The sequence below is a fragment of the Pinus tabuliformis genome, chromosome 4_2 (assembly GCF_031772625.1).
Source record: "Pinus tabuliformis cultivar Carrire ecotype Pingquan chromosome 4_2, CPIR1, whole genome shotgun sequence".
In the NCBI taxonomy this organism is placed as follows: domain Eukaryota; kingdom Viridiplantae; phylum Streptophyta; class Pinopsida; order Pinales; family Pinaceae; genus Pinus; species Pinus tabuliformis.
The window spans coordinates 496,614,826-496,759,004 of record NC_142304.1 but is presented as its reverse complement, the minus strand read 5'-3'; positions in this window follow the sequence as shown (position 1 = coordinate 496,759,004).

The following is a 144,179-nucleotide window of genomic DNA, read 5'->3' as shown; positions in this document are numbered from 1 at the left end:
ATTTACCTGATATAACTAAATTCTAGGAATAATAATGGTTTAACAATTTGTTTGGATTTATTAATTATTAAGAAGATATAGATTATTTAATAAACATATATTAATTTATATAACTTATTATTTTAATGGACCATTATATTTAAATAATAAATATGATATATTATAAGAACAAAATAGTAAAGATCTAACTTACCAAAGACCATTAAATAATTATTACACAATTACCTAGTATAACTAAATTCTAAAAATAATAGTGATTGATTACCTGCACTTGTATTTTATGTTGGAATAATAATTAAATATAGATTAATTAATATATATTATGAGATATAATGACCATTATAATTAAAATATGTATTCTCTTAATATTTGGGATAATAATAATAATATACCTATATTTTTTAAATTAACAAATGAATTCCTTTATTTACCTATTTTAGCTTTTTCGAGAAATATTAATTAACTAATTTAGTGGTTTGACCAAGATCATTAGGTCAAAATTAGTCGTTAGCATTATAGCTGTTGGAATCTCTGCACACTCTATTTAATCACGCTAAGCCGGATTGGTTCTTCAACTTGTCCTGACGATGAACCACACTGGTTGGTTCGAAACGCGTCGACAAAAGATTGGTTATGTGAATTTGCTGAAGATTATCTAAACAATTTTATGGATCACAGAAGTCTAAATTCCTTAATATTTATAAGCTTTGAAAATGCAAATTTTTTTCAAAACTTGATTTTGTTTGGTCTCATGTAACTTTTAACTTGGGAGCTTGGAATGTCGAGAATGGTTTGATTTTCAAGACATTTTGGACGTTTTTTGACAGCTTCGAGTCGGTTCCATGACTGCTGACCCGTCATGGCAGGTATCATTTTCTCACTGACATATAGGGTAGGGAAGCCATTTTTCCGTTGCATTATGCACACTAGCCTCCATTTGTCGATACACTTGCCATAGGGTCTATCCCATCATGTTATGGTTCGTAAACCACTTTCACTCGTCGTTTTTTTTTAATCATGACACAATGGTAGAGCCATCCTTTTCATGGGCATCATAGTTAGCACCTCACTAACATTTTTTGCCCATGCTACTCCGATCTGAGTAGGCTTGGGAGTCCTCTGTAGTCCCGCCATGACTTATGTGATGAAGACTCATTCCTCTTTGCTTCTTCACTGCATTTTGGACTTATACCCTAGAGGCTCCTTTGTGTTGAGTTGTACTACTGCATTGCATTTTGACCATTTGCACCCTTTTGCCTTAAGCCGACTTCACTTGGACTCGTGTTTAAGCCAACTTTTGACCATGACTACTGCGAAATCAAACTTGCATGCCCTTGCCTTCTGCAACTTGACACACCTTGATCCGTGGAAGGAACACACATTTGAGTGTCTTTGACCAAGTTTTCACCTCCCTGCATTGAGCATAGGAAAGTTTCAATCCCAGGAACTAGATCATCTGTTTCACTGACACTCATTCCTTCCACTGTACTATAGCATTATTTTATTCTTTTTCCAGCTTAAAGAAAAATACAAAAAAATATATATTCCAAAAAGAGCGGGAAAGGGACAATATTTCCACTTATTATTGGCAGCTAGAGTCAGTCGTGTCGCCCTTGAACAAAGCACTCAAAGCAAAGTCTCCTCCATTTGGGTGGGATTTAGTTTGACCTAGGCATGCCTTAACCTTGTTATTGAGTCAGTTCTCCCTCGATTGGTTATCTCTTCCAATCATATGGAGGGTTCATTCGTGCCTCCTGCATGACGAACTTATACAGAGTCATCATATGTTGCCACATAGTCACATTGAGTCGTGCTTTTGTTCAAGGGAAGTTAGCTTGAGTCGGCCTCTCTGCAGTGTCCCTTGACTCATTTTTCAGTCGACCATCCCCGGTTGTTAGTATCATGTCTATCATCACATTAGCTATATTGGTCCTTTACTCGTGCCGGTTTGAGAAGGTCCCCATTGACTTCTTGCTAGCGGGTCTTGTCCTTATCGACGATGACATCTTGCTCTGAGGACAGGCCTAGAGCTGCACCCTAGCCCTATTTTCATTATTGATAGGTCACCTTGTGCTCAACATTGATTAGTATCATGGGTCTTTGACTGAGTGGTTTCCCTTGTGTTCGACATCAACTTACATTATCACACATTGGGATTCATGCAGTACCTTGGTTTCCATTTGACCCTATTGGTGGATACCTCGCCTCTGTGTCAGCTTTCATTATTGGTTGGTTCAAAGGGTTTTTGTCGTGCGTTAGCTACATCTTGTGTACGCCAGAAACGTGCTTTGGTCGGGTTTCTACATCTTTTTCGTCTGATTCCTTCCACATTATTGGCCTACGGGTTACACTCGTGCTAGATTGATGAAGGATGCCATAATGCCTTCCTTCCAACGGATCTTTCCCTATTGACGACGACTCATTACTCTGGGGCAAAGATCTAGAGTCCATTTGGTAGTACCTTGGGGTTTGCAGTCATTAGTGACAGATCCTTCACTATCGGCAGTGGAAAACCATCATTGTCTCCTGATTGATAGATTCTTACAGGTGTTCGACTCCAGCTCATCTATTCACACTTGTTAGATTGTACTGGGTACCTTGACGCTCATTATCATTATTGGTGAGTAGTCTCGTGTTTGTTAACGGTATACATCAATGACCGGTAATCAAATGATTTCTCACATGGTCGACTCCAGATCATTTATTCCCATGGTGTAGAAATGTACCACAGCGGTTGGTGAAGACCTCAGGTTGCATCAGCATTCATTAGGTCACTTGACAGTTGTTCCTATTGCTGCTAGTTGATACCACTCTACCTTATATGTTGCGGTCATTCATGGCAACATTCTATATGCTGGCACCTGAGTTTGCAGTGTAGTACCATCCTACTCCATCATGTTCATTTGGTACCTTGTGATCAGTCTTTGATATCAGTGGTCCAGTTCATTCTTCAGCATCATTGACATTCTTATATGTGATATTCAGACATGTACTTGTTCGATCGTGACCAGATGATCCATTATGTATTTTCCAATTCTTTATACTTGTATACTTAGTGGATCCACTTGTACTTGATATGCGGACATGCTTTACTTTCTCTGAGCATGGGTATGCCCGCCTCAGACAGTGTTTCTTTCTGATCTCTTTTTGTGGCTTGGTAGGCTGAACTTTGGTGAAGTCCTTCTCAGTTTTTGGCAGATTTCATTTCCATGTACTTGCTTAATACATTTCGGCCATCATGTACCCCTTCTAACCTCATATATTAGGGGGCATCTGTTATAGCTCCAAACCTCACTCTTGATGTTTGTGATGCTGCACTCATGGCCTAGGGAAACCCCTCCTTCCAGACCTAGTCCAAATATTCAAAAAACAGTGTTTTACTCCCTATACGTGACATTGCCCTGAGCTAAACGCGTGTGTACGCGGGTCTGTGTATACCCAACCTGCGTATATGTCTTAAAAAACTTAAAAAAATTAAAACTCCTTAATTTCGGGCGAAGATCGCGAGTTTTACCTATTGATTACCTATTAGTGCCCATGGCCCAACTGTTCCCAACGAATTCCCAACTAAAAAACTACTTTGGGAGAAGTATAAAAAGGCTTCAATTGGAAGGCCTAAGGGAGGAGAGAAGAGAGAGAAAGATCACTCTGCTGAGATTTTCCTTGACCAGGCCTGAAGATCCTTGTGCTTCCAGCACTTCCCCCATTTGCAGGAAACCCTTGTTTCCTTGTGTTATGATGTCTTTCTACTATTTGAGATATCTTGGAGTGAGTCATGGAAGGAGTTTGTTGAAGGCTTGAGACTGGACAAATCCGGAGGACGGTTCCGCTTGGAGCCTGCGAAAGGAAGACTCAGATGAAATTGTTCCTTTCTATACTTTAGTTATTTATAATAAAAGGAACGCTTGTCTTTGTTCCTGATATAAATCTGTTTCATGCCACTCCTTCCTATCAATGGCCAAATCATTGAAAAATACTTTTGTTAGATGCCTCATAGAGATTGACATGTACATAGTAGGTGTTGTTTTGTTAACTTTTCTTTATGATCCTTAATTTATTAAATCTTATTCCTTTTGATAGATTTCACTAATACTATTGCATTTAGCATTTTATTTCAATCATTAATTTGTCTCTCGAGTGTGAATAGCATTTATTTAGTTTTGTTAATAATTCATTTGCATGACTTGCCTACTTAATGATCATTTACAATCGCTGTGATGTGTAATTTTGGGGTCTTACAAAGAAAAACAAGAACTTTTTCTAATCTTTGTAATTGACCATGTTTCTTGAAGAAATTAAGAATGGTGAAATTAGGTTTTCTTCAAATAACTAAGTCCTAAAAAATCTTGAAAATTTAATTAAGTGGTAATTCAACCAACTTGAAGATATCACCCTTTCACATTAATCATGAGTGCACAATGTGAAAGGCTTTCAATTAGATATCTAAGATTAAGTATGTTGAGGTATATTGTTAGCACTCTAACATGGCTAATATTTCCATAAAAACAAGCATCATCCCCACTTGGTTATAAATACTTGATGCTTCCTGCATCCACCATTGATTTAATAACAAAATAAATTGGTTAAAGGATTTAGAAAGGAAATTCAATCATTTGTGGGGGAACGCAGATATCTCAATCAGGGCTATGGATGCTCGCTAGCAAAGGAAAAAGATATATGATTTTGTGGTGACTCAATCATGGATATGGACACTTGTAGGTGGTAGAGAAGCATTGCAGAGAAGTTAAACAACATGTCTACTTTAAAAAAAACAACAACAAATTTAACCTCAAGAAATACATTATGTGTATGATTGTTAATTGAACCATTAAGGTATTAAAGAAAAATAAATCCATATTTTCTATCTTCAAGGAAAGTTACTAAGTTACTAAGGCTATATGATTAAGATACTTGGCTCCATGTCACAAATGGAGTACCCAAATAACTCATTTGTTTGACATCCATATGTTTTATTTTTTATTTTTTTATAATTTATGGATTTTTGTTAAAATATATGATTGAATAAATAATTGTTCAAAGATTCACATATTTTTCTAGTGTTTCATCATTAATTGAGCCTTCAATGTGACCTAAAATTTTGAGCAAAACCTGAGGGGCCTTGTTTTTCGTTTATTGTCTAAAAATGATTCCTTTTAAAAATTATATTGACCTTTATTCCCCATTTCCTTGCACCTTAATCATCCTTTTGAAAGGTTAATTTAAAAGAGCCTCCATGTTTCACTTACTTGATTTTAACTTCTTTTGTTTATTCCTTAAGTTGTATTCCTCAATAGAGTTTTGCTTTCATCCCTTTAAACTATGTTTATTTGGTTTTAATGATTTACATTGAGCCCTTCCCTAATATTTTGATCCTTCCCTTCACTGCATCCTTCCCTGGTCTTCTCATAAGGTTAAATGTTCAAGTTGATCCCTTCTTTTGACTCTTCAAAATCTTCAAAGATATTTCCTCAACTTGAACTCTTTTTTTAAGGATTTTACCCTTTGTTCAAATATCCTTCACTTTGTGTGGTTATTTCTTCTAGAGTCATCGCATTACTATTTTTTGTATCGACGTTTCGAACCAACCTCTATGGTTCATCATCAAGATTAGATATGTGAAAAAGTCAGAGATTGATGTGTAATAAATATGCTATGAATCGGCATTGGTTTAATTAAATTAATTTTATTAATAAAATTTTTATTATTAAATTTTTAATTTATGAACTACAGAGGTTGGTTCGAAACGTCGATACAAAAAACAGTAATGCGATGACTCTGGAAGACATAACCACACAAAATGTAGATCGTAGAAGCCTCAAATATATTCTCATTCACTTTCTTGGAAAAATTTGAACTCAATGATATTTTTGTTGTTCTGATTTGGAAATTATCCCCAATGGATCAATCAAATCCTCTCTCCACTAATTCACTACTCAATTTTCAAATAAAACATGGTTACCAACAATCAAATTTGAGATGTTGAGTTAAGAATTTATCTCCTCTTATTTTTCTTTTAAGTTTCTATATTTGAGGTTCAAGTTATTTACCTTCATTGGACTTTGAACTTCATTATCCTCTCCCCTTCGTCCCGATACTGAGATCAGGCCTAATCTCCAAAATATGTCACTTTCAATATTTTCTGTTTGGTCATGCTACTCCATTTTGCCTTCAATCCCAATCCTAAAAATTGGTATCTTTCCTTACTTTCCTAAGTGATCCCTTCCCTAATTGGATATCAAGCCATATAATTAAATGAATCCCTCCTATCACATCTTTGGCTTCCTATCGAATTTTCCTTTGGTTCAAATTTTGAAACCTCTATTTGAATTTTGAACCCTCCTTCCAATTTGCTAACTTCACTAATTTCCAAATCAAGACCTCCTTTAAAATATTTATTCCAAACTTTTCTCCCTCTTCAAATGCTTTATAACAATCCTACCATCTAGCTCATAGTTCAAAAATATTTTCCTAACTCTTGAACTTCGTAGACAATCAAAAGCTCCTTATAAGCTAATTTTATATTTGAAATACCATAAGTGATTAATTAGATATGATAGTTGGTTTATTCTAGATACGCCCATGCATCTTATTATGGAATTATTAACCTATAGGTAACTTTACACATGGAACATCCCTATAGACAAAGGGATCTTCAAACAAGAAATGAGATCAAGTAGTAATGAAAGAATTTTGATAAAATAAGAAAAAGGCTCCATAATTGCAAAGGAATTCCCCACATGGCACCAAAAAAAAAAAATTTGAACCGATAACAGCAATAAAACCGTCTATGTCACACAAAAGTATAAGTCAATAGTGAAACTAAACAACCAAGAAGAAATTTAAAATAATCAAGAAAGGAGTTTGAAATGGAAAAATGAATATAACCATCAACTAGAAAAAATGTATAACTCAATAAATAAATTGAAGAGCCAAGAAAGATAATAACCAAAGAGAAAGAATTAACCTCCCTCTCACTCTTTTTTATAAATAAAATAATTGCAATAATGAATCATATTTTTTCTTGAAATTGCAAATTACTTTCAATATTAACTATGAAACCAATTGGCCACTATTTGGAGATTCATTGTAGTGCATTCATGGTGCAGGACTCTTTTCCTTGCTTGCTACACTGCAATGCTTACGAGATTATTTAGTTTTGTTGTAGATTGTTCTCATCTAATAGAGATAACTTATTAATATTATGTTTCAATTAGTTTCTAGCTATGAATATGGAATAGTTTCTTGTTATTAAAATAAGGCTAACTTAGTTTTATGATTATTTAGTTTTTTACTATTTTAACCATTATTTCTATAGTAAACTATTTTTTGTTCTAATGGTTGGAACGATTAGTTATTTCATGTTCATTTTCTATTTTCAAATCAAGTTCTAAGATGACATTTTATGACTTAATCAACCAAGCCTGAATTTCACTCATCCATTTGGTAGTTGGGATAACATACTGGAGGAGGGTTCTATACCAAACACATAAAAGGATAATTCAAGCTTAGATTTAGGAAAACTCCCATATTTTGGCACAAGACCCTTGTCCACGTCAATAGAAGTGTGGACTGATCTATTCAAACTCACTTCAATGCGTTATTAGGACTAAGCACCACCTTTTGGATATGCGAAAATATTTATCCATATTTAATGTTTATGGAGTTATGCCAATAAAAAAAAGAGTACGAGTGGATTTTAAAATCAAGATTGTGTAAAAAGAAAGGATATGACTATTATGGGCGGATGTTGAAATTTTCCCTAAAGGGAAATATTGCAAAGGAGGTAATCTTACTGATTTTATTTTGCACAAGATAAGAGAGGTAAAATACGAGTGATGTTTTGTTAGGTAAACTCGACATTGGGAAAGAGTCAAAATTGACTAGGTCAAATTTAGTGGTTTTGGGAATGTGGCCATGGTTTCTACCCATGGGGTTAATGTAACAAAGCCTTTGAAAGGTTTGGAAGACTTCATTGTAATGGGGGGCAGGGATGTCAGCGGTGAAGGCTCACTTGGCCAGCTTGGATAGGGATTTGACCAAGCAGACTAATGGAATTCTGTTAGGCTACATTTTTCCTTGGAGTTGGATTTTTCCTAGGGTGAATATTGCGTTGTTATGTTTGCAGGATGTGTTTTTATTATTATTGTTCATTAATTTTATTTTTAATTCTCTTAGTAAATTTTTAGTTTCTCTCTAATAATTTCTACATGTTGAACATTTGAAAACCTCATTTCCTTAAAAGAAGAATAGACCTAGGGATGAGAGTGCATCTATGGAATTTTGATAGATTTTGTTGGAAGTGGGTCATACTTGAATCATTTTCCCATATTTTTCACTTAAAGAAATTATGTAAATATGTTAAGGCCTTTTAGGTTTAATAAGTATTGTTGTAACCTATGCTATAACCTAAGATTATGTTGTTTCATTGCACCTTTGCTATAAATATTGAATTGATTTAAATAGATAAGCATTTGACGAGATGATCATATTCAATAAGTCAACTCAAGGACTAGTCAACTAAGTGGTCAAAAATTTGTTTGACTAGATGGTTAAGTAGACTTGGACAACTAACTAGCTAATGAGACATTGTAGACTTTCAAAAATTAGTTACAATCATGGATCATTACTTATCAACCAAATATTTCCTAATTCAAGGAAATTTGTTAGATGTAGAGATTATAAATAAAGGACCTTATGGATTGATCAATCATGTTGAATTTATATGAAAACAATAATTCTTATCATGCATTTTGATGATTTGATAATACTAATCTATACCTAAATTCTCTAGTGGTGCCATTAGACACCACCAATCATCTTGGAGTGAGATTTCCCTTCTTCTTTTTCTTTCTTTTACAAATTATATTGTTTTATAGGTGACACACCTTTCACAACATGTTATTAGAACTAATGGGATCTATCCCTATTGTCCAAAAATACTGTTAAGTCTAATCTGTAGTGGTTGAATCCAGGTTATTGATTTTTCAACTATAACCCGATTAAGACCAAATATGTAAAACCTTAAAAGATGGCTTCCAAGATCAATATTGTTATTTCAACAGAATTAATTATGCTATAATGACACCAAATATGGATATTTTGTTGAAACTAAAAGGGCTTTAGCAAGACACCAATGCCACAATTACATATATGAAGGATGACCAAATGAAATGTTTCATCGAAGAGAAAAAATATGAGGTTGTTGGGGTGATTATGACCTACATTTCTCAAGAGATTTTCTTTCATACAACTAGGATCAACTGCTCTAATGAAATTTGGAAGAAGTTAAAGTTATTTTTTGATAAATTCAATCAAAGAAACTTATATAGATGAAGAAATAGTTGATTTCTCTTAATCCATTTTCCTTTGATAGGATTGAAGGCTATTTTTCTTATGTTAAATAAATATAGTTGAAATTGTGGGAATGTGTGAAGAATTTTCTAAAGAAATATGGATAACTCATTGAACCAATCTTGATGAATCTAAAAAGACCTTATAATGTGTTATGTTCCACATTTCATACCAATTGGAAGTCACACAAGGAAGATGGTCAAGACTATACCTTTGATACCCTCTATGTTGAAAAAAATTAGCAAGAAAGGATCAATTTGACTTTAGCCTTAGTCAAATTGAGTAAATCGAATTTCCACGTCAGCAGGACAATATGGAGGCAGTTAACTAGTGTGACAAGGCCCTTGTCACTTAGTTATCTCAGTAAATTCGAGTTACAGGGCTTGGAGTTTAGTTATGCATGTGTGATTCCTAAATTTTAGTAATCTGGTTCATTTATTGTCAATTGTATTCAGTTAAATGACCTCTAACTATTGATAGAGTTAGTTGACGGTTAGTGGTTCAGTGGGACACCCATATAACTCAGAGATCTATCAGTTAACTAAGCAATCAACCCAAAAGAGCTAGTGCATGCAAGGAATTTGAATTCATCAACTGCAGTGGAGATGACAAGGCAGTGTAACATCAATTGTAAAATAGTTTGAGTGTACAAGTGTTGCATGAGGTCAGGTGATCCATCCTAGGGAATTCCACAATCAATTTGGAGGAAATTCCTATCTTTTAGGGGATAAATTCCTCTGAATTTACACAAGGAAATAGGAGGCTTGGTGGGAAAATAACTGGCTAAGTGTTGGCCAACGTTTCTCATTGAGTAGAGATAAAAATTATTCTTGTGTAGGTTGAGCTCAGAGTTGGAGCTAGAAATTGTAATAGTTTATCTATTCAACTAATTAATGCAAAAAAGGCTTGAGGGGATTTTCCCAGTTGGGTTCCCCTAGAAATCACTGTGTACTTGTGATTTTCTTATTACATGTTTATGTATGTTGTTCTAAATTGTGATTTTAATTCCACAAGTAGTAAAGTAGAATTGTGTCTCTTGTTTTTAGGTTGAAATCTTAAGCGGATGAAATTTCTATCAAATTTATACACGGTATCAAAGCCCTGAAATCACATTAGAACTAGTATTTCAAACTTGTCTCTCAAGAATTTCAAAGTAGCAAATTCAGTGCAACAATTTTTCTTCAAGATCCAGAAAATTTTTTTCAATGGTCTAAGATTAGAGTATGCCCTGGAGGGCAGCTTGAATTTCATAGCTTAGAAGGATTGAATGGAAGTAGTGCTTAATGAAAATGGTGTGTTAGAATATGTGAAAATTAATATTGCAAAACCTCCACAGTCGGATGCACATCAATTAACCCAGTGGAAAAAGGATGTTGCAAAGGAAAAAATAATTATTCTGGAAGGTGTGAGAGACCATGTGGTCTCAAATGTCCATGGAAAAGAAACCCCATATGCTATGTGGAAGGCACTGACTGAGCTATTCAAAAATAATTGTCACCATAGAAAATTGGATCTAAAATACAAACTTTGAAACATCAAGATGCAAAAAAATGACATTATTTCACAAGATCTCTCCAGGTTTACACAAGTTCAAGATGAGCTAGGAGGGTTCGAGGTGAATGTAGCATAAGATGACCTAGTGAGCCTAACTCTTCTAGGCCTTCCAACATCCTAGCACAACTACCAAGACTCTGTGAATGGAAGGGAAAAATTTCTGAATTAGGAAAGTTTGTGATGTGATTTGGTTCAAGAAGAGTTCAGGAGAAATAACAAAGATGGAACATCATCAAATCTGAGGATGAAGCGAATTTTGCATTAGTTGGAAAATGGAAGAAGAGAAAAGGAAATATTACTAAGAGAAAACTTGAATCTAATGAAAATAATGGAAAGAATAAAGACTTGAGAAACATAAAATGCTTCCACTACAACGAATACAAGGACTATGCAACAAAATTTCCACACAATAAGTCTACCCATATGCCTTTAGGAGGACCAATAGGTAATGAACTAGCTTCACAATTTGAATTAGACTTCACCTTGAAAACATGTATGGCCAACATTATTATGACAAGTGTGTGGTACCTTGATTTCGGTGCCTTGTTCCATATGACAGGGTGCAAGGATTTTTTCAGTATCCTAGAGGAGAAGGATCTCCAGATGCATATCGAAATGGGGGATGATGGGAGGTACAATGCTACAAGAATTGGCATTGTCATCTTTGAGAGGGAGAACACCTCTTCTCTTCCCCTTAAAGATGTTATGTTTGGACCTGGGCTGAATAAGAACCTGATATATATAGTAGTATTAGAGGATAATGGCTATGATGTTATTTGCAATAAATGAAAATACTTTCTGAGACACATAGCTACCAAGAAAGTGAAGCAGAATGGGGTTCGAGTGAAGAACATATAAAAAATTGAGGTGGAGATTAGACTGCATTTAGTAGTAAGGCTGAAAAATTGTAGAGTTGAGATGAAGGAGAACTCTGGCATAGGATATTAGGTCAACTACACCATGGTGCCTTAAAACTCATGCACCAAATTACCATTGGTCTCCATAAAGGCTCCCTTGACCAACAGGATGTCTGCAAGGGTTTCAAATTGGGGAAATATGTCAAATCCACTTTCAATGGCTGAGATAACAGAGAAGATGCAATCTTGGAGTGAGTCCACTTTGATGTTTGTGGACCCTTGTTTACAGCCCCCACAAAAAAACATAAGTACTATGTTATTTTCATTAATGATTTCTCTAGAAAATGCAGGATGTTCATCATGCGGAAGAAGGATGAAGTTTTCTCAAAATTTGTTGAATTCAAGGCATTGGTTGAGAAGGACACTGGGAAGAAGGTGAAGTCTCTCAGGAGTGACAATGGAGTTGAATTTTTTTCACATGCCTTCAAGAATTTATGTGCCAAAGAAGGTATTTGAAGAGAGGTGACATCAACCTATAACCCACAATAAAATGGGATGGATGAGAGTAAGAATAGGATAATAGTGGGAGAAACAAGGGTCATGTTACATGATCAGTGTCCTCCATTACATCTGAGGGTAGAAGCATGTAACACCGCAGTATACTTGCAAAACCAAACTGCTCATAGAATATTTAGTATGATCACATCAGAGGAAGATTTATCTAGGAGAAATCTTGATGTGTCTCATTTCAGAATTTTTGGAGCTTCAGTTTATTGTCATGTATCCAAGGATTCGAGGTATAAACTTGAGCCTACAACAAAGTTGGGAGTTTTTGTTGGATACACAAAAACTCCACACAATTACCGGGTGTATTTACCTTTACTAAGGATGACAGTTGCGAGGAGAGATGTCAAATTCGATGAAGGTAAGGATATGAGATTCTCTCTAGAATTATATATGAGTATCCCACTGGAGAAAGAGATTCTAGCTCCAAAAGAGGAGCCTTGAGATGAGCTTCAGGAGGTTATGGAGTAGCCACATGCATAGGATAAGTTAGCAGGTCGAGTGGAGATACCCATTCGATCATAATCCTCCAGAGAGTGGAGAAGGATAATGAGAGAAGTTTATAGATTTTTACATGATAGGGAAAATGTGGGAGCCCCCTGCATCCCAATGCAGGAAGAGGAGGTCACTTGATAGGTACACTGGTTACATGGATCTCATGAAATAGTTCATTGAGATAGAGCCTTCTTCATTTTAGGAAGAAATTTCACTACCTATTTGGTTAAATGCCATGGTGGAAGAATACAAATACATCATGAAGAAATATGCATGGAAGGTGGTGTCAAGAATAGAAGGGAAATCAGTGGTTGGTTCGAGATGGATCTACAACGAGAAGCATGCAGTTGACAGGAGCATTGAAAAGTACAAGGCCAAATTTGTAGCCAAAGAATTCTCTCATATAGAGGGAGGGCACTATGAGGAAAATTTTGCACCAATTTCCAGATACTCCTTAATAGGATCTATTCTATAATTGGCTATGAAGATGGGGTGGAAAATCCACTAGATGAATGTGAAGACCGCCTTTCTCATTGGTGTTGCTGAGGAGGAAATTTACATAAAGCATCCATAAGGATTTGATACATATGATCGAGAGTCACATGTGCACAGACTCAAGAGAGCATTGTATGGTCTCAAATAAGCGCCTTGAGAAGGTGCACTCGAATCGACAATTATCTCATTGGATTGGGCTTCACCAAAAGTGAAGCAGATGCATACCTCTATCACATTGTGGTATATGGTAAGTTGCTTATTATTATTTTATATGTCAATTATTTAATATTGACATGTGATGAGCAGCTGATCCACTCTTGCAAAGAGGATTTTACAAGGGAATTCAAGATGAAAGACACAGGCCTCATGCATTACTTCCTCGGGCTAGAAGTATGGCAAGGTGATGGTGAATTGTTTGTGTCTCAAGGTATGTATGCCTATGAAATACTTTAGAGATTTCACATGGAGAATTGTAAGCCTATGGACACACCTTAAGCTACAAAATAGAATAAGGAATATGTTTCTTCAAGTGAGGAAGTTGATGCTACCATTTATAGGCAACATGCGGGTTCACTGATATTTCTTGTGAACACATGACCCTACATGTGCTATGCAGTCAGCCAACTTAGCCAAGATATGGTGAGGCCTACAAAATTATATTTGAAGGTAGCAAATCATGTGTTGCGATACCTCAAAGGCACTACCGAGTATGGATTATGGTATAAACATACAGAGGGAGTGAAGTTGCAAGGCTTCACCGATGCAAATTGGGTAGGGAGTCCATCCGATAGGAAATGTACATCAGGTGTTGTCTTCAGTGTTGGGTCTAAAGCTATTTCTTGGTACAATAGGAAGTAGAGGTTTGTGGCACTCAACTCAATAGAGGTTAAATAGATGGTTGCAAGTCAGGAAACATATGAAGCAATCTAGATGAGGAAAATACTTGTGGGACAATTCAGTCAGGAGATGGATATGACAATGATATATTGTGATAATCGTAGTTTCATTAACATCTCTGAGAATCTGGTATTTCATGGCAGGTCCAAGCACATTGATATCTAGTACCATCATTTGTGGGACTGTGTGCAGAGGATAATTATGTTGCTAAAATATAGTCCAACGGAGAAGAAATATGATGACATCTTGATAAAGGAATTGTCAAGAGATAAATTCGAATTCCACAGGTGTAGGATAGGGGTGTTGAAAAATCCCTTTCTTTCTAAGAGGGAGTGTTGAAAAAATGTAGCAAGAAAGGCTCAATTTGACCTTAGCCTTAGTCAAATTGAGTAAATCGAATTTCCACATTAGTAGGACAACTTGGAGGCAATTAACTTGTGTGACATGGCTCTTGTCACTTAGTTATCTTAGTAAATTCAAGTTAGATGGTTTGGAATTCATTTATGCATGTGTGATTGCTAAATTTTAGTAATCTAGTTCAATTATTGCTAGTTGTATTCAGTTAACTGACCTCTAAATATTGATGGAGTCAATTAAAGATCAGTTGTGTAGTGGGACAACAGACTAACTCAGATATCTGTCAGTTAAAATAGCTAGTGCATGAAAGGAATTCGAATTTCGTGACTGAAGTAGAGATGACAAGGCAGTGTAAAATCAATTGTAACCTAGTTTGAGTATGCAAGTGTTGCATGAGGTTAGGCAATCCATCCTTGGGAATTGGAGAATCAATTTGGAGGAAATTGTCACACAGAATGAGTCGATCTTGCGGACAAGATTCACCTCCCTAGTATCTAACGATATCTAGTGACAAGCAAGCCAATCAAAAACTATCTTTCTCTAAATATGCAATTTATAAACAAAGGCAAACAAGTGTTTTAGGCCTACCTTGGGTCCAATGCAAGTTTGTGGAAGCCGCGATCCTTTGATCCAAATGAGCTCCCTTGTAGCGAATCTGCAAACACAAACAAGCAAACAAATTAAATAGCACCTTAAAATCCAATATCATAAAGCATACTTATCATGATGATCAAGGAATTCATGAAACAAATGACATAAGACAATTTGTTGAGAAAAATGAATCTGAATGTATTAATTCAAATCAAAGAAGAACTTTACAACCTGTGCCTTGATGCTGTACAAGCTCCTCCCAGGGTCCAACAAGAAGTCTCCTCTACTTTGACAAGTTTCACTCTCTTTCCAATGAAGCCAAAAGGTATGTGATCTCTCCTCTCAAGCTTAACTAGGAAGTCTCAATTCCACAAGCATTTACCCTCAAAAATGTTCAGCTTCTAACCTCCCTAGCAACCAGCCCAATGCCTTAATTTATAGTGCAATGGAGAGAAGTTACTAGGTCCTCCTTCAAGGGGATAAAGCCCTCCTTCAAAGAGATAGCTCTTGTCATCAAGGGATTAGCTCCTTCACTTTTGGGATGCATGAACCACCTAGGAGCGAACCATCCACGTCAAGATTCCTTCTAGAATCATCGATAATTAACCCAAAGTGAGTTTTTTTAGAATAAACTTATGCCTTTTTGACTTTCATAGGGGTCTGCACCCACTTCTTTAGGGACAGAGCGGGCAGGTCCGCAGGTAATGTGAACAGGGGGTGCGGGACAACAGGCAACAGTGAGAGAAAGTGCAGAACCAGAGCTTTGTTGATTTTTAATGTCTTTCTCTCATTTTCAAAGCTTGACATGAAGAGTTGAGGTCTGAGACTTGCTTAGGAGGATAGTATAAGTGATGATAGACCCATACTGACTGCAAATAGTCATGGTGACGATATTTTTGTGTAACAGATTTCCCCCTAAAGTGCAAAGTCTGTAGTAGATGAGGATTTCATTTATCATCTAGGAAGAGTGAAGTACTTTATCATTTCGAGGATCATCTTGTGGAGAGCCTGGTTGGAACCTGTAAAAACATTCAATGCAAAATATATATATGAGATCATATCATCATTGAGGTAGGCATTCCCATACCCAGATCAAAACTGACTAGAAAACTAACTACTGCTCTGATATAGGAATGATCTTGTAATACATCACAAGTATAGACACATGTAGACACAGTATGGACGCAGCCATCTGTTTACGAATAGTCCACAGTATAATGAATACAAAATTCCTCGCAGCCTGGATGGCGGAAACTAGATCCAGGGTCTTCATTTCTACTTCCCGAAATAGTACGATTTTATCCATGTGAATGAATGTGTTGAAGTCGAACATGGTAGAAACCACTTGATTACCAATCAATGATGTAAACTGTTAACAAGCGTGAGAGAAACCACCAGTAATGTCAATGGCTCTCAAAGTACTCAGTACAATCCATGAGATGTGAATAGATGTGTTGATGTCGAACATGTCACGGAGTCCTTTGATCAAAGGTCAATGATGCAACCTATCGTCGAAGGCGAGAAACCTGCCATTGAGGCATGCAGATCCCAAGGTACTGACGATTTCTAGATCATCTTTCTAGATAATGAGCTGAAGTCGATAGAAAGCGATCCGTCGTAGGCAAGTCCACAACACGAAATCATAGATCAAGTTTGAAGAAATTTAGTTGCAAGGACTGACTCAGGGATGGTCAAGATGGATGACAGATATTTTGCAGATGAATGGCTTATTTGCACTGACCTCTTGAACACATAACGACACGGTAGATGGTTTGGTGACAATTGACCCAAAGTTAATAGCCAGAACCCGATTGAAGACTTTCAATGTGGTTTGATCAAATTTTAGGAAAAGGATTTCCCAACCCAGGTCAATAAAAAGTGTCGTGTTCAAGAGTGGTTACAAAGTATGACAAACAGGCTCATTTTTCTCTCTTTTCCCCCACCATTTTTGGCAAGTACCTCTTTATTTTTGACAAGCTTGAGGAGGATAACATTTGCTTGATTATAAGCTCATCCTTCGAATGAGTCCAACTTAGTTTAAATTCGAACCCTAAGAAGGAGTGGTCCATTCCTGTTTGTAATTGAACAGGTCCTTTATTGTTAAATTTTAACGAGTCCAGTATAGGAGAAACTCGATGTTTTTCATTTTTAGAGAGTCTGAAAAAACTTAAGAAAACTCCAGGGTTGACCTTTTTCGTAAATTTGTGTCTCCCAAGCCCGAAAAAGTATAAAATAATACTTGAGAGAACCATTTGATCATTACGAACAAGGAGTATTTTTCATAATTAGTGCCTCTGATCCGAAAAAGTAAAAAAGTGACCAATGACATGTCATTTTATAACCAATATCGAACTTGAAACGACAAAAGTGCGGCAATCTTTTCATGTTTATACGGTCAGAAAAGAGCTGTAAGTGGACCATATTTTTAATTCCATTTTAACGAGTTTAAAAAGAAAAACTCAGCGATCTTTTCATATTTTGAGAGTCTGAAAAGGGCTTAAAAGAGAACTCCAAGGTTTCACTTTTTCGTAAGTTTTAACGAGTTCGAAAAAATGATAAAAATATACTCACGGTTTTCACTTTTTCATAAGTTTTAATGAGTTCGAAAAAATGATAAAAATGTACTCATATGGCCGACTTTCAATGTAATTTACAAGCAGGAAAAGATGGAAAGAACTCGACATTTTCATTTGTTTTACGAGAATGAAAGATAGCAAAATAATCTCGGGATTTTCATGAGTTTAACGAGTCTTGAAAATAACTATAATTGACTCGAGATAGGTTTCATTTTTACAAAGGCTTGAAACAGAGAAAAACTATGCTTCAAAGTAGTTTCATTTTTACACAAGCTTGAAACAGAGAGAAAACTGTGCTTGATGCCCCCTAAGTGTAACTGCTAGAGCGCATGCCCCCCCCCAGCTTCATTTCATTCAACTAAGTACACTGCTGGTAATTAATATCTGGATGGAATGAAGGTTCATTTACGAGATCATTTGAAAGACTCAACCTAAAACTGTAAGAAAATTATGCAAAAACTGAAATAACTAACCTAAATATACAAGTTAACATTTATGAGATCTAGTCAAACTCTCGACTCAATTAGAGGAGGATTTGTTTCATTTTTTAATGAGCTTGACACAGGAAAAGAACTATGCTTGGATCCGGTTTCATGTTTACGCAAGCTTGAAATGAAAAACTATGCTTGTTATAAGTTCGCATGCCCCGAGCATAATGACGCAAATCGAGTTACATGCCCCCCAAGCTTCATTGCATTCAACCAGGTGGATGAAATGAAGGTTTACTTTCGAAATATTGGAAAGACTCGTAGGAGTTGTTTCATTTTTTAGTGAGGTTGACACAGGAAAAGAACTATCCTTAAAACCCTCGTTTCATTTTTTAAATGAGCTTGACACAAGATAAGGAACTATGCTCATAACTACTTTCTACAATCTACCTAACAAGGAACTATACTCTAAAAATCCTTGATTCATTTTTTAACGAGCTTGACACAAGATAAGGAACTATGCTCATGACCCCTTGTTTTATTTTTTAACGAGCTTGACACAAGACAAGGAACTATGCTCAAGTCTACTCTCTACAATCTACCTATATAACCTACAATCTACCTGATTCATTTTTTAATGAGGTTGACTCAGTAACAGGAACTATCCTCTAAAATCCTTGATTCATTTTTTAACGAGCTTGACACAAGACAAGGAACTATGCTCTAAAATCCTTGATTTATTTTTTAACGAGCTTGACACAAGACAAGGAACTATGCTCAAGTCTACTCTCTACAATCTACCTATATAACCTATGACTCCTTGCTTCATTTTTTAAGGAGCTTGACACAAGACAAGGAACTATGCTCATGACTCCTAGTTTCATTTTTTTTAACGAGGTTGAGACAGGAAAAAACTATCCTCGTATCTACTCTCTTCTACCTATATAACCTATGACTCCTTGTTTCATTTTTAACGAGCTTGACACAAGACAAGGAACTATGCTCATAACAACTTATTCATTTTTTAACGAGGTTGACACAGTAAAAGGAACTTTCCTCGAACTCACTGATTCATTTTTTAACGAGGTCGACACAGTAAAAGGAACTTTCCTCGAACCAAACTGATTCATTTTTTAACGAGGTTGACACAGGAAAAGAACTGTCCTCATACTCACTGATTCATTTTTTAAGAAGGTTGACATAGGAAAAGAACTATCCTCTGACCAACTGATTAATTTTTTAACGAGGCTGACACAGGAAAAGAACTGTCCTCATACTTGATTCATTTTTTAACGAGGTTGACTAAGTAACAGAACTATCCTTTGACTCACTGATTCACTTTTTAACGAGGTTGACACAGTAAAAGGAACTTTCCTCGAAACAGCCTGTTTCATTTTTTAACGAGGTTGATACAGGAAAAAACTATCCTCGCAACACCCTGTTTCATTTTTTAATGAGGTTGATACAGGAAAAAGAACTATGCTCATAACTACTCTCTACAATCTACCTATATAACCTACTGATTCATTTTTTTTTAATGAGGTTGACACAGGAAAAGAACTGTCCTCATACCTAATTCATTTTTGAACGAGGTTGACTCAGTAATAGGAACTATCCTCTAACCAACTGATTCATTTTTTAATGAGGTTGACACAGGAAAAGAACTGTCCTCATACTCACTGATTCATTTTTTAAGGAGGTTGACACAGGAAAAGAACTTTCCTCATACCTGATTCATTTTTTAATGAGGTTGACTCAGTAACAGGAACTATCCTCTAACACCCTGTTTCATTTTTTAACGAGGTTGACACAGGAACAAAACTATCCTCGTACTCAATGATTCATTTTTTAAGGAGGTTGACACAGGAAAAGAACTTTCCTCATACCTGATTCATTTTTTAACGAGGTTGACTCAGTAACAGGAACTATCCTCTAACACCCTATTTCATTTTTTAATGAGGTTGGCATAGGAAAAGGAACTATCCTCGCTTCTCACTGATCATGGCTTCTAACTGGAAGAAAGACATGTCAATGGACACACCTTGATCATGGCTTCCAAGAGGTATTTATCAAAAGGAAGAATAGTTCTCTGGAAGGAACACATGTCAAGGGACTCAAAAGGGATAAGAACATCATGTTCAAGTAATCCCATAGAGTTTTCCATGTCAATTACTAAATCTAAATCAAAGGAATATGAGCAAACAGTGAGAGGCTCACGTACATTGGTAACTAAAAACATGGGATCAGTTGCCACATAATTAACCAGTGGCGGGGTAGATACCACTTTAGAATCAGGAACACTTAGGGGTGTCATATTATTGGTAGTTGAAACAAGACTAGGGAACGAAAACTGGTCTACAGTCAAAATATTTCCATTGTGAGGGAAAGACATCACGCGAAAGAGCGTTAATACGACAACTTTCACTGCATAAACATAGTCTCGCCCAAGGAGTAAATTGAAATCCAAGGGACCTCGAACTACCATAAGATCAATACAGACAGTTTTACCTTCCAAGGTAATAGAAAACTTAGGAAGGATCCCTAAAGGTTCACTAATGGTTTTGTTAAAAGCTTTCAGATTCTGCATAATAGGCGCAAGCTAAGGGGAACCCAAAGCTTTCCAAGCAGTTGAGGATAAAATACTAACAAAAGCACCTTCATCTACCTGTGTGCGGTGTATGTCCCTACCATCAACCTTGACAATGATTTGTAAAGGGATGGAGGAGGGAAGACGAGGTTCTGTCAGTCTATTCCAATCACAGGAAAAGACCTCAGTACTTGGAGGGGGTTCTGTAGAAATAGGGGAAATGCCCCCCGGCGTAGAAGAATCTGATGTAACAAGAAGAACCTAAGCATTATGAAGTTCACTCTCTAAAGGGACAGTGGGATCGACCGAATGTGAAATTGAATTGACCACTTGATCAACTAATGGATCATCAACCTGAGTGATATGAGTTTCACTCTCCAATGGAAGAGTGGGATCGACTGTACTTGAAATTATATCAATCACTCCGTCAGTTGACGGTAGGTTGGGAGAAATTTTACGGTAACCAATTGGAAATTCTTGTTGTGGAATAGTAAGGTTTTCCAACAATTTTGAGGCTTCATCCATGTGAGGGGAAATGTGAGTTTGATGACTCCCTTTGCATAACTTACAAGGAAACCTAACTTTACCCTTTTTCCCAGGAACCTAACTATCACTGGTTGATGGATCAATGGAAAGTTGATGAGATTTTTCTGACCATACTTCCAAGACCTTTGGAATACCAAGAAAATTAATAAGGAATTGGTCACCCTTACAAAGCCTGCAAGGGTATTTGGGTTTTCGATGCATGTTGGAGGTTTCCTCAACACAACTAACACTTATAGTCATGGTTGGTTGGTTGACTTCTTTCTTATCTTGCTTCTTCTTCTTCTTCTTCTTCCCTTTCTTCTTCTTCTTAGACACCTGGTTACTAGCGTTAAGGCTTTTACCAAGCGAAGAGGAAGAAATGGAGGAAGAAAAATTAGGTGAAGAAGGTAAAGGGTCAACAAAAGGTTGGTGATGTTGAGATGGTGAACTCTGTTGAGGCGAAGCATTCAGTTGAGGTGGAACAATTGGAGTATTTGGGGCCAACGAAGTTGAAAATAACCATATCGGTAAACCTATTGTAAATCCAGGTAATGACAAAGTAGCCATATAAGGAGGACCAACATTTCTAAAGAAAAGAAAAGTACTAGGATTCTCATTAAGAGGGGTTCCTTGGTTGGTAAATTCCGGAACATTTGCCATTATATTCAACTTCAGTGAATTTTATTAACAATTTAAAACTAAAATTAACAATTCACAATTCACACCTATGGTCTATAAAAGTAAAAACAAACAAATTAACACGCACTATCATATCTAGGAGTCAAACCACACACAAACAGTAACTTTCCGTACCAAAAACACTAGTTGGTGATGAAATCCAACGTCGCAGAATTCAACACAGAAATGGCGGTTGGAACAGTTACCCCGACAACCTACTTAATGAATAGAATGGCACAAGTTTCTCCACTAAACCGTCTCGAGTGAAGAGAACCCCCCAGAAAATCCAAGTGAGTCTAGCCGATATCTGCTCCAGGTACAGTGGGATCTTCCCTCCACCGTCACCTTAGGAAAGAATCCTATAGAATATGGTCACTATGGTTACCAATGGAAACAAATATACCTGGGGGAACAGTCTACGATCCGATACGCACGCAAGGGCAGAGTAACAAGCTCAATCCCCTTGAAGGCTCCTTGACATAATCTAAGGTTTACCAACAAGTGACCCCAGGCTTCTCGACAATGGTTAATCCGAGGTTTACCGTTTTTAATACGTGAATATCTTCTATCGTTCCCAATGAGGAAGGATTTATTCTCACACTGGTTCAGATATGATCTCATGCTTCTCCTTTAAGAGGAGCTTTCCCAGAGCATAGATGTAACAATTGGAATTTATCTCCTACCACAAGATACAGCTACTTGTTTGTTTTACTATCTTGGAGAGTTAATTACTCCCTACTCCAACATACTAGCCTAAGCTAGATTGGTGGAAAGAGCCCTAAAAATGTAAAAATTACTAGATGAATTTTAATTAAGCGTTGTGTTATTTAGGTTGTTATTACTCAAAAGGATAAATGGATATGAAACCAATGGTGTTATGACCCGACCCAAAACTGAATGCAATCGAATATGATAATGTAATCTTTTCAATTCGATGAATCCTAACTAAAGTAAGGAGATAGTTTCCATTCACTTCCAACAATGCAAGAAATTGATCACTAAGAGAAAATATAACAAATTCTCTAATGCACTAATTTCATCAAGAAAAACTAATGCAAATCAATTCCAAAAAGTTTTTTATTTTTATTTTTGTGTGTTAAAAACAAGCATAAAAATATGTAAATTCAATTCAAAGAAAGTTGATCTAAATCTATAATTGATTTTTCAGAATGTAAACTATGCAATTGTAATCTATGCACAATTCGATCGAAAAGTATGCAAATGTAATCTATGCACATTTTTCATTCATATTCTGAAAATGAGAATTCTAATTATGCAAATGTGATCTATGCAAGAGAATTCTCAAACACAAGATGATTCTAATGTAATCTAAGAACCAATCAAGTGCAAGTCAAGAAAATTGGGTGAGAGTTCCAAAGATCAAAAAATAAAAACACTCAAAGGCGATTAACACTCATACACAATTTAGCCCCAACAAAAGCAAAAACATGCAAAATTGTGAAAAGATTGAGACAAACCTTCAAGTAATGACCAAAGGAAATCAAATTAAGAATTTCTCAAAAAACAGACTCAAAACACCCAATTGATAAAAGCTTAAAACAGGAATGCCAATGGAATTAACCTAAGAAAAGTTCCTGACAAGTCACATGCAGGTCTGGGCAGGGGATAACAACACCTAAACAAATCCTAAGCTGACTGAAAGAGAAAACCTTAAGTTTTTCAAAATTTTGACAGGGTTCGCAAGCCCGCAGTCCACATAGGTGCGGTACCACTCTGTGTGTAAAACAAAAGTGCGGATAGGTCCGCACTGTGCTACAAGCCGAGGGTGCGGTCCTATCCCAAAGTTATGAAAAACAAAAAATAATCCAAGATCTACTAAATCTACCCAATTCCACACACAACAAGCCAAAAACAGAAACAAAAACACAGTTTCTCAAACCAAAGTAAAGCAAATCAAGAAATCAAGTCCCTAGCGGAGTCGTCATTTTGTCACACATAATGAGTCGATCTTGCAGAAAAGATTGACCTCCCTAGTATCTAACGATATCTAGTGACAAGCAAGCCAATCAAAAACTATCTTTTTCTAAATATGCAATTTATAAACAAAGGCAAACAAGTGTTTTAGGCCTACCTTGGGTTCAATGCAAGTTTGTGGAAGCCTCGCTCCTTTGATCCAAATGAGCTCCCTTGTAGCGAATCTGCAAACACAAACAAGCAAACAAATTAAATAGCACCTGAAAAGCCAATATCATAAAGCATACTTATCATGATGATCAAGGAATTCATGAAACAAATGACATAAGACAATTTGTTGAGAAAAATGAATCTGATTGTATTAATTCAAATCAAAGAAGAACTTTACAACCTGTGCCTTGATGCTGTACAAGCTCCTCCCAGGGTCCAACAAGAAGTCTCCTCTACTTTGACAAGTTTCACTCTCTTCCCAATGAAGCCAAAAGGTATGTGATCTCTCCTCTCAAGCTTAACTAGGAAGTCTCAATTCCACAAGCATTTACCCTCAAAAATGTTCAGCTTCTAACCTCCCTAGCAACCAGCCCAATGCCTTAATTTATAGTGCAATGGAGGGAAGTTACTAGGTCCTCCTTCAAAGGGATAAAGCCCTCCTTCAAAGAGATAGCTCCTCTCATCAAGGGATTAGCTCCTTCACTTTTGGGATGCATGAACCACCTAGGAGCGAACCATCCACGTCAAGATTCCTTCTAGAATCATCGATAATTAACCCAAAGTGAGTTTTTTTAGAATAAACTTATGCCTTTTTGACTTTCATAGGGGTCCGCACCCACTTCTTTAGGGACAGAGCGGGCAGGTCCGCAGGTAATGTGAACAGGGGGTGCGGGACAATAGGCAACAGTGAGAGAAAGTGCGGAACCAGAGCTTTGTTGATTTTTAATGTCTTTCTCTCATTTTCAAAGCTTGACATGAAGAGCTGAGGTCTGAGACTTGCTTAGGAGGACAGTATAAGTGATGATAGACCCATACTGACTGCAAATAGTCATGGTGAAGATATTTTTGTGTAACAGAAATTCCTATCTTTTAGCGGTTGATTTACTTAGGATTTGTGCAAGGAAATAGGAGGCTTAGTGGGAAAATAATTGGATAAATGTTTCCCAGTGTTTCTCATTGACCAGAGAGAACAATTATTCTTTTGAGGGTTGAGCTCAGAGTTGGAGCTAGCATGTTAGGCCCCTATACTACTAGTGTAACCCCTTATTGTTATTAGTACAACCCCCTTATTATATTGTTGTACCCATGTAGTCCCCATATTGTTACTATTGTGCCCCATAGAAGCCCACTATCGTTATTATTATACCCCTACATTATTATTGTTATGTCGGCTCTGATTATATTATGACCCCTTAGACTCCTATATATAGAAAGGAGGTTTTGTCATTTGTATCATCGAAGAATTTTTCATTTGTGTAATGTTAAGGAGGTTTCCCCCTCGAAGTGGCTGAATTCTAAGGCGTTGATCTATCTTTTCTATCTTTTTGTGAGTTGGTTTCATAACATTTGGTATCATAGCTTTGGATTCTAGGGTTTCGTTGCTCCAAACAAGTCATCCTAAGATTTTCACTATAGCTATTTCACTATGAAGTTTCAGAAGCTAAGAAAAAAACCCATTTGAGACGAAATCAGTATGAACCTCGGCTCCAAATTTTAGATCCTGTCTCGCTACATTTTCAGATATATAGTCTGAGGAAGTTAGGGTTTTTGTAGAACCTCGAATTACATTCCAAACAGGTGACCTAGGGAAAATCGTCATAACTTTCTCTCTGAGGATCGGATTGAAATTTTGTCAAAAGTTACAGAAAGAGGATGGACTATAGTTTCTTGTGTACATATTTTAGATCCAAAGGTTGAAACGGTGACATGTGTCACGTCGTACAAGTTCGCTCTACTGAACTAGTCTATAATCAGGTCACTGCGGGAAATTTGGCATAACTTTTCCTTGGAGAATCCACTTTGGATCAAACATGTGGAATTGGAAAGAGGACGCAAAGGGATACTGCAGATCGTGATTTTAGAACTGGAAGATCCAAAATTACAGAGCTATATTCTTTTCAAGATCGAGCTCCTAAAATCAAGAAAAAGCGAGATGAGGAAGTTTGATGGCAAGGATTCAGTAAATTGGATACTAGAGATGGAGAAATATTTTGATCTACATGGTGTACCACTGTTACAAAAGGTATGTATTACATCTAATTATTTAGAAAAGAATCAATTTTTATGGTATAAAGGGCTTTGTTCTCGTAAACCACTTGTCACGTGGTCAACTTTCATTGAGGAAATGATAGCACATTATGAGGATAAAAACAGAAACTCCTTCTTTAGCCAATTGATAAATCTCAAAAAAAAGGGTTCAATGGAAGAGCACATTGAAGAATTTCAAAAATTGAATAAAAGAGTAAATTATATTCTAGAGAAGCAAAGGATTGATGTCTTCGTAGGGACTTTAAAGGATAACGTTCAACATGAGGTTCGTTTTTGGGAACCTGATTCATTGGAGGAGGCATTCGAGTTGGCAAGAAAAATTGAAAGTGAAATTATGAAAACAAGGAATCTCACCACTCATGAATATAATTATGGAAGTGTTTCTTCTCCTAGACTTCCACAACCTACAAGGCTTACACCACAACAATTGGAAGAAAAAACAGAAAAAGGGCTTTGTTATAATTATGATAGAAAATGCACTAAAGGTCATAAGTGTGCTGAGAAGAAATTATTTTACATAGAGTATGAAGAGGAGGAAGAAAAGGATCAAGAAACATCAAAAGAATAGGATATACACCAAGACCCAACCCCAGAGAAAGAAGATATGAATCCAACCATATCTTGTAAAGCATTGGCAAGAATTACCACTCCTCAAACTATCAAGATAGAAGGACATATCAAGAAGAAAAATGTTCAAGAAGTGAATGATCACATCGAGAAAGAAGAATTGAATCCAACCATATCTTGTAATGCATTGGCCAGAATTACCACTCCTCAAACTATCAACATAGAAGGACATATCAAGAAGAAAAATGTTCAAGAAGTGAAAGATCACATCGAGCATCAAGAAATGAATCCGACCATATCTTGTAAAGCATTGGAAGAAATTACCACTCCCCAAACTCTCAAGATAGAAGGACATATCAAGAAGAAGAAGGTTCAAACAGTGAAATATCAGGAAGAAAAGTATAAAGAAGCATTAAAAGAAAAGGATACTCACCAGGAACCAACCCCAGAGAAAGAAGAAATGAATCCGACCATATCTTGTAATGAATTCGTCGGAATTACCACTCCTCAAACTGTAAAGATAGAAGGATATATCAAGAAGAAAAAGGTAATAATGTTGATTGATTCGGGTAGTACCCATAATTTTATTAATTGTAATATAGCCAAGGGCTTGAATTGCTTCCTAGATCCAGCACCAGAGTGTCAAGTGATGGTTGTAAGTGGAGGAACCATAAATTACTCTGGAAAGTGCCATAATATAAAGCTATCCATGGGAGAATATGTATTTAATAGCCCAATGTTTTCCGTTCCAATGGGTGGTGTTGATGTTGTACTAGAAGTCCAATGGCTACAATCCTTGGGTACAATAGCTTTTAATTTTCAACAAATTTTTACGAAATTTTCTTCGGAAGGAAAGGAAGTTGAATTAAGGGGTATCACAGGGAAATCAGGAAAGATAATCAACTCTGACGGAATGACAAAGCTTCTAAAGAAAGAACAATGCGGCGTAATTGCACAATTATGTTCACTAACTGTTCGCACATCGAAATTGTGTGTTTCTCCAGATCTCCAAAAAGTCCTAGACAATCATTCCAAGGTATTTGAGACTCCCAAAGGTCTCCCACGTATTCGTGATCATGATCATGCTATTCATTTTATTCCAGGATGTGTTCCTCCAAACATCAAGCCTTATAGATATCCATATGCCCAAAGGAGTGAAATTGAACATGTGGTTGTAGAAATAGTAGAGGTTGGTACAATTATCCAACCAAATTTGATAAACAAAGGAAGGTATGAATGGAAGAATGGTGAAGGAGGGTGGGAAATCATTCAAAAGTTGTCGAATATCCCAATTCCAACAATATTTCCAGATCTTGACAAGGAAGGAAAACCATATTGGAACCTGAAGCATTTACAGAACCGAGAAGTCGACAACTACGAAATCAATCAATTCCAAAGCATCTCATCAAGTGGAAGAACTTAACTGTTGAAGATTTTACATGGAAGGACAAGAATTTTATACAGAAGCATCAAGAACTACTCAAGCGTTGAGGACAACACTTTTTGAAGGAGAGGGGCATGTTAGGCCCCTATACTACTAGTGTAACCCCTTATTGTTATTAATACAACCCCCTTATTATATTGTTGTACCCATGTAGTCCCCATATTGTTACTATTGTGCCCCATAGAAGCTAACTATTGTTATTATTGTGCCCCTACATTATTATTGTTATGTCAGCTCTGATTATATTATGACCCCTTAGACTCCTATATATAGAAAGGAGGTTTTTTCATTTGTATCATCGAAGAATTGTTCATTTGTGTAATGTAAAGGAGGTTGCCCCCTCAAAGAGGCTAAGTTCTAAGGCGTTGATCTATCTTTTCTATCTTTTTGTGAGCTAGTTTCGTAACATAGCAATTGTAATAGTTTATTTATTCAACTACTTAATGCAAAAAGGCTCCAGGGGTTTTTATCAGTTGGGTTCCACTAGAAATCAATGTCTACTAGTGGTTTTTCTTATTGCATATCTATGCATGTTGTTCTAAATTGTGATTCTCATTCCACATAGCAGTAGCGTAGAATTATGCCTCTTGTTTTTAGGTTGAAAGCTTGAGCAGTTGCAATTTCTATGAAATTTCTACACTCTATCGCTTGATGATCAAGGACCAACAAATTTTTCTTAACATAGGTAACCTTGGTGGTAAGCATCAAGATCACTTGCTGGAGAGAAAAGATAAGCAAAATTACAAGGAAAGAGGTCCTTTCAATACTAATGGAAACAAAAAAACATGTTTTGACCAAAAAGCTAAAGGGAATACTAATGAGTCAACATCCACAAGGAAGAACCAAAATAAGAATGCATGCCACTATTATGGAAAAGTAGGGCATCCTGAGAAAAACTATTGGAATAAAAAAAATGACTTGAAAGAGAAAGTTAAGCAACTTGAAGGAAATTTGTTAGTTACATGTTTGACCAATCTTTCGAATAACAACTTTACCTTAAACGTTGGAACATAACAAGAATTTCATCCTCAAACTTTTCATAATGAGTGGGTAGTCAATTCTATATGCACTCATCATATGGTTAGGGATGCTTCTTTATTCTCCTCCCTAGACAAGTATGTTGAGTGGAATATTTATGCCACTAATTATTTTTCTCTCAACATTGTTGTTCATGGTCATATACCTTGGTGACATTATAGGATTGTTAATGTTTATCATGTTCCTAGTCTAAATGCAAAATTATTGTTGCATTTCGAATTGATACAAAATAATAAGATTGTTGAGTTCTAGAAAGATGAATTCTTTTTTAAGGATTTAAAGAATGATGGGTCGATTATACTTGAATGTTTTTTTTACTCAAAGGGTGGACTATACAAGCTTCATGATATACCTTGACTAGATCGTGTACCAACTACTATCATTTCATGGGTCGATGAATGAATCATACTTTGGCATGCACTAATAAACTCGAATTTTCAAAGTTTTAAACTAATGTTAACACAAAACATGGTTGTTTGTTTTACCCAAAATTCTTCCACCTAATGGAGTCATAGAGTATGTGTGTTAGGAAAGCATCATTAGTCCCCTTTTTACTCTGGCAAATAATGGTGTGCACAAAGAATGATGGAGCTTGTCATAATGATATATGTTGCATCAATAAATTTTCATTATATTTTAACCTTTATCAATGACTATAGTTTTACCTATTTCTTAAAGAAGAGTCGAGTATTTCAAAATTTCAAGAAAATTGTGGCATTGGCTTAAATCAATGTGATTGTCTTATCAAGTGTTTTAGATTTAATAATAGTGGAGAGTATTTGAACCAATAGTTTTAAGAATATGTCGTTCAATTAGATGTCCATTGGCATACATCTATCACTCATACTCCTCAAAAAAATGGTTTAGCCAAAAGAAATAATAGGACTTCATTTGAAATGGCTTGATGCCTATTGCATACCAAATATATATCCAATTTGTTTTGGGATGAAGCCATTTATTATTCCAACTATCCCCTGAATATATTTCTAACTAAAACCATCAATTCTATGACTCTAGTCTGTAGAGTGTGTGAAGAATCCCTCATTCAATCACCTTAAAACATTCATATGCATTACTTAGGTGTATATTTCAAATGATTGTAGGAAGAAACTAGATGCAAAGTTATTTGTAAATTATTGTGGATATTCCACTGGACAGTTTGTCACAATAGGTATGATAAAATTATGCTTAGAATATGAAATCTACATTGTGAGGGTTTATTTTTCCTTAGATTTTCCGATATATAAATTACTATTTATTGCATATGCATGCAAGTTATAATTATACAGAAAATAGATAAAAGAGAAATAAAACTCACTAACCATAAATTAACACAAGATAAAACCTAGGAAACCCTTTTAGGAGAAAACCTAGCTAGAAGGTGAGGCCACTTCGCTGTCTTTCTCTGAATGGAAAATGGATGCAAGTACAAAGAAATGATTCATGTGGCCCATGTGATGCTACAATGCAAAAATCCTCTCTATTTTCTTTGTCCATATCCACTTATGGCTACTCTTTACATCTATCAAACAAATTTCCCTCAAATCGAACGACAACCGTTTTCCTCCTAGCGCCCTAATTATAATGCAACCCGATAATCTACTAGTGGTTAAGTTTAACTCTTTCAACTCTTAACTAAAGTTACAATATGGAATCTTCTATACTTTTATTCACCATGATCATGTGTCTAATCCCTTTTCCATGAATAATTGGGGTTGACATGGCATCCACTCAAACTGTGGTGGTCAAAATAGGAAGGTCCAATTCCGAGTGGCATAACTTTTGCATACAAACTATGATTGAGGAAATTTTTGCATCGTTTGAAAAGGTATTTATATATAGAATAGATAAAAGAGGTTTTGTGCTTAAGCATAAAATTTTACCCCAAAAAAACATCATTTTATACCTCAAACTGCCTCTAGAAGTAAAAGGACCCCAATTTTCCAAACTGGGTCCTACCAGTCAAAATGGTCCTATGAGCTTATTCCTCCAATTTTTCCACTCTAAAATAATTGAGATGGATGAAAAACAATATAATTATCCAATATGGATCACATAGAGCCATGATTGCATCACGATGGACTATTCAAAAGAATCTAAATCCTATTAATTATTTGATCATGTCAAACAACATATCATTATTAGAAGAAATGTCATATTTTATGGGAAGTATTTAGGTCTTATGTTGTTGAACTCCTATTCTAGTTACATTTGTTCCTTTGATATTATTGCAAACAATGGAACAACTACCATCATTTTGGAATTTCAATCGATTAATCTAACTCTATTCCTGAGCCAATTAGTAATCGATCTACATCGACTGAAATTGTTACATCTCCTAATTGACCTTTTAAAAGGAATGTTATTTCACCTACTCCTTATTTACCTCAATTGGCTACTAATATGATTGAAGCTATTGAACCTAATGTTGGTGATATTTCTTAAAGTTGACGAACTTGCTAAAGAAGCAATTGGCTAGTCTTGCTTTGATGCCTCATGTACTTGAGATTTATGATCCCATATCATATGATGACGTATAACAACAACCTAAGTGGGAAGATGAAATGATAGCTAAGATGTATTCTCTCTTGAATAATCACACTTGGGATTTATTTCCTCAACCTCAAAGGAAGAACATTGTAAAATGTCAATGTTTAAGAAGACCAAATTTAACTTTGAAGATGTTGTTGAGTGTCATTAAGCTTCTTTGTTCACGAAAGGATTTTATTTTAAAGAAGGAATCAACTAACTAAAAACCTTTTCTATATTAGTAAAAATGAAAATGTTCAACTATTATTTCCCTTGTTGGTCACTTCAAATGATGAATCCACCAAATAAATGTGCATTTATTCTTGGAGACTTATCAAAAGAAATTTATATAACATGAACCCTTGGATGTTTTATGGATTCCAATCTTGTTTGTTGACTACAAAAGTATATTTATGGTTTGAGGTAGGCCCCCATGGTATCGTATGAAAATATTGATCACTTCTTTCTTAATATTAGATTCAAACATTGTGAATATGATCATATAATTTATGTATTTCATGTTAGGGAAAATACTTTTGATTGTTGTTGTATACATTGATGGTTTAATCATAATGATTAATGACCTTTGGCCTCATTATTAGATTGAACAAAGAACTTTTTGACATATTTGCAATGACAGATCTTGGTCTTTTGCATTACTTTCTCTGTTTTCAAGTTTTACATCTATCTAATGTTCCTTTTTATTGAATAGTGTTGTCACTGATGACAACATAGGTTCTTGAATACTCTTCATATTTGTTTTGATTGCATCAATTGGAAGCTCCAATAGACAAGAAGCCTAGAAGGAAGGAAGGAAATCCTAGAAGCCCTTCACTTGTTGAAGTTTTTTGAGGATGAATATCAATGGATTTTCTTTGGATACCTTCATCACTTGATGCTTCTCATCATGCAAATTCTAATGGTATATGGCACGCCTCATAGCTCCTCATGGTTCAAAACCCCCATATTGTGGTCAATATCCCTAAAAGGAGATGATGTGGAAGTTTATCATTGTTCAGGGTCATGAGGGTGAAAGGTATTTTATTAAAAGTTAAATAAAATACTATTATGGAACAAATTTACCGTATGAAGGGTTTTTAAATTTAAATTAAAATTTAAGTGCAAGTTGGCAAAGGGGTTTTGGCTCCAAAAATTCTGAAACTTCAAAATATATCTTTCCCTCCAAGGAAAGTTGGCTTCCCTTCCTAAATATTCTCAAATTCTATAAACAGAGGCATACTAACCCTCTAAAGAGACACATCTTCTGCAAAAATAAAAAAGGGATTATCCCTGAAATACCTCGGCGCTATGGAGCAATGTATCATCTTAAGGAGGCTTAAATTACTAATGTTTTGGCATATGTTTCTTATTCACTGGAGATTAAGGAGGTTGATCATGATGTATTCTTGTTTTCTTTGGGATTTAGGGCTTCTCTCTTGAAGGGCCATTTGTGCGATAATTTTGTTTTATGTGGGATACAAACCTTGTTACATATGTGATCAATCTGAGTTCAATCAAAGGCTTTTCGAAACTATTTGGTGATCAATTTTGGTGCCATATCCAAGAAAATTTCCATTGAAGAAAATATGCATCTCTATAAGATATTGTTTTTCTTCCTTTCAACCCCGAGGAGTGTGAGTGTTTCTAAATTCTTAGCTCTATATTAGGGGAAATCCTGAAGAAACTTTTAAAAGTGATGTTAGTCCCATTTGAGCCCTTTATTGACACACTTTTATTGAAGCTGAGAACTACTAGGGCTTGTAATCTATGCACTAGTGACATATCTTGAAGGGCCTTCTTTCATAAGAACTGGAGCAATGCTTGTTTCCTAGATCATGTATGGTTGAGATATGCTTGAAGCATTCTACATGCATAGAAGAGTTCATTAATTTGTAATTTGTCATTATTTTGGGATAAGGGATTTACTGAGACTTTAAGTCATATCCTATGAAGGGGAATTCATGTTAATATGCATCTAAAACATTGACATTGTGACCAATGAAGGAGAAGGTGATTCAATTTGGTTATGAAGAACTATTCTCTGGAAACATTGACATTGTGACCAATGAAGGAGAATGTGATTCAATTTGGTTATGAAGAACTATTATCTGGTATTTTGGACTAATTACCAAGTGATTCTAAGTAGAAGTATATGTCCAGAAGGTATCATTTTGGATTGATCATTCATTTGTAGATCATCCTTGAAGTTTCTTGTGCACAATTCCTTTCATCCCCATGGAAATATGAGTACTTCGGTAGCTTAATGATTCTATTACCTCAGGCCTCTTAAGTCACAAAATATTAAGTAAGTTCTAAGTACTTTCATAGTCAAATCCAAGTGGATATATTTAGCCTTTTAAGGAGCCTTCTATTGACAAGGATTCAAACATGAACAAACCTAATCTAAAGTTGTTTTGACACCTTATTCTATACTACTACATTTCAGACAATTAATGACAATTTCGTGGCCTATAATTGTACCCTTTCTGGCCATGTGGTAGGGAATTCCTTGGTACACATATGAACCAAGTTTACTATCATATTAGGGCTAATAGCATAAGGTTATTCAAACTTCATTAATCATTCAAGACTCGGTTGTAGAGATAATTCAGCTCGCATTTTTCAGATGCATGTTCAACATCTTCAAGGAACTATTCCAGGAGTCTTTTGCATTTTAAGGTAACTTGCATGTGGTGGAAATTTGAGGGTCAGTTATGAAATTTCGTGTGGGAACAATTCACCTTGATCTTTCATTTCTTTCAAAGTCATATATCTACCTAAATTCTCCCTATATATATATATATATATATATATATATATATATATATATATATGGATATATATATACATATGTATATATATATATATATATATATCCATATATATATATATGTGTGTGTGTGTGTATGTGTATACATACATACATATATATACATATATATATTATATAGATGTATATATACATACATACATATATATATGTATATATGTATATATATACATACATACATACATATATACATACATATATATACATACATATATATATAGATATAGATATATATATATATCTATGTATACATACATACATACATATATATCTATATATATATATATATATATATATATATATATATATATAGATATATATATATCAAACACAAAGGGAACAAAGGATAATTTGTGTTGTAGAAGGCACCCTAGAAATTTCTTTGCAATAACATAAATTTAGATATCTTTTAGAGACTCCATGTGATTGACATCACCTACAAGCATATTGATGACAGTGATATAAAGTTGTGATACATCTCCAGGGTGTAGTCATCAATAGATGGAAGCAGTAGAATTGAGTCATGTTTTGTTTCCTGGGAGCAACAATTTAATTGGTCTGAAGCTGGCATTATTGTTTATTCTTCAGTAGTTCTAATATCGATAGTTTTGATTGGTTCGTGGACTATCATTAAATATCCTTGAAAGTGGGTCATTATCCTCGGTACGAGAGCTCGTAGTTCATTTTCATCCTTCTATTATTTTCAGGGTGGTAGGGTGGTGCAAGGCAGAAGAAGGGAGTCTCCTTCAGGTTGGAACCTGAGAACACTTTAGGGAGGTGAGGTGGTTCTAGGGAAAGTTGGAGCCTGCATAGGGCGTTGGGGCATCCTTCTAGTAGAAATTGGTAAAATCCAGGGTGTTGGAGCATCCTTCTAGTTGGAGATGGTAAATACGGTTTTGGAGCATCCTTCAGGTTGGAGCCTATAAACCAGGGCATTGGAGCGTCCTTCCAGTTGGAGCTAGTAAACAGAGTGTTGGAGAATCCTTCTAGTTGGAGCTAGTAAACAGCGTGTTGGAGCATCCTTTCAGTTGTAGCTAACAAATTTGGAAGTTGGACCTTCCTAATTAATGTAAATTATTGAAGACCTATATTAAGAAGCGTTTGGTGGTTTTTATCCTATAAGGGTTTCCACCTAAAAACCTTCTATCTATTGCCTATGATATTGTGCATTGTTGAATAGTGTTGATTTATGTTTCAATATGATTCTAATGTTATATAATTCTTCGTGAAGTTAAAAATTAACTAATTGACAAGGAATATTGATTCACCCCCCTCTTATTATTTCCAACATTTTTCTCTCTCAATCTAAATATGTTTTGGATCTATTGAAATATTTTAAGATGAACAAATGTAAGACATGGTACCCCTCTTCCTTCAAGTATTAGGTTTACTAAAGAATGTTAATCCCCTAAATTTTGTGCTTCTCTTTATTGACATTTTGTTGGGAGTCTAATTTATTTAACTCATAGGCAACTTGATAATTCCTTTGATGTTAGTATAGTTTCTCAATTCATGTAGGATCCATATGAAAGCCATTTGAAATTTTCAAAAAGAATTCTTTGTTACGTCAAAGATACCTTGCACTTTGGTATCAAATATTTTCATAATTCATACTCACTATCCCACTTCAGTAACTCCAATTGGATAGTTGATAACGATGATCAAAATTCCACTTACGGCTAAGTTTTTCTCTTCAATACTATATCTTTCAACTACGTAAATTGAGTATTGTGGTGTGGTTAAGGCAAGTACAAAGGAAGTTTGGATTCGAAAATTGTTGAGAGAGCTTTGGTTTCATGTGTAGGCCTCAACTTCCATCTATTGTGAAAATCAAAGTGTAATTCGAGTTGATGAAAATCATGTTGCACACAGTAAGAAAAATCACGTTGAACTTCATGCTCACTACTTAAGATAGTTGGTTCAAGAAAAGGTTTCTACTCTTGTATATTACAAAATAGATGATCAAATTCTTGATATTTTCACCAAACCATTTTTCAAAGATAATTTTCTTAAGCTTCAATATTTTCTTTGGCTTCGTAAAGCTAATATTATGGCCGGGGGGGCAGGGGTTGGTGTCCTCCTAACTTAATTTCACCTATTGAATATATAAAACATCGTACAAATGGGGGTGTGTTGGAACCTATCTTAGAGATAATTGCTCAAGTCAATTAGTAGAGAATTGATAGAGTGAGTGTGTGACAATGTTCCAAGGAGTTGGTCGTAATTCTGAAATTAATAATTCACCTATTGGGGAAAAAGATAAATGTAAATTTGGTCTTCTATACAAAAAAAAAAAAAAAAATCAAATATAATTTAAACATTAATTGATAAAAATATATTTTAAACACTTTGCTAGTTTAGCTCGATTTGGTCAAGGAAATCCAAGTCAAGGTTTAAGGGGGGGATTGTTAGGTAAACTTGACATAGGGAAAGAGTTAAAATTTGATCAATTCAAATGGTAGTGGTTTTGGGCATGTGCTTTACCATACCCATGGTTTTCTACCGATGGGATTCATGTAATGAAACCTTTAAAAGACTTGGAATAATTCATTGTAAGAGGGCCAAAGATGTGAGCGATGAAGGCTCACTTGGCTTGCTTGGCCAGGGTTTTGGCCAAGGAGACTATTGAAATTCCATTAAGATGGGTTTTTCTCTAAATTTGGGGTTTCCCTAGGGTAAATATTTGTTTTTGAATGTATATTTCCATAATTGTGAGACATAGTGTAGAAATAGTTTTTGGATGTAATTGTGTTATGAAGAGTTGAAACGTTCGACATTTCAGGTGAACACTTCACCTATTACTAGGGAATACAAGAAAAAATCACCTATGATCTATTCTTCTAGTCTCTGATGATGGGTAAAGTATTCACGTCAAACGCCTGATGTTTCAACTCTTCATAACACGATTACATCTGTAAACTACTTCTACACTATAAAATATTGTGTAGTTATGTTTGCATGATATGTTTTATTATTGTTGCTAGTTAATTTACTTGTTAATTCTCTCGATAATTTTTTATTTTTTTCTCTAATAATTTCTACGTGTTGAACTTCTATAAACCTCTTCTCCTTAGAAGAAGAACAGACTTGGGAATGAGAGTATATATGCATTTGGATAGATTTTGTTAGAAATGGCTCATGCTTGAATCATTTTCCCATATTTTTTATTTAAAGAAATTATGTAAATATTCCAAGGCCTTTTAGGTTTAATATGTATTGTTGGAACCTATGTCACAACCTCATATGATGTTGGTTCATTGAACCTATGATATACATCATCAATTGAGTTAACTAATTAAGCGTTTGATGAAATGATGACAATCAATAAGTAAACTCAAGGAGTAGTTAACTAAGTGGTCAACAATGTGTTTGACTGGGTGGTTAAGTAGAATTGGATAATTGATTGACCAATGAGACATTGTAGATTTTTCAAAATCAATTACAATCATTGATCATTACTTATGAACCAGATATTTCCTAATTCAAGGGAATTTGTTAGATACAAAGATTATAAATAAAGGAGCCTATGGATTGATAAATAAAGTTCAATTGATATGAAACCATTCAAGTTAATCATGCATTATGATGATCTGATCATAATGCTTTATGCATAATTTTTATAGTGGTTCCTTTAGACGCCACCAATCATCTTGGAGTGTGCTTTCCCTTATGTTTTCTTGCTTTTACAAATAATATTTTTCTATAGGTTACACACCTTCCACAACATGTTATTAGAGATAATGATATTTATTCCTACTGTCTAAAATAATTGTTGAGTCTGATCTATAGTGGTTGACTCTAGGTTATGGATTTGTCAACTATAACCAGATTGAGACCAAATGTGTAAAACGTAGAAAGACACCAATACCACAATTACATGTATGAAGGATTACCAAGTGAAATGTTTCATCGAAGAGAAGAAATATGAGGTTGTTGGGTTCATTACAACATACATTTCTCAATATATTTTTTTTTCATACAACTAGGATCAACTGTCTTCGTGAAATTTGGAAGAAGCTAAAGTTGTTTTTTGATAAATTCAATCAAAGAAATTTATATAGATAAATAAATAGTTGAATTCTCTTAATCACCATTCCTTTGATAGGATTGAATACTATTTTTCTTATGTTAAAGAACTATAGTTGAAATTGTTGGAATGTGGGAAGAATTTACAAAAGAAATATGGATAGCTCATTGAACTAGTCTTAATGAATTTGAAAACACCTTATAATGTGTTATGTTCCGCATTTCATACCAATTGAAGTTCATGCATGGAAAATGGTCAAGAATTTACCTTTGACACCCACTATGGCTTGTTGATCAAGGACCAACCATTTTTTCTTATTAAAGGGAATCTTGGTGGTAAATATCAGGATCACTTGCTTAAGGGAAAATATAATAAGAATTACAAGGAAAGAGGTCATTTCAATAACAATAGAAACAAATAAGCATGTTTCAACCAAAAAGCTAAAGGGGAAACTAATGAGTTGACATCCATAAGAAATAATCAAAAGAATAATAGATTCTACTATTGTGGAAAGGTAGGGCATGTTGAGAAAACCTATTGAAAGAAGAAAATTGACTAACTAGAGAAGGGAAAACAACTTGAAGGAAACATGCTAGTTGTATGTTTGACCAATCATTTGGCTAACAAATTTACCTTCAAATTTGGAGCCTTCCAAGCATTACATTCTCACACTTTTCATAATGAGTGGGTAGTCAATTCTAAGTGCACTCATCATATGGTTAGGGATGCTTCTTTGCTCTCCTCCCTAGACAAAGATGTTGAGCGGAAGATTTATCTCGTTGATTATTTTTATCTCAATATTGTTGGTCATGGTGATATACCTTGGTGACATTATAGGATTGTTAATGTTTATCATGAGCCTAGTCTGCATGCAAAATCGTTATCATATTTCCAACGGATACAAACTAAAAATATTGTTTAGTTCTAGAAATATGAATTCATTTTTAAGGATTTGAAGAATGATGGGTCGATTATAGCTAAAGGATTTCTTGATTTAAAGGATGGATTATACAAGTTTCATGATCTATCTTGACTAGATCCTGGACCAAATACTCTCATTTCACAAGCTAGTGAATGGAGCATACTTTGGCATGAACGACTTATACACTTGAATTTTCAAAGTTTGAAGCTAATGGTACACAAAACATGGTTGCAGGTTTTACCAAAAATTCTTCCAAATAATCGAATCTATAGAGTATGTGTTAGGAAAGCATCATTAGTCCCCTTTTGACTCTAGAAAAGCATGGTGTGCAAAAATAACAATGCAGCCTGTCATAATGATATATGTTGCATCAAAGAAAGTTCATTAGTAGATTAACCTTTATCCATGATTCCTCTAGTTTTACGATTTCTTGAATAATAAGAGTTAGGCATTTGAAAAGTTCAAGGAAATTGAGGCACTGTCTTAAAGAAACATTATTGGCCCATTAAGTGTTTCAAATATAATAATAGTGGAGAGTATGTGAATCAATAGTTTGAAGAATTTATTGTTCGATCAGGTATGCCTTGGTGGAGATCTATCACTCATACTCCTCAACAAAATGGTTTAGCCAAAAGAAAGAACATGTCTTTAATTGAAATGCCTTGTTTCCTATTGCAAGCCAAATACATATCGACTGTGTTTTAGGCTGAAGTTATTTATTATTCCAAATATCCCATGAATCTTGTTCTAACTAGAGCTATCAATTCTATGACTCCATAGATGGTGTGTGAAGAATACCTCAATCAATCACCTTGAAACATTCAAATACATAACTTAGGTGAATATTTCAAATGATTGTGGGAAGAAACTAGATGCAAAATGATTTGTAAACTATCATGGATATTCCAATGGACAATTCATCATAACATATCTGATAAAATTATACTTAAAATATGAAATCTTCACTATGTAGGTTTATTTTTCTTTAGATTTTTCAAATCTGTAAATTAATATTTATTGCATATGCATGCAAGTTATAATTATGCAGAAAAAAGATATGAATGAAATAAAACTCACTAAGCACAAATTAACACAATAAATTAACCCGAGAAGCTTTTTGGGAAGAAAACCCAATTGGAATATGAGACCACTATGCTCTCTTTCTTTGAATGGAAAATGGACGCAAATAAAAAGAAGTGAGGCCTATGGCCCATGGGATGCTACAATGCACAAATCCTCTCTGTTTTATTTGTTCCTATCCACTCATGGTTACTCTTCTCATTTGTGGAACAAAAGTCACTCAAATAGAATGGCACCCCTTTTCCTCCTAGCAACCTGATTATAACATAATATGATAGCCTACTAATGGTTATGTTTTTGTTGGTCCAAAAGTCACAATGAGAGAAGGGTTGAATCAATGTGAAGTCAATTTTACAATTTCTTAATCCCAATTAATCATACATTCATTTAGAGGTGATTATAAATATTATATCATAATTTATCACAATGCATCATCACATAATCAACATAACTAAAAACGATAAAAGAAAGCATCACATCACAAGGAGACACAATTTTTTAGGTGGAAACCCAAATGGGAGAAAAATACCAACACTTATTCTACTTTGTCTTCAATTATTTACATCAATTTGTAGGCTTCAACTTACTAGAGGAAACTACCCCAAAAATATGTAATTTTCAATAGGCAACAACATGATTAAGGCACTAACCTCAAAAGATGCAAGCAACTACTCACTAAAGGATACAACCTAATTGAGGCTCCAACCTTAGGAATGAGTAGGCTCCAACTTGATTGACGCTCCAACTTCTATAATGAGGGTGATCCAACCTACTCTAACCTCCAACCTAATTGAGACCCCAACCTCGATAATGAGAGTGGGCTCCAACCTACTCTAGACTCCAACTTGATGGAGGATCCAAATTCGATAATCTTTGTGGATCTCTATTTCATCTCTTTTTCAAACTAAATTCACTATCATCACATGTCACTGAGTTTGTATATAAGGAGATTATCACAATCTACAAACATTTCCACTATCATAAACATTGACATTATACCAATCATTGTCTCTACCACACAACTTGCAATGACTACACTACCATACAACCTGTCGCCACTATATTTGTTATACTATCTGTGCTGAAATGGTCATATTAATCAATCATGTTGGCTATCATATTGCTACTCATATTCTATTTCAAAAATATCTTTTATCTGGTTATTCAAACTCCTTCTTAGAACTTATTTACTTAATGTATCCAAAACACCTACAACATTCTCATAGACCTTCAAATCAAACACAAGAGATTTTAGCCATCAAATATGAGTCCAGAAAACATCAACCCCCTCTTGTTAAATTTATCTTTGAGTTGCGATCATCAACTTCTTTTGAATCTCAATTTGGACACAAAATGCTCCCAAAAAGAAAAATAAAATAACATATACAACTATATAAATAATTAAATGTTCTACAGACCAAGATTTTATGGGAACCCTCCAAATGACTTGTCGCATTCCAGGACTAGCCACCAAAAAGTGTAAATTATGAAATAAATTGATGCTTGTTATATATATATATATATATATATATATATGGACTTGTAGTGCATTGAAACTTGAACCTCTATTCAATGTTGCTCGATATATTATGTTTCACAATTAGTTTGGTTATAAAATATGAAATGTTGCTTCACTCCATGACACGTGGCTACACTACTTTAGTCCTTCGGGTGGCCACGATTCCAACATGTGAGGTTGCGTTGTATCCATGTCTATCTATCGTTACAATTTGGAATAAAATGTATCAACACAGAGAATAGCCTACGTGGCAATCCAAATGCAATGAAACTGGTTGTGGTATAGCCATAACTTATCAAAACCCTTCAACAAATTAGTGTGACTAGATCTTTGTAAAGAAACAAATAAAACCAGAATTCCATGGAAAACAAAATACAAACCAGAGACAAAATTGACTTCAAATCAAACCATATCAAATCATAGTGTCGAAACTTTGCACGTATTACATATGATAGACGTCATTTTTGTTGATAAATGGTTGGTGATATATCTATATATATAGATATCACTGGAGGCCCCATGTCATGTGGGGGGCCAACCATGGGTCGACATTTACACCCTACTTATCTAGATTTTAAAACTCAAAACCATGTCCCTGTGACCATTCAGAGCAAGAACTATACCCAGGGATGAGAACCAAGGAACCCTTTTCTCATGCCATTATGCACATATGACCTAGACCCAATGGTTATTGGTCATCTGAAAAATGACATCATCATAATGTCATCATGCCATGTGGTAGCCCATGAGGGGTGCCACATGTCACCTATTTTTGGTATTTTTGGTATGTCAACGTGGTAGCCCCTGGTGGTGCTACATCATTGTGTTTACATCAGTGACTGACATGTCGTGACAATTATGCAACTGTGCCATGTGTCATTCATATATAGGTCCACATCATTGTTAAACAAAACTCTGTCACATGTCATCATTTGGTTGGTCCAATAGAGGTGATTAACTATTATGCATCTTCACCTTCATCTGTTCGTTAACCTATTGGGAGAGTTGTTGATTAACCCAAGACTTGCACTCCCTTTAATGACGTTAACTAGTGTGCAACCCCACACATGGCCATTGACCTCCTCTTCAATGGTGGATCCGCCCTGATTTTTTCTATTATTTAACAAATTAGTCTTTTGTGTTTGACCTTATAGTTTTCCATTTTAAATTTAACCCAACTAATGTTGATTTTAAAGTGACCATAACTTCTCATCTAGGAGTATTTTTTCTGGAGTATTTTTTTCCGAGAAATATATACCATTGGAAAGGTATCAACGAGCTCTATGTAGCCATGTTATTTTAGAATATTTTTAGCATCATAACTTCATCAAAAACTTGAATAAATTCAAGCACCCATATATTCATGCAATACAACCTTGCGAAAGGTCTAACTGTCATATTACTTGATAAAGGTCTTCTTACTTCTTTGATCATCAAGGATGGTCTTGTTGCTACTGTCCCATACATCCCCTTTGACATTAATGACTTCTTGTTGTCATCAATGAAAACACTATGTGCAACAGTTTGACTCCTTCAACTCTTAACTAAAGTTACAATATAAACTCTTCTAGATTTTTATTCACCATGATCACGTGGCTATCCCCTTTACAAGAATAATGGGGGTTGAAATGGTATCCACTCAAATTGTTGTGATAAAAATAGGAAGGCCAAATTTTGAGTGGCATAAATTTTGCATACAAACTTCGATGGAGGCGATTTTTGTGTCGTTGGAAAGGTCTTTGTGCATAGAATAACTAAAAGAGGTGTTGCAATTATGCAAAAAAAGTTGTATCCCCAAAAAACATCATTTTATTGCTCAAACTGATCCCAGAAGGTTGCAGACCCCAATTTGCCAAATTGAGTCATGTCATTAAAACTAGTCCTATGAGCTTATTCCTCCACTTTTTCCATGCTAAAAGTATTGAGATAGATGACAAACAATATAATGATCCAACATGGATCACAAAGAGTCATGATTTCATCATTGTGGGCTATTAAGAAGAATATAAATCCTATTAATTGTTTGATCATGTCAAAAAGCATATCATTATCACAAGAAATGTAATATTTATGAGAATTATTTAGGCATTATGTTGTTTAACTCCTCTTCTAGGATATTACATTGATTCCTTCGATATTATTGCAAACAATGGAACAACTACCATAATTTTGGGATTTCAATCGATCAATCTAACTCTATTCTTGAGCCAATTAGTATCTGGTATAAATCAAATGAAATTGTTACATCTCATGATCGACCTTCTCAAATGAATGTTAGTTCACATATTCCTTCTTTACCTCGATGGGCTACTACTATGATTGAAGTTGTTGGGCTTGATGTTGGTGATATTTCTTCAAGATGACAAACTTTTTGTAAGAAGTAATAGGCTAGTTTTGTTTTCATGCTTCATGTCCTTGAGATTTGTGAGCCCATATCATATGATTATGCACAATGACAACCTAAGTGGGAAGAGGTCATGATAGCTAAGATGTATTTTCTCTTGAAGAATCACACTTGGGATTTAGTTTCTCAACCTCAAAGGAAGAACATTGTAAAATGTCGATGTTTTACAAGTCTAAATTTAAATTTGAAGGTGTTTTTGAGTGTTATTAGGATTTTTTGTCGATAATATGATTTTCTCATAAATAAGGAATCAAATACACTAAAACTTTTTCTTTGGTAGTAGATATGAAAATTTTCAACTATTTTTTCCCTTGTTGCTCACTTCAGATAACAAATCCACCAAATGGATGTTAAAAGTGCATTTCTTCATTAAGACTTATCAAAAAAAAATTGTATAGCATTAACCCTTCGATTTGTGATGGATTTCAATCTTTTTTGTTGACTAAAGAAGTCTATTTGTGGTTTGAATTAGGCCCCCAGGGTCTTGTATGCAAATATTGACCACTTCTTTCTTAATCTTGGACTCAAAGATTATTAATATGATCATAGAATTTATGTATTTTATGTTAATGAGAATAATTTTGATTGTTTTTGTATACATTGATGATTTAATCATAATGAGAAATAAACTTTGGTCTCATTCTTAGATTGAAGAAAGAACTTGTTGACACCATTGCAATGATAAATCTTGGTCTTTTGCATTACTTTCTTGGTTTTAAAGTTTTACCTCTATTTAATGGTATTTTTCTCTCTCAATCTAAATATGTATTGGATCTATTGAAATATTTTAAGATGAAAAATTGTAATCCATGTGGTGCCCCTCTTCCTTCAGGTATGATGTTGACTAAATAATGTCAATCCCCTAAAGTTTATGCTTCTCTTTATCGATATTTTGTTGGGTTTCTTATCTATTTAGCTCATATTCAACTTGACAATTCTTGATGTTACTATGATTTCTTGATTCATGTAGGATCCCCATGAAAGCCATTGTAAATTTTCAAAAAGAGTTATTTTTCACCTCAAAGTTACCTTGCACTTTGGTATCAAATATTTTCATAGTTCAAACTAATTATCTAACTTCATTGACTCCAACTAGATAAGCTATAACAATGATCACAATCCCACTTATGGCTAAGTGTTTTGCTTCAATTCTATACCATAGGTTTGGTTGTGCAAGAAACAAGAGGTAATATTTCTTTCAACTACGTAAGTTGAGTATTATGGCATGGTTAATGCAAGTACAAAGGCAGTTTGGATTCAAATATTGTTATGAGAGTTTGGTTTCCTGTTTAGGCCTCAACTTCCATCTATTGTGAAAATCAGATTCCAATTCAGGTTGTTGAAAATCATGTTACACATAGTAAGATAAAACATGTTGAACTACATGCTCACTACTTAAGATATTTGGTTCAAGAGAAGGTTGTTACTCTTGTCTATTACAAAATAGATTATCAAATTCTTGATATCTTCACCAAACCATTGTCCCAAGCTAATTTTCTTAAGCTTCAAGATTTTCTTGGGCTTCATCAAACTAATATTATGGGAGTGTCCTGCTGACATCATAATTTCACCTCTTTAGTCTCTAAAATATTGTTCGAATGGGGGTGTGTTGGAACCTATGTTGGAGCCTCATGTTATATCATTTTAGTCTATCTGTTATGAAACTAGCTCACAAAAATATAGAAAACATAGATAAGCACCTTAAAAATAAGCCTCTTCAAGGGGGCAACCTCCTTTACATTACACAAATGAAAAATTCTTGGATGATACAAATGAAAAGACCTCCTTCTATGTATAGGAGTCTAAGGGGTCATAATATAATTAGAGCTGATATAACAATAATAATGTAAGTGCAAAATAATAACAATAGTGGGCTTCTATGGTGCACAATAATAACAATATGGGGACTACATGGGCACAAAAATATAATAATTCGGTTGTACTAATAACAATAAGGGGTTACACTAGTATTATAGGGACCTAACATGCCCCTCTCCTTCAAAAAGTGTTGTCCTCATCGCTTGAGTAATTCTTGATGTTTTTGTATAAAATTCTTTTCCTCCCATGTGGAAACTTCAACGGGTAAGTTCTTCCACTTGATGAGATCCTCTAAAATTGATTGATTTCGTAGCTGTCAGGTTCTTGTTTCTATGACTGCTCGAGGTTCCAATATGATTTTTCCTTCCTCGTCAAGTTCTAGCAATATTGTTTGAACTGGGATCTTCTACAACTTTTGAATGAGTGGCCACACTTCTTTGTCCTTTTTCCATTCATCCCTTGCTTTGTTTATCCAATCTAGTTGGATAATAGAAATAGCACAAAACAATGCTTCCACATCCTCATCCTTTCTTGAGAGTGCATCTACAACAACATTTTTCTTCCCTTTTTTGTAGATGATTTCAAAGTCATAACCCAACATATTTGTGACCCATTTTTTATGTTCTTCTAAAGATAATCTTTGTTCTAAAAAGTATTTAAGACTATCATGATCCATTTTTACCTTGAAGTGTCTTCCCATTAGGTAAGGTCACCATTTCTTAAGTGCATGTAGTATTTCCAACATTTCCTTCCCATAAATAGCTTGCTTGAGATGTAGCCATAAAAATACCCAATTGCCTACATCAAAACTTCTTTCACTGCGATGTTGATCTGCCTGTTGTTTCATTTGATTCTGCACCAAAGTGGCGTTATCCTTTAAAAGTTGGAGAACTTGTTGTTGATGCTCAATGTGATCTTTCATTGCTTGAATATTTTTCTTCTTGATATGTCCTTCTATCTTGAGAGTTTGAGGAGTGGTAATTTCTTCCAATGCATTACAATATATGGTCAAATTCATTTCTTGATGCTCGATGTGATCTTTCACCTTTTGAACATTTTTCTTCTTCGTATGTCCTTCCATATTGAGAGTTTGAGGAATGGTAATTTCTGCCAATGCATTACAAGATATCGTCGGATTCATTTCTTGATGCTCAATGTGATCTTTCACTTCTTGAACATTTTTCTTCTTGATATGTCCTTCTATCTTGAGAGTTTGAGGAGTGGTAATTCTTGTCAATTCTTTGCAAGATGTGGTCAAATTCATTTCTTCTTTCTCTAGGGTTGGTTCCTAGTGTATGTCCTCTACTTTTGACGTTTCTTGATCCTTTTCTTCCTCCTCTCCACAATCAATGTAAAATAATTTCTTCTCAGCACACTTATTACCTTTAATGTATTTGTTATCACAATTGTAATAAAGCCCTTTTGCTCTTTTTCCTTCCAATTTGTTGTGGTGTCAACCTTGTAGGTTTTGGAAGGCTAGGAGAAACAACACTTCCATCTTTATAGTTGTGACGGGTAGAATTCCTTGTTGCCATAATTTTGCTTTCCACTTTTCTTGCCAACTTGAATGCCTTCTACAATTAATCAGGTTCCCAAAGATGAACCTCATGTTGAATGTTATCCTTTAAAGTCCCTATGGAGACATCAATCCTCTGCTTCTCTGGAATACAATTTTCCCTTATATTCAATTTTTGAAAGCCCTCAATAGGCTCTGCTATTGAACACTTTTGTTTGAGATTTATCAATTAGCTAAAGAAGGTGTTGCTCTTTGTATCCTCATAATGTATTATCATTTCCTCCATGAAAATTGACCACGTAACAAGTGGTTTACGAGAACAAAGCCCTTTATACCATAAAAATTGATCTGGTTCTAAATATGAAGATGCAATACGTACCTTTTGTAACAATTGCACCTCATGTAGATCAAAATATTGCTTCATTTGTAGTATCTAATTTACCAGATCCTTGCCATCAAACTTCCTCATATCGCCTTTTCTTGATTTTAGGAGCTCGATCTTGAAATGATTGTAACTCTGTAAATTCTGATCTCCTAGTTCTAAAATTACAACTTCCGGTAGCCCTGTGCATCCTCTTTCCAATGCCACCTGTCTGATCGAAATTGGATTCTCAAAGAAATATTTATGCACAGTCTCCCAAGATAACCTGATTATATACCTTTTCAGAAGATATAACTTGTATAAAGTGCCATGAGTCACTGTTTTGACCTACAGACCTGAAATTGATAAACAAAAATCTATAGGAAGTCCTCTTTCTATAACTTCTTACAAAACTACAATCTGATGCTCGTACAAAAAATTATGGCAATTTTCCCAAGATCGCTTGTTTTGGATGTAATTGGGGAGCCTACAGAAAACCTAAATGTCTTGAACTGTATCTCCACAAATGCGAAACAAGATCTAAAATTTGGGCTCGAGCTTCAACAAGTTTTTAGCTCAAATGGGTTTTAATTTCAGAGTCTGAAACTTTGTAGAAACATAATTATAGCGAAAATTCCACGATGACCTGTTTGAGATGGAATTCTGGAGCTTACAAAAAACCCTAACTTCCTCACAACATATCTCCACAAATATAGCGAGACAAGATCTGAAATTTGGATGCGAGCGTCAGTGCAATTTCAGCTCAAATGGATTTTTTTTTTAGCTTCTGAAACATCACAAAAAAAAGTTATAGCGAAAATTCCACAATGACATGTTTGGAGCAGCAAAAACCCTAGAATCCAAAGCTCTGATACCAAATGTTATGAAACCAACTCACAAAAAGATAGACAACATAGATAAATTCCTTAAAAATAAGCCTTTTCAAGGGGGAAACCTCCTTTAGATTACACAAATGAACAATTCTTGGATGATGCAAATGACAAGACCTCCTTTCTATATATAGAATTCTGAGGGGTCTTAATATAATCAAAGCCGACATAACAATAATAATGTAAGGGCACAATAGTAGCAATAGTGGGCTTCTATGGGGCACAATAATAACAATATGGGGACTACATGGGCACAACAATATAATAATGTAGTTGTACTAATAACAATAAGGGGTTACACTAGTAGTACAAGGACCTAACACTATCACATATCTAGTGGAGAGAATTGCTTAGATAGTCAATTCATAGATAATTTGTTGAGACAATTTACTAGATGGTCAATAGGTCAACTCATAGAATAATTAACTAGATTGTTGATGTGACAACTTATAGAACAGTTAATTGAGTGGTCTAAAATGTGTTCAACTAGATGGTCGAATCAAATAGGGTAGTTGACTAGCTAATGAGACAATGTGGATTTGTCAAAATAATTTGCAACCATGGACCATTACTTATGGATTGGAACTTCCCTAATTCATGGAAGTTGGTTAATTTGAAGAATATAAATAAATAACCCTATGGATTGATTAATGATGTTGAATTAAGATGAAATCATTGAAATTTATCTTTCATTGTGATGTTGTGATCATATTGATGTGTGCCTAAATGCTATAACAATGTCTTTAGACACACCAAATCATCTTGGACTATATTTTCCCTTCTATTTTCTCTATTTTACTAATTTGGTTGTTCTCTAGGTTACACCCCTTCCCCAACATGTACTAGTAAAAAAATGAGGAATATCAACTTCTTGTTAAAACTTAGTAGACCTATTACAATCTAGAGAACAATGGGACAATAACATCCTAGTTCAATGGACATGAAATGAGGATTAAAAGGGAAACTATGGAATGGTTAAATTAAATTATAATAACCCCCAACAAGACCTCCTTGAAATATAAAATCACAAAATTTACATACGTGATGAAAATGTCAATGGCACTTTCTTTGAAGACAAGCCATTTATTTTTAAAGGGTTGAAAGATGCCAAAAAGGCACTATTAACATGGGAAGAATCCAAGTGGAGCCAAAAAATATAAACCACTCAATTGGCCCAACGAAACAAGAATACAATATTTTTCCATAGCTTTGCCAACATAAAGAAGAGAAATAACACTAGATAGGACATGTATGCTTAAGATAGCTCAATTTTTTTTAGTTTAAAAAATATATCATACGTAAGGATCTCCCATTACATGAAATTATTGTGACCTGCACAGCAACCCCACATTATGATATGACTTTTTCATAAAATAATGGGGACCCTTCTTAGTTTTTACGTATATATGATTTTTGAACGATTGATAAATAGTTAAAATTTGATTCTAACTTAACTGCACATATTTGATTCAATTTCTTTTATAATCTTCATTAATTTTTTCATTTGTTTCAATAATTTTGCTTTTAAAATTTTCCTATTTGATTGAATTACATCTTTTTTTTATTAAATTACATCTCTGTTTTATTGAATTACATCTTTGTTTTATATTTATAGAATGACAAAATTTCAAAAAGGAAAATTTGTGTTTAATAGAAATACAAACTTAACCTTTGATTCTTAAGCTGATGAAGCTAGATACACAAATGAGCTTAATCCAAATGTAGATGTAAAAGAACAACATCATTTCAAAAATTCCTAAGATGGCTAATGAAGCACTAACATTCTTATCTACATATATAGCATATTTTTCTTATGTCCAAGTGAAAAAGGCTAAATATAATATATTCAGATCCAAGTCTAACTCTTAAGTCTTCTATCTCCATTTTCTTCGATGTCAGATATCAAATTAAGTTCTTTCCTTTTAATTGTTTATTTTTATGTCATGTGATGATAACATAGCATGTTATGGAGTTCATATGATGATATGGCATTTTATGATGTGTCACTCAAAATGGCATTATTTTATTGAACTCTAATGTGGTAGCTAAACTAGGTCACTGACATGGCATGGAGGTATCACATCTGGGATCTAGCACAAGTGTTATTCAAACAACTTCATAATACTCAAATGCCTGGATATATTTGAAACAAATATATCATTGTATATTGTTGGTGGTTAGTTTTATTTTTAAATAAACATATAATGACCACTCCACTAACATTGTTTAGTTTATTTTAGTTTATGTAGATTCTTAGGTCAAGGAAATAATTCTGAAGACTAGAGCATGAGAAAAGGTAAAGAATAAAAAGGAGATAGCACATAGACTAAAAGACCATATAAATTCAACATTCTTAATCAAATATGATAGAAAATATTTTAATAAACAGGGGGGAATATTTATAGAAATATTATTATCAATTTACATTTTGAATTAAATATAACAGAAAATATTTTAATAAAAATGGGGAAGATTTATAGAAATATTATTATCAATTTTTATTATTTTATTTTTGGTATATTTTTGAAAAAAAAAGATAGAGAATAAAAGGAGATAATTTGTATCCATGAAATAATAAAATACAATATAATTTTAAGGATTTGGATAAAATAGAATAAAATATATTTTAATAAAAATGGAGAAGATTTATAGTAATATTATTATCGAAAAAATAACTAAAGGATTTTCTCAATAATTTTGTGGCAAATCATTTATACTATTGTGCCAATAAATATTTGAGGAATTTGAACGAATAGATGTAGTATAAAGACTAGCTTTTTATATTAAAAAGGGGTTAGAAACTTTGTAATAAAACCTATATTATATTATCAAATTGAATATAGTTTTGAAGACTTGTAAGTTTGAAAATCCAAAATTGGAACCAATACATGATTATTAGGTTTAAACAATGATTGAAGACTTTGTAGTTAGAAAACATAGTCTAGTAAATATATATTGTTATCAAAAAATAATTTAAGTTGAAGGACAAAATTTTGTTGAGAAATCGATGGCGTGAACCAACATCCTTACACAATCCATTTCAATAAATGTTTGATTTAAATTTTACATTATAAAACTTAAAATTACATTCCTTTTTTCCATTATTTTTTAACTAAAAGTAATCAGGTATAAAGTATGTTATCCATTATTCCAAAAAACTATTTATATGAAATAATTATGATATTTTATTTGAGATCATTAGTTAGTTGATTCAAAAAACTATTTCCTAAATCTTGTATTTATTCTTCCTTCTATGTCTAAGAGTATTCATTACCTGCTCCTATCTATCTATGAATATATAATATTGTATATTAGTTTTTTTTTTGCTTGACCTAAAGGGATTTGAACATTGATTATCATGGTTTATGTCATACTTCATAACATAATCATTTTCAATTAAGATAACCACATGTGCAATAATTATATATATATATATATATATATATATATAGTGTTAGGTAATATATTTTCCCTTTGTATTGATTTTTGTCACATCCAAAGAAACCTTTTTAGAGCCAATAGGGTCAACATACCAGTGAATATTTCCATACCAAATGAATATAGCTCTAATTTGATCGGGTAATATTGTTAGTTGTTGTTGGTTATGTCATTTCCAATTGTCAACAATAATTGGAGCTATAAGGATATCCATGTTTTTAATGACAATTTGAGCATCAATAACAACTAATTCATCAAAAACAAGCCCATTTACTTCTCAAAAGGGACAAGACACAAGACAATCTAAAGAAGTTTCACAATCATCCCAACATTTTGAATCCTTAAAGTGAAAACATTAATTCATTTACCTCAAACACAAGAATTAAAATCACAAATTATACCTATTACAACATCTCAAAATGAATTTAGTAATATTATAATAGCATTAGAAAGCTAATTGTTTGATTCTATAGAAACCAAAACACCATAAAATGGGACACACACACACACACACACACACACGCAATAAATTAAACATGATTTTTACTATCTACTTTCCAAGTAAACAAAATATAAACTATGTTAAAATAAAAGAACAATAAATTAATGCAACAAAAGGCTTTACCCAAAGCGATTCCAACTCAAGGTCTGACCTTCACTGAAGACTTATAAATTCACCAGCACAACTTTAGCAAGTAATCTGAAAATTCCATGGGAAGGAGATTCTTGTATTAAAGGAAGTCAGATTAAAGAGAAAATCACACGCTTTCTATTGTCTATCATCATATTTCAAAGTTCTTATTTATATAAGAAAAAGGGAATCTGAGTCCAAACAACTGTTCAAGAGACCATTCACAATATGGGGATGCTAACTAAAATAACTGATATAGTTTATCATATGTAACATCAGATGTCTAAATAAAGAGGAAGCTTAACAGGTTGGTTTTGATCAGGAATAACTATTTTTCCCTTGATAACATAATGATTATTATGTTTTGAGGCATCTCAAACATGCTATTATTGGTGGCGTAACAATCCATCATGCAATGTAGTGCCTTCCTCAAAATTGAACCAAATCTATAATAATGAAATGGATGGAAATAGATTTGTATGTGACATTCTCATAATGGTATGAAAGTGACTACAACCATGCATATTGTGTTTCTCACAAATGTTAAATTCTACAAACACTACATATTCCTTCCTTAAGTTGCCACCACATTGTTGATCACATGACACCTAATAATAAATGGTTGTACTTATACAATCATTTGAGTTAACCCCTTTATTTCATACACATGTAATTAATATATATATATATGAAAACAACCCTTAAACATCCTTTATCTATGGTCTAAAAATGATAATAAGATAACTAGTTAATAAGAAAGCATACCTTGAGCTTCGCAGAATGTATGTACAAAGTTTTATGGTAAATTAAGGTGGAAAAGGCATGGTTTGATTAGAAATAAAGCAAATTAATTTCATAGAAAAAGCATAATTTCACATCCCATCATCTCCCAACTGCTAATCTTGTTGCATGTCCTTGTGCAACATCATCATCTTTATCAAGAAGCCCAGCATGTATGTCACTCCAGGAATATGATGGGTGACCGAATTCCCATGCATAATAATAATACATACATCATTCCAACTCTTGTCAATGTGTTGTCTCCTTATGTTCATCCCATTGAGTGGGTGCCTGGGAAAATATGGTCGGGCACCAAATGAGGAGAAACTAGAATCGCAAACCAATCCATATTTCCCCATACCTCAATATGGATCTGGTGTAGAAGGAGGCACGATTAGGATCCAGGCTAAAGTATGGGCACCTAAGTGGGTCCCCCTGCTAGAGAAAATTAGGTAATCCATCCCAAATATATTATGAAATTATAAGGGCCCTAAATGATTCAATAATGGCCAACTCTAGAAACTACGTAATTATTGTAGGTTTTAACCATGTACAGAAATTACCTGCATAGAAATTCTAAAACACAGGAAATAAACAATGCGAGAGCATAACACATAAAACACATATACACAGAAATTTTCCCCTAGATCCCAAAACCAGGACTACCAGCTTGATTTTTCATTATGTTCCTTTCAATGTTACAATACATATTTATATATGCCAAAGCATCCAATACCATGGACTAAAAACCATTGCGTCCAAAATCATGTGCGAAAATCATGCACAAAACCATAGGTAGGTCCACCCAACCTAACATAGGGTCCAAAAACAAAATTTTCCACGGCGCTGCCCTGGACCCCACAGAGTGGGGTTACCTACACCCCTCAAACCCCCTATGAACCCCCCGCTATGCAATCGAGGCAATGAAGGGGGGGCTCCTCCCTCCTTCTAACCCCCTGGTTAACTACGTGGGCTAGTCGTGGAAAGAATATAACACAACCCAACAATTATGTACCTCAAATTATGTTGAATAGTGACGAAATCTCATAAGTTCATCCTAAGCCTATGAATATCTTCCTGGAAGAACCCAGTCAATGGATATTCTTCCCTCACTACCAATTTCACCACAGTTTCCATTTTCCCATAGAAATTTGTCAATCTATTCCATTATATCAGGTTGGATATGTAGGACATTACGACTCAGAGTTGTGACATCCCCCAAATAAGGGTTTGGGTTCCACTATGAATTTTTTGTTTAACATAAAATTAAAATTATAGAGTTCACACATAAGGTTTTGGTTTGCATTCTTAGCATTAAAATAAAAATTGATAAACTATTGTGGTTGGTTTAGCAAATAAGGCTAACCCGCTGAAATGTTTTTGAGATGAAGGGTTAACCATCACTCATGTAAAACGATTGGGTACATCAGGGAAGGTAACTGATAGGTGATATTCTATAGTCCCAAGTCACATGTGGTTTTATTAACATTTTCCTCTCGTGTAGCCTTTTCCTTCCATTTTCATATTTTGGATCCCCATTTTTCCTCTTGAGCTAAATACAAGGTGAACCATCGCTTCCTCATTTTCTTAATTGCTTGGCGATGTGTTTCTTTCTCAATAATTCCAAGATAAAACAATTCATATTTTTTTTGCCACTGGGGAAGGTCTAGCTTGAGTTGAAAAATGGAATATAATTTAATACAGTGTCATCTAGAATGCTATTAATGAGGTGATGTGCCTTAGTAGTGCATTCATGTGAATATTTTTCTTCCCTAACTTCCAAGCCATTAGCCTATTTCATGGCTTCAAGGAGGGTATTTAAATTATGAGACCTTAGCCTGGTATTTCACAGCCAAGATTTCAATTTTTAGTTTTTCAAGAGGACACATTTGTTTTGTTTTAGAGAAGTTTGATATGTCAGGCTACATAAATGAAGAGTTTGATGCATAACAGACTTTCCATCTAACATCTTGTTGTTGAATTTCATAGCTTCATCTCGAAACTGGGTGTCATCTTATAGGATGTCAATAGTTTCTTCTTCCATCAGTTCAAACCTATCATCTGCTGTAATAAATACATGTTCCTCTACAACATGTTTACCTTTGTCCTATCATGAAACACATACAGGATATCAACATGGGGGCTAACCTACTGGTGTATACCCATCTCCTTCCTTGGCAACTAACTTCTTTGCTACTAATAAAACTTTTTCCTGGGGCTTAGTCCATGGCCTTTGTGAGAACAGACCCTGAGGGATGCCAATCCTATTTAACTCTTCAATGAACTACTACAACCATTCTTAACAAACTCTTTAGGAGATAATAGGGAAATTAATGGCTTTAATTTTAGACAAATTCATAAGGATTTAAATGTGGTAGTGTTAAGAAAAATTTAAGCACCACTCACATGTGATGAATTTTTTAACAAAATAAACAACATCCCTTGATAATGGTTGTAATGCCTCTCCCTAAATCCCCTGCTTCGAGTTAGATAGTGGAAATAGATCTTCAAGAAATGAACACCAGCTCTCACCAAATATCTTCTAGTTTTTATACCACCTCTTTCCACCCCATGGAAGCCCAGTTACTGCTACAAGGGTTTCTTAATTCACAATGACCGTAAGCTTATGAACCAAATATCAAGCTTCATTAAAGGTATTAACAAATTCCAAGGCTATTTGTGTGTCATGGCCCTAGAACTTCTCAAGAAATGTGATCCATTATGCTCTAACAAACACGTCCCAAACAACTAGATTTGTATAGATAATTTCAATATCAAATGCTTCAATTGGGACCATTATTCCCCCCACGGCTCCCTATGTAATTTGTATCCTTCGGTTGTCAAAAAGTGTTCATTGTTTCAACCTGTATAGTATCCCTTGTTCATATTCCTATGCTCTATGTTTCTCACTCTAATGGTGGTTCTTTGTCATGCACCACTCTTTAATTAAGCCAGTATGGAGGCCATGCAAAATCATTTCCATAAATGCTTCGAAATTATGGCATGACCAACGAACTACGAAATGGCTACGAGTCGATATGTTTTTTTTTCCATGATTTTCCCATAACCGATTGTTGAATCCTCAAAAATCATTGCAACAACAAGGGGGAAAACCACCCAGTCGGGACCTTGGTTGGCAATGCCTTTTCCGTTTGGTGTAGTGGATCCAACTGGGGATAATGGGACCAGTTTCCCATAAAAGATTTTGATAATGTTGGTGGGGTGATATATGATGTAACAGAAAGTGATTGAGCTAAGTGTAATCTGATCTAACTACTAAACACATGCATATATCCTAATTTAACACTATTTAACTATAAATATACCTGGGAATTAAATACAATATGTGATCTACAATGATGTCTTACAACAATTGGTAATAAAGATCATTCAACTGCAATAAGAAGTTAAATCATTTAACAATAATCATTTTGGATAAATAGTTAGACAAAATGATTAAGAGAAATATATCGCATATAAAATAGTTCATGTATTCGGAATAGAATCAGAGGTAACATCATACAAAGTGCAATAATGCTAAAAAATAATTCATACTTTCATACATAAAACAATTGAAAGAAGAAGTATTTCTTGATACATAAATAAAACATGATCATAAGATAAAAGTACCATGTATGATAAGTCCTTCTCATGTGCTTCAGCAATATTGACCCAATTTCAATCAATCCAACACATTCTAAGAGTACAAAAGTGCATTTCAATAGAGCATGCTAGATATTTAAAGAAAATAGATCCTGTTCCATTCATTTCATCAAAACCTCCTCAAAAGTACAAAAGTGCAATGTTTTGAAAAGGGTTTATGATAAAATTTCTAGACCCCTCTCTAAATGCATGAGAGGGGTGTAAATACTAAACTATATGTCTTAAAATATGTTATTACAAAAAAATATCTAAGGAGGTTCAAACAACCTTCCTCAGAATATGAAAAAATAAAACTAAGAGAAAAATAAATAAATGACTAACTCCTTTGAACTTGATCTCTAAGATTGCAAATATCAGTCATTGGCTTGAGCTGAGGCAGCTAGTCAATTACAAATTTTAACTGCCCAGCAAATATGGCATATGTTAGTGCTGGCACCATTTTTTGTGTAGAGGTTATTAAACACCTCAAGGTCATCCATTGGATGTGTGGTTTCACTAAAAAATTCCAGTATGCTTCCCAATTCAGCTTGTTTACCTATCTGATTTCCTCCTCCTTTTCATGTGCTGCTTGTCTCCACTGCTGCTCTAACTATTTGACATTCAGAAGAAATCCTAGTATACATTCCTTAACAAGATTGGCGCCATGAATATTTTCATTGATGGCTTCTATTATGTTGTTTTCAGCTGTCATTGCTATCGTTGTTTCCCTTTTTGCTTGTTTCAACCGAGAATCTCAATCTGTGAACAAAATGTCTTTATGAGATTCCTCCAGCTTCGGTAGGTCAGCCTTTCTCCCATCCTCTGATTCTTTCCAGGTGATAAAGTCAGAAATCCTTTTATGGATTTCGTCGTACTCGAGCCTCATGTCAATAACCTGGTTTGTTAACTTATCACTAGTCTCACAATAAGGACTTATCTGCGAGATTTTCTGGCAAAGTACTTCCTTCTGCTGCAATAATAGGGAATTAAGGTTGAGTGCTTCCTTGATGAATTCATCGATTTGCAGATTGTCCTTAAACTTATCTATCATAGCTTGTATCCATGCATCTCTTTCTGCTAAGTTGGCTTGATGTTGTATTCTCATCTGTTCAAATTCCTTTTGGAGTTGGGCTACTTGTAATTCTGCTTGCTGATTAGACTTTTCTTGAGCTAATTGTTGTTCTAGCAGCAAAATTATTTGTTCCTTTTCTTTGAGCAGCATTTGGACCTCTGTTTCTTTGTCAATAGTTGTTGTGGCATAGGCTCCTACGAATTGCGACAGTTTTGTGAGATTTTCAGATGGGTCCATGGGTGAGTCCTTCCATACGATGTCCATTGGTTCATTTTCTGGAGTCGTAACAGCTACAACGTCTAGCTTTCTTTTCTTCCTTTGTCTCTTGACTACATCTTTGTGGGTAGGGATATAGAATACATCTAGAGGAGGTATTTATTCAATTCTTAAAATAATTTATGAAGTAGGAGTAGCAGGAATGATCTCAATTTCCTGAGTGTCATAGTTCCTTCCCCTATCATTTTTGGATTTGACTTGTGCTAGGTTTTCTAAGGAGTCTGTATCTCAGATGTTTTCTCAGGGTTTGAATCTCTGTGAAGCTTTTTTTTGAACTGTTCCCATTCATGTTCCAAGTCAATAATTGGGGTTTTACCTAACTGAGTTGATGTACAGGTCACTTTTTCTTGTTTCTTTGTTGAGGTTTTAGCGGTCGTCTCTTCTAGAGTTCCAGTTGTGTCCTTTTAAGACTCTTTATTGGTGTTTCCTCCCCCATTTTGAGACTACTGCTCTGAGTGCTCTGATTAATGTGTAGATCTCTCTTGGTTTTCTTCTTCAAAGTTTTCTTTGGAGTTGCCCTCCAAGTTTACACTAGGAGTTGTCTCCCTTATTGGTTCAATCTACAATACGTCCAGTGGGACCTTCAATAATCTCTTTTTCCTATACACATGGAATGCCTTAACATCTTCTGGGGTTAAAATTACCGATGGAAAATGCAACACTTGTGAATATGTTTTTGCTTGTAGGAAGAGGTCATCGAAGGCATCCTCTTTGTGGGTAATTGTTTTACTTTTACTGTGGAAGAAAAATCCTTAACAGTGTCATTTGGGTCATATTGCCTTCTCGAAAATGTAGCTAATTTCAAATACTTAATGATATTTTCTTCTTTGCATGCATGTCCAAAATCATGTAGCGCAAATGCACCACATTGTAATGGAAATGTAGGCCAAATGGCCTTCTTCTACTCTTTTTGTCCTCTGCTTAATCTGCCTTCCCCTGCTGTTTGGTAGGCTATTTCTCTAGCCATTAATTTGTCATGGACATAATATGGGAGAACATCTGGTGAAGAAATTCTCCAAAATACTCTGATGTAAGTAAAGGTCTCTTCCGCAAACCATCTGGCTACTAGCAAGATATCTACTTCAGCCTCTTTAGAAAACCTAGGGGCGATTTTGTTGTACACTTCTTTATGGATGGGTAGCATAACTCCTTGACATATTTTATAAAAATGGGGGTGAAATTGAGATTCCCACAAAATCTTATGGTACATATAGATGGGAAGCGGGTCTTGTACAATCCACTTGCATCCCATATTGGGAAGTTGATAACTAAAATAGATTACATCCATTACAAAAGCACTCATGAAAAACGGGGGATAAACCCTTAAAGAGGAACTTATTTTTCTTCTATGTTCTATGATGGCCTTAGCCAAATTGTCTGATAGAATTTGAGCCCAATTCATTATTGTTTCATTCACTTTTGCATCTATCAGTGGGAGCCAATCCATGGAAAACTTGGTGCTATCGGGTCTGCCGAATAACCTACATATCATTGTTGCTACAAAACTATGGGGGGGAGAAATGGATGTCATGGAGTACATACCAGTTTTATCCCGTTTGAGCTTTCCCTTGCTTGATTTCTAGGTCTGTGTGACGTCCAACAGGTCCTCATTTTCTTTAGAAAATTGCTCAAGGAACTGTTTGTTGTAGAACTTTTGCAGCTCAGTTAACTTGTACATTAGTCGTAGATTGTCAGCTGAGAAGTACCCCATGACCTCTTGCCTATGATTCTTGATTGTTCTGTGTGTGATGTCTACCTCGTCCATTACCCATTTGACCATGTCTATGTATAGGATTATTTTTTGTCATGTAGCTATGCGGTGCAGGAAAGAACATGTTGTTTCGAAATAGGAGGCATCAGATGACTCCTGAGCATCTGTCATGGTATTTGTTACCAGTGGCCTATGTTGTTCCTCTTTTAACAAGTTGTACATGGCCTCCCATGTCGTAGTTCCTCCATCTCTGTTGTACATAGTATCAAAGAAAACAGGGATCATTTCTTATTTCTCTGACGCAGTTGTCTTTCCCATTGTTTCTAACGATGCTCCCTGCGGATTTTTCCTGAAATGGAGCAAAGTGGAAGCTATCAGATAAACATAAGCAAGAATGACAATGAGAATGAATGATACAAATAACCTGAAAAAGTGACAAGAAAGGAGTTTTATTCAAACACAAATGAAAAGACATTGTATCACATCGAGACGTGTTTTAACATAAATTCCATTAACCTATATTAAATAGCCACTAATGGTTCCTTATCGCTGCCTTTATTACTCAGTAATGTACCACATCGCAAAAATGGGAAGGAAAACTTTTAAGGTGGTGGGCTTAAGATATGAGAATGTCGATTTTGCGATTGCAATGCAATATCACAGATCACATTATCACACATTTGGTTGTGTGATTCTTGAAGTTCATTAGGATTCTGTGGGATGCGAGATAAGTGGTACATCCTTTTTCATTTAGAGAGTAGTTTTTCTGAGGGAGTAATTACCTTATAAAGCACTTTTCACTACGTGGCGGACTTACTTACAATTTATGAAATTGTCTTCTATCGGGTCCGGGCTTTATCGCACTTTGCAAGCTAGCACAATTTTGTAAAATTTAGACTTTTAAGTATTTCGAAACGATGCCATAATGTTGACTTGTCCTATCGCAATATCATGTCTCGCATATTTCAACGTGCCTTGCGAGTTTGCGTCTTTTGTGAGAGTCGATATGCGATTGCAATAAGAGCATTATTTTATGTGAAATGCCTTAGGTCTTAACTTTTGAATAAAAAGTCCAATGATATCTAAGTTAAGTGTGGTGATCCTTTTGATCACAATTCATGGGTTTTGTTTGTTAATAAGGCTTTTAACACACTTGGTCCAGTGGTATGCGAAAAGGTGGGAATTGCTAGTTTTTAGAGGGTTTTGACTCGATATCCTAATTTATTCCTAAAAGTTTAAAGGAAAGCACCTAAGTGATAATTTTTTCTTGGAGATTTTTTATAAAGATTCCCCATTTATTAACTAATAAATTAACCATTAGACTAATAAATGGGGGGTTGTCAAGTAGCACAACAATTGGTGGTTCGCTAAAGAACCAATTATCTCTAATAATGTTTTGAAATTTCTAAAACTTCCAAAATTAATATAGATCATAAAACAGGAAACACATGAAATATAAGATAAGTAAAATTTCTCTGAATAAGAAAACAAAATCCACCTAATTATCATCCATTTGATTATCCTTTTCGAAATTAAAATTCCTTTGTCTATATCAATCTTTACTTGGTTTTAAAGATAAAGCAGGGGGCTCTCGCATATTAGCTTTTATATGTACTCATTTGTCACAAGTAGAGCCTTGCTACCAGTAGGATTCCATGGCCTCGATAGGGTTACATTTTAACCAGCAATGATTTAGTATCCCATCGAGATAAGAGTGCAATTTTTAGAGATAAATTTAGATTGATATACTTACTTCTTTTTCTTTCTTTCCTAAACAATTTATTTTTTGTTAAAAACTTCATTTTTTTATCTACTTAAAGGTCAATGTCTTGGTTTGGTGACCAAAATTGACAATTTCATTCACTAGTTGTAATTCAACTGAACAAGCTGGCTCGTCATGAGACCCCTTGTCTTTTGATTAAAATAATCTCAAGCCATTACCCTATTTTGATATGCAGTATTGGCAATGCTTGTTTATTACTTCCCTATGATCATGGTAAGTTGGCTCTTGATGAGACCTCTTATCCTTTAAGTTTAAGTATATTTTAGAATTACACTCTAAAAAGAGAAAATGTACCAGATGGGGAGAATCATTGACTCCTTAAGAGCTTCTGGATGACAATTATAGAGCTAAGGATGCTTTTCTGCATGAGAGTCTTTTCTTTGTTATAGATACTTTTCTTGACTGATGGTAGAACAAAGGTTTCTTTAAAAAGTTGAGGTTATACAAAGGACAAATAATTTTGGTGGAAAAATAGCAGATTTCAGAGCAATAGAACTTAGCTTATGTTTCAAATGTGAAAATTATCTTCTCAACAGTCTCTACTTATACAAGCGAAAAGTCAAAACATAAAAGAGGCTATTATTGTAAAGGCCAAAAGTAAATTCTATTTAACTTTTATTTTCCTAGAAAAAATAAAGGCAATAGTGTACAAGGGATAGAAGAGGTTATCTTCTATCAAAAAAAAAAATCCAGAATTTTCCCATTAACAAGCAGAGAATCTCTTTTGCCTAATAAATCTTGCAATGAAAAGGTTGATGGGCCTATTTGTTCCACAATCTGAAATGGTCCAAGCCACATTATTTGGAATTTGGTATTCTTACCTTTTTCCTCGTTTTTTCTATCCCACTTTAATACCAAGTCTCCAAGCTGAAAGGAATTGAGCTTACAGAATTCGCATCGTATGATGATTTGACTAATTGTTGATGATGTGCATGTGTGATTTTGGTTTTTACCCTTTCTTCTTCGAGCTTGAGAATTTGTGATTGTCTTAATTTCATAGAAGAGGAAGGAGTTTCTTCAATAAATTGAACTAGGGATAAAGAGGGAATAGTTAAATTTGTATGGAGGACAACCTCTTTCCCATATACCAAATTAAACATAGAAGTGCCTATTGAGGCCTTCTATGTTATTTGATATGCCCATAGAGAAAATGTTAAAGATTTGTGACAATTTTTTTTACTTTGATCATCAGTTTCTTTGATGATTCTTATGAGATTTTTGTTTTTTGATTTGGCCAAGCCATTTCCCTAAGAATAATAGTTAGCAAAATATTTAAGTTTAAAACCTATTTTAAGAGAAAATTTTGTCATAGCATTACCTGTAGAATAAGATGCATTGTCAAACATGAGGGCAGATGGTAGACCAAATCTGCTAATAATAAACTGATCAATAAATTGAATGATGTTTTCAGAATTGTCTACCTTAAGTGGAATCACTTCCACCCATTTTGTGAAGTAATCAGTTGTTGTAAGGATATATCTATGATGCTTTGAAGAGTGAGGAACGATCTCACCTATTATGTCCAGTCCCCATTGTTCAAATGATTGTAATGTTATGAAACCAGCTCACAAAAAGATAGAAAAGATAGTTGAACGCCTTAGAATTCAGCCTCTTCGAGGGGGAAACCTCCTTTACATTACACAAATGAACAATTCTTGGATGATACAAATGACAAGACCTCCTTTCTATATATAGGATTCTAAGGAGTCATAATATAATCAAAGCCAACATAACAATAATAATGTAAGGGCACAATGATAACAATAGTGGGCTTCTATGGGGCACAATAGTAACAATATGGGGACTACATGGGTACAACAATATAATAAGGGGGTTGTACTAATAACAATAAGGGGTTACACTAGTAGTATAGGGGCCTAACATGCCCCTCTCCTTCAATCCTCAACGCTTGAGTAGTTCTTGATGCTTCTGTAGAATATTCTTGTCCTCCCATGTGGAATCTTCAACAGGTAAGTTCTTCCACTTGATGAGATACTCTGAAATTGATTGATTTCGTCACTGTCGGGTTCTTGTTTCTGGGACTGCTCCAGGTTCTAATGTGATTTTTCCTTCCTCTTCAAGTTCTGGCAATATTGTTTGAATTGGGATGATACCAAATGTTATGAAACCAGCTCACAAAAAGATAGAAAAGATAGTTGAACGCCTTAGAATTCAGCCTCTTCGAGGGGGCAACCTCCTTTACATTACACAAATGAGCAATTCTTGGATGATACAAATGACAAGACCTCCTTTCTATATATAGGAGTCTAAGGGGTCATAATATAATCAAAGCCGACATAACAATAATAATGTAAGGGCACAATAATAACAATAGTGGGCTTCTATGGGGCACAATAATAACGATATGGGGACTACATGGGTACAACAATATAATAAGGGGGTTGTACTAATAACAATAAGGGGTTACACTAGTAGTATAGGGGCCTAACATGCCCCTCTCCTTCAAAAAGTGTTGTCCTCAACGCTTGAGTAGTTCTTGATGCTTCTGTATAAAATTCTTGTCCTCCCTTGTGGAATATTCAACAGGTAAGTTCTTCCACTTGATGAGATACTCTGAAATTGATCGATTTCCTAGTTGTCGGGTTCTTGTTTCCGTGACTGCTCCATGTTCCAATATGATTTTTCCTTCCTCTTCAAGTTCTGGCAATATTGTTTGAATTGGGATATTTTGCAACTTTTGAATGAGTGGCCACACTTTTTTGTCCTTCTTCCATTCATCCCTTGCTTCATTTTTCCAATCTGGTTGGATAATAGAAATAGCACGAAACAATGCTTCCACATCCTCATTCTTTCTTGAGAGTGCATCTGCAACAAAAATTTTCTTCCATTTTCTGTAGATGATGTCAAAGTCATGACCCAACATATTTGTGACCCATTTTTCTATTCTTCTAAAGATAATATTTGTTCTAAAAAGTATTTAAGACTATCATGATCCATTTTTACCTTGAAGTGTCTTCCCATTGGGTAAGGTCGCCATTTCTTAAGTGCATGTAGTATCGCCAACATTTCCTTCTCATAAATAGCTTGCTTTATATGTAGCCGTAAAAATACCCAATCACCTACATCAAAACTTTTTTCACTGCGATGTTGATCTACCTATTGTTTCATTCGATTTTGCACCAAAGTGGCATTATCCTTTAAAAGTTGGAGAACTTGTTGTTGATGCTCGATGTGAAAGAGGGTTTTTGTTTTCGCTTCTGAAATGTCGCAGAACAAAAAAAAAAAAAAAAAAAAAGAAGAAGTTATAGCAAAAATGCCATGATGACCTATTTGGAGCAGCAAAACCCTAGAATCCAAAGCTCTGATACCAAATGTTATGAAACCAGCTCACAAAAAGATAGAAATGATAGTTGAACGCCTTAGAATTCAGCCTCTTCGAGGGGGCAACCTACTTTACATTACACAAATGAACAATTATTGGATGATACAAATGACAAGACCTCCTTTCTATATATAGGAGTCTGAGTCATAATATAATCAGAGCCAACATAACAATAATAATGTAAGGGCACAATAATAACAATAGTGGGCTTATATGGGACACAATAGTAACAATATGGGGACTACATGGGTACAACAATATAATAAGGGGGTTGTACTAATAACAATAAGGGGTTACATTGGTAGTATAGGAGCCTAACATGTTCAATGTTGATTGGCTACAATGGTAATGTGGGTTTTCTCTATCTTCTAGTAGTTATCTGACAAATTTTACATTTCCTTACATATTCATGTGCATCTTTGAATAAGGTTGGCCAATAATAGCCAGCATGCAGGATTTTATGTGATGTTGTGTCTCCTCCAAAATGTCCACCAGTTGGTCCATCATGGAGTTCCTGCAAAATATTTTTTGCCTCAGATGTTTCAAGGCATCTAAGAAAAACAGAGTCATAATTTTTCCTAAACAACACATCATTGATGATTTCATATTGCTTAGCTTTTATCCTCAAAGCCCTTTTTCTTTTGTAACTTAGTTGCGTAGGGGCATATCCATTTTTCAAATAAAAGATAATATCAGCATATTTGGATTCAGTGTCGTTGAGGCTTACCTCATATACTTGTATATCATCACCTGAAACTTGTAGTGCTAGTAAGTTGGATGCTCTTGCTAAAATTCTGCAAAAACCTTGACCTTTAACAATTTTAGCTGGTATGATCTCAATGTCATATTCTTGCAGTGATGTTACCCAATTTGATCTTTTTTCACCTACATCTCTTTGTATTAATAGATTTCTCACTGCTAAAAATGGGACTACTATCTTGGTGTGAGTTTGAGGAGAAAGGGTCTGAAATACTTTATAGATTTGAAAACAGTGAAAGCTTGTTTTCCAACATTTGAGTAGTTTAATTCAACCCCCTACAAATTGGAGCTAAAAAATGAAATTGGTGCTTTGGCTTTGTCATCATTGACTTCTGTTAGTACAGTTGAATATGATTTCTTGGAAGCAAAGGTATATAAAGTGAAATGATTAGAAAAAATTGGGGTTGCTAAAGAGGGAGAATTTATGATTACTTGTTTAATCAGATTAAAATCTTCATGTTGAGTATGTCCCAATTTAAAAACAGAATTCTTCTTCATCATAGATTGGAGAGGTAAAACAAATCACAAAAAGTCAGGGACAAAACGTTTGACAAAATTTATCTGGCCTAGGAAATATTGCATGGATTTCTTGTTATGAGGTAAAGGGATCTCATAAATTTCTCTTATCCTATTAGGAACGATAAGAATTCCTTATTTGGATATGATAAATCCAAGGAGCTTTCCATCACTCAAAACAAAGAAATATTTCTTAGGATTGAGAGAAATTCCATACCTCTGACAACACTCAAATATTTGTTTTAAATCCTTTAAATGATTACTGCGCTTTTTGGAATACACAATTATGTCATCTAAATAAATTACCATTAATTTGTTCACCAAACCTTTGAAAGCTATGTCCATGGCTCTATAAAATGTTGCACCGGCATTGATTAATCCAAATGGCATATTTTGATAAGCATAGGTGCCCCATTTGGTTCGAAACATAGTCTTTAGCCAATCATCTGGATGTATTAAAATCTGATTATAACCTGAAAATCCATCTAGAAAAGACATCAATTATGAGCCTGCAACTGATTGCAATATCTATTCCATAGGGGGTAATGGAAAGTTTTCCTTCTCACAAGCTTTGTTGAGATTGCGAAAGTCTATACATATTCAAATATCACCATTATTTTTCCTTACTAGGACAAGGCTAGAAACCCATCTTGAATGTCTTACAAGAAAAAATATTTTGGCTTTTAGAAGCTTATTTAATTCAGATTTGATCTGGTTTTCTAAATTTGGATGAATCTTTCTCAACTTCTATTGCACGACCTTTTCATCAGATAACATGGGAATGGTATGATGAATGATGGAAGTATCATATGTCTTGAGATCTTCATATTTCGAAGCAAAAACATTTTTTTATTTATTTAACAACTGAACAAAGGCTGACCTTTCATCTAGCGTAAGACCGAGTCATAGATTGATATTTTGAGGTTTAAGGTCAATTCCAAGATTAACTAATTCAAATCTCAAAGTTCAACTTTGAAGCTTTGAGTTAGTGGGTTTCTTGAACCTGTCCTTAAGATCATATAAGTCTTCAAGCTTATCCAAAAATTTAGACATGGAATTTGCAGTCATTTCTTGCTTAAGCTAGCTGTCGTGTTGATCTCCATCAATTACCTGGTCATCGTAAGAGCCTTCAGATGTTAGAAAACTTATGATATCCGGATTATTATTAAAGACTCACCAATTGGTGATATTGTCGAGAATGGAAGGCTTAAAAATTAATTCAATAGAAAAGCAGTCAGGGCTATAATATCCTGGTGGAATGAGTATGGATGCAACGTTAGCCAAAATATTGACACTTGCATTTTGGAGTCTTGGGATAGGGGAAATGTTAAAGGTTGTAAAATGAGAGGTGAGGTCTTGGACTAATGATTGATAATGTTTCAAGTGTCCAGAGAGGCAGTGTATAGTATTCCTTACCTTCTTAATTGCAATTTCTGAATCTCCAAACACTTGAATATATTTGATATTAAGGCTGGTAGCTTTATACAGCCCTTGAACTAATGCTTCATATTCAGAAATGTTATTCGTGCATTCAAAATCAATTATGCATGTTAACATAGGTTTTTCCCCTTCTGGGCTAACTAATATGCATCCTGCTCCAGCTCCATCATTAGATATAGATCAATCAAAATATAATTTCCAAAATAAAGACTTAACTACAGGTTTATCTAAAAAATTTATACATTTAGAAGAATATGTTTGAGAGTAATTTTCAACTCGTGATATAACAAAATTTTCCAAAAAGGGTGAAGTATTTGCATTAAAATTTCCTAGAAATGATTCGATTGATTAATTTCCAATGATATTACTGTTGTATGTGACTGGTTCATTTTCTCCTCCAATTCCATGATGATATACCTTTGATGTTTATCTCAGTTAACCCTTATTTGATTCGGATTACCATTATAGGGAAGCCACATGTGGGACCAGTCGATTGTGAAATAGCCATGAAGTTTTTCTTACCAGTTTATGCTAAGGATTAAATCATAGAATTTTGAGATATCAGCCACAAGGATGTCAATAACTTAACACACTTTCGGGTTTGATGAGAGTCGAGCAGTGACTTGATTGAGTTCCCCTATAACTTTGAGTTGAGATTGATCTAACTACACAATGCAAACAACAGATTTTTGGGGCTACACATTCAATTTCGCACAAACTGTTCTTGGTAGAGTGTTGGATGAAGCTCTAGAATCAACTAAATAATTGTGTAGATTTTTATTAAAAACCTCAAAAGTAAAAATAAATAGAGGTGTATGGGATTTTGATCTTCCTCCTATTAGATCGATGTCAGTTGAACTAATTTTATTTAATGAGGTATTAGGGGACCTTCCAATTTCTTGAGCAATCTATGAGATTAGAGCAACGAGAAGAGGAGAAGTAGGGACTGCTTTTAGTTCTTTGAGCAATAGATTTTGTTGATGTTTTAACTTGTTAAGCTCATGGAATGTAATATTCGCCCTGGTCTTTTTCATATCTTCTATGATGTTGTATTCCATTTCATCAGAGACTAATAGGGTTTTAGCTGAAGGTGAAGAATTTGATTGAGGAGGAGTGGTTTGAGTGGCTTTGGGGGAAGATTTCTTACCGATTACTTTATCTTTAGGAGTTGGAGTTGATGTTTTATGTTTTGGATTTGTTTGTGGCAAATCAATAGTGCTTCTACTCCTGGTTGCGACAGGTAATGCTTCTTGTGCTTCTTCATTAGGAAGAATGAAATCCCACATTCCTTGTAACTCAACTACTTCTTCGTCATCAGTTTTCTCTTCAGCCATTCAGATTTATGGACAACATGAAACTGTTTATGTGTTCTTCAGCAAGAAGACCATCATCAGGGTTAAATTTTGGTAACCATTTCATTGGATGCATAGGTAATGGATGTAATGGTCCTACCATTCAAACAACTCATGGATTTGTCCATGGTCCTTGATCCATAATGGGTATCTGTGTAGAGGTAGATGTTCCAGTAGTTGAAGGTAATTGGGTAGAGGAGGTTTGTACTCCAGTACTAGTGTAAACCACAATCTGGAGTTGTGAGGTGGATGATTGATTTTGTGATGAAGTTGATGGAATGAATGAAGATGTTTCAGGTGATGATGAGAGAACCTCGCTATGAGCTTCAGGTTGTGTTTACGTAGTTCTCCTTCAGTTTGGTAGAGGGAATTCAAATGGGGGGATCCCAATTTTTTTCTACTACTGCATTCAAATTTATGGACAACATGAAATTGTTTATGTGTTCTTCAGCAGGAAGACCATCATCAGGGTTAAATTTTGGTAACCATTTCATTGGATGCATAGGTAATGGATGTAATGGTCCTACCATTCAAACAACTCATGGATTTTTCCATGGTCCTTGATCCATAATGGGTATCTGTGTAGAGGTAGATGTTCCAGTAGTTGAAGGTAATTGGGTAGAGGAGGTTTGTGCTCCAGTACTAGTGTAAACCACAATCTGGAGTTGTGAGGTGGATGATTGATTTTGTGATGAAGTTGATGGAATGAATGAAGATGTTTCAGGTGATGATGAGAGAACCTCACTATGAGCTTTAGGCTATGTTTTCGTAGTTCTCCTTCAGTTTGGTAGAGGGAATTCAAATGGGGGGATCCCAAATTTTTTTCTACTACTGCATTCAGATTTATGGACAACATGAAATTGTTTATGTGTTCTTCAGCAGGAAGACCATCATCAGGATTAAATTTTGGTAACCATTTCATTGGATGCATAGGTAATGGATGTAATGGTCCTACCATTCAAACAACTCATGGATTTGTCCATGGTCCTTGATCCATAATGGGTATCTGGGTAGAGGTAGATGTTCCAGTAGTTGAAGGTAATTGGGTATAGGAGGTTTGTGCTCCAGTACTAGTGTAAACCACAATCTGGAGTTGTGAGGTGGATGATTGATTTTGTGATGAAGTGGATGGAATGAATGAAGGTGTTTCAGGTGATGATGAGAGAACCTCACTATGAGCTTCAGACTGTGTTTTCTTAGTTCTCCTTCAGTTTGGTAGAGGGAATTCAAATGGGGGGATCCCAAATTTTTTACTCTGTGATCTAGTTAACCTTTGAGAGGAAGGAAACTGAGAAGTAACACTAGCTTGAGATAACTTAGATTCTTCTTGAGATATTGAAATCCCTTGCAGTTTATGGATTAAAGACTGCACTTTAGGAGTTTCAATAGAAGAAGATTGATCTGACTTCTTTGGGACCTCAATAGTGGATTCTAAGGATTTCTTTACAACTTCTCGCCTAGGATTTGGGGATTTAGAATGTGACCAAGAAGTTGGAGGTGATGGTGAGGGAGTTTTACTCTTGGAATGGCTTACTAATTTAGATTTTCTTGCCATTCATAGTTAGGCCCTCCTTCTAGCACCAAAATTTTGAAACCTCGAAAATCATTGCGACAACATGGGGGAAAACAACCTGGTCGGGACCTTGGTTAGCAACTCCTTTTCTGTTTGGTGTAGTGGCTCTAACTGGGGATAATGGGACCAGTTTCCTAGAAAATATTTTGGTAGTGTTGGTGTGGTGATATATGATGTAACGAGAAAGTGGTTGAGCTAATTGTAATCTTATCTAACTACTAAACACATGCATATATCCTAATTTAACACTATTTAACTATAAATATATCCAGGAATTAAATAAAATATGCAATATACAATGATGTCTTACAGCAATTGGCAATAAAGATCATTCAAATGTAATAAGAAGATAAATATTTTAACAATAATCATTTTGGACAAAAAGTTAGACAAAAAGATTGAGAGAAATATATCACATGTAAAATCATTCATGTATTCAGAATTGAATCAGATCTAACATCATACAAAAGTGCAATAATGCTAAACTATAATTCAAACTTTCATACATAAAACAATTGAAAGGAGAAGTATTTCTTGATACATAAATAAAACATGATAATAAGATAAAAGTACCATGTATGATAAGTAATGCTCATGTGCTTCAGCAAAATTGACCCAATTTTAATCAATCCAACACATTCTAAGAGTACAAAAGTGTGTTTTAATAGAGCATGCTAGATATTTAAAGAAAATAGATCTTATTCCATTCATTTCATCAAAATCTCCTCAAAAGTACAGAAGTGCAATGTTTTGAAAAGGGTTTATGATAAAATTTCTGGACCCCTCTCTACATGCATGAGAGGGGTTTAAATACTAAACTATATTTCCTAAAATAGATTATTACAAAAAATAGTTGAGGGGGTTCAAACGACCTTCCTCAGAATATCAAAAAATAAAACTAAAAGAAAAATAAATAAATGACTAACTCCTTTGAACTTGATCTCTAAGATCGCAAATATCAGGCATTGGCTTAAGCTGAGGCCGTTGGTTGATTGTAGATTTTAACTGCCTAGCAAATGTGGCATTTGTTAGTGCTGGCACCATCTTTCGTGTAGAAGTTGTTAAACACCTCAAGGCCATCCACTAGATGTGTGGTTTCACTAAAAAAATGCCAGTATGCTTCCCCATTTAGCTTGTTTACCTATCTGACTACCTCCTCCTTTTCCTGTGTTGCGTGTCTCCACTCCTGGTCTTACTATTTGACATTCGGAGGAAATCCTGGTATACATTCCTTGACAATATTGGTGCCATGAAGATTTTCATTGATGGCTTCTATTATGATGTTTCTTGTTGTCGCTACTATCGATGTTGCCATTCCCACTTGTTTCAGCCGAGAATCCCAATCTGTGAATAAAATGTCTTTATGAGATTCCTCCAGCTTCGATAGGTCAGCCTTTCTCCCATCCTCTGATTCTTGTTAGGTTATAAAGTCAAAAATCCTTTTATGGATTTTGTCGTACTCGAGCCTCATGTTAATAAATAGGTTGGTTAACTTATCACTAGTCTCGCAATAAGGACTTATCTATGAGATTTTCTAGAAAAGTACTTCCTTCTACTGCAATAATAGGGAATTAAGGCTGAGTGCTTCCTTGATGAAATCGTCAATCGGTGGATTGTCCTTAAACTTATCAATCATATCTTGTATATGTGCATCTCTTTCCACTAAGCTAGCTTGATGTTGTATTCTCATCTGTTCGAATTCCTTTTGGAGCTAGGCTACTTGTAATTATTCTTGTTGATTAGACTTTTCTTGAGCTAATTGTTATTCTAGTAGCAAAATTCTCTTTTCCTTTTCTTTGAGCAACATTTGGACCTCTGTTTCTTTGTTAATAGTTGTTGTGGCATAGGCTCCTGCGAATTGCGATAGTTTTGTGAGATTTTCAGAGCGGTCCATGGGCGAGTCCTTCCATACGATGTCCATCGGTTCATTTTTTGGAGTCGTAATAGCTACATCATCCAGCTTTCTTTTCTTCCTTTGTCTCTTGACAACAGTTTTATGGGTAGAGATATAAAATACATCTAAAGGAGGTATTTCTTCAATTCTTAAAATAATTTCTGAAGTAGGAGTAGCGGGAATGATCTCAACGTCCTGAGTGCATGTAGTTCCTTCCCCTGTCGTTTCTGGATTTGACTTGTGTTGGGTTTACTGAGAACTCTGTATCTTAGATGTTTTCTCAGGGTTTGAATCTTTGTGAAGCTTTTTGTTGAACTGTTCCCATTCCTATTCCAAGTCAATAATTGGAATTTTACCTAACTGAGTTGATGTAGAGACAACTTCTATTTGTTTCTTTGCTGAGGTTTGCTCGGTTGTCTCTTCTGTTGTTCTAGTTGTGCCCTTTTCAGAACCTTTATTGGTGTTTCTTCCCCCATTTTGAGACTGCTTCTCTGAGTGCTCTAACTCATGCGTAGATCTCTCTTGGGTTTCTTCTTCAAAGTTTTCTTTGGAGCTACCCTCCAAGCTTACACTAGGAGTTGGCTCCCATATTAGTTCAATCTAAAATATGTCCAATGGGACCTTCAATAATCTCTTTTTCTTATACACATGGAAAGCCTTAACATCTTACAGGGTTAAAAGTATCGATGCCAAATGCAACATTTGTGAATATTTTTCTGCCTATAGGAAGAGGTCATTGAAGGCGTCCTCTTCGTGGGTGAACTGTTTAACTTTTACCATAGAAGTAAAATCCTTAACAGTGTCATTTGGGTCATACTTCCTTCCTAGAAACATAGCTAATTTCAGAGACTTAATGATCTCTGCTTCTTTGCATGCATGTCCAAAATCATGTAGCATAAATGCACCACATTGTAATGGAAATGTAGGCCAAATGGCCTTCTTCTTCTCTTTCAGTCCTCTACTTAATCCGCCTTCCCCTGCTATTTGGTAGGCTATCTCTCTGGCCATTAATTTGTCGGGGACATAATATGGGAGAACATGTGGTGAAGAAATGCTCTGAAATACTCTGATGTAGGTAAAGGTCTCTTCCACAAACCATCTGGCTACTAACAAGATATCTACTTCGACCTCTTTAGAAAACCTAGGGGTGATTATGTTGTACACTTCTTTATGGACGGGTACATAACTCCTTGACAGATTTTATAAAAATGGGGGTGAAATTGAGATTCCCAGAAAATATTATGGTACATATGGATGGGAAGTGGGTCCTATACAATCCACTTACATCCCATATTGGGAAATTTATAACTAAAATAGATTGCATCCATTACAAAAGAACTCATGAAAAACGGGGGATAAACCCTTAAAGAGGAACTTCTTTTTCTTCTATATTCTTTAATGGCCTTAGCCAGATTGTCTGATATAATTTGAGCCTAGTTCATTATTGTTTCATTCATTGTTGCATCAATGGGAGCCAATCCATGGAAAACTTGGTGCTATCGGGTCTTCCAAATAACCTACATATCATTGTTGCTGCAAAAATATGGGGAGAGAAATGGATGTCGTGGAGTACATACTAGTTTTATCTCGTTTGAGCTTGCCCTCGCTTGATTTCCAGGTCTGCATGACGTTTGATGGGTCCTCATTTTCTTTAGAAAATTGCTCAAGGAACTGTTTGTTGTAGAAATTTTGTGGCTTAGGTAACTGGTACATTAGTCATAGGTTGCTTGCTAAGAAGGACCCCATGACCTCTTTCCTGTGATTCTTGAATGTTCGGTCTGTGATGTCTACCTTTTCAATTACCCATTTGACCATGTCCCTGTATGGGATTATTTTTTGTTGTGCAGCTATGCGGTGCAGGAAAGAACATGTCGTTTCAAAATAGGAGGCATCATATGACTCCTGAGCATCTATCGTGGCCTTTGTTACCAGTGGCTTGGGCTACTCCTCTTCTAGCAAGTTGTAGATGGCCTCCCATGTTGTACTTCCTCCATCTCTATTGCACGTAGTATCAGAGAAAAGAGGGATCATTTATTATTTCTTGGATGCAACTGCCTTTCCCTTATTTCCCATTGTTTCTAACGATGCTCCCTGCGGATTTTTCCTGAAATGGAACAAATCGGAAGTTGTCGGATAAACACAAGAAAGAATGACAATGAGAATGAATGATACAGATAACCTGAAAATTTGACAGGAAAGGAGTTTTAATCAAACGTGGATGAAAAGATATCGTGTCATGTTGAATCGCTTTTTAATATAAATTTCATTAACCTATATTAAATAACCACTAATGGTTCCTTATCGTTGCCTTTATTACTCATTAATGTACCGCATCGCAAAAACGGGAAGGAAAACTTTTAAGGTGGCGGACTTAAGCTATGAGAATGTCGATTTTGTGATTGCGATGTAATGTTGCAAATCGCATTATCTCACATTTGTTTGTGCGCTTTCTTGAATTTCATTGGGATTCTACAGGATGCAAGATAAGCGGTACATCCTTTTTCATTTAGAACATATTTTTTCTGATGGAGTAATTACCTTATAAAGTGCTTTTCACTACGTGGTGGACTTACTTACAATTTATGACATTAGCTTCTATCGGGTCCCGGATTTATCACACTTCGTAAGCTAACGCAATTTTGTAAGATTTAGACTTTTAAGCATTTTTATGTGATCTGATAAGGTTGACTTTTAAGCATTTTTGTGTGATCTGATAAGGTTGACTTGTTACTAGTGGCTTGGGCTACTCCTCTTCTAGCAAGTTGTAGATGGCCTCCCATGTTGTACTTCCTCCATCTCTATTTCACGTAGTATCAAAGAAAAGAGGGATCATTTATTATTTCTTGGATGCAACTGCCTTTCCCTTCTTTCCCATTGTTTCTAACGATGCTCCCTGCGGATTTTTCCTGAAATGGAACAAAGTGGAAGTTATCGGATAAACACAAGAAAGAATGACAATGAGAATGAATGATACAGATAACCTGAAAATTTGACAGGAAAGGAGTTTTAATCAAACGTGGATGAAAAGATATCGTGTCATGTTGAATCGCTTTTTAATATAAATTTCATTAACCTATATTAAATAACCACTAATGGTTCCTTATCGTTGCCTTTATTACTCATTAATGTACCGCATCGCAAAAACGGGAAGGAAAACTTTTAAGGTGGCGGAATTAAGCTATGAGAATGTTGATTTTGCGATTGCAATGTAATGTTGCAAATCGCATTATCTCACATTTGTTTGTGTGCTTTCTTGAAGTTCATTGGGATTCTACGGGATGCAAGATAAGTGGTACATCCTTTTTCATTTAGACCATATTTTGTCTGATGGAGTAATTACCTTATAAATTGCTTTTCACTACGTGGTGGACTTACTTACAATTTATGACATTAGCTTCTATCGAGTCCCGGATTTATCACACTTCGTAAGCTAACACAATTTTCTAAGATTTAGACTTTTAAGCATTTTTATGTGATCTGATAAGGTTGACTTGTCCTATCGCAATATCACGTCTCGCATGTTTCGACATGCTTTGCAGGTTTGCGTCCTTTGTGAGCGCCAATATGTGATTGTGATAAGAGCATTATTTTATGTGAAATTCCTTAGGACTTAGCTTTTGAATAAAAATTCCAATGATATATAAGTTACGTGCAGTGATCCTTTGATCACAATTCGCGGGTTTTGTTCGTTCATAAGGCTTTTAATGCACTTGGTCCAATGGTATATGAAAAGGCAGGAATTGCTAGATTTTAGAGGGTTTTGACTCGATATCCTAATTTTTCCCTAAAAATTCAAAAGGAAAGCGCCTAAGTGCTAAATTTTTCTTGGAGAGTTTTTTATAAAGGGTCTCCGTTTATTAACTAATAAATTAACCATTAAACTAATAAATGGGGGGTTTTTGAGTAGCACAAAACAGATAAATATCATTCAATCATTTAAAACGTTGATGTGAAATGTAGTTTCGTGCTACAAAATATGACATGGGTTGCGAAATAGTTACTCGGCTATGAAACCAGTAATGGGGTATCATAAGGTGACACAAGGTAGGAATTTATGAATACTTGAATAGTATATAACATTGTCATCATAATAGCCATAAAATATGATATAACATCATAAACCATTTGGTGGTCCTTGACTTAATTCACAAAGGGTGAGGAGAAAAGGATTTTGAAAAAGGCTATATAAGGGTTAAGAGGGATAAGCAAGCTCAAGATATTCTTAACATATTACTAGTTTCCTAGAATTGTCTTAGAAAATAAATTAATGAAATTTTTAAAGAGCACTTGACCCATGATGAGAAGCATGTAAAGTATAATTGTGCCATTCAGTTCCTTGTCTCGTGTAGAGTTTGAGATGGTTGGTTGGGAGGTAGCTAAAGCTCTTGTGGATGTGTTTGAGGTGAAGCTTGTGGTGACATATTTCCAAATGGGGAAGGCCCTATATAACTTGGGGCCCAACCTTGATTTTTCATGTGAAGGGATCAATTTGGCCATGGCATAAGACGGCACCATCCAAAACTTAGAGTAAAATACTGGGAAGTCTGGATGATGTGGTTCCAAGTGATCGAGGGCGGTAGGGTTTCTTTTGGGACATGAAATAGATTTGCATAGTCTCTTTGTTAGCCCCTTGAAACATTTCCTTAAGCCCTAGTAGAGAAGGATAATCTTCAGTGGAATGTTTTTGCTCATGAATTTTACATGTCTCAACATCCTTTAATGGACATTCTCGAAGAGGATGTTTCTTTCGACATTTGGAGCAAAATGTGGTTAAGGTTGACTCATCCTCCTCCTTCGTTTTAGCTTCCAGGGTATCTAATTGAGATTTAAGTGCTAAGGATTCCACTTTTAAAGTCGTCTAACAAGTTCCCCTTTAGCTTTAATTATCCATGCACCACTTGACCTATTAATTCTAAAGACCACATCCTAGGAACTCTTTCTATTTTTAGAGCTCCCTCTAGAATATCACTTGCAAAGGCTACAAATATCCTCATATGATAATAGAGAAACATTTTTCACTCCCATAATATTTAGTGTTTCAAAATAGTCCTCTCATATATATTTAAGAAAAACATACACATATTTTCTTGATCCGAAGTTTTTTTGTTCTTTGTAAATTATACTGTAATCTCTCCATGTAATCCTCCAAGATTTTGTCATTTGTTGGGGACATTTTGAAGATTTCTTCTTTAATATCTCAAACTTTAAAATATTTCTAATATTTTATCAAAAAAAATCTTTATAGCATCCCAAGTTTGGATGGAGTTTCCCCCAAGTCTCGTAAACTAATGGATGGTTGCATCCTTCACAATTGCAGGAAACAATTTTAATTTTTTAGCATCCATAGAATAACCATAGCTACAATAAAGGATGTCAAACTCAAACAGGAAAGTGTCTGGGTCATCCTTTGACAGACCATGAAAATTTGGAAGGGATGAAAGAGGAATGTTCTTCATTTGGACCACCATATTAGGATCTTGGGTGGGGAATTTGAAAGTAACAAGTCCCTATTGTCTAGGTCAATTTATTTATTCATCCACCATCTTTTCTTTCCTTGAAGGCTCAGGGTTCTGAATCTTATTGAAACCTTCAAAACTTTCCAGTTCCTTATCTAATGTAGTTTCCTCACTCGTTGGTGTTTCTAGCTTCGATGGATTCCCTACTATACTATTTTAAGCTAAAGTGACCTTTAAATGATTCCCCTTTCGCTTTTCACTTTCCAAAATGTTAGTTCGAGTAGCTCCTACCATACCACTTGTTGGAGTCTTGGCATACTTTTCTTCTTTCTACGTATAGTGTTCTAGTGTAGTTATCATGCTCTAAATGCAAGATGTAGGTTACTGGAAAGGAATAATTGAAATTTTCCCTTTGGTTTCTTCTAATCTCAGTATCATTCCTACTTGAAGTAGGAAACCTAATACTCTTCAGCACCTGCCCAACAACAACACCAAAAATGAAAGTATGAATATTTGATTCCAATATGAGGAGATATTGGTATTCACTTATCATTTAATTTGTCAACCCATTATCTAATGACTTGTGACGCTCTCATTGTTGTATGCACAAACATTAGAATTCCTACCTCTTTTATATGAGGCAAGATGAACTCAATGCAACCTATTGGTGATACAAAGCCTAGTTCTTGGCAATGCTTAACTCTATATTTTGATTCAGCTATGTGGTGCATCACATATCAAGATCACAACTCAATATGTAGCTCGGTGTCATAGTCACTATGGTTAAGTGGTTCTACAAACCTACAATTTTAATAGTATTTGTCATTGCTTTTTTTTGCAACTGGATTTCGTACCACAACTATGATATCATCATCTTGAAATGAAAAATAAAACATGGCCCAAATAAGTGTAAAAGGAAATTCAATAAACTATTTAGAATGAAATCCAACACACCATAAAATAGGAAATAAACATGCACACTACATAAATTAAACACAATCGTTACTATCTACTTTGCAAGTAAACAAAATATAAACTACGTTATAATAAAAGAACATGAAATTAATGTAGCAAGAGGCATTTCCTTGAGTGGGTCCAACTTAGGGTTTGGCCTACACTTGAAGACTTATAAATTCACTAGCACAACTTTAGCAAGTAATTGAGGGTTTTAACCTTGTACAAAAATTACCTGCAAATGAATTCTTAAAAATAGAAAAAAATTAAATGGCGAGAACAAAAAAATATACACAGATATTTTTCTCCTAGAACCCAAAACTAGGAAAACCGGATTGACTTTTCATTATATCCAATCAACGTTACAATACATTATATACATGCCAAAGCATTATTAAACCCCTAATCCATTAACCTTGGATTAGAACATAATCGTAGTTCCCTTGAACGTATCAAGTTTCTTTTGAATGTTCATTAATAATATACGTAAGAATATTAGATAACATGTTTCAAACAATCTATTAATTCACATATTTTTAATGTTCTAAAAGGACCAACAACGAAGGAAAAAAATTTTGTTCTAAAAAAAATTATAAAACATGCAAATGATGATAAATTGGTCCTTAGCTCATCTGGAGTGGTGTTGGAGGTTAACGAAAGGGGGGGATTTTTTAACAAAACTAGGAGGGATATAGTGGAGCGAACATTAGATGTAATTTCCACTTACAATACAAAAATAAATCCAATGATCCCAAGAACCAAGCTATATGAAAAATATAGGAAGTGTTTCCAAAGCAATAGTCAATGAGATATTTCAAACTCGTAATAGCAAAAACATACAACAATAAAAATGAATCATTCAAAAAGTAATATTCCTAATTAAAATGCTTTTCTAGAATTATATGTGTATATTCCTACAAAGTATTCATTTATTAATATCATTTTTGTTATATTTAGTTTTCATATATCAATATAAAAATAATTTATTACTTTTTTCAGGAAGATTATGAAATCCCAAATGATTAACGAGATGATATCTGAAACATGCCAATAGGAATGTCCAAGAAAGTGTATAAGGAGATGGTTAAAGAAATGGACATAATTGCATCACAATATGAGCCATCTCAACAACAATGTGCTTCAAATGTAAGTAATCATTGAAATTTTCTACTAGGTACGTATAAACAAATAATCTAGCATTAAATATTGATTTTCAATTATTTTCTTGCAGAAAAGAAAACAAAATGGAACCCATTCAAAACATAAAACGTAAAAACAAGGAAGAAAAGTGTTGATATTAAAGTTTGTGAGTAATTGTTAATATTAGTTAATATTAATATTAAAACAATTGGTAGTATTACCTTATAAAAACTTAAGATATCATTTTTGTATATTTAAGTTGTTTTACAGCAATCATTCTTGAATGTTTTCATATAGGTGCTAACATACAAAAAAGAACCATCAGAAGAATTGATTGACATTGGGTTAAATATGTGTTGTGAGTATATGTTGGCATATCAAAAAAGAGTTGTGTAATTTGTAAGTAACTGTGTTGTTTTACTTCTCTAAGTTTATAATTAATAGAACAAAAAGATCTTTTATATTAAATATATGATCTATTATGGGGTATAAAACTTGCATGAAACAAAGTATGAAACTACGACAATAGAAAAGTTGTTGAAAGAACGCATGAGATTTGGTTTTGAAATAATGTGTATAATTCAGGACTCACTTCTTGCTATGGTACATTACTTTTCGATTTACATTGATGTATATCATTTATTTCAATTTTCATTATTCTCACCAATGCAAATACAATCATTTCACTTTATTTTTATGTTTATATATGGAACTTGAAGAAGACGAAAATAAACGAAGCAATAAATAAAAAATTCATCCAGATAACCCAAGTCATGGATGTAGCTCAAGAATTGACAATAGTTCCAAAAAATAATGATGATCTATTTGGATATCAATGCAAGTTGTTGTATTTTTTGAAATAATTGTCTGTGAAAATCAGACATTTTTTTTGATGTAATGGACATATTCTCCCAATTGAAATACAAGGGGTTACCAACAACTATCCCATTTTGCATAAAAAAGAGATTCTTATTCATATATGATAAAATACATTTTAATTTATTCTATTTCATTGTTCAATGTCGTTGTGAAATGTTACACCATTGATTACATATATGGATGATTAAATATTATAATGAAGAGATGTGAAATTTCATGATATAACAAATTAATCCAAACATCATATACAAATACACTAATCAAAATTTGATTTATATGAATACGGTTATAAGATATATGTCGATTTTTCGATGAATAACGGATTTAAAAATCACAATAATTCCACTATCACAAGTCGATGTTTCTAAAATTGAAAAAATGGATATCTGGACATCGTACATTAATGTGCACCACTTTGAATACAATTTTTTTGGAAATGATATTTATAATAATAATAAATGGTATCTGTTGGCATTATGATTCTGGTATGGCTCTATGTTACAGGTGTTGTACTTGATGGCAACTCTCTTAAGTAGCAATGCTCTGTTCAGGCTCTCAAAATGTTGGAAAATAAGAGGTACGCAGGTACACCGTACAAAAGCTGCGGACCCACAGGAATATCATAGATAAAGTGTGTACATACCCGCAGGTTACCCGTTCAAGAGGTGCGGACCCCTAGTTCACTCACTTCAAGGCAGAGAAGTGCGCTCACGTGGGCTTTCTTATGTTTGGCCCGTGGTATTTAGCCCACCGTTCTTGATTCTATGGTTTTGGACCGTGGTATAGGATCTAATTTAGCCCCGGTTTGTATCCCTTGTATTGGTTATTGATGGTTTTGTCCCATGGTGTGGATAAAGGCTTGACTATAAATAGAGAAGGAGATCACTTGGCCAACGTATCTTTGCAAATTGTATATCTTAAGATCTGAAATATTAGGTTATCGGTTTAAAAGCTTGATCTATATAAAAGAGAAGTTGAAAGTGAATCTATGAAGTGTGATCTCTCGGGCGCATGATCAGATCTGGGCATCTGACTATCTGTGGCACACTGGTGGACTGCCAATTCGGCCCTAATCAGAGGTTCGCAGGAGATTTACGGTGCAAGTGCGGGGGTACGCACAGCAGAAGAAGGCGCAGTGCGTGGGTATGCACAGCAGAAGAAGGCGCAGTGCGTGGGTACGCAGCGCGATCGAGGTTCAGGTGCAGAAGAACAGTAAAGGTACGTGGCGTGGCAGAGGTTCAGGTGCGGAGGCACAGTGAAAGTACACGGCGCTACATAAGCCGCAGGTGCATAGATACGCGGCGCGATAGCATCTGAGGGTGCGTGTCCACAGTAGTAGTACACGGCGTGATTGAAGAAACAGTGCGTGGGTACGCGGTGCAGTGGAAGGCTCTCTGCGTGGATACGCAGAGACACAAAAGGTGAAGTGCGAAGCCACGCAATCCGGATAAAGGAAAATAGTGTATCTGTCCTAAAACATTTGTTGATCATCTTCTAGAGTTTTGGGTTTATATTTCTGGTACTATCTTTCTGAGAATTTGGGTAATTCTTGGAGTTTGGGTAATTTGCATGTACTTGATGATTATTTGATATTCTTGGATCCAGTTTGAAAATTTATGAAAAGTGGTCCTTGAAAGAAAAGTAGGGGGTTGTAGCTCCCTTCCAGGAGAGACTGGAAAACGAGAGAGAGTTGTAGCTCTCTGCAGGTTGCAGCCTGCGTACTGGTAAAGGACTACACCAGTACAAAATCATTTTAAAAGGAGTTTCTAATTGAAAGAAGATAGAGACATATTGCAGCAGGTGGTTTTCACCCACATTGGGTTTCCACCTTATATCTGGTGTTCTTTGGTGTGACTATCTGTTTTTCTTGTTCATGCTCATTGTTTTATGGTACTGACATACAAGAATAATTCAAAGTATAAATAAGGAATATTTATTAAAAAGAACTTGATAATACTGATTCACCCCCCCTCTCAGTATTATTTCCAACAATTAGTATCAGAGCAGGTCCTTCAGAGAAGCTTGATCGCTTGAAGGAAGATCATTCATCATGAGCAACTACGAGAGGGAAGCATCAATCAGGCCACCAATTTTTGATGGGACAAACTTCAATTATTGGAAGGTAAGAGTTACTGCCTATCTTCAATCTCTTGGTACAGAAGTTTGGGATATCATAGATACAGGCTACACTTTTCCTTCAGCTACTCCTACAGATCCGACCGAGAAGAAGAAATATGAAACAAATGCTAAAGCAGTCAATACTCTACTGGGATGCTTATCTCAAACAGAATTCGTGAAGGTTATGCAATATAAATCTGCAAAGGAAATATGGGACAAGATTGTCTTGAGCTACGAAGGAGATGAACAGGTAAAGCGTGCTAAACTTCAAACCCTCAGGATTCAGTATGAGAATCTCAGAATGTATAATGATGAAAGTGTGGCTAACTATTTCCTTCGGGTAGACGAGATTGTTAATTGCATGAAAAACTTGGGTGAAGAAATAAAAGAGGCTATTGTGGTTGAAAAAGTTTTAAGATCATTGTCCCCCAAGTTTGAATCTAAAGTGTCTGCAATAGAAGAAAATGAAAATCTACAAACTCTTACTATGTCTCAGCTACACGGAATTCTAACTGCTTATGAAATGAGAAAAGGAGGTCCATCAGACAGGAGAGAAGTTGCTTTCAAGGCTTCAGGCAAGGGAGACTACTATGAAGCAAGTCACGTGCCCGAAGAAGAAGAAGAATCAAATTTTGTCAGAAATATTCAACGGGGTACTGGAAGGTTTAGAGGTAAGTTACCTTTTAAATGTTTTTCTTGTGGAAGAGTAGGTCATTATGCTGCGAAATGTCCTCATAAGTATAAGATTGACAAAGGAAAGGAACCTGCTAGATGGAACAAGAAACAGAATGCAAAAAGCTACTACACTCATGAAGATAGTGATGGTCTATCAAATAGTGATGAAGATGAACGAGGTAATGACTATAAACTTTTAATGGCATTTGAAGATGATGATTACATGGATGCTATAGATGTGGATAGCCTTTATGAAGAAATTTCTAGACTCAAGAGATGTATAGAAGAAAAGAATATGATCATTGATACTCTACAATTTCAAATTGATGAAAAGGAAAAATATCTTGAAAAATTAGAAGGTGAAATTGTTGGTCTTAGAAAAGAGATTGAGAAAACAAAGGCTATTAATCTTAAGTTTGTCAAAGGATCTGAAACTCTGGATGAGATTATCAATGTACAGCGTTCTCCACTAAACAAGACAGGTCTGGGGTATAATGGAGAAACTTCTCAAGCATCCACCTCAAAGAGTTATCTTGATGCAGCAAGAAGGAATGAGCAAAAGCACAATGGAGATCACCAAGTAAAGCAGGGACGAATTACATCAAGAACAAACAAAGACTATCAGGTAAACCAGGGGCAATCCGTCCTAAGGATGAACAAAAGCTACAACCAGCCACAGGTAAAATCCTCTCAATTTGCTTCAAGAATGGATGACAATAGAAATTACAATCATTTGGCCAGAAGATTTGATAACCGCAGAAGTTTCTTCAATGGACAATGCTTCTCTTGCCATAACTTTGGTCACAAAGCAGCTCAATGTGTTGCATATAAAACAATCATGACTAGAGAAGCTCAAAAACAAAGAAGTATGACCGGGATTACAAAAAGGACCTATAACAATTTTTCGGCTCTTGAAAATGAAGTTGAATGTTCTATTTGCAATAACTTTGGTCATGAAGAGTCTGAATGCAGAAGCAGGTTTCAGCAGACAAAGGAACAAGCCTCAAGCACCAAAACATGGAGAATAAAGGAACCACAAACAGAAAGATGTGGGATAGCATTTTATGCAGAGGGACAGGAAAATCTATGGTACATTGACAGTGGATGTTTGAAGCATATGACAGGTGATAAAGAAAAACTTGAATCATATTCTGCTTTAGAAAAAGGAAATAAAGTTTCTTTTGGAAATGATACTCCTGCAGCTATAAAAGGAAAAGGCACTGCTCAATTAAAAGAAAAGGTCAAAGCTGGAAATTTTTTGTATGTTGATGGATTGAAGCATAATCTTCTGAGTGTCAGCCAGATGTGTGATCAAGGAACCGAGGTGATATTTATATCAAATGGATGTCTTGTTCGTGATCTTGATAAAGGTAAAACAGTGATCAAAGGTGAAAGAACTCCAAATAATCTATACATATTTGAAGAAGGACAACAACAATGCTATCTAAGCAAGGATGATGAACACTGGTTATGGCACCATAGGTTGGGGCATCTAAGCTTTTCACAAATAAGGAAAGCATGCAAATATCAGGCAATTCGCGGTCTTCCAGATATCAAAATTCCAGACAACACCATATGCAAATCATGTCAGTTTGGAAAGCAAACCAGAACTAACTTTCTGGAGAAGGAAGGATCAGCTAGCATGCCTCTTGAGCTAGTACATACACATGTATGTGGTCCATTCAGGAAAAGGACACCTCGAGGAGAAGAATACTTGATATTATTCATTGACGATTTCTCCAGGTTTGTCTGGTTAGGACTTATGAAGCACAAAGATGAAGCATTCGAAAAATTCAAATCCTTTAAAGCCTTGGTTGAAAATGAATCAGGATACAAAATTAAGTGCCTCAGATCCGACAGAGGTGGGGAGTTTACCTTAAATGAATTTTTCGATTTTTGTGAAGAACATGGGATAAGAAGAGAATTATCTACAGCTAGAACTCCTCAGCAAAATGGAGTGGTGGAAAGAATGAACAGAACAGTCCAACAAATGGCTCGTGCTATGCTTGATGAGTCTGGAACTCCCGCAACTTTCTGGGGTGAAGCTGCATATGCTGCAGTTGTTATTCTCAACAAAACAAATGTCCGGGTGAACAGCACTCAAACCCCTCATGAGCTCTGGTATGGTGAGACTCCTTCGGTAAAGCACTTCAAAATCTTTGGGAGCAAATGCTATATTAAGAATACTGATGAGCAACTTGGAAAACTTGAACCTAGAGCAGATGAAGGCATTCTTCTTGGTTATTCTCCACACAGCAAAGCATACAAGTGCTACAATAAAAGACTTGGAAGAATTGTTGACAGCATTGATGTAGTGGTTGATGAGAAGGGATACATTCCTAGGCAAGTAAATCATGAAGATATCGAAGAAGATGAAGACTACCCTCAAAGACAGAATGATGAAGAAGAAGAACCTCAAGAAGATCCAGAGGAGCAGATAAGGATAGAAGAGAAGACTCCATCCAGATATGTTCATAAGAATCATCTAGAATCTCATATTTTGGGGCAGAAAGAAGCAGGTGTACAAACAAGAAGAACAATTGCAGAAGCTTCAAGCTATTTGGCATTACTCTCTTCCACTGAACCACAAAATGTGAAAGAGGCATGCAAAGATGAATGTTGGGTCAAAGCAATGGATGAAGAACTTGAGCAGATCGAAAAGAACAACACTTGGGAGTTGGTTCCTAGACCAAAGGATAAGAATGTTATAGGGACAAAATGGGTCTTCAAAAATAAATTGAATGAAAATGGAGAAGTAATTAGAAACAAGGCCAGACTTGTTTGTAAAGGGTATGCGCAGCAAGAAGGAATAGATTTTGAAGAAACTTTTGCTCCTGTTGCAAGACTTGAGGCCATCCGAATGTTCCTTTCTCTCTCAAGCTTTCAAAACTTCAAAGTATTTCAAATGGACGTGAAATCATCCTTTCTGAATGGAGACTTGGAAGAAGAAGTATACATTGAGCAGCCAGATGGTTTCATTCTTGGAAATGATCCAAATCTTGTATGCAGATTGAAAAAGGCTCTCTATGGTCTCAAACAAGCTCCAAGGGCTTGGTACTATCGTTTGGACAAATATCTTCATCAACAAGGTTTTTCAAAAGGATCAGCAGATAGCAATCTTTATATAAAAGTTGAAAACGACAAATTGCTAATACTTGTTGTGTATGTAGATGACATTATCTTTGGCAACAATGAAGAAGCTATGAGTCAAAGATTTGCCTTGGTAATGCAGAAAGAATTCGAAATGTCCTTGCTGGGAGAACTAACATATTTTCTTGGTTTGCAAATCCAACAAAAAGAAGGAGGGATCTTTTTGTCTCAAACCAAGTATCTCAAGCAGATTTTGAAGAAATATGGCATGGAAGATGCAAAACCAGTATGTACACCCATGGTCACAGGATGTAACCTCAGTGCAAATGATGAATCAGCAGCAGTGCATCAACCAACCTACAGATCTATGATTGGAAGTCTACTTTATTTGACAGGTACCCGACCAGACATAATGCATGCAGTAGGAATAGTTGGAAGATTTCAGGCAAATCCAAAGGAAACTCATCTTCAGGCAGTAAAGAGAATCTTCAAATATCTTCAAGGAACTCAAAACTATGGCTTATGGTATCCTAGAGATACATATCTCACACTTCATGCTTATACAGATGCAGATTGGGCCGGAAGCGTGGATGACAGGAAGAGCACTAGTGGTGGTGCATTCTTTATGGGTTCCAGATTAGTATCTTGGTTCAGCAAGAAACAGAGTTCGATTGCCTTGTCTACAGCTGAAGCGGAATATGTTGTTGCTGCATCTTGCTGCACTCAACTCCTTTGGATGATGTAGACCTTGCAAGATTTTCAAATCACTTGTATACCACCCATCTCCATCTTATGTGATAATACAAGTGCAATCAGCATTTCAAAGAACCCAGTCATGCATTCAAAGACCAAGCACATACCGATCAAGTATCATTTTCTCTGGGAACAAGTACTTGAACAAAAGGTCAAGTTGGAGTATGTTCCTTCTAAGGAACAAGTTGCTGATATACTCACCAAACCATTGCCCAGGGAGACCTTTGAATACCTCAGGCAAAAGCTGGGGGTTGTTGATGCATCATCTTGTTGTTGAATCTCTTCTGATGGTTGGTTTTACGCAAGGCTCATCTAGGGTATATGCGTACATGTGCTGGGTTGTGGATTGGTCGAAGATCGAATGGCACAGGTTCAGGGGGAGCATATAATGCATTGTTGGAATTATGGAGGAAGTAGAAAAGGAGATCATGGATGCTGGTCTGAATATTGCTGCAATATGTCTCTATCTCTTTCATGGTCATTTATGGTGTTTGGTGGATTATGGTTCTTCTTTGCAGATCTGGTTTATAGTCAGGGGGAGCATAACCCTTTGCCCTTGATTTCAAAGGGGGAGAATGACGTTGAAGATCTTGAGGTTGCCATCAAGTCCAAAGGGGGAGATTGTTGGCATTGTGATTCTGGTATGGCTCTATGTTACAGGTGTTGTACTTGATGGCAACTCTCTTAAGTAGCAATGCTCTATTCAGGCTCTCAAAATGTTGGAAAATAAGAGGTACGCAGGTACAACGTACAAAAGCTGCGGACCCGCAGGAATATCATAGATAAAGTGCGTACATACCCGCAGGTTACCCGTTCATGAGGTGCGGACCCCCAGTTCACTCACTTCAAGGCAGAGAAGCGCACTCACGTGGGGTTTCTTATGTTTGGCCCGTGGTATTTAGCCCGCCGTTCTTGATTCTATGGTTTTGGCCCGTGGTATAGGATCTAATTTAGCCCCGGTTTGGATCCCTTGTATTGGTTATTTATGGTTTTGTCCCATGGTGTGGATAAGGGCTTGACTATAAATAGAGAAGGAGATCACTTGGCCACCGTATCTTTGCAAATTGTATATCTTAAGATCTGATATATTGGGTTATCGGTTTAAAAGCTTGATCTATATAAAAGAGAAGTTGAAAGTGAATCTATGAAGTGTGATCTCTCGGGCGCATGATCAGATCTGGGCATCTGACTATCTTTGGCACACTGGTGGACTGCCAATTCGGCCCTAATCAGAGGTTCGCAGGTGATTTACGGTGCAAGTGCGGGGGTACGCACAGCAGAAGAAGGCGCAGTGCGTGGGTACGCAGCGCGATCGAGGTTCAGGTGCGGAAGAACAGTAAAGGTACGCGGTGTGGCAGAGGTTCAGGTGCGGAGGCACAGTGAAAGTACACGGCGCTACAGAAGCCGCAGGTGCATAGATACGCGGCACGATAGCATCTGAGGGTGCGTGTCCACAGTAGTAGTACGCGGCGTGATTGAAGAAACAGTGCGTGGGTACACGGTGCAGTGGAAGGCTCTCCGCGTGGATACACAGAGACACAGAAGGTGAAGTGCGAAGCCACGCAGTCCGGATAAAGAAAAATTGCGTATTTGTCCTAAAACATTTGTTGATCATCTTCTAGAGTTCTGGGTTTATATTTCTGGTACTATCTTTCTGTTTACAGCATTCTGAGAAGTTGGGTAATTCTTGGAGTTTGGGTAATTTGCATGTACTTGATGATTATTTGATATTCTTGGATCCAGTTTGAAAATTTATGAAAAGTGGTCCTTGAAAGAAAAGAAGTAGGGGGTTGTAGCTCCCTTCCAGGAGAGACTGGAAAATGAGAGAGAGTTGTAGCTCTCTGCAGGTTGCAGCCTGCGTACTGGTAAAGGACTGCACCATTACAAAATCATTGTAAAAGGAGTTTCTAATTGAAAGAAGATAGAGACATATTGCAGCAGGTGGTTTTCACCCACATTGGGTTTCCACCTTATATCTGGTGTTCTGTGGTGTGACTATCTGTTTTTCTTGTTCATGCTCATTGTTTTATGGTACTGACATACAAGAATAATTCAAAGTATAAATAAGGAAGATTTATTAAAAAGAACTTGATAATACTGATTCACCCCCCCTCTCAGTATTATTTCCAACAGTATCCCATACAAAATATCGATGCATCTGTAAAATAAATATGCACCAATGTGTTATATTACCTAAAATAACCGGTATCACAAGTTTTTTTGCATGGCCTGGTGCCTTTTCTGAAAAGTACAATATCGACGCTGGGGAATTGTACTTTTCAAGCACCAATATTGTTTTTATTTAATGCCCCGATGCATCGTATCATATATTATATGTCCTAGTGCATTGTAATTCTTAAAACACCGGTGCTTTCATAGAACCAACACCTCGGTGCATTATTCAAATTAACATCACTGGTTCTTTTATATTAGTAGTGAACTGGTCTACAAGATTTTTTTGTCTGTCCCAATGTCGTTCCTAAAAAGTACGGCCCATGCCATTTGTTGAAGACATAAGAACAATGGTGGTATATTGATCTGAAAGTGGAAAAGGTGAATTCTGCCTCTCTTTCCAAAATCAAATAAAATAATACTAAGGATTGTGCCAACACTTTGCAAGCATGAAAAATGGGCCTCGAAACAACTGATGCACAAATAAGAGCAAAACAGAGGATTTGTTAACGGAGTTCACCCCTCCTGGGCTACATCTTTGGGCATGTCAACGTTACTATACCACTGATATATTTACTATAAATGGAGTACATAAACAAGTACTACAATAAATATGTGGTTATTACCCCTTCTGGGTAATGTTATCCTACAAAGAACTCTTACAATTACATCAACTCAAAGCATCGCCTATAAATATGATAAAACTCCAACTAAAATGAGCTAAAACAAGCATGTGAACACCTCAATTCCACATTGAAGTACATACACAAAACTTCATAATAAAATAAGTTGAACCTGAGCTTAACCCTGTTGGTTACTACTATTGTAGTAGCCTTTTGAAATTCAGAATAGCCCTACAAGGTCTTCTCCATGTCCAAATAGCCTCCAAAACTTCTTCCAAACTCTGGTTGATCCATACACCTTTAATGTCAAACATGTAAACATACTCTATAAATGTGCTGTAAACATAAAACAGAGGTTATCAATTGATTCAGAACATCCAAAAACCCCTAAGAAGCCTCTTTCTGAACTAAATTTGGATAAACACTCCCAAATCTATGAGCTTCTTGCTCCTCCATTAATTTAACTAATAATTGTCCTATAAATTCGCTTGTGTGTCTATCAGTTCTACAATTTCACCTTGAATTTCGCTAATGGAGCAAAAAATTGGCCAAAATATGGTGGAATTCATGGGGAAATTAAAAATTCTGCCAAGGCTTAAGGTCCGAAAAATGTGGTCATGTGGGGGGCCACGTGCCCGAGGCCAAGGCTAACTATCTGCCTCCATCGGTCGAGCCCCCACTTCCTCCGCCCGCAGTTTTTTTGACATGCCATATGGACGGGACTATCCCCTCATGATTTGCCCTCTCTCCGTAGTTTCATGCCAAGGGTCATATGGTAATGTTTGTGGGGGGTTCGGGGCTAAGTTCTCGCCCCTTACCCCAATACTTTTGCCACATAAACTTTAAGTATAGGTTGGGTCCTTTAGTTAACAAGGACCATGGTTAGCCCAAGTAGTTAGGGTTCGGCATTGTTTTTTTGAGAGGTCATGTTATCAATTCCTCTGAAGTGCTATACAAATTTCCCAAAAATTTTGGTACCCCCCATCTACTACGTGGCGGCCTCTGGTTGGGCCACATGGCAACCTGTGGTTGGCCACCCGATAACCAATCAAATGCAACACAATAAAAATTTGCCACTTCAATACCAATAAAAACCTGACAAGTAGTGAGCTGCCATTGATCCTTTTGAAACCCAGTCATATGCAAAATCAGAAGGCCCATTCAGCATGCCACATCATCAGTACAAACTGATGACTAGGCAGACCTGCACAAAATTTTGCGTGTTTCCCAAAACGATGAGAATATCGGATTTGAGTGAAACGAGTTCCGCCGAATTCATATCACCAAGCTCTTCAATTTCACGCTACTTTCAACAAGCTTTGGGCACTTTAATTTTTGAGCCTAAAATTGATCTCCTGATCACTCCTCCCCACTAGGAACTTTTGGACTCCAAAATTTTACTTCCCTAGTCCATATGAAGAGTCTGGAACTCAGAAATACCCAAAAACTCAATTCAAATTACAAAATTTTCAATTGGTTCCCTTCAAGCCCCAATCAAGGCACTTCACTTATCATCCTCATGAAGACCTGCTATCCTGTCAAGAATCGAGCCAACTTTCTTATTGTTGTTACAGGAACAAAATATCGATGAGTGGAATCTGAATATTCTCTTTAATCTCATCCTTTCACGGCTCTAAAACACTTCATCTTGAAGTAAAAATTTGTTAAATACAAACTTGATTCCATCTTGGAATTCATAAGAAAAATAAATATGCTTTAGCATTGTCAAACTGAGTTTGTATACTGCTGTAAAAATTTTCACTAAAAACATTGGCCTTGCCTACAAACACATTCATCTTATATAATCTTGAAAACAAAGTTTTGATTTCACACAAGATTCATCTTAAATACTTGTATCAGTGAATCATATGACAACTTGTAGACAATATTGAAGGGCAAACTTTGTACATTCACTGAAAAGTCCTGAACATGTGGACTTATAAAAAACTAATAAATACATCAAATGAAAATAGCTTCTTGTTGATCATTGTGACACTGATGTTCACTTTACAAAGTACCCAAAGGTAATGTCAACAAGTATTTACAAACAATTTACAATATAACTATACAAAAATTCTACCCAAATCTCGCCTCTCCTAGGAGTTTAGCTTCTCTTCTTGCAAAATAAAATCACCATGTTTGATGCCTAGAATTTAATTCATTACTATAACCATTACTAGGAATTGCTCGCACATAGCTACACAATGGTTATTAGCATTAAAAAAAGTACAAGGATATTGGTTCCATAGGTATTCAAAATTTCCATGCATTGGAATGTTATACCTTTCTCTGGAGTTGCAACTCTGACGGTTGTCGCAAGGTGGTGACATCTCATGCTCAGATGTTTGATGTCCTTCAAGCCTTTTGGAGCATTCTCCAAACTCCCTTTGGTTGTATCCCAATCCCTAGTACTTTGGCCTTTCCTCAATCATAACCGGATTGGTAATGCCTTGACCATTCTTACCAAGACCTCCACCTTCATATCCCATCTTGGAGAGAAACCTCATACCTATACCCTTGGTATGTTTCTCAAATGATGCAAAAGATTTATTGTATAAATGAATGGAAGGAGTAGTACTTGAGATACTAATTACCTCTTTAAATTTGACATGCATCCTTTCTGCTCTTGATGATGACGATGATGGCCAACTTGTAGGTGAATCTAGCCATCCACTCTTGTCCATTGCCATAGGATGTGCTTCTCCGATATGCTCGCAAAACGCACATGCCTCATCTTCTACATATGGTCCAAAACCACTTTTCAAACCATGTGTGCATACTGGCTTCATCTTAGAGGTCTCTTTTGCTGGTACAGGAGTGACACTTTCTGCAACTTGCTCATCAAGCACTTGTTGCAACACAAAGTGCATGTGCCTATTCTCCTCTTTAGTTATCTCCAACATCCTTCTCAATTCCATATTCTCCATTTGAAGAGCCAAATTTGGCTCCTCAAGCTCTTGAATACTCTTTTTTTTTACCATCTCACAACTCAATCAACTTTGTGCTCTGATACTAAATTGATCTGAAAGTGAAAAAGGTGAATTCTACCTCTTTTTCCAAATTTAAATAAAATAAAATAAAACTAAGGATCGTGTCAACACTTTGCAAGCATGAGAAATGGGCCTTAAAACAACTGATGCACATAAAATAGCAAAACAAAGGATTTTTTAATGGAGTTCACCCCTCTTGGGTTATATCTTTGAGCTTGTGAACATGACTAGACCACTCATATATTCATTATCAATGGAGAACATAAACAAGTGTTGTAATAAATACGTGGCTATTACCCCTACTGGGTAATGTTCTCCTACAAATAACTCTCACAATTACATCACTCAAAGCATCTCCTACAAAGATGATAAAACTCCAACTGAAATGAGTTAAAACAAGCATGTAAACACCTCAATTCGACATTGAAGTACATGCATAAAAATTGATAATAAATGAATTTGAACCTGATTTGAACCCTACTCATTACAAATATTGTAGTATCCCTCTAAAATTGAGAATACCCTTACAATATCTTCTCCATGTCCAAATAACCTCCAAAACTGTTTCCAATCTTTGATTGATCCATACACCTTTAGTCTCAAACCTGCAAAAAGACTCTATAGAACATCAAAAAACCCTTAAGCAGCCTCTTTTTGAGCTCAATTTGGATAAAAACTCCAAAATTTTTCAGCTTCTTGCTCCTCCATGAATTTAACTATTAACTGTCCTACAAATCCGCATGTTTGTCTATCATTTCTACAATTCCGACCTAAATTTCACTAACAGAGCAACAAATTGGCCAAAATTCGGCGGTATTCGTGGGTCGGTTAAAAAGTCTACCTAAGCTTAAGGTCTGAAAAATGTGGTCATGTGGGGGGCCACGTTCCCGGAGCCATGGCTAATCTTTTGGCCCCACCAATCGGGCCTCTGTTGAGATTGCAACAAGATGATGGAGCTTAGTGAAAAGAGTCGCCTTCACTAAGTGGGCCCCCAGGCAAATTATGGCGCAAGTTCTATTTTTGTATCCCAGCAGGGATGATCACAGCAGGAGTGACCACAGCAGGGATGATCACAGCAGGAGTGCCCACAGCAGGAGTGATCATATTAGGAGTGACCACCAGCAGGAGTGATCACAGCAGGAGTGATCAATGTCTATTTTTAGACTGGCTGTCCAAAATAGAAAAGTCAAATATTATTGTCTCATAATAATATTTGGACTATAAACTTGATCTTATTCTCTTGGAGCACTTCAATTTGAGCTGCAGATGTGGCCCAGGCAGTTGTCAGAAGGAAGTAAGCTTTTCTTATGAGTCAGTTGAGTTGCTGCATGCATGACTTCAGTTAGAACTCAATCAGTTGAGTTTGGTGGAGTTGATTGTGGAGTTGATGGAGTTCTGTTCAGTTTGACTTGGTTAAACTAGTTGTAGTTAGTCTAACTGCAAATAGACTAATGATTAGTTGTTAAACTAATTATTAACTCATAATACAACTATAGAATACATCAGTTAAATCAGTTACATGTCAGTGCATGTTCAGTTCAACAGGGACAGGTGTTAGAGGATCAGATTGCTATCAGTTGTGACTATAGTTGTGCATGAGGATTTGCACAATCAAGGGATTGAGTATGTCAATGAGTTTGCTCATGTATTTGCCCAGTATTATAGCCTCTGCTCACGTCTAACACAGTGTGAGTGATTCTTTGGAGGTGAAATACGAGTTTGGTAAACCATTCTCATTCATTCTTGAGCAGGTATTGAGCAGTGGAGGCAGGCAAGCAGTGGAATAGATTTGGAGATCAGATCTTAGCTGTATTGTGTGTAACAAGTGGAGCTGGTACTAGATTTCTTGTGATAAGCATTGTACTTTGTAATGTCACATGGTCTCAATCATTAATATACAGATAGTTGGGGTTTTTAGTGAGATGCTTTCCCCTGGTTACATATTGTGTTAATGTGTGAATGCTCTTGATGTTTTATTGTTATTGATGCTGCTATATTGATGATCAACATAGAGGAGCTTATGTATTGTGTATGTATTCCACAATAGTACATGATCAGGATAATCTCTGTTGAATATGTGTTAAATTATTCAAAATTTCTACAGCCTCCACTTTCCTTGTCCGCAGTTTTGTTGACATGCCATATGGCCAGGGCTAGCCCCTTGTGGTAGGCCCCTCTTTTCCTCCTCTGTGCTTGCGGTTTTGTGACAAGGTACATATGGTAATTTTTGTGTGGGGAACGGGGCTAAGCCCTGGCCCCTTACCCCAATATTTTTGCCACATAAACTTTAAGCAGAGATTGGGTCCTTTGGTTAAAAAAACCATGGTTAGCCTAAGTGGTTAGGGCACGACGTTTTTTATTGAGAGATCGTGGTATTGATTCCTGCAGAGTGCTATGTGTATTTCCTAAAACATTTGGTGACCCCATGTTGCCATGTGGCAGCCTCTTGTTGGGCCACGTGGCAACCTATGGTTGGCCACCCACCAACCAATCAAATGAAACCCAATAAAAAATTGCCACTTCAGCACCAATAAAAACTTAAGTGGTGAGCTTCCATTGGTCCTTTTGAAACCCAGTCATGTGCCAAATTAGTGGGCCCAATCAACATGCCATGTCAGCAATACAGACTACTCACTCGGAAAACCTACACAAAATTTGTATGTTTCCCAAAATGATCAAAACATGATTTTCAAAGCATCCGATGTCAGATTTGAGTGAAACAAGTTGCTCCAGATTCAAATCACCAAGCTATTAGATTTCACGTTGCTTTCAACAAGTTCTAGTAACTTTCCTTTGTGAGCCTAAATTGATCTCTTGATCATATACTTTTCAGGTACAAATTGTATAAAAACATGTAGATTCAAAAGCTCTTATAATCTACTAAAACAAGAGACAAGAATATACTTCTACTCTTTACAACGTAAGCCCATAAAAATCAAGCAAACAATAATCAATAGAGGAATAGAATCAAAGGCACGTAACACAATAATTATCTGGGGAAAGCCATAGCTTAAAACCCCACTATCTGTTTTGTATTAATCCAAAAAATCAAGATGAAATTACAATGCTTGTTCTCTCTAGAAAAATCCCAGAACTCAGCAAATTCAGTCTCCAACTCATAAGAAATCTCAAGGCCAAATCTTAGCCTCTTCACAAGCTCTCCAAGTATCTATTCCAATGTGTAATTCCTATGAAGGATAGTTTGTATTTAAAGGGAAATAAAGCCTCCAAAAATAGTGCAATCCCTCAAGTATCAGTTCATAAATTCATGCACTATCAGTGCAACTCAGATAAATATAAAACAATTAGTACATTGTCCCTACACTCTAGTCTCAACTGGGTCTTTCTTAGGATCAACATGCATGAGTTTCTGATGGTGGAATATTCAGTTAACTAGAGTAGCACTAATTAGGTCACTAGTGTCCCAACTGACTGTTTACTCACTATTAGTTCTTGAAACTAATTGGAAATAACTTAACTAGACTTAACTCAATAAATTGAGTTAACTAAATACATCTCATTCATAACTCATCTTGAACTCCTATAAGTTAGGGACAACATATACATGTCTTCTAAAAGACTTCCAATTCGAATTTCATAAACTAATTAAGTTAATTAAACTTAATTAATTATTTTCAAATTTCTATGAGAAAAGAATTCTATTTTAATTCACAGTTTAATTCAAGGACAAATTAAACTGGAGTTTCTTGTTTCCATTTCTCAACACTCCCTCTCAACAAGAAATGGATTAACCACTACCCTCATCATGTCTCTATGAAACTCAAATTTACATCTTGACAATGGTTTTGTCAAGATGTCAGCATCTTGATCCTCCGTGGGAATGTAATCTAACAACATGATATGCCTCAATACACAATCTCTGAGATGATGATACTGGATATCTATATGCTTTGAACGATCATGAAAAAATGGATTTTCAAAGAGTTTGATACAAGTCTGATTATCACAATAAATCATTGGCAGATCCATCTTCTTACAAAACAAACCAACCAGGATCTTCCTCATCCAAATAGCCTCACATGTTGCTTGACTTGTAGCCATGTACTCTGACTCTGCCGAACTGAGTGCAACTGATCTTTGTTTCATGATGTACCAAGAAACTATAATTGACCAAATATAAATATCCCTCCTGATGTGCTCTTCCTGTCAGATGGACTCCTTGCCCAATCTGCATTGGTGAAGCCTTGAAGCTTCACTCCCACTGTCCGTCTATACCACAACCCAAACTGAGTAGTGCTCTGAGGTATCTCAATACATGCTTTTCCACCTTCCAATACAGCTTGGTAAGCCTAACCATTGCTTGATTAATATGGTTAACTGCATAGCACATATCTAGTCATGTGTTCACCAAGTACATGAGTGAAACCACAAGTTGTTTGTAAACAATATCTTCCACTACTCCCCCTGAAGTAACATCCTCCTTCCTCTAGTTACCAACTAGAGGAGTCTCCATGGTTTTAATTCTCTCCATGTGGAATCTCCTGAGTATCTTGTTGGAATACTTTCCTTGAGAAACAAACAACTCCCCATCTCCCTACCATACCTCCATGTCAAGAAAGCAATGCATGAGCCTCATGTCCTTCATCTCAAACTCTCTTGCAAGGTCCTCCTTGCAAGATATGATGAGATTCTAAGCACCTATCAGTATGAGATCATCTACATAAAGTACAATGAGAAAAATCTTACCTTCCACCACTATGTGATACAAGGTCGCATCTACTTCACTCTTCGAGAAGTCGAACCCAGTGAAGTAGATATCTATCTTGGTGTACCAAGCACGGGGTTCTTGCTTCATCCCATACAACACTCTCTTGAGTCGGCACACATGTGACTCATGGTCCAAGGTTTCAAAACCGTTGGGTTGCTCTATGTATACCTCTTCCTCAATCATTCCATTGTGGAAGGTAGTATTCACATCCATCTAATGGATACTCCAATCCATTTGTGCAGATAGTGCCAAAATAGATCTGATAAATGAGTACCTTGCAACATGAGCAAAGGTATCATCATATTTAATCCCCTATACCCGTGAAAAGCCACAGGCCACAAATATGGCCTTATGCTTCTCCACACTACCATTTGTAGCTTGCTTTACCTTGTAAATCCACGGGAGCTCACAACTGACTTGTGCTCTGGTTTCAGGACCACATCCCAAACATTGTTTCGAACTATGGAGTCATACTCCTCCACCATCGCATCAACCCAAACGGGTTGTTTCACTACTTCCTAAAAGGAAGATGGATATGTCACAACGCATGCACCATAAGTGCCATTTATGCAGTGTACCTCTCTGGTGACCTCCTCTGTCTGCATTGAGAAGAGGGTGCTCACACATTCTCCTGTGCATCTTCCAACAATTTGTCATCCTTACTAGTGTGCTTTCTTCCCTCTCTGGAAGACTCCGCCTGAGTGGATGTCTCCACTCCCGGAACCTCTGCATGTGGCTGCTCCACATAAATCTGAGGCTCCTCAACCTTAGGAACTAAAAGTTCCTCCTCCACATGTAGCTCAAGCTCCCTCTCAAGGGATACTCGCATGGCATTCTCCTCATCAAACTTGGCATCCCTACGAACCATTGTCATCCAACTAGTTGGCATGTACACCCAATAGTTGTGGGGAGTATCAATGTACCCCACAAATATCCTCAACTTTATTGTTGGCTCAAGCTTCTTCCGTGCATCTTTGATCACTTGGAAATAAATCAATGACCCAAAAATCCCGAAGTGACCAACATCTAGCCTCTTACCGGAATAAGCTTCCTCTAGTGTTTTACTCTCAAGTATCTGATGTGGGCTACAGTTCTAAACATAAATTGTTGGCTTGCATGCCTTAGCCCATAAGTGTAGTGGTAGACCCTGATCATGCAACCTCGCCCTTGCTGCCCCTACTATGCTCGTATTCTTCCTTTTGGAAACCCAATTCTGTTGAGGGTTATGAGGTGTCGTCAACACTCATTTAATCCATTCCACTACATAGAAGTTCTTAAACTCATTGGACACATATTCCCCACCGTTATCACTCCGTAGAGCTTTAACCTTCTTGCGTGACTCTTTCTCGACCAAAGCTTTGAATTCACAAAACTTTGTGAATGTTTGATCTTTTCTCTGCATGAAAAATATCCATCATTTACGAGAATAGTCATCTACAAATATAACATAATATTTGTGTTTGGTGGTGGATGCTGTTGAGAATGGTCCACACACATCTGAATGGACTCTCTTCAGAATAAAGTATGCTCAACTGTCTCTATCTCCAAAGGAAAACTTGGTGTATTTTCCCAAAGTACAACCCTTGCATGTATCAAATTTCTCAAGCGTACCTTTGGGAAGACTGGTAGAGATTTGTTGCAATATCTTCAAAGCCCCATGATGCAAGTGGCCCAATCGCATGTGCCACAACTTGCCGACGTCTCGGCTCAACATCTTTTCCGCTTTTGAACTCAAAGTAGCACAATCCTCTACCTCTATCTTATAGATATTCTGAACTCGAATCCCTATCTTCTTTACTTGACCCGTGGCTATGTGTCGAAGGAACGCCTTTCCTTTCAAAAATATCACATCATAGCCTCTATCCTCAAGCATGGCAATGGATACCAAGTTCTTCGTCAGTCTGGGTACATGCATAACATTCTTCAAGGTGATTGGAGTTGCATGCCCCCTCTGAAAAGTAATAGTAACCACACCAGTAACATTATACTTACCGTCATCACCCATCTCGATATGCATCTTGATATATTTCTCCTCCAGTTCACTAAATAACTCTTTGTTGCCAGCCATATGGAAAGAAGTTCCACTGTCTAAGTACCATACACTTCCCATCACTGAAGACACCACGCATGCAATGAGGGAAAAGCCCAATTCGAATTGGGAGGCCAAAGCCTCACCCTCCACTCCTCCTGAGGACTTCTTCAATGGGAAATTTGTAGAAAAATGACCCATCTTGTGACAATGAAAAAATTTAACTTTCACCATGTCCTTCTTCTTACCTCTATGATAAGAATTTGATTTGGAACGAGAAATTTTACCTTTCCCCTTCCTTGCCTTAATCGTTAAGGCACAATTCTATTCATCATCAGTCTCTGATGAAGAGCCATCCCTAGTGTTCCTCCTGATCTCATCCTACATCAAATTCGACCATATTTGTTCCCAATCTGGCAACTTCTCTTGACCATTGATAGAGTCCTGATAACTATGCTAAATCTTTGGGATTCCAAGAAGATCAAGGCTCACCATATCCTCCTCGAAAACTGTGATTCCAACACTTCCAAGTTCATCCTGAAATTGATTGAACTTGGCCAAGTACTTTGGAATCATCTCGCCTTTCTCCATCTTGATTTTATGAAGTTTATCCTCCAATGCCAACTTCCACTGATCACTGTTATTTTGATACAAGTCCGTCAATGTTTTCCATATAGCATGCGGAGTTTCCTTTCCATGGATACTCAAGAAAATATGATCTCGAACTCCCTCAAGGATTATCCACCTTGCCTTCGCCATACACTTCTTCCATTCGGCCAAGTTCTTTGCATCCATAGCTGCTGGCTTGGGGACTTCTTGATCAATGAATTCCTTCAAGCCATTATCTTCTAGCACAGCCTCCATCATGTCCCTCTAGGCTATGAAATTCGAGTTTCCTTCCAAGGCATACTCAAGACTCAAGCCATGGAACAACATTTGTCGATCCTGAAGTATGTATTGCAAATTCGACTTTCACCTGTAACTGAGAAACTCAAAACTTCGAAATCTCCTCTAGAGAGCTGATTTTAAATCAGTGATATCTTCCTCATCCAAACTTCGATTCGGCTGATTTTTTTTTTTTTGAATTTGGGTATATTTTCCCAAGGAATTCAAATCTACAATTTTTATTTGAAAAATTTTCACAAAAATTCTCGTAACTTCTCTGCAAACTCTCGGCCCAAAAAACAATATTGCTCTGATACCATGTAAAAAAACCTATAGATTCATAAGCTCGTGTAATCTACTAAATCAAGAGACAAGAATATAATTTTACTCTTTACAGCGGAAGCCCATAACATCAAGCAAACAATAATCAATAGAGGAACAGAATCAAAGGTACATAACACAATAAATACCTGGGGCAAGCCATAACTCAAAACCCCACTAACTGTTTTGTATTAATATGGAAAATTAAGGTGAAATTACAATGCTTGTTATATATAGAAAAATCCCAGTGTTAGTGCCAGTGTTTCCAACCTTCCACCAGTGATCAAACATGCTCTTACAAAGTGGTCTTAGGGTGTCAAAGTCAAATTTTTTCATTTCAGTGAGTTTTCAAGTAAAAATTTGGTCATTGGGTATTAGGTCTAGGGTTGTTTTCACTCCTTCCAAAGTTTTCCAAGTACTGGTCCTTGTCACCCCTCAACCAAGTGTAACATCATTAAAAGAGTTTTCATCATTATTTCAAGTTCCAATGGGTCATTTTACACCTTTTTTATGCTTCAGTTGCACTTGGTAACTCTCATTTCCCTCTCCTAGGGTTTTGAAGGCAATGTTTCTTGGTTTCATGAATCTGATGGTCAAATCATCAACAAAAATTGTATCCTAATGCACATACACCTTCCCATATCCTTAATATATCTTCTTAAACACTTCCCATCACTTATATCCCTCAAATTCATCATTTTCCCACAAACCCTAGCATATTGCTACAATTTGACACTTTTCTAGCCTAGGCCTGTGTTTTTCCCTTTTGGACCCCTTCCCCTCACTCAATCCTTGAAATTAAAATTTCCCCTACTTCCTAACATCCCTCCATACTTCCCCAAATCTTCTCAAGAATTTAGAAGCCTCTCATCCCCTTCATTTACCTTCATTTCTACAAATCCCATGTTCCACATATCGGGATAGTTTTTATTCAAATGATGTTTCTGACCAAGAAAATATGAATTTGACAAAAGTGAGAGAGGTTGTTGTCTATAATATACCACAAAATAAAAACCTCCTTCATTTTTTACATAGGTCTCATGGTTTGGGAGAAATTTCCAAAACATCATTTTCCTCAGGAGAGTTGATGCACTTCTAAAATGACCTTGGGAAAAGAAATTTTTCTCCTAGATGGAATGTCCAAAAGACTTTCTTGATGAGTCAAATGATAACTAGACACATAGATATTTCCAATGAGCTATCATGAGCTCAATTTGGAGTTGAGGAAGACCTCCAAAAGTTGACTGCAACAACACTCTGCATTTTGGAAGCCTCATTCGACACATTTTGACCAGTCTTGGGAGATTGAGAGTTTGACTAGGAAAATGAGCTCCAAATTGAAAAATTCAAGATGTTCTAGAAAGTAGATAGGAATACATTTCCAAAAATATAACATGGGCTCATTGGGACACCAGGAAGGCAGTAAAAATCAACCTGCAAGTTGGAAGAAAAAATTTTGGTGGCGATGCACACAGAGGCCGGAGCGCTACACGTAGGGACAAAGCGCTGTGCGTAGGCTAGTTTTCCCAATGAAAAAATCAATGGTGTTGCACGTAGAGAAAGGCATTGTGCACCTGTAGGTGGCACTGCGCGTAGGTCTGGTAAGGGCCAAAGCGACCTCCTGCCACCCAAAAACACCAAATTTGTCTTCTTTACTCCTCAAACAAGTAAGTGTTGCCCCTAAACTTCATCCTTGGCTTTAAATTAATTCATTTGAGGTTAATTTTCTATGCTAAATGAGAAATCCTAGAATCTCCTCTATTTGTGCCTTAGAACCCTAACCCTTACTATTCCTCCCATCACTTATCCCTAAAACCCTAAAACCCCTCCTACATAACACTCCATATCACCCCATATCCATTTTTCCTTCATCCCCAAAGCAATACCCTACAACCGTAGCATCTATCCCTCATTTTCATGGTTCATACCCTCCCACTCAATTTCATGTTTACCTAGGTGGTACCCCACAAGATCACTTCTCCTTCCCTTATTCCTAATCACCCTTACTCACCCCCTCCATCCCTTTTCTAGGGGTACACAGCCTAAAAAGAGAAACTTGGCTTGAAAGGGTCAATTTGCACTTAGAGAAGCTGTTATAAAAGGCCAACTGGGACAACCAGATCACCAGGCACATGGCCTACCACTACAGGACCCGGAAAAAAATTTGCAATATAAGGGTCAAGCAGATGAAAGCAACACTGAGACGAGCACTCAAAGGAAAAAAGGAGGAGGATAGGCTTAGTTTTCTTTCTGAAGATTCCTTGGCTCATCAAGATGCTTGATGATGGTGCTGCTCACCAATTTTGATCAAATTTGAAGGCATTTTTGCCTTTGGAAAATTTTGGAAATTTTAAATCAGGAAACTTAGCTCTACACGTAGCGCCACTAGCGTTGTGCTTTTCCTAGGGACACCCAGTGGACAAATGGCTTGGATTTTTAGATTCAAAGCGATGAGTACATGCACCCTATGCATTCGTTAAGATTTTGGTGTAGAACTGTTCTACCAAAAGGTCAAAAGACACCCCAAAAAGGACCTTTCTGCCACTTTTTGGATACACAGAAGCAGTCTTGGGAGAATCAAATTTTGAGGGGTAAAATAAGCTTCAGACGAAGAAATTCCTAATTTTTTGGAAAGAGACTTTAATATCTTTCCAATGAGCTATCATGAGCTCAATTTGGATGCTTGGAAAGCATCCAAAAGGGACCTAAAAGTGGTGTTATGCATAGGGCCAGTGGCGCTGCGCATAGGACAATTTTTGCACAAGATTGCCACTTCACTGTGTTTTGATTGTGATCATGGATTTTCTCTCATGGGGGATGTTTTACTAATATAAATGATGACTTGGATTGTAAATATTATGGATAATTAGTAGTAGAGAGTAGATTCATTAGATTAAAAGTCATTTTGAGCACAAATGAATCAGTTTCCTCACTTTTAGAGGCAAGTTGTTAGGATGCCTAGATTCCAATTTCTTGTTCAATGTTGGTTAGATTAGCTCCTCATCTTAGTGATTTTACCTGAGGATGGGAAGAGATTGAATCAATGCCTATATCTTCTTCTTCTTTCTCATTGTAAAGGGTTGGACTCAGCTGGATGCTTAGGTTTTGAAAGAACATCATTTTGTATCAGTTTAGCAGGAGATTAATCAAAAATTGCAGGTATTTCTTTGGGATCCATGTAATATGGTGTTTAGTTCAACTTCCTCTCTTATGATCATATGTTTAAATGTTTTTTGTACATCATTAATCATTTCATTGCTTCTAAGTGGATGTTCTCTAGTTGATAGGTAGAACCCATAACATTAATGCTCTGCTTTGGGAAAATATTCACAGTTTATGTTTTCTTCAATTTAGGAAGGATCCATGGTGATCACATGCTCTTCCTAGCTCCTCACCTGTCTTGAATGACCTCACCCATCAAACTCTAAAGTGTTAAGCTTCATACCTACCTTGCCTTATTGACCACCCTACAATTTTGACCTAGTTTCCTTGCCCAAACTCTTCGGCTCCTCCTGATCCAGCAGAACCCCTTAAAATAAAATCAAACCTTTTGCTATTATACCTAGCCTAATATCATTTTCCTGATCCAGTCATCTTGGCTGAGATCCTCACGGAGAGAGCCCTCTCCTAGCCTAGTAGGGCTAGATACTTTGCTAAGCGTGGTTTGTGGTTACCCTGGCATTGCCTTCCTTCAGCCTAAGGTTCAATTCAAGTTCTAACACCCAACACTCAGCAAATTCAATCTCCAACTCATAAGCAATCTCAAGGCCAAATATTAGCCTCTTCACAAGCTCTCCAAGTATCTATTCCAATGTGTAATTCCTATGAAGGATAGCTTGTATTTAAAGGGAAATAAAGCCTCTAAAAATAGTGCAATCCCTCAAGTATCAGTTCCTAAACACATGCACTATCAGTGCAACTCATAAAACTCTAAAACAATTAGTACATTGTCCCTACACTCTAGTCTCAACTGGGTCTTTCTCGGAATCGACATGAATGAGTTTCTAATGGTGGAATATTCAGTTAACTAGAGTAGCACTAAATAGGTCACCAGTGTCCCAACTGACTGTTTACTTACTATCAGTTCCTGAAACTGATTGGAACTAATTTAACTGAACTTAAATCAATAAACTAAGTTAACTAATACAACTCATTCATAACTCATCCTGAACTCCTGTAAGTTAGGGAGAACATATACATGTCTTCTAAAAGACTTACAATTCGAATTCCCTATATTAATTAAGTTAATTAAGCTTAATTAATTATTTTCAAAATGCTAGGAGAAAAGGATTCTATTTTAATTCACAGTTTAATTCAAGGACAAATTAAAATGGAATTTCTTGTTGCCATTTCTCAACACATATGTTGTTTGCATTAAACTCCCCAGTGCATGGTATTGTATAATTTCCAATTTGATGCATTTTTATTATTAAAGCACTTGTGCTCCAAACATTTGTTTCCATTCTGGGTGATTTTGTTTAAATTTACAGTGCCAACGCTTTTATAGTAGTAGCGCACCAATGTTTTTTTTCCATTAAATGCACTACTAAAAAACATCTGCTAAAACCTCTAACTACACAAAAAAAATAGTTGTTATGAAGCTTCATTATCAGCTCCGCTAAAACATCTGGTACCGAAAATGGATGTTGTAGCGGAGGTTTTTTTGACAATTTTTGCAAATTTTATAACACTAAAAACCTTCTTTATAGCCTCCGCTATAAGGTATCGTCCTTGTAGTGGAGATAACAAAAAACTATTTTGCAAATTACTTTTCGTCACAATAAAAAGTCTATGTAATATTTTTTAGGAAAAATATATCTTGTGAGAATATTTTTTTTGCAGTTTCACAAATATAGTAAAACCATTCAAAGAATTGATCAAGAAAAATGTCTTGTTTAAGTGGAATGATAAAGAAAAAGAATATTTTACTTCAATCAAACAAGCCATTGCACAAGCTCTAATACCTATGTGTTTGAGTTTTAATCAAGAATTTATTTTGAATAATTTTGCTATTTATTTCTCTTTTTTTCTAGTGCTAACTCAGAAAAACTCAAAAGGAAATGAAGTGCCTATTTATTTTATGAGTTCTAGTCTACAAGGAGCTTAATTGAAATATTTGGAAGTGGAAAAGAAATCTTAATTGTTTTTAAATCATTGAAACATTTAGACCATATCAACTGAAACACAAAAATGATATTTCGTATATGTCATTTGTCATTTTTTAATTTAGGAGGAAATGGGAGATAAAAGAGAAAATTGGATAATACCACTCCAAGGGTATGATATGGAAATTTAGCTTTGAATGGAAATTTAGCTTTGAAAATTGTTAAAGGGAAAGATATTTGCAGATTAGCAATGGAATCAAAAGGTTATCAATTAGAAAAAGAACTTGGATGGGAGAATGAAGTTGAAATGAATGTTAAAGAAATATTTTATATACCCATTTCAACCAGCTCATGGTAAAATGATATATATTTATATCTTAATCATTGTACTACTAAATAATAGCTAGAATCAGAGAAAAAAGAGTTGAAGCTCAAAGTTGCTTAATATCTCCTCATTAATGAGGTTCTATTTCAAAAAAAGCATGACAATGTTTTATTAAGATGCAAGGGAAAGGAAGACATAGATAAATTTTTGGCAAAATTACACAATGGCCCAGCAAGGAGACACTTCAATGGTGACACCACAGCACATCAAGTTGTGTGTGATAGTTATTATTGGATTACACTAATCAAGTATGATCATACTTTTTCTAGAAAATGTAAAATATATCAGAGTTCTATAGGTAAAGAGAGGAAACATATATTTCCTTTATAGTCAATGATTATCAAAAGTCCATTTCTTTAGTGGGGACTTGGTATAATTGAAGAAATTACTCCAAATTCATCAAAATTGCACAGGTATATACTCATTGCAAATGATCACTTTACAATATAGATAGAGGTCATCCCTGTCAAAATTGTAATTCATGATTGGATTACATGTTTCCTTAAACAAAATGTTACTACCAAGTTCGGTGTCCCTAATTCTTTCATTTTTAATAATGCATCTTACTTTCATATTTTAAATATATTGAGTATGATGTTAAAAATGGGATTAAAATTAAATATTCTAGAAATTATTACCATCACAGAAATGGTTTAGGAAAATCCACTAATAAAATCTCATTAGAATTATTAAAAAAAATTATTGAAAAAACCATCATAATTTGTAAAAATCTCTTCCAAATGCTTTATGGTAAGATTGAGTTACACTAAAGGCAGACTTAGGGAACTCTCCATTCTTCCTTGCCCATGGTAAGGAAGAAATTATTCTCCCTGGTGTCTTTTTTCCTTCTCCACAACTTACCTAATCTATTAACAATGAATTTTTCCCAACAGTGTACAGTGGACTTGAAATCTTATTAAAACTGGAAGGAGAATAAGAAAAGGCTAAAAAAAGTTTAAAATTAATTAGCAAGTTCTTAGAAAAAGGTATTACAAATGATCAATTGATAACAAAGACTAATATATCGGTGACGTAGTACTAAAATGGGATAAATCCCAAAAGGGTAAAGGAAAACACACAAAATTCCAAAAACTCTACCTAAGTCCATTTCAAACCTTCCAAAATATTGGCCCTTCAACTTATATTTTGCAATCATTGGAGTAGGAGTTAAAAATCCTCCCCATGAATTACCAAGTATGAAAATATTTTATGCATGGAGTCCTTTATTTTGGAATTTTTCATTTACTTTGTACATAATACAATTATTAATTATTTACCTGAAATTTCTTGAAATTTTTTAAATTTATTTTGGTTTTGTCGCTTATAAACTAAGTTTCTTATTTGTTCATACACATTTGCATTGGTTTCTAATTGTTGCACTAGAAATAAAACCTATGCTTAATAGATGGAAATAGTACTCTGTTACCTAATATTCAAAAAAAAAATCTAAACAATATCATAATAATCTGAAATATCAAAGAATATTTTTGTAAATAATCTTTATATCTAAGCTATACTTATCTTTCAAAAGGCTGTGTTTCAAAGGAGAGCATTTTAATATTATTTTCCAAGAGATTTACCCTTAAAAATAATTATATCTACTAAAATAAATACTAGAAGTGGAAAATACCCTTGAGACTAAGTTTTTATGTTGTAGTGGTTTACTCAACAAAATAACTCATGTACTATCCCACTTCCTAACATCCATATTTATATCTATAAACATAAAGGGTGAAATAAATTTATAAACAAAAGGAGTAATTTGAAGAGCACTTTAGAAGTGTGGGAATTACAACCAAACGCATTGAGGCTATGGACGCTTCTTGGCAGTGTGGGCATATGTGTATGGTACTAAAGCACCTTCGTCGGGGCTATGGACACTTGCAACAAGAAAATCAATACCAAGTAAAATACATGAAGAGAAAAAGCATGTAAACATTGAAGGTAGGGAAAACTCTAGCCTCCTTGTCTAATTTCACTATTCGTTAGCATTATATTAAATAAATCTACTAAGCTCTATAGAACCAATTATATTAGATGTTGATGTTTGGACTTATAACCTTAATTTCACAAGTATGTGGCATACAAGAATCCTATGATTTTCAAATTTTGAAATGAAATACTTGTTTTTATACTTTCAGATAAAAGTATTCACATATTGTTAATGGCATAGATAACTAATTCACCCAGTTAGTTGCCAATTTTTGGGGCCTAGACAACCACCCCCAATTATGATATGAATTTTTATAGATGGCAAGGACCCTTATTAATTTTTACTTATATATGAATTTTTAAAGCTTGATAAAAAAACTTAAATTGATTCTAATTTAACTACACATATTTTGATTTGATTTTTTTTACAATCTTTATTAAGTTTTTTATTTGTTTCAATAATTTTTCTTTCAAAAATCCTAAGTTGATTCAATTAAAACATTGTTTTAAGAACTCCAAAGTTTCAAAAAGGAAAAATAGTTAAAAAGAAATACAAACTTATTTTTTGGATTTTGAGTTGATAAATCCAAATACCCATATCAAGGTAATATGGATCAAATCTAAAAAAAGTTCATGATTTTAAAAATGCCCTCAATGCTAAATGAAACACTAGCATTGGAATCCAGGTCCAATTCTTAATTATTCCATCTCCATTCTTGGATATCAAATTTAGTTCTTTCCTTTTAATTATAATTTATGTAATAGTTGGCTTTTTTCATGAAATGATGATATAGAAGGTTACTAATTTCATATGATGATGTGGCATTTATGCCATGTCATAACACATGGAATTTCTTTATTTAATTATGTTAATGTGGCAATTGAATTGAATCACTGATGTGGCATGAAGGTATCACATCCAGGATTCAGGACAAGTGTTATTCAAACAACTTGATAATACATGAATACCTAGATGTCAGATTCATTTGAGTTTCAACTATCAGATCCAAATCCAAGACATAACATATGATGCCTCATTCACAAGTCTCAAATAATTGGATGTTGAACTGTCTCATTTCTTAATTGTATCATTGAGATATAAGACTTGGTATGTGTAGCATTAAAAGATTAGATGCCCAAATATTGAATTAACTTGAAGTTTCAATTATATCCAAATCTTGGAAGAACTATGAGAGTGCACCATTTGATCCTCAATGCCATATTCCATATTATTTTTTCACTTATAATTTCATCTGAATCTGAGATTGAGCTAGAACATTCAACAACTTGTATACTTATATATCCATATCCTTTTTGGATTTCCAAATTGGATGTTGAATCATCTGCCAAGTCATCCCCTTCAGATGATATATCATCCAACATGGCTTGGTGATTGTATGTTACAAGGTCAAATTGGTAATATAAGTCAAAAATAAAATTTGACTAAATTTCTGACATGCCACATTGTACGCTATAGGGAACAAAAAGCAGTAGGGTATAGTGCACAACTCAGGCAAGTCTGATGGACAAGACTATGCAGTTTCTGGAGCCAATGGGACAAGATGAAGGGTTGGGAACTAGGAGAGCTTACTGCACAGTTATGGGAGTCAAGGAAGGTTGGGCACTTCAAGGGATCAGGGGATGATCTTGAGGCTTCGTATTTGATGGTGCAAAGTGGAGACTAGGCTGGCAGGAATGATTGCACAATTCTAGAGGTGAAGTTTGAGGCATGGGCACAAAAAATACATAATGCAGCAGTCATGGGAGACAGGAACTGTGCATTGTGTAGTGCCAAGAAGCAAGCTCACAACTAGAGGACTGACAATGCATAGTGCACAGCGCAATGGAGGCTCGATGAAGCTAGGTTTCCCAATCAAGAAGTTTTTCCAAAAATGGATAAGTGTGGGATCAGTGGGATCAGTGTGAATGGTGATGAACTTTGATTGTGATCACGCACTTAGAATATTTGACGAAATGACAACATAGACCATCCAAACACATGAAAAAATCATTTTCCTTAGTGTGACATCTTTATGACAAGTGCAACAGCAAAGATGTACTTTGCAACGACCGTGACGACACTTGTGTGAGAGTGCTCAAAATTTTGGAAATGAGTATGACGGGTACTTACAAGGTTAGATCAACTCATTTGCACAAATATGAACTCTTAGAACCACCAAAATGGGCTTATACATAGGATACCACAGCTAACATTCTAAAAGATGACACTTTTTGCATCTTACAAAGGGGAACACAAGACTCTAAGAAAATAAATGAAATAAGTTTAAAATTTTGTGACAATGAACAACAAGATCAAGGAAGGCTCCAAAATTGGGTATAGGCCAAACTTTTGGAGGGTGTTGCAGCAACTACAATACTTGGCGACACATCAGTAGAATTCAACTTCTCTATCTTAGTTAACTTTTCTCTGTGTAGGGCCTTGGTTCTTCAAGGAATATTGGCTTATCATGCATATTACTTTGGTCTTCCCACTTAGCCCATGAATAGACATGGACCCCTTTATGCCTTCTTGATTGAACACAACATAATATTTAGTGATATCACAATATTTCAAGTTGTGAAGGGTAGTGTAGCTTGCAAGCTTATGATTTGTAGAGTAGAATTGTTCCTCTGGTGTTGCTTCACTACCAGTAGGCCTAGACAATACCCCGCTGGAGTCACGTAGGAACACAAACATTTCTCCATTCCCAACGACCCTGGAAATAACCCCGAAGGAGTTGCATGCTTCACCACTCTGTGCAGGAAGCCTTTATTTTCTTTCGCCTTTATTTATTTATTTTAAGAGTACTGTGAATTGGCACTTATCTATTTTTGATGGAAGAGTGATCCAGACTTATTAAGAGCAGAAGAGGTTGTTCCTTTAGAGAAGCATATAGAGTCCTTTGATTTAGGTTTGCTCGTTTAGATTTTTCCCCTTCTCCTTTTCAACTGATTGGATAATCATGAAAACATCGAAACACAAAACCGATTGTAGGCATAAGGTTTCATGAATAGACATAGGTTCATGGTTGGACCAAAACTCTCCTTATGGACGAATCATATTTTTCGTTCGAACTTCATCAACCAAAATATATAACCGACAAAAGGAAGATGGATTGGAGGTTAACCAAATGTTGAAGTGTCACAAGACTCTTTAGACTTTAGCCACACACATACTAAGAATCCAAAACAAGTATGAGGCACAACACGTATTCACATGATGAAAACAAAAGGATACAAACAACAAGAAAGAAAACAAAAGAAACAAGAGGAAAGGAAAGGCAACACACAACAAGGAAAAAAAACTATAAGACAAGAAAAAGAATCTAAACCAAAGCATAATGCAAGAGAAAAGTAATAAAATACAAGAGGGACTAAAGAGAACAACACGCGATGTGTGCAAGAGAAGGAAAACTAAGATGCATCTAATCCTACTTCTAGCCTAACAACTAGAAGGCCAAGGTCACGTATAATGGAATTTATAATGTAGCCACTGTAATCGTTCCAAACCTGAAATCACAAAGATATTATCAATTAAAACAGATATAAATCAATTTGCAAGAGAAAATATGAGAGCTTGAATAATTTGCATAAAAATTTGAAGGCCTTTCCTATGGGAAAAATATTTGTCACAACCACTGCTTTCATCCAATTCACATTCAATGCATATCCGATGGAAATCATAATCAAGCAATCCTCAAAGAATTCTTGTGAATGCACCTTCTTATGTGTCATCCCACTTACCAAGCTGAAGGAAAGGTTGAAACATGTTTATTGCAATGGGGCCTTCTGAGCAATATTGCTCCAACCATTTAGCTGTTGGATCATAAAATTCGTGATGATCCTCTTGAAAACCTTGAAATATTTGAAAAGATGGATTTTCAATTAGAGGCACGAGATTGTAATGAGAATATTGTGAGGGAAAATAGATCTGATCATATTCAGCAGTCATGTTGAGACAATGAGGAGCTAACATTACCATCAGTAGAGACTAAAGTGCCTCAACCGCCTGAAAAAAATCTGAATAGTGAGATGTTGAATGATGAAGATCGAAGAATGTAAAACAGTTGCCATTGGATATACTGGTGGGAAAATTATAACATGAATGAAAGTCATCAAAGACAAAATAATGATCAGGTGAGTTGATTAAAGCATCAAATTCTCAGTTTGTAATAAATGAAGATAAATGAATTTGAATAGTTTTGTGAATGCTCTGAAAAATCGAACCATGTTACATGCAAGGAAAATGTGACAAATTGTTTTCCTATAACTGGTGACAAAGTGTGAAACAATAGTAATCATGAAAATACTTTAAAAGGGATGTTAGAACCAAAAATACATCAAACCAGTCAGGACATGGTGAACGGAGAAGAACTTGATTCGTGCCATGACTCGTGCATTCATTAATACTCAAGAGGATTTTAGTTGTGATGAAGGGGGACATTTTCAATATAACATTTGAAAGAAAAACCGAGAGTTAACTATTAAGAGATGAATCTAATAAGCATGATTCCTTCAGCCAAAGATAGTATTCTAAATTATCAACTTCGCAATTTCGTGACTCTGTGAGAGATACACATTCACCACCCGAGTTTAATGTGAAAGATTTTCTTGAAGATGAATAACCTGAAACATATTCCTGAATCGTGTCAGAAGTAAAATATTGAAAATTTGAAAGATCATACCCGAAGTACTAGACATTTTTCATAAATATATTTACATCAAGTGAAACCATGTAGAGAGAAGGGTTGTGTGGGAAAAAATAGATCTAGCTTATTTCAGGGGGCTTATCAGAGTCGTGAGATCCTGACATAACCATCAATGAAATTTGAGGTGCCTTGACTCCCTGGTAGGTACCGAAACTTTCTCGAGAATTGTAAAATCACATTTTAAAGATTGAACCAGATCATGCATGGTTTGCGGATAGATGCTACTATTGGTTTCAATAAAGCCACTTCTCACTAGATGGAATCAATCTTTGTCACTGATTTGACTGGGTTTTTCAACTTCAACAACCATATTTCTCAAGTCGAAAGATTCTTCTCATCGCAAATTCAAAGATAAATGAATCAAGGAAATTTCATGAGCAAGCTGATTTGAAGAGTTGTCTTCATGCAAGTGAAGAGATGATGACGGTTGGGAAGAGTAATCAAATATTTGGTTTTTTTCATATTCATCATGGATAACCTCACCAACCTATGCCAATTGAGAGATTAACTCATCGGATGATGTACTTTAAGAACATGGAGTACCCCATCACAAGTAGATGCATCATAGACGATAGAGAAAAAGGGATAGTGAGATGAAGAGGAACGTTCGATAAGCACATCTTCTTTGACCGAATCAAATTCTAGATGTAAATTAAAATCTTCATGAGAAACCAAAAGATCAGTTGAAACACATAGGCATTCGTGATCAATGGAGTGATCATCATCATAATGATTGTTTCCCAAGGCTACAAATTGAACAAAATAATTAATTACATTTGATTCGCTACTAATTTTGGAATATTGAAAATCATCCAAGAATGGAAGCACATCATCTTCACATAGAAGATTTTGGAAAATAAAAGATGGATTGAAGGCATCTTCATATTTATACTCCTCTACCTGTGTAATGTGACTGCCTTTTATTGGATCGCAATATGAACCAAAGTTGCGAAAATCAAGAGAGTGTGAATGACTAGATGGTAGAGCAGATTGATCGGGAGGATCATAATACAAAGACTCATGCCATGTAGATGATAAAGGATCGCAAAAATTTAGATTAGATTGGAGGCTAGAGTTATGAATGATAACATCATGTTGCGAAATGAGGAATTTAGTCTTCCCCATGGGCTTCATGAGCCATTCTAGAATTTCCTCCATTGAATTTGAGTCACGAAAAATGAAAGAAGAATGAGAATGTGGATTAAGAATTTGATTTGCATATTTCCCAACTTCACAATCACCACAAGGAGGCACCCACATTGGGACTGGAAAAGGAGGAGGACAAGGAACAAAATGAATAATAGTTTCCTCCTCTGAAATTAGAGGTGTCTCATGACTCACAAGAGTTGGGGAAGTAGGAAGATCAGGGGGTTCAGGTTCACTATGTAAAGAGATAAGAACCAAGAGCTCAAACTCTTGTTTCAAGAAATCATTATTAGTGTCTTCTTTAAAATTTCACAACAAAGGTGAAGGAATCAATCAGAAAAATCCTTAATTGATTCATTAGGTTTCATTCTTAAGAGATTCATTCTTTTACAAACATCTCGGTATGTATACCTATCAAAGGTTTGATGAAGCTTCCTAGGAACTTACAAAGCAAGTGGCAAGATATGATACCATCAATTAACACAACCTTCAAGGGTGAGGAAGAAAAGCACACAAGAAAACTCTTCATCATTGATTTCGTCAGATTCACAATATTAAGAAAATTGGAAATGTGCTCGGTTATGGATGTTCCATCCTCACCATCAAATTTTAGCTGGGACAAGTGATAGAGAGGCTCATTGGGGATTGAAAATTGATAAAGGGAAAAATTAGAGAAACACCCCAGGAGCAAGATTTGAGTATGATCCATTTTAGATAAGAGGTTCAAACCAAATTCAACAGACTCATCTTGTCATCTGGCCCTCCTTCTAGCGCCACTGTTGACAGTGTTATAAATACGTCAACCAAGGGGTCTCCCTAAAGTGAAGTCCCAATTAGACCCCACATGGTTTGGAGTAGGAACCCCATCCGGAATATCGACCTCGTTGTCATGTATCCTTATGGATATTCCTTGGCTCTAACTATTACCAAGACAGAGCACTGCAAATGTACCTTCGAAAAGCAAGGGAGTTATGTGTGGTGAGTGTTTGATCGTATGTGTCAAATTTATTTCACTCCGGAGAGGAGAGAAAGTGATCCTCTAAGAGAGAGTTAGTAGTACCACCCTAGTAGAGACACACATGAACAAGAAGGGTTTGTACAACATCAAGCGGGATAGTCCATAGAGATTCAACGATCATTGAAACCAATATAACGAGGAAGATATGTCTAATATCCAACGGAATAATCAACGAGGATGCGATGTTGTTAATAGAAATTACAACACATTCTCAATATTATGAGTACCAAAATAACTGAAATAGTTCAACTACTTTAGCACAGATTAAAGAAAACATGAATTATAAACATTCACATAATGGTCTTAAAAATATCCATAATACATGCATGAAGAATGTGTTGTCCCATAGGGCATCTCATATTAAGTAAAAGTTCCAAGACACATGTATATAATGAACACCACTAGCATTATATAGTGGAGCATGGGAGTCCCTCCTTGCTCCTCAAAAGAACTGATCTGTCTTTTTAATGCCTTATGGGAGGAGCCAACGTGAAAATTCCTTTGCTCATACAAAGAGGGAGTATATATAACCAAGGGTGACTCTTTGACTACCCTCATGACTGTTTGACTTCCTATGACTTTTCAACTTACATGACTCTTTACATTCCATGTGTGTCCTTTGGACTTCCACTTTACAATACATTTTGAATACAATATACATGATCCATAATAGTGATGTGGAATATGACCACTCATGACATGACATGACATGACATTGCTGACATAGACTTCTTGATGATGTGGCAATGTCAAGCCCTTGTTGCTTCTAACTGTTGGATATCCTCTTTAATATGCTTTTATTTTCATATCTCCATGGTTTGGTGATGAGGAATCTTCAATGATCTCAAGTCTTGAATAGTGGTCGCAAACTAGTGTCCCTCCGATTTCTCTTGATCAATCAACTTGTAAGTTTAGTTGCAAGAGAGTCTTTGAGCATGCTTTACTCCTTATTCTGCTTCTTCATCATCTTTCCATTACATGATAGGGTACATGTTCCTTCAATTCACTCATAACGAGACGATATCAATTTGAAAATCCCCTAGTCTAAGATGATGCATTATCACCCACCAACTGAGGCTGAAACAAGTGATAGGATGGAAAGAGGGGATCCATAACTACACATTGTACAGTCCCAATAGCCAAGGGAAAATCTTAAGCCCTAAGATTGTGCAGTGTGCGATTCAGGTAGGTCTCGGGGACTAGACTACACATTTTTGGGAGATAGTGGGACATGCTGAAGGGTTGGGCACTGGGAGAGCTCACTGCACATTTCTGGGAGTCAAGGGAGGTTGGGCTACTATGTCGTTGTGCAGTTCAAAGGCTCAGGGGATGAGATTGAGGCTTTTCATTGTGCAGTGTGCAATGGAGGCCAGAATGGTAGGAATGGTTGTGTAATTATGGAGGTGAAGGTTGGGCTTAGGCACAAAAACTTCATAGTGCAATAGTCCTTGGAGGTAGGAAATACACATTGTGTAATGCCAAGAAGGAAGGTCCCAACTAGAGTACTGAGGCTTCATAGTGCATAGTTCAAGGGAGGCCCAGTGATGTTAGGTTGCCTGGTCATGAATTTTTCCGAAAATGGCTATGTGTAGGATCAGTGAGATCGATGTGAATGTTGATGAACTTTGACTATGATCACACACTTATAATATTTGACAACACGAAAACATAGATCATCTAGATACATGAACAAAGCATTTCCCTCTGTGTGACATCTTTACAACAAGTACGACACCAAAGATGTACCTTGTGGCAACGATGATGACACTTGTGCGACAATGCTCAAAAATTTGGAAATGAGTGTGATGGGTACTTACAAGGTTAAAACAACTCATTTTCACAAAAATGACCTCTTATAACCACCAAAATGGGCTTATGCATAGGATACGACAGCCAACATGATAAAATACGACAATTTTCCCATCTTGCAAAGGAGAACATAAGACTCTAAGAAAACAAATGAAATGAGTTTCAAATTTGGTGACAACGATCAACAAGATCAAGGAAGCCTCTGAAATTGGGTATAGGCCAAAATTTTGGAGGGTATTGTAGCAGCTACAACACAACCTATCAATGTTACCAAAATTTTCCTCTGTGAGCTGTCTAAAACGAATTTGACCTCTTTTTGAAGAGAGTGAATCCAAAACTTGCTCCACATTTTCTATGGAAACCTTGGAACAAGTTTTGGATTCACTGTCTTCAAATTCTAAACACCACGAAATATTGCAAACAATACTTTGACCTTGATGATAATTGAATCAATTTTAATCATAAAAGGATAAATCGTTGAAACAAATATATCATTGTATGTCATTTTTTATTAGCTTAGTTCTATAGTAATTTTGTTTCTGTAGGTATCTACTGTGTGAATGATACGAGGAACATTACTATGATTTTGGACTATGGAAGCCTACATATTCATAATTTAGTTTTTTTTTAAATAAACACATAACGACCATTGACTCAATTTATTTTATTTTACTTTTTGCAAATTCCTTGGCCGAAGGAAATAATCCTAAACACCAAGACCATGAACAAAGGTAGAGAATAAAAGGAAACGACTCATTTTCATGGTACAATAAAAGATAGGATACATTCAAAACTATAGATCAAACACAACGAAAAATATTTTAATAGAAATGGAGAATATTTAAAACAATATTATTATCAAGAAAATAATTAAATGATTTTATCAATAATGTTGTGCTAAATTATTGAGAGTGTTGTAATAGTAAATATTTGAGGAATTTAAACTAATATGTGAAGCAATAGATTAGGATAAAGATTATTTTTTTTATAGAAAATGGGTTGGAAACTTTGTAATAAAAATTGTATACTATTGTCAGTTTGATATAATTTTGAAGACATGTGAAGTTGAAAATCCAGAATTGGAACCAATACACCATTGTCAAGGTTTAAGGAAGGATTGAAAACTTTGTGGATGGAAAGTTTAATATAAAAATTGTATATTATTCTCAGTAAAATTATTGAAGTCGAGAGATTGATGACATGAACCAACAATCATGAACAATCCATTTTTGTAAGTGTTTGATTTAAAGCTTAGATTATAAAGTTCAAAATTACTTTCTTATTTTCAACGATTTGTTAACAAAAATTAATCAAGTACAAAGTATGTTATCCATTATCTAAAATAACTATTTATTTGAAATAATTAAGATATCGCACTTGAACTCATCAATTACTCGATTTGGTGAACAATTTCCTAAATCCTATAATTATTTTTCCTTCTGTGGTTATGGGTATTCATTACCTTCTCCTAGCTATCTAGGAATATATAATATTGTATGTTAGTTAGAATATATATTTATTATGGTTGGTATATATCAGTGTTAGTCCATATATTTTCCCTTTGAAATGACTTTTCGTCACATCTAAAAAAACCTCTATGGAAGAAATTAAACCCACATACTGGAATATCGTCATATCAAATGAGTTTAGATCTAATTGGGACCTTGATCAAGTGATATTCCTAGTTGTTGGTGGGGTCATTTCCAACCATCAGTGGAACATTTTCAGGAAACTCTCAAATTAAGAAGTTATACTCATTTTTCATTTCCAACCATTAGTGGAACCTTTTCAAGAAACTCCCAAATTAAGAATTTACACTTGTTTTTCTAAATTTCATCACGGGGGAGCAAAATCAAAGTTCAATGATGTAACAAAAGAGGAATTAAAGGAAGCAATATGTTCCATTAATAAGGATAAGAGCCTAGAACTAGTTTGGATGCCTTTTGAGTTCTATCAAGGCTTTGATGATCTCATAAAGGAGGATCTTCTAGGAGTCGTTGAAGAATCAAAGGTTTGGGAAAGGTTTTAGGGAATTAAATACTACCTTTCTAGTATTGATTCCAAAGACAGATACTCTTGACACATTTTAAATTTTAAGAGTAGTATAATTATGTAATGCCATATATGAAATCATTGCAAAGGTAATTACTATGAGATTGAAACCAATATTTTCAATCTCCATTTCCTATGAACATTTTGGATTTTCTAGTGGTAAATCAATCCACAATGTTATTAAGTTGGCATGAGAGGGTTTATACTCTATAAATACATTGGAACTACTATCCTTTATGATAAGTGTTGGGTATGTGTTATATTCTCTCCACAGCTAGAACCAGGTGATGTACATTACTCTAGGCGCAACAGGGGGGGGCAGACCCAAGGATGGTGGGTGGACCTACCCATGATTTTGTGCATGGGTTTTGCACATGGTTTTGGGCATGATGGTTATCTTCCCATGGTATTTTATAGATCCAGTCAAGGTAACCACAGTTATGTTCTAATCTAGGGTTAATGGATTAGGTTTTATGAATGCTTCAGCATGTATATATTTGTATTGTAACATTGAAAGGAACATATGAAAAATAAACCTGGTAGTCCCGGTTTTGGGATCCAAGGGAAAATCTTTGTGTATATTTGTTTCTATTCTTGCCACTGTTTATTTTTTCTATTTGAAGAATTTATTTGCAGTTAATTTTTGTATTGGGTTAAAACCTACATTTGGTATCAGATTTGTTTTGACTTCAAGGGGATTCATTTGTTGCTGAGGGGTTTTTCTTAGGCTTATGGTAGACCCTATTCGATGGTAGATCAGTGGGATCATTTCTTACGGTAAAAGAATATGGTGAACAATGGAAAGATAGAGAACGAAAATGTCAGCAGAAGATTGGGAAAAGTTAGATTAGAAGGCAAAGAGCACAATACAATTTTGTATCTCATATTCAATATTGTTGAATGTATTAGGGGAAGCTACGGTGAAGGATTTGTGGGACAAGTTAGGGACTTTGTACCAATCTAAGTCTCTTGTGAAAAAATTGTTCCTGAGGAAAACGTTGTGTAACCTGAGGATGAAGAATGGAGACTTGGTAACAGAGCATCTGAACACCTTTAATATTGTGGTAATCTAGTTGTTATTTGTTAATATTTCAAATGAATATAAGTGCATCCATTTATTATGTTCTCTACCATATTTGTGGGATAGTCTAGTTGTTTCTATAGGTAGCAATGCAACTACCTTGAATTTTGATGAAATAGTATGATCCTTGTTGTAGGAGGAGATGAGATGGAAAAATATGGAGAGCCAAAATGGAGATGCCTTTTCTGTAAGAGGGCAGTCTCAGAACAAATATAGAAATAAGTCCTCAAGTGAGAGATCTAAATCTATAGGGATATCTAAATCTCCAGGAAAACCTGTAAAGGTATGTTGGAAATGCAGAAAGGAAAGGCACTACAAAAAAGACTGTAGATCTAAAGCTCCTGAGAAAGGAAATGGATTTGATGATGCTACTTTTGTAGAGGTGAAAACCACATAAAATGAAGGTGGGGATGTGTACTTGGCTTCTTCTTTATGTACACATGTAGATTATGATGCATGGTTGATTGACTCAGCTGCATCCTTTAACTTCACTCCCCATAGGGAGTGGTTCTGAGAGTATGAGAAATATGATGGTGGTGATGTCTTCTTAGGGGATGATAAGAAGGCCAAAATCATCAGATGTAGAAAATTCAAGATGAAGTTGGAAGGTTGAAAGATTAGAACAATCCCTAGTATTCTACATATTCCTCCATTAGCTAGAAATATGATTTCTGTAAGCAATATGGATGATGCAGATGTAAAAACAGTGTTCGAGAAAGATACCTGCGAGAAGGTTTGGGAGAACTGGTATTGATGTGGGGAGTTTGAATTAGAACTTTATACAATATTATGGGTAGCATTTTTATTGATGGGTGCAACAGTTCTATGGTTCTTGAAAGTGGAGCAGAAAACCTAGTGGTCTCTGGAGAAAAGACCATGTCATGGCATCAAAGGCTTGGAAATATTAGAGAGAAGGGACTTTGAATATTGCATGTTAATGGTATGGTAGAAGGTATGTATAATTTCTCTTCGTATTTCAATTTCTGTGAACATTTTGTATATGGGAAGTAGAATCAGGTCATTTATCCCTCTCGTTCTAAGAGGATGAAAGGGATATTAGATTTTGTGCACAGTGATGTGTTTAGGACTGTGTCGATTCCATCACTAGGTAATTTTGTGTACTATGTCTCATTTATAGATGACTTCTCAAGGAATACATGGATATATTTCCTTAAGAAGAAATTTGAATTCTTTGACAATTTTAAATAATTTAAGGCTTCGGTGGAAAATCAAACGAAAAGAATATCAAGGTGTTGAGGACAGATAATTGTGGAGAGTTATACAAGAAGGAATTTAAAGAATTTTGTATGAAGTGTGGTATATCATGGCAGAAGACTACTCCATACACACCTCAAAAAAATGGAGTTGTAGAAAGAATGAACGTGACGTTGGTGGAAAAGGAAATAAGTATGCTCAGTGGTGTCTGTTAGAACAATAATTTTGGGTAGAGACAATGGAGACTACATGTTATCTGTTTGATAAATCACCTTCATCAGTGTTGCAGGATAAGACTCCACATGAGGTATGGACTCGTAAGAAACCCTCTCTTTCAAATCTGAGGGTATTTGGATATGATGCATATATACATGTTCCAAAGGATAAAAGAACCAAGTTGGATAGTAAATATGAAAGGTGCATCTTTATTGGGTATAAGGATGGTTTAAAAGGTTATAAGATTTGGAACCCAGAAATGAGGAAGGTTGTGTACAACCGAGATGTGGTGTTTACAGAGGTGAAAGACGTTATTAAAAATGGATTCCTACCAAAGGAACCTAAGAAGATATAATTTTAGCTAAAGGAGGAAGAATCAAACTCTACAACAGAACAAGAATCAGAAGAGGAAGAGCCACAAACTCCAGTTTTGACAAGATCAGTTGGAGAGAGAAGGCATCCAAAAAGGTATAGTACATTTGCTTTCTATTCAAATTTTTCTTTATCTATTACTAATGATGATCCCAGAACTGTCCAAGAGGCAGTAGATTCAAAGGATGGCAAACTTTGGAAAGAGGCCATGGTTCATGAAATGGCATCTTTGGACAAAAATGAGGCTTGAGATCTAGTGGAGTTGTTGGCTGGAAGGAAACCCATTGGAAGCAAATGGGTGTTTAAGAAGAAGACGAATGTAGAAGGAAAGGTGGAGAAATACAAATCTGGGTTGGTAGCAAAAGGTTATTCCCAAGTGTTGGGAATTGATTTTGGTGATATTTTTCTCCTATTACCAAGTTACCTTCTATTAGATTACTTATGTCTATTCTTGTTGATTTTTATTTTGAGGTAGAACAGATGGATGTTAAGACAACATTTCTTCACGGGGTTCTGGAAAAAGAGATCTACATGAAGAAACGTGAAGGCTTTGTGGTGAAGGGTAAGAAAGAACTATTATGCAAGTTAAAAATGTCTTTGTATGGGTTAAACATTAGGGAACTTTTGAGGTCTAAAATGGGCCTCCTAATAAAAATGTACAATAAAAATAAACTTTATAAGAACCAATAGGGTTCAAGATGATGATGTCAACCATGGGGGATGATTCATTATTTTTTGAGTAAAAAATAATAAAATAATAAAACTACTTTTTCAACTCATATTTTTAACTTATCTCCCTAAGGTTTTACTCAAATTTCGAGCTGGAGTACTCGTTGGATGAAAAATTTGATTCCTCATCCAAGGATTACCCATGTTGCATACTTTTGATGGACCCTGCTAAAAGAAAAATGAGAAATACTGAAAACACGTGATTGCGATCACATGTTTTCATGTATTTCTCATTTTTCTTGTAGAAGGGTCCATCAACGGTATGAAACATGGATACGCCTTGGATGAGGAATCAAATTTTTCATCCAACAAGTGTTTGCACTTGAAATTTGAGTAAACCCATAGGAAGATAAGTTGAAAATATGAGTTGAGAAAAATAGTTTTTTCTTTTTTCCCTCTAAAATTTGATGATGTAATCTAATCTTATTTTATTATTTCCACTATTATTTTATAATTTCCTTAGGAGGCCCATTTTGGACCTCAAAAATCCCCTAATGATAGTCACCAAGGATGTGGTATCAGAAATTTCATACATATATAAGGGAACTTGGCTTCACGGGAATCAAAGCGGATCACTATGTGTATTTTAAATTAATTGGTTACAATGTTATTTATTTGTTATTATACGTGGATAATATTTTTTTGATTGGAAATGACAAAGAAATTACCTAGGATTTGAAGACGCAATTGTCCTCTAAATTTGACATGAAGGATCTTGGGGTTGCAAACTATATTTTGGGCATGGAAATTAAACGAGATCGAGCAAAGAGGAAGCTTTGGTTAAACCAGAGGAAGTATGATGAGACAATATAGTAGAGGTTTAATATGCAAGATAGTAAACCAGTGAAGGTAATATTCCTGTAGGTGTAAATTAATCTTCTGAAGAGTGTCCTAGGATAGAAGAAGAGGAATAGGACATGTCTCGTGTTCCATATGTGAGTGCAGTTGGTAGCCTGATGTATGCAATGGTTTGAACCAAACCTGACATTACACATGTAGTGGGAGTATTGAGCAGGTTTATGTCGAAAACAGGGAAGGAGCATTGGACAACAGTGAAGTGGGTTTTCAGGTATTTGTGTGGCACTAGTGATTATGGTTTGTGCTACCAAGGAAGACTGGGATTGGACAAAGTTTTGGGCATTCGTGGTTTTGTTGATGTAGACTAGGCTGGAAATATGGATCAAAGAATATCTACAAGTGGGTATGTTTTTAACCTATTTGGAGGAACAGTTAGTTGGATGAGTAAGAGGCAATCTATAGTGGCACTTTCAACTATAGAGACTAAATACATGGTAGCCACTCATTCAAGCAAGGAAGCAGTTTGGTTCCAGAGATTGTGTTCAAGTATGGGGTTGGTGCAGCGAGGTATAAGGAGAGACCTGTGACATCAAAAGTGTGAATTTCTTGGCTAAGAATCTTGCTTATCATTCAAAGATAAAGCACATTGATGTTCAGTATCACTTTGTGAGGGACATTGTTGAGGAAAAAAGGTGTTGTTGGTAAAGGAGGACACTTTGAAGAATGTTGCATATGCATTAGAGAAGTCTGTGAACACTGAGTTTTCTTGGTGTAGAGAAACAATGGGTGTTGTAGGGTCGGATCAATGAGAAATATATCCTCTAACCCCCTGTGTGGAAATCCCCTGTGGATTTGCAAGAGGGCAGTAGCCTCCCTGCATGGGATTTGGGGTAGCGCTGTAGGAATTTTTTTTGTACAGACCCAAGGATTGGGGACGGACCTACCCATGGTTTTGTGCATGGTTCTTTCACATGGTTTTTGGCATGATGGTTTTCTTCCCATGGTATTTTGTAAATCTGGTCAAGGGAATTACAATGATGTTCTAATCTGGTGTTAATGGATTGGGGTTTATGAATGCTTCGACATGTATATATATGTATTGTAACATTGGAAGGAACATAATGAAAAATCAATCTAGTAGTCTCGGTTTTGGGGTCCAAGGAAAAATCACTCTGTATATTTTTTTTCTATTCTCGTCATTGTTTATTTTTTTGTTTGAAGAATTCATTTGCAGATAATTTCTATATTGGGTTAATGCCTACAATAAAACTCAATTATCAAGAGTTTATGATAGAGTATCATGTATTTACATAAGACTCATGTTAATTCATGTTTGTTCTACTTGTCCATATTCAAATGGATACAAGGTTTCCTGAGTTCATTATATTCATCACTACTTATAAATGGTTATGCTTCTCCTTTTCTCATCCCTTCCAAAGGATTAAGCTAATGATACCCTATTTTCCCAATTCTTTCCTTACCATTGGCTAATGACTTAAGTAGGTATCTAGAAGCCTTGAGGAAGTTAGAAAATATAGAAGGTATCTAAATGAGAAGAAATATCAAGTTAACCAATTTATTCTTTGTTGATGATGTTTCACTGTTTAGAAGTGGTTATCTAGGGGAATCTTATAATTTTAAAAAGGTTCTAGATATCTATATGATGGAAGCTAGAATGGAGTTGAATTTTTGTAAATCCTTCAATTTTTCTAATGGATTCCCAAGGTGTCTATAAAGGGTTTTGAAGACCATACTTAAAAACTAGATATCCCTTTAAATAAGATTTCCAAGTACTTAGGCTTCAAGTTAATAGCTAATTACAATCATTATCAACACTATAATTGGTTGTATACAAAGGTGGAAAAGTGAACAACAATTTAATGTAGTAAATGGATATATTTGGGTGCAAACTCACTCTAGTCAAAATAGTATTCGAAGAACTACCACTTTTACTCACATTCACTACCCTACATTCTTGTTGGCACAAAAGGGAAAACAAAGGGGAAAATGTTTTAATTTTCTCCAAAGACAAAAGAAGGTAAAAGACATCTTGGTCTAGGTGAACTAGAAAAGGCTCTCCATGTTGAAGCCATGAGGCTTATGTTGTTAAAAAGAATATAAATCTATTGGTAGGCATGAGCAATCAATATTTTTTTAAGTATTATTGAGCAAAAATCTTTATAGCAACGTGTTATTACACAAAAATATATTGACACATTATCAACTAAGGAGTGAATAAGAAACACTAAAAAATCATATTGGAATTCTTCTAATGTATGGAAATTAATGGTAATAAAGTTTATTGTTGTAAAATCTTGGTGAGAATGGAAGATAAGAGATAGTATTAGAATGAGATTGGGTTTAGTTCCTTGGACCGAATGAAAAGGAAACCACAAATTTCCTAATGTCCTAGTCAATATTCTTCACCAACAAAACTATTTTTTTACCTAAGAGATATACTGGTTGTAAAGTGGATTTTCTTTTGGAAGGATGGATAGACATATTTTGAGGAGATATGTGTCAGAGGCTCTTTAAAAAATAATGGGAGACCTATACGCTCTTGGTGTCCAATGAAACATAAAGGTTCATCTTGAGGAAGATAAACTAGTGTGGTCCAAAAAATGATGAATGATGCTTATGCAGTTAAATTAGGTTATCATCTTTATTTGTAAAGGATTTAAAAGTAGAAGCAAAATAGTGGCGGAAAACCATTTGGAAAATGAAAGGGAAATATAAATATAAGCTCTTCTTTTGGATGGCATTAACTAGTAAAGCTTTAAACTATGGCTTCGTGTAGATAATATCTTGGAATGGATCACACACATTAATGTTATGAAAAGAAGTGGGTGAAAGTATAAATATCTTCTCATTAGCTATAATTAGTCAATAGTGAAAACCCTTCCTGCAAGTGCAAGGAAAAATAATGTTAACACTCTTTCAATGGATTTAAATAAATATGTAGAGTATGTGATAATTAGATAGTATAGAGGCCTACATATTCTTGTAAGTTGTGTCATCTAGAAGCATCAAAATGAAATGATACTTCCAAAATGTGTCATTATCATCACTAGAAGCTTTTGTTAGAATAGAGTGCAACATTGAAAGTATAAAAAAGCAAGAAATACTAATGTCTTATAGGAAACTTGGAATGGAGTTGGATTATTCCTTTGCATAGAGTTACTTCAATACGGAATCCAAGGAAACCAAGATAATTTTGGTTATTAGAGGGGCACTTTATCTATTACATGCACACTTTTTCTTATACTCTATGGGTTCAAGTCATGGGAAGAATAACTATACAAAATTGCAAAATTAAGCATTGATTATCAAGGTAGTTATGGACAAAAGATCATAAATGTTTCAATTCATAGGAGATTCAAAACCTATTATCGATTAGATTGTCAACAGAATTCCCTTTCAAATATGAAACTACAAATTTTAATAGAATAGGTTCATGAACAAAGAGCTCATTTGAATTATCTCTCATACAATCATGTATATTGTGAGCACAATACTATGGTGGACTTGCAATGAGAGACTTGCTATAACACACTATAAACCATAAATAATTTAAATATGGGGTGCTTACAATGCATCCACCATGTCCTTTTATGTGATATTGATACTTGTTTACGTTGTGGTTTGATTATAATGTTTTTGATTTTGAATATTTTTTTGATATCAAATATGTAACAAGTATATATAAGGTATTTGATGCAAATGGGCGCAAAGCCAAAATGACAAGTAATTTTTAAAAAATATGATAATATCTAGAATGATCATTCAACACTAAATGAAATTTCCTAATTTCTCTCTAAGAAATAAAATATTACATTTTTTCTTTAGTAAAAAAACTAAACAATGACACAACCCAATTTCTATCACAATCTCAATGAAACTAAAAATCACCACCAAATACCTATCCATTTGTTCTTCCATATTTATCTCCCATCTCAATGTTGATTGCATGGACCTAACTCTAGAAATAACCTAAATTTGGAAGCATTGGCTATATTGACCAAACTTTCCTAGCAGAAAACTGAGATTCATCATTATGTGTTAAGGGAAGCATGGGTAATAATAGCCTTCCATGACTCTAGGGTTCAATAGATACATTATGGGTAATTCCTTCACCCATCCTAATAGAATCAAATTGAACACCCTAATCATTGATTCCCAACCATATCATGAAACTGTTTTTTTAATAGACACATTATTGAATAACCATTCTCGGCAAACCTTGCTTCCTATGAAAATTGCACTTATTCATGAATCATAGTAATGTTTGAAGACATAATAAAAATCACAAGTTGAACTAATATCCTACATCTATCTCTTTAATGTCTACAACATTCCATCTACCTTGACATTATGTCCACTTAGCTCTTGTAAAACCTATTGCATTCTATGTTAGCTTACCAATGATTCATACACACACATATATAATATTTTCATGCAATAATCCATATTTATGTATTAATGTTTAATCGCTGAAGAATCTTGAACTCCTATCCATGAATTAATGTTTAAAATTTGTGGATTTTTACAAAGCCTAAAAGTTTAAGAGTTATCTTAGTAGGGCCTTCAATGATATAGTTTAAAACTATAAGCCATTGAACATTTACTTGTATGTTGATTTGAATCTACTATATAATTAACAATAAGAGATTTTCTATAAATCTATTGGATAATTTGCTTGTACTTTGTGGATACATCTTTCTAACGAGGTATCCTGTGCATTCAAATGGAGATCGTATGCCAAATTTATGATCCTAGGAAGTTGATGTACCAATTTACCCCAACGGGGCCCATAGTTTGGTGTTTCATCTCCTAGGGTGAGGTTTTTGGATGTTTGGGGTTTTTCATTGTTTCTCAATGATAAATAGGCCTTTAAGCCTCATTGTAATATAGTTTAGATGCATGTAGCTACCACATCTCTTCTCAGAGATAAGCTACCATCGCCCGTGCTAGTCTTATTTCCATTCTATTTGTAAGCATATTTTAGTATCTGATATTAATGAAATGAAGTGTTATTTATGTTGCATCTCTATATTTATTGCTATATCTATAATTTTTTGTGTTCCTATTTAAATTCGAATCAATGGTATCAGAACAATCTGCTCTTTCTCGATCCTTCTTTTCATGTCCCCAACGAGGTCGGGGTATAAGGAGTTAGGGCTCAATCTGGTTGAACCTTTACACGATCAGCCTCGCAAACCCCCGACGGCCACCCATGGGTAAAGAAAAGAAAGATGAGGGAGCAAGAGACACTATCAAAATATTTCTCAAGGATGCCCTTAAGAAACAAAGGAACACGATGATGGATAACTTTTCCCATATCCTTCAATGGTTTCCCACTAGCGGCGCATCCAGATCCAGCAGCCACTCTGGAGGCACCACTCCTTTTAAGGTAGAAGTAAACTTTGAAATTCCCATATTTGAGGGCCAAATGAATGCAGACGTCATAGATAAATGGTTAAATATGCGAGAAGGATATTTTTTTGTTCATGATTTTTCCAGCCAAGAAAAGATTAATTTTTCTCTTTTCAAAGCTTCCCGCCACGTCAAGGACTGGTGGGAAACCTACTATGAGCAAAAGTATAAAAGTGTGCCCTCACTATTTTTAGCCTTACCCACTTGGAATTTGTTCCAGGACACTATCAAGGAGTAGTACTAACCCCATTGGGAGCTATGAGGATAAATACATAAAGTGGACCACGTTACAGGAGGGAAGGGACCAAGACGTGCTGGAATTTACCAATGTTTTTCATACCCTTCACATGAAGTTAGGTATCAAGGATTCTGAAAAACATTTGGTACTTAAGTATCGCGGCTACCTACATAGGTACATCCAAGTATGATATGGAGTTCCTAGACATCTCCTCGCTCGGCACTGCGTATCGATACACTATCAAGATTGAGCAGAAGATTAAACAAAAAATAAGAGATTTTGGATCTGTGAATCCAGAGTAAGGGAAAGGTGCCCCCAAACCATAGAACAAATGACAAAGCCAAGGCGGGGTGTCCCAGGAAAACCCACCAAAGCTGCAAGCAAAGAACAACACCGTGAAGCCAAAGAAGGACACGGGAAAGTGGTGTGAGTTTTATAAGAGCTCCACTCACAACACAAGTGAGTGTCAGGCCAAGCAGTCACTAGTGTCCAAGTTGAAGGCTTCTAAATCAAATGCATTTTCTGACTCTGAGTCAAAACCTGATAAGGGGAATGATAAACGGAAGAAAATTATCGATGTGGAGCCGAACACCACCGTTGCCACCACGAAGATCCAGAAGGAGGAACTCGAAGATCCATAGGAGGAGGAGTGCCTCTTCCACTCCCAGATGTGGGTAAAGGGTTCCCCGCTACAGTTCATTGTCGATAGTGGGAGAAAAAAGAACCTTATTTCAGCAGAGGTCATGAATCATTTGGGATTACTGACCATAGCACACCCACAACCGTACACCATCAGGTGGCTTCACCAAGGACGAGATCTTCACATCAGCCAGCAGTGTCGCCTTTCATATTGCATCAAGCCCTTCACGGATGAGGTATTATGTGACGTTGCTCCTCTTGATGTTTATGATGTATTATTAGGCTAGCCATACTTGTGGAAGTGACATGTTGTGTATGATTCAAGGCCTCCTGTTTTTATTGCTACCATGGGAAATCAGTTGTACAGGATACCAAGGTAGCACCGCCTACTACCGTCTCTTTGGTTACTACAAAACAATGCAGTAATCTCATTTCCAAAACTAGGAAAATTGTTTTCCTGATGATATTCCCTCAGGGAAAGAAGAAGACAGTGGCCACGACCTCCAAACAAGGCCCCTCCGCACGAAAAAAAACAAATGAACAAGGTCATGGAGGAGTATGAGGACATCTTCACCTCCCCCGCTGTTGGGTCCCTATAATACTAGTGATTACCCCATTACTATTGTAGTTATACCCCTTATTTATATTGTTGTGCCCCCATTGCCCCCATATTGTTATTAATGTGCCCATAGAATCCCTCTATTGTTATTTTTGTGGCTTTATATTATTATTGTTAGGTCGGCTGGATTATATTGTGACTCCTTAGACTCCTATATATAGAAAGGAGGTTTTGTCATTTGAATCATCCAAGAATTGTTCATTTATGTAATGTAAAGGAGGTTTCCCCCTCGAAGAGGCTGAATTCTAAGGCGTTGATCTATCTTTTCTATCTTTTCTTGAGTTGGTTTCATAACATTTGGTATCAGAGCTTTGGATTATAGGGTTTCGCTGCTCCAAACAGGTCATCGTGGCATTTTCGCTATAACTTTTTTTCTGTGACGTTTCAGAAGTCGCAAACAAAACCCATTTGAGAAGAAATCGTGCTGAACCTTGGGTCCAAGTTTCAGAGCTTTTCGCGTGACAGTTTTGGAGATATGATCTGAGGAAGTTGGTCTTTTTGCAGACTCCTGAATTACACTCAAAACAGGTGACCTGGGGAAAATCGTCATAACTTTCTTTCTGAGCAGCGGATTGAAATTTCATAAGAAGGTACAGAAAGAGGACGGACTGTAGTTTCCTTTTATATATTTTTAGAGTCAAAGGTTGAAACAGTGACACGTGGCACTTCACACAAGTTCTCTCTACTGAACTAGTCTATAATCAGGTCACTACGGGAGATTGTGAATAACTCTTTCTTGAAGAATCCAATTTGGATCAGACTAGTGGCACTGGAAAGAGGACATAGAAGGCTACTACAGATCACAATTTCAGAACTGGATGATTCGAAATTACAGAGATACATCAGATTCAATATCAGGCTTCTACAAAGAAAAAAAAGTTGTGTAGTTTTTTTTTTAAATTTTTGCATAAGCTTGGTTTGAAGGAATTCAAAGGGAATAGTAAAGCATTATTATCGGTAACTGATGCCCCGAGGAAAGAAAATGCAAACACCTAGTAAGGAACCTGAAAGCTCTAGCATGACTCATGAAGAAGAGGAAGAAATGCTACATGATATATCAAAATTACAAGAACAAGTGCAACAAATGTCACGCTCACAAAAGCTAACAGATGCTAAGATAAATGGCGTGGAATCTAAGATAAAGGGCATGGAAGCTAAGATGGATGATCTGAAGGCAGATTTGAGGACAAATTTGAAGACAGACATGGCAGATTTGAAGACAGATTTGACAAATTTTCTACAAGAAATACTTACTAATGGTGAAAAGGTTGTAAAGGAAACTCATGATGTGAACAAAAGAAATGTTAATCATGATTCCATAGACTCTAATGTTGGATCGAAGACCCACCATATTCCAAAAATCGATATGAGGAAGTTTGATGGCAAGGATCCCGCCACATGGATATTACAGATGGAGCAGTTCTTCGATCTCAATAATGTGCAAAACACACAAAAGGTACGTATGGCAACTTTATATTTGGAACCAAATCAGTTTGTATGGTATCAATGGCTTTGCTCTCGTAAACAATTTATCACTTGGGCAATTTTTACGGAAGAATTGATAGCACATTATGAGGATACAAAAAGCAACACTTTTTTTAGCCAATTGATAAGTCTCAAACAAAAGGGTTCAATAATGGAGCACATTGAGGAGTTCCAAAAATTGAACATAAGGGTAAAAGATATTCCAGAGGAGCATAGGATTGATGTGTTCATAGGGTCTTTAAAGGATAATATCCAACATGATGTTCGACTTTGGGAACCTGATTCATTAGAGAAGGCATTCAGGTTAGCAAGAAAAATGGAAAGCAAAATTATGGCAACCAGGAAGCATACCACTCACAACTATAAAGACGGAAGTGCAGTTGCCCCTAGTCTTCCACAACCTATAAGGTTGACACCACAACAATTGGAAGAAAAAAGAGCAAAAGGGCTTTGTTATAGTTGTGATAGCAAATACACTAAAGGTCATAAGTGTGCTGAGAAGAAATTATTCTACATAGATTGTGAAGAGGAAGAAGAAAAGGAGCAAGAAAGGTCAAAAGAAGAGGATATGCTCCAGGAACAAAGCCTAGATGAAGAACAAATAAATCCGACCATATCTTGTAATGCATTGGCGGGAATTACCACTCCTCAAACCATCAAGATAGAAGGACAAATCAAGAAGAAAAAGGTAATAGTGTTGATTGATTCAGGAAGCACCCACAATTTTATTCATTGTAGGGTAGCAAAAGAATTGAATTGCTTCCTATATCCAGCACCAGAGTGTCAAGTGATGATTGCAAATGGAGGAACAATAAATTGCTCTGGAAAGTGCCATAATATCAAGCTATCCATGGGAGAATATGTATTGACTAGCCCAATGCTTTCCATTCCAATGGGAGGTGCTGATGTTGTACTAGGAGTCCAATGGCTACAATCCTTGGGTACAATAGCTTTTAATTTTCAAGAACTTTTCATCAAATTTTCTATGGAAGGAAAGGAAGTTGAATTAAGGGGTATTGCAGGGAAACCAGGAAAGATAATCAGCTCTAATGGTATGACAAAGCTTCTAAAAAAGGAGCAAAGGGGTGTAATTGCACAATTATGTTCGCTAGATGTTTCCACATTAGAATCATCTATTTCTCCAGATCTCCAAAAAGTCCTGGACAATCATTCCAAGGTATTTGAGACTCCCAAAGGTCTCCCACCTATGCGTGATCATGATCATGCTATTCATCTGATTCCAGGAAGTGTTCCTCCAAACATCAGGCTGTACAGATATCCCTATGTCCAAAAAAGTGAAATTGAACGTATGGTTGCAGAAATGCTAGAGGCTGGTATAATTCAACCGAGTCAAAGTTCTTTCTCTGCTCCAGTAGTATTGGTGCACAAGAAGGATGGATCATGGCGCATGTGTCCGGATTATAGGGAGCTCAACAAGCTCACTATTAAAGATAAGTTCCCCATTCCTGTCATTGATGAATTACTGGATGAATTGCATGGATCAATTTACTTCACCAAGTTGGATCTTCGTTCAGGATATCATCAAATCAGAATGAAGATTGAAGACATTCCGAAAACGGCATTTAGAACTCATGAGGGTCATTATGAATTTTTGGTCATGCCTTTTGGCCTTACCAATGCACCTTCAACATTTCAAGGTTTGATGAATTCAATTTTCAAACCATTCCTTAGAAAATTTGTGTTAGTATTTTTTGATGATATACTTATCTACAGCAAGTCTTGGAAGGATCATGTTGAACATGTTGACAGGGTGCTACAACTATTGGAGGAGAAACAATTATATGCCAAAAGATCCAAATGTTTTTTTGGAGTCCAGGAGGTGGAATATTTGGGTCATATTGTATCTCATGGAGTTAAGGTAGACCCTAGCAAAATTAAAGCCATTAAGGAATGGAAAATCCCCACATCCATAAAGCATTTGCGCGGATTTCTTGGGTTGACAGGGTATTATCGCAGTTTGTTAAGAATTATGGGAGAATAGCAGCACCTCTAACGACATTATTGAAGAAAGATGCATTTTCATGGACTCCGGAAGCAACAAAGGCCTTTGAACATCTTAAAGAGGCAATGTGCCAAGCACCGGTCTTAGCTACACCAGACTTCACAAAAACCTTTATTGTGGAATGTGATGCTTCAGGAAATGGAATTGGTGCTGTTCTAATGCAAGATGAAAGACCCATTGCTTTTGAAAGTCGTCCAATCAAGGGAAAGTTTCTAAGAAAATCTATTTATGAGAAGGAAATGTTGGCAATACTCCATGCACTTAAGAAATGGCGACCCTACCTAATGGGAAGACACTTCAAGGTAAAAATGGATCATGATAGCCTTAAATACTTTTTAGAACAAAGATTATCCTCTGAAGAGCAACAAAAGTGGGTCACAAAGATGTTGGGTTATGACTTTGAAATCATCTACAAAAAAGGGAAGCAAAATGTGGTGGCAGATGCACTCTCAAGAAAGGATGAGGATGTGGAAGCATTGTTGTGCGCTATTTCTATCATCCAACCAGATTGGATAAATGAAGCAAGGGAGGAATGGAAGAATGACGAAGAAGTGTGGGCACTTATTCGAAAGCTACAACAAGATTCCAGTACGTCTGATACATTTAGCTGGAAAAATGATTCGTTATGGTACAAAGATCGCTTATACCTCTGTAAGAATTCCCAGCTAAAACAAAAGATTCTTATGGAATTGCACACTTCTCCCTTAGGAGGGCACTCATGATTTTTAAAAACTTACCACAGGGTTAAGAAGGAATTTTTTTTGGATGGCCTTAAATCAGATATTCAAAAGTTTGTGGCAGAATGTTTGGTTTGCCAACAAAATAAAGTTGAAACAATTAAGACACCGAGTCTATTACAACCTTTATCCATTCCAAGCCAACATTGGGAGGAGGTATCAATGGATTTTATCACAGGTTTACCCAAGTCTGAGGGAAAGAGTGTCATCATGGTGGTAGTTGACAGACTTACCAAGTATGCACACTTTTGTGCATTATCACATCCATTTAAAGCCAGTACAGTTTCTACTGCATTTATGGAAACAATTCAAAAGCTACATGGAAACCCAAAGATTATTGTAAGTGACAGAGATCCCATTTCACTGGAAATTTTTGGACAGAATTATTTTCTCGTCTTGGTACTCAGTTAGCTCATAGCTCATCTTATCATCCTCAATCTGATGGGAAAACTGAGATAGTAAACAAATGTTTGGAAGGATATCTTCATTGCTTTGTATCTGATAAACAAACACAATGGGTCAAATGGTTGCCTCTGGCTGAATGGTGGTATAACACTTCCTTTCATACAGCAACAAAAATGACCCCATTTATGGCACTTTATGGGTATCAACCACCATCCATCACATCATATTTAAGAGAAAAATCTAAGGTTCAGGCAGTGGAACATCACATCGAACATCAACAACAAGTCCTCCAACTCTTAAAGGATAACCTCGTGTTGGCACAGAATAGAATGAAACAACAGGCAGATCAACATCGCAGTGAAAGAAGTTTTGATGTAGGTGATTGGGTATTCCTACGGCTACAACCATATAAGCAAATGTCCCTCAAGCAAGCTAAGAAGGATAATAAATTATCACCAAAGTATTATGGTCCGTACAAGGTGTTGCAAAAGATTGGTACTATGGCATACAAATTGGAGCTTCCTGCAGCTTCTTGATTGCACCCAGTTTTCCATGTTTCATGCTTAAAGAAGGTTATAGGCGACAAGCTCCTAGTTCAAACAATATTGCCAGAACTTGACGAGGAAGGAAAAATTATATTGGAACCGGAAGCAGTTATAGAAACAAGAACTCGACAGCTACGAAATCGATCAATTTCAGAGTACCTTATCAAGTGGAAGAACTTATATGCTGAAGATTCCACATGGGAGGATGAGAATTTTATGCAGAAATATCCAGAACTACTCAAGCGTTGAGGACAACACTTTTTTGAAGGAGAGGGGCATGTTGGGTCCCTATAATACTAGTGATTACCCCATTACTATTGTAGTTATACCCCTTATTTATATTGTTGTGCCCCCATTCCCCCATATTGTTATTAATGTGCCCATAGAATCCCTCTATTGTTATTTTTGTGGCTTTATATTATTATTGTTAGGTCGGCTGGATTATATTGTGACTCCTTAGACTCCTATATATAGAAAGGAGGTTTTGTCATTTGAATCATCCAAGAATTGTTCATTTATGTAATGTAAAGGAGGTTGCCCCCTCGAAGAGGCTGAATTCTAAGGCGTTGATCTATCTTTTCTATCTTTTCTTGAGCTGGTTTCATAACACCCGCGGGGGTGCCTCTGCACTGTCAGGTTAAGCACTCAATCAACCTGACTCGAGGTGTGTCATTGCCCAATGGACCAATCTTTCAGCGCTTTGTTCTAGAGAACGACGAAATCAAGAGGCAGATTCAGGATTTGTTGCAAAAAGGTCATATTTGGTCGAGTTCATCGCCTTGTGGGAGCCTGATTGTGTTGGTACAGAAGCAAGATGGGACTTAGAGACTCTGTATTAACTATCGAGTGTTGAACAATATCATTGTCCAGAATAGGTACCTGATCCCACGGATTGATGACCTTCTTGACCAAATCAAGGGGGGCGGAATATTTCAGCAAGATCAACTTAAAGTCTGGATATCACCAAGTACCAATCGAACCCTCTGATGTGTGGAGGACTGTCTTCAAAGTCAAGGAGGGCCTTTTCGAATGTTTGGTTATCCTTTCAGGTTGACGAATGCTCCCGCAACCTTAATGAGGTTTATGGATGACATCTTGCAGCCATTTGCCAACTCGTTTTTAGTTATATACTTGGATGACATCTTGTTCTTCAACCAAAGCTAGGAAGAGCACCTCCACCACATCCGACAAGTTCTCTAAACACTATGGAAACACAAGTTGTGGGCCAATTTGGAGAAATACACTTTTTGCATGACCCTGGTTTAGTATATGGGATACATTATTGATGAAAAAAGGGTTCATGTGGATCCATACAAGATCCAAGTCATTCAGTATTGGCTAGCTCCAACCACTCTGACAAAGCTCCACATCTTTCTGGGTCTTGCCAATTCTACTGCAGGTTCATGTTGGGGTTCTCTCATATCACTTAGTCCTTGAGTCAAGACACCAAGGGAGTATCAAAAGAAAAATTCTTTTGGTTTTAATCTCAACAGAAGGCATTCTCAGAGTTGAAACATCGCCTTTTCTCTACACCTGTGCTCACATTACCAAACTTTCAACAACCATTTCAGATCGAGACAGATGCCTCTGACTATGCTATTGGGGAACTCCTTACTCAACAGGGGCATCCAATGGAATATCACAGTGAGACATTTTCAAACATGCCTCTGACTATGCTATTGGGGAACTCCTTACTCAACAGGGGCATCCAGTGGAATATCACAGTGAGACATTTTCAAACATAGTTTGGAAGCATCCCACTTGTGATAAAGAGATGTATTCCATTGTGCAAACTTGTGGATAATGGAAGCATTACATTTTTTGGAAGGAAGCGGTCATCAACACAAACCACCGAGTCCTGCAGTTCATACAAATGCAAGGGAAGTTGCAGAATGATCGCCATTAGAAGTGATCCACATACCTGCAAAAATTCCATTTGAATATCAAGTACAAGAAGGGTAGCACTAATAATGTTGCAGACTTCCTCAACTGACCACCGATCATGGCGTTAACCACTGTGATCAACTGTTGTGGGCATGAAACTTCTGATTGGCCACTTCTCTACAAAAGCGACCTAGAATTCGGCCACACATACTAGACACTCTTGGAGGGCCAACAAGTTCCACATTTTCACCTCTAGGATGCACTGTTATGCCACCTCGGACACCCTTGTGCTCCTTTAAGCGAGTCTGCCAAGATTTTTTGGGAAGCACACTATAGTCGGGTCACTGGGCATTTTGGGTTCGAGAAAACAGTGGCAGTACTGCAGAAGTATTTCTATTGGCCGAATCTTTGACAAGATGTCGATAAGTACATCAGATCATGCATTGCATGTGTCATTTCCAAACCGACCATAAAGAAGCAAGGCCTCTATACTTCGCTTCCTACCCTTAGTCAACCTTGGGAATTCATCTCCATGGATTACATGTTGGGCCTTCCTTATACTAAGCATGGAAACAATTTTGTTTTTATGGTTGTCAACATATTCTCGAAGATGACCATTATGGAAGCTTGCAAGAAGAATATCACAGCAGAAGCCACTGCTAAACTCTTCTTTTAATGAGTGTGGGTACACTTTGGGATCCCACAGTCTATCATCTCAGATCAGAACAGCAAATTTTTCTATACATTTTGGTCTAGTCTCTAGTCGATGTTGGACACTAAGCTCACTAAGTCCACAGCTTTCCATACCCAAATTGATGGCCAGACAAAGGTCGTCAATAGGATAATCAGACGCATTATGAACATGTACAACTCAAAGAATCCACGCACATGGAATGAGATTCTCCCTATGTCCAACACAGCTATAACTTGGCTCACCACAATATGACTAACCACAACCCTTTTCAGGTGGGCTTGGGATTCCAGCCACTATGTCCCATTGATGTGGCCATACCATTTGCAGCTACTTAGAGAGATTTGGCTCATGTCGAGTCTGAATCCAACAAGGAAAACAACTTCATTGAGCATATTCAGCACATTCGCCAATAGGTCCATGACATATTGGACAGAGCCAATGCTAAATACAAGTAGTGGAATGATCAACATTGGGTGCCACACAATTTTCAAGTGGATGACAAATTTTGGCTTCATCTGTAGAAGGAGCGCCTCACGGGGCTCCACCACAAGCTTCACCCACTTCGATATGGGCCATACACCATCACCAAGGTAGTAGGGGACAATGCCTTCAAGCTCAATATTCTACCATTCCTTGGTTCGCACCCAATGTTCAATGTGGATCACCTTCGGCCCTACTTTCCACCATTGTTGGACACATTTAACATTGCAAAACAACTCACACCAATAGAGTTAAACCCAGACTGCATGGAACAAACCACAACTGATTGGATCATGGACACATAGATCAATAACACCTGACAGTAAAGGATCCAACTATATCGAGTTGTCAAATCAGGCCAACTCCTTCACCAGGGCAAGTCACTCACCAGGGACCAAGTTCAGTAGAAGTTTCCTCATCTCATGGACGAACTCAACGCAATGGGGACCATTGCTTCCTAGGGAGGAGGAATGATCCAGGTGGATATTGGTGGCCACACACCTAATTCACTTGGACCCCCACCATTGTTTCTTTCAATTTTTCAATTTTCTTAATTGTAGCCTAGTTTACATTTTTTGGTAGTTTTTTGGGTCCTAAACTTCCGGAGCCGTTTTGAGGCCCTAAATGATGTTTTTTTCGAAAATCACCAATGAAAATTACAAATTTTCATCTTGGTATTCATTTTCATCAATTGTAGTCCTCGAATAGATATTTCTAACGAGGTATTGTGTGTGTCAAATGGAGATCGTATGCCAAAGTTACGACCCCGGGAAGTTGATGTATCAATTTACCCCAACGGGGCCCATAGTTTGGTGTTTCATCTCCTAGGGTTAGGTTTTGGATGTTTGGGGTTTTCCATTGTTCCTCAATGATAAATAGGCCTTCAAGCCTCATTTTAACATAATTCAAAGGCATGTAGCTGCCACATCTCTCCTCAAAGATAAGCTACCATCGTCTAAGCTAGTATTATTTCCATTTTGTTTGTAAGCATATTTCAGTATCTAATATTAATGAAATGAAGTGTTATTTCTGCTACATCTCTATATTTATGGTTATAACTATAATTTGTTTCATTCCTGTTTAAATTAAAATCAGTTAACCAATTGGACAATCTCGAAATCAAGGTTTTAAAAGGTGTGTTGACTTAAACTTACCATAACTTTTGACTTGGAAGTTTAATTGAGGTGATTCAAAAATTGCTGGAAATAGGGGAGATGTGAGAATACATTGAAAAATGAATTATAACTAATTGATTCATAATTTATAATCCATTAGGGCTATAATTTAAAGGTTTTGATTATACCTCAATAATAGAACAATGGAAATTCTTACTTCTAGTGGCAATGAAGATAAAGATGAAATAAATCCCATAGAATGGTTGGGGATAGTAAAGAAAACTAATCAAAGTCATTTTGGGGCAACTTTTACTTTCAAGGTGAATCTTCTAATTGGTGGGATAGTGTTGATGAATATACTAGTGTTGAAAATGGTTTTTATTGATGTCAAAGGTTGTCCAAATGAAAGAGGAAATTACATAGTAAAATAGGATGCCTTGATACTTTTCCAATGATATATGGAACTCCCTGTAATTCCATAGGAATAAGAATATAAAAAAAAAAAAAAAAAAAATCAATATGACCCAACCAAAGTATGAGTAGGCCCCATTTGGCTACCTTATATTTGAAGACATTTGTACTCCAATTATCTAGCTCAAATGGAAGCATAGTATATATGGTTGGAAATATTATTTTAAGACCTTTCAATGGTATATGCCATTCATTCTAACTCCTTGCGGTTGAGGAGAAATGAAATTTTGAATCCTCACTATACATTTTTCCCACTACACTAGTCGGCCCTAACCTAGCATCCAAACACACTATAAATAGGCATGAGAAGGGGAATTTATAACCATTTGACTTAAGCATTTGGTTATGTTTTTAGGAGAACAAAGGAGCAGGTTTGAAGTTCATACCTCGTGAACCAAGAAGAAGTGGAGTCGATTTGAAGCAGCCTTCTGTGAAATAGTTTTGGCACATCTTTTGAAGGGTGTTTGGAATTACAATTGGGAAGGGTTTTGGTTTGTTTAAGGTCCATTATATTTCTATTTGAAGGTCGAGTTTTAAGGATGATTTTTACTGTTTGAGGCCAAGTTTTGGGGTTGATTTATATTATTTGAAGATATAGTTCATGCCGGTTTGAAGGCCAAGTCATGGCATCTTAAAGGCATAGTTCAAGCCTAATTTGAACTCCAAAACTGGTGTATTGAATGTTGAGTTCAAGTTGGAGCCCCCAATTATTATAATTTGGTTCTTACTAAGGATTGGTGCCCTCATATTTTTGACAGTTTGGAGCCTGCAATTTTTGTAAATTGGTGCTTACAAAGGATTGGTGTCTTCACAAGAGATTGTAATAAATTAAATATTATTTTCAAGTATTTCTTTTTCAAATTTTGATTTCCACTTTAATGTTTGTGTTCATACATTGTGGATGATTGATTATGTGGTGTGAATTCAAGTTCAAGATTAACTAAGTGAAAATTTCTCAAAGGTAATGAAATATTGATTCACCTCCCTCTTAGTAGTTCCAAAAATTGATATCAGAGCAGGATTCTCCAAGAATGGTCAAATAGTTGGAATAAAATCTTACAAGGGGCTATGGTCAGTCAAGAAGCATCAATCAAAATTCCTTTGTTTGGTGGAACAAATTTTATTTTTTTGGAAGATAACAATGAGAACACACTTGATGTCTCTTGGTGTTGAAGTTTGGTAGACTGTTACAAATGGATATAAGGCCCCATCCTCTCCTCCAACTGATCAAGATGGGAGAAAGGATTATGTATCCAATGCAAAATCTATGAAATCCATTTTAGGTGGCTTGTCATATCTATAATTTGTTAAATTTATACAGTGTGAATCAGCTAAAAAGATGTGGGACAAGCTTGTAAGAAACTATGAAGGAGGTGACAAAGAAAATAAGGAAAAGCTTTAGACTTTTCAGAGACAATTTTAAAGCCTCAAAATGAATGATGCAAAAGATATTGCCACTAATTTTCTTTGAAAGTGGTTAATTCTCTCAAAGGATTTGATGAAGAATATAAAGAAGCACAATTTGAGGTCTCTTCCTTTGTATTTTGATGCCAAGATCTCTGCAATAGAAGAAATAATAAATTTGGAGAATCTGAAAATGGACGATCTTTGTGGAATTGTCACTACATATGAAATGAGGATGGGAAATTTGTCACATAAGGAAGCATCATTTAAAGAATCAAAGAACTCAAGAAAATTCAAATTTGGTGATTACTTATTTGATGAAAACAATATTGAAATTGTTCAACTAGTCAGAAAACTAAAGAACAAATCCAAATTCAAAGGTAAGTTACCTCTCATCTGTTTTAACTATGGTAAGATAGGACATTTTGTTGTTAAGCTTCCTTACAGGGAAGATAGTGATGATGAAGAGGAACCCATAAAAAGGGTCTTCAAAGGAAAATATTTGGAAAAGAAAATTATTTATTAGAAAGAGGATAATGATTTTTATAAAGAAGAAGAATATGGTTGTAATTATGATAGAATAGAGATCTTATTTCTAGCCAAAAATGAGGAATCCAAAATGGAAAAATCATAGGAGAAAAAAGAAAAAGCAGAAGGAGAAAGTGTTGAAGGCATAGTGGATCTTGAAGGAGAACTTATCAGTGCATCAGAATAAATTGATAACCTCGAGAAGAAGAATAAGAGACTATCCAAGGAAATCATCTTCATCAAGATTGACAAAGAGGAAGAAAAAAGAGTGGAAGAAGTGTTGAAAAATAAAAATATCTATTCCAAAGAGGATAATGATTTTTCTAAAGAAGAAGAATATGGTTATGATGATGATAGAAGAGATATCTTATTTCTAGCCACAATTGAGGAATCCAAAATTGTAAAATCATAGGAGAAAAAATAAAAAGCAGAAGGAGAAAGTGTTGAAGGCATAGTGGATCTTGAAGGATAACTTATCAGTGCATCAAAATAAATTGATAACCTTGGGAAGAAGAACAAGAGATTATCCAAGGAAATCATTTCATCAAGATTTTCAGAGAGGAAGCAAAAAAAGTGGAAGAAGTGTTGAAAAATCAACTAAAAGAAAAAGAAGAAAAATGAGAAAAGATTGAAGCATAAATGTTCTCATTAAGGAAAGTGTTGGATAAACTTAACAAAAACATGAAAATCTCTCAATCTCTGAATTTTATTCTCAACAATCAAATATTACCATATTACAAGAACGATCTTAGTTATGTGGGTGAGATATCATACAAAGAATATCTAAACACCAA